Genomic DNA, 126,028 nt, shown 5'->3' with positions numbered 1-126,028 from the left:
AGCTCATCCTGATCAAAAGTAGGATCTGGCCCCACTGGAAGGTGGGCAGCACATTGGCATTGGCATACTGTGTGGTACGCCAAAATGTATTTCATTAAACAACGAAACAAAGGGCTTGTGGTCAATAATGAGGTGGAACTTGGACTCATACAAGAACACATGAAACTTTTTGATGGTGTAGATAAAAAGCGCTTTCTTTTTAAGCTTGGGAGTAGCATAGCTGAATGTTTTTGATGTGTAAGATATTGGACGTTTGGAACTGTCCTCATAGCAACGTGCAAGAGTGGTCCCAAAGCCATAACGAGAGCCGTCTGTACCCAAAACCAGGTGGGCCAGTACAGAAGGTAGCCAAACAACGAGCAGAGTGCAATTTAGATTTCAACAGTGCGAATGTGAGCTCACAGGCCGGCGTCCACGAAAAGGAACGTCCTTGTGGAGCAACTCATGAAGAGGATGGGACAACATAGCAATGAATTTGTGATACTAGGCAATTTTCCTAAAAAAAAATATAGCTGTCAGAATAGCGGCAAACATGAAGTCTTTACATCATCCCGAGAAACCTCAAACCCCAAATACACAATGGATGACTGAAGGAAGTGGCACTTGGCTAAATTGCACTTCAAATCAGCATTATTTAAGAGCTTGGATAAGGATTATAAGTTGTGTAAAATGTTCTTCCAAGAATGCACTTGTCTCTACAACATCATCGAGATAGTTTACCTACCCTGGAACAGGCATCATCAATTGTTCCAGAAAACAAAGAAAAGTCACAGGGGCGCAAGTCACACTGAACAGGAAGCACTGACATTGGTACAACCTGAAGAGTGTGTTAATCACAAAGTGTCTTTTCAAATCCTTATTCAATGGAACCTGTGCATAGACTGTAGATAAATAAATTTTAGAAAAAAATTGGCCCTTTGCAAGTTTGGCCAACAACTTATCCCTACAGGGCAAAGGATAGGTGTCAATGATAGATTGAGTGTTAATGGAAACTTTAAAGTTGCTGCAGAGGCAAAGCTGACCATTCAGTTTTTTTAACAATCATGAGGGGATTGACCACTCCCTTGATGTAATAGGCTGGATGATCCCCAATAATGTCATCCTATCCAATTCTGATTTCACTTGTTCACACAAGGCCAGGGAAATAGGGCGCGCACAGTTAAAGTGCAGCCACATCACCAGGTTTCAAGGCAATGTGGGTCGCAAAGTTAATGGCACAACCTAATCCACCCACAATGTAAAAACCAGTCATTGAAGGCTTCCACACCAAACAACCTATCGGTAACAGCACCCTCCACTACCAGAAAAATAAGTGAGCAAACCACAGCTTTATACACTGTTGGAGCAGTAAATTGCCCCAAAATGGTAATATGCTGCTTGTTGTAACTCACAAAATGTCAAATAACCAGAGATTTGTGAGCTCAGCAATGTGACAGCAGCACCCTTCTCCACTTAAAGCCTGAGGTCTTTATCCATACCTTACACTTAAATAAACAGTTTGTTGAAGCACTACACAATTGACATCCATGTCCATACCTGCAGGAGAGGGCTGTAAATGACACAGATGCTATACATCCTTTTTGCCTACAGCTGTCACAAGTCGCCCAGAGCTTAGGCGACACTGGTAACCCTATCGTGTTGTACAAAACAATATGGGCAAGATGAGAGCACTGATCACTGCCTTGGTTATTATTGCCAGGCATGTTGCTGTCCAGTGTGGAGCAGAGGCCCCATTTGTACAGCTGGCACGCCGTCCTCCCCCAAGAACAAACTGATATCTGACAATAAGGAGCATGAGCTACCACGACACTGTTACACCAAGTCTCAATCTGACCACCAGCAGCATGAGATACCTCAAAAGACTCAGTAATAGTCAACACTTCAGCCGAAGATGGATTCTGCATTGACGCACCTCCTTGTTGAGTAACAAGAGAATAATATTGTCACGGACCACAGATTCAGCATTGGAATCCAGATGAACATTGGCAAAAAACTGATATTTGCAACTAGGGTCGTATAGTTTGGCTGCCCAAGTCCAGTAGGCCTGGTGGGACTGTTTATGACAACAACAAAACTTGACAAATGCTGCAATGACATGCGTGCGCTTACAGTGATAATTGGACACGAACTTCTACATTTCATCAAATGAAAGCAACACTGATCCCTGCAGTGGGCACAACAACTGGTAAATATGAGGGGAAATCCAGGAAAGGAACAAACCCTTGCACATGTTTGAATCAGTGACATCACAAGTGAAGAAGTGTTGCTGAAGCTGCTTCTCGTAAGCCACACAGTCTTTGACTGTATCATCGTAATGGATGGCCAGTATGCCACCAGTGTAAAAGCTGGCATAGTCAATGTGACCGAAAAATTCATGATAGCAACTGAAGAGCCTGCTACTGTTTGAGGAGAGATCTGAGCACTGCCTCCATGAACATGAGAACTGAAGGAACAACCAAATAGACTAAGCACATGGAAGTGAACACTGCACTTGTGAGGTAATTTCTAGGATTGCCTAATTTCTTGGTTAACAAAAGTTTATTTATCAACATTAAAGAAAACAACAGACATGTAAACAGTACAATAAGCAGTAGAACACAATCTGAGGACAGGCATCTGCTGTGTTCATTTTAACTGAAGGCATTGAAACATCTCAAAAACTACACATTAGATCAAAAAGAATTCTAATTCCAATTTGTTTGTCATGTACTGCGACCATGGCTCGTGTATAGTACAGACGCAGAACAGAAAGCAGCTCTAAACGTCTCAATAATTGCGCAGTGTTTATCGCCCGCACACCTGCCTATCATTTGGAGAACAGATGTGCAAATCGATGATGAATGTTGCAACCACAGAAGAAGAAACTGAAATTATCCTGATTTATGGACAATGTAGGAGAAATGTTGAGGCTGCTGTAGACTCATACGCCGAGTGTTTTTCAGAGAAAGCTCACTCTTGTTTGTTCTTTTACAAGGTTGTGAATACTTTCATGTGTGATGGCAGTATACAGACCAGCAAAAGGAAACAAAGCAAATATGTTACAGGAGAAGCTAATGAAATAGCTATATTAGAGGCAGAGCAGCACAACACATGGATAGCACCCGGCAATTACAGTGCAATGCTATTATGTCCGTCGGCAGTGCTGTTGCAATTCTGCATCATCATAAATATCATCCATACCACGTGTCACTCCATCAAGAACTCCGTGGCACCAACTTCCATCACTCGGTAGTGTTTAGCGAATGGACATTTCAACAAATACAAACACCTCCCCACGGTCTTTGCTGATGTACTATTTTCCGACGATTCTACAGTCACAAACCATGGGTGTTAACTGGCACAACATGCATTACTGGAATATAGACAATCTCCACTGGTTACTGCAAGTTGCCCCATCAGTGTCCACCTAGGTTGGTTAACAAACTCATTGGTCCGTATTTTATCAACTGCACATTGAATGCACACATATATTGAATGTTTTTGGAACAAAAAGTACTGGTACTATTATCAAATGTTGTCCAGGACATTCGACAATGTATGTGGTTTCAGCATGACAGATGCCCAGTGCATTACGCAATTGAAGCACAAGAGGGTCGTTGGATCGGCAGAAGTGGACCTATTAATTGGCCCACTTGGTGGCTGGATTTCTTTCTGCAGAGATATTTAAAAGATAAGATGTACCAGCAAGTGCCAACAGGAAATGAAGACAAAGTTGACCGTATCAGAAATGCCTGTGTTGACATTACCGCAGATATGCTTCTAATTGGAAAAGTAGAGTAGCATTTGCCTCAAGGCATGGCCACAGTGGCGCATTGAGTAGTCCCTTGTTTGCTGTCGGAGGAATACAACTTTGCAAATGGGGTTTCCAATTAGAAGTTATGAAAGACTGGTCTGTCCTACCCTCACAGCATGGAGGTGGGGTCCCACATCCAATTAGATATTCAAGGGCCATTGAGTGGCATACAGTGCCATCCTTGGTGAAACGAAGAAAATGCTTCACACAAAACATATGTAACAGAGACTTTGCTGTAGAATCATGACATGGCATAAAAAAGGGGGTTCCCATTTTAGACTTTGAAGTTGGTCCTGCCACCCATCATTGCGTAGCATGTCGTAAATTAAGATTGTGTATCCATTTCTATTACTCTGATTACAGTGCCATCTGTGGCAAAACAAAGAAGATGCTTTGGACACACGATAAAACAATACTTTCTGTGATACTGCTGGCTTTGCTAATATTGTTATCAGAGGCATGCAGGCCTCTCTCGAAGCCCGACTGTCATGACTCATGACTGGCTAGAAGATACTGACAACCATCTACAGATGTAGCAAGATGCAGAAACCTCCTTATAAAGCTTTGTGTGAATTCCGCATTTTTTTCTGATTACAGTGTTGTTCTATAGTTCAAGATGGTCACGAGTGAACAACTATAGACTCTTGGTTCACTCTCAAGGCTGGAAGATTATGGTTAAACATCCCACCTACACTGAAGTGATTAGAGACAGAGCAAAAGCTTGAACTGTTTCAAGGACATGGAAGGAAACTGGCCATGCCCTTTCAAAGGAACCATTCCGGTATTTGACTGAGCAATTCTGGGAAATCACGAAAAAACCCAAATCTGGATGGCAGCAGAATGCTACTTAAACTGCTGTCATCAAGAATGTGAGTCATGTGCTAACCACTGCGCCACGTTGATCAGTGGCTCACTGAGGGTGGCCAGAAGACACCCCAAAATTTCATTGAAAGAGTTGTAATTTGCACAACTACATGCCCAAAAGTTAATACATTATTCATTATATGATGAACAGTTGAAAATGTATGATATATCAACAACACTGATATTATAATTGAAAGTCCTGGTTGGAGTAAATATGACATTGTCACTCCACAAATAGATGACAACTTCTCAATTCGTTTCAGATAAGCTTGTAGTGCCACTTGCCATTTGTTGATGTAACAAGATTAACGAGGCCATTGGAAAAGCACATTGAGGCAATTGGTGCCTTTGAAAAGTTATGACTAAGTTCCAAGCAGAAGGCACATGTGCAACTCCCGGTAATGCGCAGCTGATATATCTTAGCTGGTGTCCCAAGGGAAGGTGAGAGGAGCACGTGCATCTCACAGTGATAAGTCAAAGGAGGAGCTATTAGTCAGCATCTGATGATGGGACAGGAGAGAAACGGCTCCAAGTCTTCACCTAGAACAGCATATCTGTACATTTTGCTGGATGGAGTACCGCGATATGGGTGTTGGCATTGCTCACTGATATGCTCAGCATTTCCCTGCCAGTACCAAAGTATGTCCACAGTTGAATAACTTTTAGTGCTTGGGGTCCACATCCAAACAATATTTTTTTTTTTTTTTTAGCGACATTGTCTTTCCATCGCTGACTGTATATTATTTTATTTACAACATAACTGCAATTTCACCACTTATGACATTATCAGGTACTTAAAACAATGCCACAGCATGAAACAAAAGTCTAGTCATTCCACAAACAAGATAAAAATAAAACTTGGCATTGTGTCATTACACTCAGTGATTTACTGCCTATGCCTACTTTGTTCAGGTGAGTAATGTTCTCCTTAAAAACTAGCTGGCTGATACTGATTATGATCAGTTTAATCACACTTGCTATCCATATCAGCGCACACTCCGCTGTAGAGTGAAAATTTCATTCAAGATAAAAATATTTACAATAACTGAGTATATTACGTTTAACATTGTCTACATGATAAATTCCTAGATACATCAACATTACAATCACAGTGAATTCAGTGGCTGCCAGCTGAACTGAAAAGAAGGCACTCGGGCTTTTTTGACAACAGCCTTGAATACCTAGATGTTTATGGGATGGACAAATTTTTATTTTTGATTGGTGGTGAGGCACTGTTTTAAGCACTTACCAATGGCCTAAGTGCCAAAACTGCAATTTTATCATGAATAATAAAATATATAGTCAACGGCTGAAAGACGATGTCATTGATGTCCATGGCTTTCAGACACCCAAAAGATTAATCATTGGAGGTGCTGACTGCTGCTACTTCAGAAGATCAGAAATGGTAACATGTCGGCATTGTCTTCTGCAACTCCAGTCAGTCACCGTACAAATTACATTTAGCTGAAACTGTGTGTTTAATCTTTGCCTCTGAGCCGAATAATTAAGTACTGCACTGTGTTTATACAGAAGACCATTTAAAAAAGTTTGACACTGCGTAGTACTGAACAGTTTGTTTGAATTATTTTTTGTTACGTGTCTGTGGCTGACGAAGCATGAACGTACTTCCTTAGCACTACATTTGAGGTAATGTCACTTAACTGCATTGTTCAAACTGATTACACTGCCATTTGGCATTGTGACATTACACTCAGTGCCTGCTTTGTTCAGGTGAGTAATGTTCTCCTTAAAAACTAGCCAGCTGATACTGATTATGATCAGTTTAATCACACTTGCTATACAGCAGAATTTCCCATGAACCATAGACCTTGCCGTTGCCTCAGTGATACAGATAGCCGTACTGTGTGTGCAACCACAATGGAGGGGTATCTGTTGAGAGGCCAGACAAACGTGTGGTTCCTGAAGAGGGGCAGCAGCCTTTTCAGTAGTTGCAGGGGCAACAGCCTGGATGATTGACTGATCTGGCCTTGTAACACTAACCAAAACGGCCTTGCTGTGCTGGTACTGTGAACGGTTGAAAGCAAGGGGAAACTACAGCCGTAATTTTTCCCGAGGGCATGCAGCTTTACTGTATGGTTAAATGATGATGGCGTCCTCTTGGGTAAAATATTCCGGAGGTAAAATAGTCCCCCATTCAGATCTCCAGCCGGGGACTACTCAAGAGGACGTCGTTATCAGGAGAAAGAAAACTGGCGTTCTATGGGTCGGAGCGTGGAATGTCAGATCCCTTAATCGGGCAGGTAGGTTAGAAAATTTAAAAAGGGAAATGGATAGGTTAAAGTTAGATATAGTGGGAATTAGTGAAGTTCGGTGGCAGGAGGAACAAGACTTCTGGTCAGGTGAATGCAGGGTTATAAACACAAAATCAAATAGGGGTAATGCAGGAGTAGGTTTAATAATGAATAAAAAAATAGGAGTGCCGGTAAGCTACTACAAACAGCATAGTAAATGCATTATTGTGGCCAAGATAGACACGAAGCCCACACCTACTACAGTAGTACAAGTTTATATGCCAACTAGCTCTGCCGACTACGAAGAAATTGAAGAAATGTATGATGGAATAAAAGAAATTATTCAGATAGTGAAGGGAGACGAAAATTTAATAGTCATAGGTGACTGGAATTCGGTAGCAGGAAAAGGGAGAGAAGGAAACATAGTAGGTGAATATGGATTGGGGGTAAGAAATGAGAGGAAGCCACCTGGTAGAATTTTGTACAGAGCACAACTTAAACATAGCTAACACTTGGTTCAAGAATCATAAAAGGAGGTTGTATACATGGAAGAAGCCTGGAGATACTGACAGGTTGCAGATAGATTATATAATGATAAGACAGAGATTTAGGAACCAGGTTTTAAATTGTAAGACATTTCCAGGGGCAGATGTGGACTCTGACCACAATCTATTAGTTATGAACTGCATATTAAAACTGAAGAAACTGCAAACAAGGTGGGAATTTAAGGAGATGGGACCTGGATAAACTGACTAAACCAGAGGTTGTACAAAGTTTCAGGGAGAGCATAAGGGAACGATTGAAAGGAATGGGGGAAAGAAATACAGTAGAAGAAGAATGGATAGCTTTGAGGGATGAAGTAGTGAAGGCAGCAGAGGATCAAGTAGGTAAAAAGACGAGGGCTAGTAGAAATCCTTGGGTAACACAAGAAATATTGAATTCAACTGATGGAAGGAGGAAATATAAAAATGCAGTGAGTGAAGCAAGCAAAAAGGAATATCAAAAATGAGATCGACAGGAAGTGCAAAATGGCTAAGCAGGGATGGCTAGAGGACAAATGTAAGGATGTAGAGGCTGATCTCACTGGGAGTAAGATAGATACTGCCTACAGGAAAATTAAAGAGACCTTCGGAGAAAAGAGAACCACTTGTATGAATATCAATAGCTCAGTTGGAAACCCAGTTCTAAGCAAAAAAGGGAAAGCAGAAAGGTGGAAGGAGTATATAGAGGGTCTATACAAGGGCGATGTACTTGAGGACAATATTATGGAAATGGAAGAGGATGTAGATGAAGATGAAATGGGAGATACGATACTGCGTGAAGAGTAGACAACATTCCCTTAGAACTACTGACAGCCTTGGGAGAGCCAGTCCTGACAAAACTCTACCACCTGGTGAGCAAGATGTATGAGACAGGTGAAATACCCTCAGACTTCAAGAAGAATGTAATAATTCCAATCCCTAAGAAAGCAGGTGTTGACAGATGTGAAAATTACCAAATTATCAGTTTAATAAGTCACTGCTGCAAAATACTAACGCGAATTCTTTACAGGCGAATGGAAAAACTGGTAGAAGCCGACCTCGGGGAAGATCAGTTTGGATTCTGTAAAAATATTGGAACACGTGAGGCAATACTGACCCTACAACTTATCTTAGAAGCTAGATTAAGTAAAGGCATACCTACGTTTCTAGCATTTGTAGACATAGAGAAAGCTTTTGAAAATGTTGACTGGAATACTCTCTTTCAAATTCTGAAGGTGGCAGGGGTAAAATACAGGAAGTGAAAAGCTAGTTACAATTTGCACGGAAACCACATGGGAGTTATAAGAGTCGAGGGGCATGAAAGGGAAGCAGTGGTTGGGAAGGGAGTGAGACAGGGTTGTAGCCTCTCCCCGATGTTATTCAATCTGTATATTGAACAAGCAGTGAAGGAAACAAAAGAAAAATTTGGAGTAGGTATTAAACCCATGGAGAACAAATAAAAACTTTGAGGTTCGCCGATGACATTGTAATTCTGTCAGAGACAGCAAAGGAAGAGCAGTTGAACGGAATGGATAGTGTCTTGAAGGGAGGATATAAGACGAACAACAACAAAAGCAAAACGAGGATAATGGAATGTAGTCGAATTAAGTCGGGTGATGCTGAGGGAATTAGATTAGGAAATGAGACAAAGTAGTAAAGGAGTTTTGCTATTTGGGGAGCAAAATAACTGATGATGGTCAAAGTAGAGAGGATATAAAATGTAGACTGGCAATGGCAAGGAAAACGTTTCTGAAGAAGAGAAATTTGTTAACATCGAGTATAGATTTAAGTGTCAGGAAGTCGTTTCTGAAAGTATTTGTATGGAGTGTAGCCATGTATGGAAGTGAAACATGGACGATAAATAGTTTAGACAAGAAGAGAATAGAAGCTTTCGAAATGTGGTGCTACAGAAGAATGCTGAAGATTAGATGGGTAGATCAACTAACTAATGAGGAGGTATTGAATAGGATTGGGGAGAAGTTTGTGGCACAACTTGACTAGAAGAAGGGATCGGTTGGTAGGACATGTTCTGAGGCATCAAGGGATCACCAATTTAGTACTGGAGGGCAGCGTGGAGGGTAAAAATCGTAGCGGGAGACCAAGAGATGAATACACCAAGCAGATTCAGAAGGATGTAGGTTGCAGTAGGTACTGGGAGATGATGAAGCTTGCACAGGATAGAGTAGCATAGAGAGCTGCATCAAACCAGTCTCAGGACTGAAGACCACAACAACAGCAGTTAAAATTTTTCGGAATCATTCTAATGTTTCCACCAAAGACTGCACAAGGAAAACACATCCAAGTAGAATAAACTTGAAAATGTTTATTAAACTTAAATAATCTGCTCTGAAGTGAGAAAGTATAAAACACAAAGCTAACACTGATTTTGACCAGTTAGGTGTTTAATGTTTAACAAGCAACTTGGCTTCAACAAGATAAGAGTGTCGTCTATACAAAAGAAGATGGGGCTAAAGACCAGTAACTATTTTCATGTAAATTTGTTGTGAAACAGTTACGAAATCAAAAAAATTTCTTGTAGAATTAAAGAATACAAAAAAGGTTATAGCAACCAAGACTGTTACAGTATCTCAGAAAATTTCTCATTGTGAACTTCGTGGGCAAGGACTTCCAGTAAGAATATCGTACTAGCACAGACAGTAAGAAATATACACTTGGTTAAGAATCCAAGAAGAAGAGACACAGTCAATTTTCAGACGGTATGGAAAAAGTCTAAGTGCGAAATTGTATCGACAGTTAGCAAGAGGAAACATTACATAGTCTGATGGCTGGTTGTGGTGATGGTGTCCACGTCTTCAGCACAGGACATGACGGAGGTTTTGCGTTGTGGAGACTGGCACGGACCAGCACTGGTGTCGAGTGAGTTCCCGATGAACGAAATGTGAGTGCATTCGGCACCTGGTCCAGCAAGATCACTCTGAGCGAACTGGCCTCTCACAGCCTACGCAATGGCCTAAGTACTGCTCTGGGTGCTATGATACAGAAAGTACACGTGGCCGGTGTAAGTCTATCAGCACTTAGGTCATCATCTGGTTGCCATGAGTAGTGTGGCCACCCCTGTGTGTTGCCTGCTAGGAAGTCAGGACACCTCCACAATTCGGATGTAATGTGTTTTGCTGACAGAGTAGGCATAAGCCCATCATACAGCTCATTCTGCTGCACACCATGCTGTTGATGCATAAGTGGCTGAATGGGCTGCAGCAATCCAGAAAAATTAGGCCAGGACTCGAACCTGAAAGCTTGCATTTTAACTGGCAATGCTTATAAGAGGATTTCCTATGAAAGGCAGTGTTATTGGTACAAGTCTCGGTTCTGAACACAGCATTAATGAGCCAGGAAGTTTCCATTTCAATCTTATTTATGAAACTGCTGACTGCTCAACATCTAAAATACACACTAAGTGGTTACTTTTACTTTTTTCAGTTTAAATCTTAACAATATGTGCAACAGAAGAAAAGCATTTACTTACTGCCTGTTGAAACAGGATGGCCAGTAGCAGGGTTGACAGACATAAACATTAAACATTACCCGATCTCAGACTTTCAATACTTTTTACTTCTATTGCAGGACCGGAAGATAGCATACTAAAAACAATCAAATGTTACAAATGAGCTGACTGGAATGACGTGTGACACCAAATCATGAAGCAAGAGAAAACAATTCAGAAGCAGTAATGGTCTTATCAGTATCTGTACAGGTTCTACTTTGGTGTGATCATTATTAGGCACTATACATTACCTACTCTCAATGCACTTTTGCTGACTGTACTATGAGACACATTTCCATTTGCAATTGATTTCTTTTGTGCTCTGCCATCACTTTAAACCTATTGACAAATGGCTATTTCTCTCAATTCATAGTAACAGGATGTATATGTGGACAGTAAAAACAAGAACTCCCTGGGTTTCCTCATTAAAAGTACACTATATCCTAGGTAAAAGAACATATTTTCCATATGAGTGTCAATTCACATGGTCTTTCATATATTGTGCAATTTTTAAACTGAGTGGTAAAATTTTGTCAAGTTTGAAGCACTGTATTATTACTTTTAATATCAACTCATTCCAATTTCTTGATCAATCATTGTGTGCATATTTCAGGATCTCAGTTGCCATGGAGTGGTTCACAATGTTAGAACATTTTATAATTGTGAGAAACTCATTACAGAACCAGCAAGTGCAATGCACAGACTGTTCATAGAGTTTGCAAGATCTTCACACACAACAATGCTCCTACAGCAGCAACAGTTCTGCGACTTATAAAGAAATTTGAGTAAATCAGGTCCATTGCAATCATAAAATCGCCTAGACAAAACTGTACAATCCATTCGGTACAAAACATTGCTCACTGGTGCAGGGTAATGTGACTGAGCCCTCAAAAGTTGCCACGTCATTCTAAACAACTGAGAATTTCGACAGCATTTTAGCAAAGTATTTTGAAAAAGTATCTTCATATGCACCCATAAAAAATTCAGTTGACTCAGTATCTTAAACACTCTTCATTTGAAACGGATTAATTTTGTCAATTGGATTCTCACAAAACAAGAAGAGGATAACAATTTTGCAAAAAGAATAATTTTTGGTGTTAATGGACACTTTCATCTGTGTGGGTTTGTAACTGACAAAACTGCCATACCTGGGGTAAAAAAAAAGCCCTAGGGTGATCCAAGAAGGCCCATGCATCCACTATGAACCACAGTTTGGGGTGGCTTATGAGCAGCTGGTGTATTTGGCCGCTTCTTTTCTGAAAACTTCGACAGTAACAGTTAGTAGTGAGGATTATCATGAAATGGTCAGAAACAGCTTCTGGCCTGCTATGGATGAAGTGGATACAGTCAGTATGTAGTTTCAGCTGGACAGGGCTATGGATCACACGCCACCAGACAACAACCCTACTCCATGAAAAATTCCCTCAGTCTATGATCTTACCTCTAGGTGGCTTAGAATTGGCCTCCCAGATCTTGTGACCTTATTCAATGTACTTATTTTATGGGGTTACATGAAGTCCAAAATCTACAAGAATGAACCATAAACAGCTCTCCAACTCAAGGAAGGAACTCAATGTGTCATCAATGCCATCAACAGAGATGTCTGCTTGCTGAGACGGTGCAGGTGCACATACGCCTGATGTAATTTCAGCAGTTAAACTGGAGTGTATGTAGATGAAAATAAAATAAAAAATATTCTTATTTCGATTCATGTTTGACTTAATTATTGCATTTCTAAAAATTGTGTAATATATGAAAGACCTTATACTTTTCCACACAGCTGTAAAACTTATCACTCCTTTGAATGATAAAGGTTTTATACACTTGCAGAGAACTACTGTGGACTGGGAGGAGGTGGTGGGCAGGAGAGGGGGCGGGGGGGGGGGGGGGGGGGGGGACGACAACGCGTTTTGGAAAGATCTTTGATGTGTGGCCTCATATATACTTCATATTTTCTTATTACTAAACGATAAAAATGAATTTCATCAAATATAGGACAGTAGCTTCCGAAGCACTAAAATTGAGAATGTGATGGGCTTGCGTCGGCCAGTCATAGCTCATGTCATGTGATCTCACCAGCCAATGACAACAGATATTCAGAGCATAGGACACATGACGGAGGACTAACTTCAGTTGATAGCAAAACCACTATTAAGTAACGTGAACATACCAATAGGAAAAGTTAATGGTTTTAATTAATATAGATACAGTATAGCTAATGTAACATTCTCCATAAATGAATAAATAAATAAAAAAAAACCCTCCACACAACCCTAAGGATGTGGTTGGGCAGGATCTTAAGGCCATAGCTAAAATTGCAGCAGCTAAATGTTTCTGACAAGCACAATTATAAATTTCACTGCTGTGGGTTACCTGGCTGAATACATGTTCCATTGAGCCTGCTGTGCACTGAACATTCCGTGGGTTACTTTAAATGTTCTGTTGAGCATTTCGACTTTTCGATAGAAAAGCCAATTCCATGTGAAATTACTCAAGAACTCAACTCGCACTTTTTCTGAAGGATAATTATACTTTTTTCACTGTTATCTAGTAATTTGTAATTTACGAAAGAAAAAACAGCCTTAAAGCTTAGTCATTTTAAGATACATCAAACACAAATGTGCCAGTGAAATCTTGAATAATGATATAAATGGCTGGTCTTCTGGACTCAAAATTTTTCTAAGTGGCTTGGCACTCAAAGGGTTAAGTTTTGAATGAGACCCAAATAAATCATGATTTAAGAAATTCATCGCACATTCTCACATGTAGGATAATCTATCCTATGTAAAAAGAAATTTATGTCAAAAGTAATGCTTCTTGAAACACCATACGCAATATTTTCTCGTGACCTGTTAGAAATGTAAACAGTTGTGACATCATACTCATCAAATGCAGTTTGTTGTTACAAAGTATTGCATAGTCTTCGCCCTTAAGTCTTTTGACCCATTTTTCTGTTGACAAGACATTTGTGTGTGTACTGTGTTTTGTTGTTGTAAATGGTGCGTTCTCTTTGCAAATGCAGTTTTATTTTGATGTTATTCTCTAGTTTATGTTTTACTGTTGCAGTACTATTCAAATCAGTTCTTACCAGCCAAAATGACAAAAAATTAACTGAAAACTAGAACAACAAAAAATTCCCTGGTTTTTCCCAGATGAAAAAAAATTACATTTTTTCTGGATTTCTTGGCTGTCCCAATGTGTATACACCCTGAGTACATCCATCTACAGCAGTAAAGTTTGGAACAACATTCTCCTTACTCTCACAATATAAATCCTGTTCTTGTTTACCCGTGTTCACAAATATCCTGATAAGTTTAAGTTATGAACACTTAAGCTCCAGCTACGTTACTAAATATTGTTTGGCAGACATATTCTTGTAAGTCCTTACGATTTGCAGGTACAAAAAATCCTCCTCTTCTGTGACAAATACTTCACTCTCCTTTGTTCTTTTTGCTTACTGTTGTCTAAATAACGTGTTTTCATGACACCCATTCATGGAATAGCATCACACCCATTCATTTATCTTCTGGTGTCAGCAATCAGTGCTTTCAATGACAAGTCACATTTTTTATTATTTTTTACATTTGGTGTTAAGAAAGCTAAGATGAAGGCACTCCATTTTATGACTGGTACAGTGTGAAGATCATCTGTGTATTACAATCTATCAGAAAATACCTGCCTCCAACATCATTAACAATTTTTCAATATAATGAAGGTTTAATGTTACAAATAATACTGTATTTTGAGTACAATAGCACAGAGGCAACACTGATGCTTTAAGCAATTCTTGTCATCAGAAGTGCAACAATGCAAAAACTGCACAGTCATAAGTTCCGTAAGGAGCCATCAACAAAGCTTCAAATGCCCTGTCACTTGGTCAATGAGTTCGCTTGGTCCGGGCCCAACGCCCAACACAGTGCGCGAACCTGGAGCAATCTGTGTCCTTCCAGCATCCTGTATGAGAGCAGCAATAAGTCCCACTGCCTGTGCAGCTTTCCTCAATGCCAAGAGATCGTTTTCACTTTCAGTCCGTACGACAACTTTAGGTTCACCATTCTCCAGCCACGCTAGCAGTAATGATGGGCACAGCTCCTCGGCAATTCTGAAAGCTTTCACTGCTGCATGGGCACACTGTGGGGGGGAAAAGGGCAAAGTTAAGAGTTATCAATAACAGTTAAACACAGTTTTGGTATTTTTAAGAGTAACTGGGAACATGTAATTAATAGATAGACTTCGAGGTCCTATTTTCAGCAAAGCTTACACATTCATTATAATCATTTGATACTTTAAATACAAAGCAAGTAAGGATCACATGTTGACATTCTGCAAAAATCTACACTTAATATAAGGCGGAGCTAAAGCTGAATAGTTACAACTGTCCATAAACAGTAACTAGGAATTTAAATAGATTATCTTGCAAACATCTAAAAGAACATTTCCCCTGGCACAACTGACAAGTAAATATTTACACAGCCACTCTTGCAATAATACAAATGCAACACTATTTCTTGAAGTATCAATACTAGCATTAAATATACTACAGACACTTGTAGTGATAATAATTAAATTTGAACTTTTCATTTTCAAAGACAACATACATCATCTTGCTTTGCTATTTAAATACAGGCATAACTTTAAGTAATTCTTATTTTCTAATAACATCAAATTCCACTAACTGTTAAGGATTTTGACTTATCACAGCTAAATCATAATAAATAAACAAACAGAATTTGTAATTAACAATAAAGTTTATTGCAAGTAAAATCTTCAATGGTAAACTGGTTCTGGCTGATAATTTTTTTTTTTTTTTTTTTTTTTTTTTTTTACCCACTGACAATCCTTGGCCTAAGAATGCATCATAACATGCGGACGGTCAATATATAACACTATCAGGAAGCTCAGATAAGAGTCAACTCCTGGCAAAAAGACAAATGCACACAAGAACAATTTACCTGTGCTGCAATCTTCCCTTTGCCCATCTTTAAGTCACTGCGTACCACAATAACCATTTTGACATCACCACCATAATCACTGTACAGCTGAAATACACACAACAGTATTAGTACGCTGATACTCAGTTATACTTTCAAAGTGAAAATTAGTGCAACATACATTTTTAACAAGAGGTAATATGATTTAACCCATTTCTTCCAAAAAAAAAAAAAAATAAACATTTCGAAAAAAAATTGTATTTTGTCATTTAAAGTAATTGAAATAACATGAATATTAAAAATCACCAGCCTGTCATCAACTGTACTAAACATGCTCTTGTGCTAGGGCAACACTGGGAATTTCCAGGTAAGAAATAATTGGTTTTATTTCACTCATTTGCTTGTACTTGCTTAAACTGTACAATACTGTTGACTGTATGGAAAAAACTGAACAAAGTTGATGGCATCAGTCATAAAATTTTATAAAAGTTGGTACAATTTCCAGGCACTGACAATATCACTGCAGTACCTTTGGAGGATAATGGCCATCACCATTCCTTGCCTCTAATTCTCATTCTATAGTTTGTAATAACACAGTCATGTAAATCCACACCTCCCATACCTTGGCTACACTGGTGGATAACATTTGATGGAAAGCCTATGTTCTCCTCTTCCTTCGGGCTGTGCCTCTCTCAATTCAGTATTGGCTTAAGGGTGCCAAAGTTGGTAACAACTGTTGCAAAAGTGTTGTCATGCCCCCTAACAGCCATCAACTCTATATCAAAGTTCCCTTTTGAACAATGGAAACTCCCAGCTGGAATGTAAGTAGTATTACGGAAAGGACAGATCACTACTCACTGTAAAGACGACCTGTTGAGCTACAGACAGGTACAATGAAAAAATGTTACAAATTATAGCTTTCAGCCAAAACCTTCTTCTGCAAAGACGACACACACACACACACACACACACACACACACACACACACACACACCGCCGCCACTAATGGCAGTTCCGACCAGAAAGCAAATATCACATGAGTAGCAATCTGGGAGTGCAGCAGGAAAGGAGCAACGGAGAGGGGTACAGGTCAGGGGGACATAAGAGCACCGTCTGGCAGGGCATCCAGACCTGGATGGTGCCCTGATGAGATTGCCAGGCACAGACTCAGGAGGTTGTGTATGGAGAGAAAAGAGGGGGGAGGGGAAAAGGGGAAAGGACAGAGGGGTGCACTGGCAGAGGTTGCCGGCATGGTAGCTCAGTGTGTTCGGTCAGAGGGGTAGCTGCCCTCTGTAATAAAAAGACTGAGTTAATGGATCAAAGACGAACTTCAACGGGTGTCTTATGATGTCCGCACCAAGCAGATACAACAAACGAAAACGAACAAAATGAGACATTAAAAAAAAAAATGTTCAGAAAAGCTGGTGGTGGAGAGGAAGATCCAGATGGCTCAAGTTGTGAAGGAGTCAGGGTGGTCTACTTTGCTCTTTGCCACTGTTTGGAAGTGGCCATTCATATTGGGGGACAGTTGGCTATAGTCATACCAGTACAAAAAGCAGTGCAATGGTTGCAGCACAGCCACTGTAACAGGTGGTCTGGTCTTTGATGGCACTGAGATAAGCCTGTGACAAGACTAGAACAGGAAGTGCTGGTGGGTGGATGGATTGGGCAGGTGCTGCACCTGGGTCTTCCACAGGAATATGACCCATGTGGCAATGGGTTGGGATTGGGAGTGGCAATAGGGATGGACTAGGATGATGTGGAGGTTGGGTGTGCGATGGAACAGCACTGTAGGAGATGTAGGAAGGGAAATACTTGTGTTGAATGTCCCTCATTTCAGAGCATGATGATAGGTAATTAAAGCCCTGATGAAGGATGTGGTTCAGTTGTTCCAGTCAGCGGTAGTATTGGGTGACGAAGGGGGCACTCTTTTGTTGCTGACTTGGTGGATGGTGGAGGATTGGGGGTGTGTGGTAAAATGGCACAGGAAATCTGTCAGTGCATTGGTCCAGGGATAGTACCGGAATGCAAAGGCCTTGGTGAGACTTTCAGCATACTGGAAAAAGGAGTTGTTCTCAAACAAAGTCTGGGTCCTACTAGCTCAGCTGAAATTGCTGCTCGTAAACAAGTGGCAATTAAGTTTAAATTTAAAACCTTTGCCATCAAATATCTGACTAAAACTTTCTGGCACATTAAAACTGTGTCGGTTAGTTTACAACTGCAATTTAATGTTTAAGATCTCAGCATTTTTTGCCCCATCTACAATACTATGCTTTGATTTGCCATCTTTCCTAACCTCAACCAGTGGCCTTTGTACATACGGTGGTTTTTCCTTACATATTTTGGAGTGGTAGTTCTTGCATTTTCCACTAGTATATTTGTTATAAGGGAAAGGCCGTTTACAACATAGAGTAATTCGGCTCTCTTTCATGAGCAGCTAAAAACTGCTTTGATTGGTTTCAAACGGCTGGAAGATGACAAAATAGATTTGTTGGTAAAGTCAACCTTAGACACAAAATGAAATGAAGTCATAGTCTCAGTTCATTCTCTAAAACAAACAAGGTGCACACAATCAGCCTATCTGACGGTGAAATGTCAGTGTTGGATTTATGGGATCTATTCAGTAAAGGCAGCGTCTGTGAGAACTTAGGCTGCTGCATCTACTCTGCTTATCAAATATTTACTACAGCTCTCTGAAATTGGCAAATAATACAATCCATTGCAGCACACTTATGTTGGAAGCCATTTTCAGCCAGGGCCAGGAAAATGTTTGGTCACAATAGAAAGTTTCACTATCTCTACTCATTGTGTGCTTAGATGAAGAAGCTATGCCAGCAGCTGGTAGCTGCATACTGTGCCCCCATGCTTAAAAAAACGCCACCAGTTGCCTCACTTTCCTCAGAAGTTAACAGCGAAACAGGCAAATACTAGTGTTGTAGGAAAAGATTCCAGAAAATCTCGTAATTGGTTGGTGGTCATGTCCATATAAAAACTGTGCAGCAAATCCAGCAGAGCTGTTATAATAATATGACATGGCTGCTTTCACTGGCTTTCACTGCCTCTGATTGTATAGGATAAGCCTGTGACAGAGCTGGAGTAGGAAGTACTGGGTGGGTGAATTGCGTATTTCTCGCACCTGGGTCTGCCACAAATATATTACCAGTATGGTAAGGTGTGGGGAGTGGCATGGGGATGGATCAAGATGTTACATATGTTGGATGGGCAATGGAATATCACTTTAGAAGGGGTGGGAATGATTTTGCTTATGATGTCCCTCATTTCTGAGCATGTGATATATAATCAAAGGCCTGGCAAAGGATATGGTTTATTTGCTGCAGTCCAGGCTGACACTGGGTAATGAGGGAGAGGAGGGGCAGGGGGGGGGGGGGGTTGAGGGTGCTCCTTTGATTCTTGGGGGTGGTGGGAGGATTAAGGGTGCATGAGGGTATGGAATGGGAAATCTGTTTGCGGATTAGGTCTTGGGCCTGGGAGGAGGGGGTTGTAATATGGGATGTAATGTTTGTCCTTTAAGGACCTCGTGATATCTCCAGCATACTGGGCAAGACAATTTTTGCCATGGCAGGTATGGCATCCATGGATGGCCAGGCTGTATGGGAGGGATCTTGGCAAAAGTTTCAAATACGGCCAGTGGTGTACTTAGATATTTCGTGCAGGAATGTTTTCAGCACTTGCCGTAAGGTATGATGGGGACAAAAGTAGGTGTGTCAGTTGTTTGTGCTACGCAGCCAACGAGAAAGCAGCAAAAAATGATGTATTTCAAAGTAATACATTCAAACGAAAGAGTGAAACATTGCTGTAGACGATGATTATAAGTTTACTTGCTGCTTGTTTGAGTCACAGCCATTTAATTGTGCTAGTATCTGCAAAACCATGGACAGTGTCGCAACCTGTGATATATTCGACAAAACAGTGGAATATTTCTCTGCTTTGTACTGCTACACAATCAATTTGTGTGAACACACTAAGTAAGTTGATCAATGTTTTTTAATTAAATCATGGGAGAAGGTAGGCAGACGGTATGTGGAGCAATGTTTATTAATACATCACACCTGCGACTCTTATTAATAAACACTGTTCAACCTACCTTCCCCCACGGCTGAATTAAAAAACACTGGTCCCCTTCCTCAAAATGGCAAGCATTTACTGCACTTCCAGATTCCATCCATACATATCACTGACTTAGATAATAAGTACACTGTCACATTTAATACATTTTTGTGTCTCTGCAATTACTCCTTGAGAAGTGCACTACTGGACAACGACACTGTGCGCAATTAAACACTTAACAGCACTCCCTCCCATAATCACAAAATATTTCTCTCAAAACTTATTAATACACTGAGAAACAGAAAACAATATAATATTTTCAGTTTTGAAACCAGAAATATGCTGCCTCTGTTCTGACCTGTGTGTCAAAGAATCAACTCACTAGCTACGTGAAACTGATGTGATGCCAACCTGTGAACAGTAGATAAGCAACACTGTGACTGCCGCTGGCCCCGATCTACACTTTAGCCCGGATTTTTTGGTGTGGGAGAGGTGACAGCTGTCAAAATGCAAGTATCATTGATGTTAATTGGCTTAATATGGATAGAGGCAAGAAGGAACCATTCGTGAGGTGGAGGTTATCGTCCACAAAGGCGACATGTTGGGTTGAGGAGGACCAGGTGAAGCAGATGGGAGAGATGGTGGTGAGGTTGTGTAGGAATGAGCAAAGGACATCTTGGTCCTGAGTCTGCGTATTCGTACTCTAGCTGAACAAAGGATTTATTCTGAAGACTAGTAGTTTTCTTTCTCTTTTGTGTGTTCTTATCAACGATTCAATGCTTCTACTATTCGATGAGTGGTTGCCTTTACTGCTAAGGCATTTACATTCTGGTTTTTGTGGTTTGCTCATTGTTATAAGTAAATCTAGCATGACTGAAATCATGTTTCACAAAATAGATTCAGCAAGTTTGCCTGCCAGGAACACTTTAAAAGTTGTAATTTTTCTTCACCTATCTTTTGTAAATGCAAACAATCTCTGAGAAATCTTTCTTACTACTATATACTTTTCCCAGCCAAGGTTCGGTTAGTAGAGAAGCTTTAGACCATCTAGCAATGAACAAAATTTTCCAAAACTTTTTTCAAGTGGGCAGTAATCTCCTATGACAGTCTAATGCTCAATCCATTACAAGCCCCAGATACACCAACTGGCTCAGTGTGGTTAAAATGGGGAAAGACATCAGCCATGTTCTTTTCAAAGGTACTCTCCTAGCATTACTTTGAATCATTTATGGAAACCAAATGCTGGATATCTAGCCACCATTGATGCTTGGTGGGGATACCTTATACTAATACTAGTAATTTCCTTTCCTGTAAATTATAAGTTGGTGGCTGTAGATTTGTTCTGCAATCAGCTTAGAACTCAAGCTCCATGACTCTTATTAATAGTGTTCACAAAAAGAACATCCTCTTTCCTCCAGGGCATCCCACCTGAGTTCATGAAACATCTCTGTAATATATGTTGATCAAGTCTACTGGTAACAAATGTAGCAGCCCACTTCTGAACTGCTTCGATGTTTTCCTATAATCCGACCTGGTGATGATCCCATACACTCAAGCAGTACTCAAGAATGGATTGCACCAGTGTTCTATACACTGTCTTATTTACATGTGGACCACACATAATTCTCCCAATAATCCAAAGTCGGCCATTTGCCTTCACTACCACCATCCATGTGTGTTCATTTCATACTGCTTTGCAATGTTACCTACACATTTAATCAATGTGACTATATTAAGCAGTACACTACTAACGTCGCATTTAAACATTATTTCTACATTTGGAGCACACTGCCACCAACTGCACCAATCAGAAGTTTTGTCCGAGTCATGTTGTATTTTCCTTCAGCCACTAAATGATGACACCTTCCAGTACATCACAGTATTATCGGCACACAGCCACAGATTGCTGCTCACCCTGTCCATCAGGTCATTTATGTATATAGAAAATAAGAGCAGTGTCTTGGGGCATTCCTAATGATACGTTTATCTCTACTGAACACTTGCTTTCCTGGATGACATACTGGGTTCTATTACATAAGAAGTCTTCGAGCCATTCACATGCTTGGGGAACTAAACTGTACACTCATACCTTCGTTAACAATCTGCATTTGGGCATTGTCTCAAACACTTTTCAGAAACCTCAGAATATGGTATCTGTCTGTTGCCCTTCATGCACGGTTCGTAGGATATCATGTAAGAAAAGAGCAAGTTGAGTTTTGCACAAGAGACGCCTTCTAAATCTGAGATGATTTATGGACAGCTTTTCCTTCTCAAGGAAATTTATTGTATTCAAACCTAGAATATGTTCAAGAATTCTGCAGGAAACCCATGCTAAGGGTACTGACCTGTAATTTGCAGGTCCTTTCTTTTATCCTTCTTACATGAAAAGAGTCACCAACACTTTTTAACAGTCACTTGGGACTTTGCACTTGGTGAGACTGGCAATTAATGGAAGCTGTCAGAGGCCCTCAATACTGGAACATGCATTCAAACTTGGCTTTTCTTCAATGAAAGTGCAGTGTTGTAACCACCGAACCATCTCACTTGGTAACAGTTTTGACGAATCAACTGATACTGGATCTTGGCTTCATCTTGTAGTATTGTGGCGTGACATGATGTCATATGTGCACAAACAGAGTAAGAGAACAGAACACTGACAATATTTCTTTTATGGTTGTATGTGACGGATTTTATTTCTGGAATGTAGGCAGGGAAATGCAGAAGCGTCCGATCCCACCCGTCTGCTTTCACCCATGACGTCACAAATATGGCGGAAACAAAAACAAACACACACACTTTCCACAAGAAGCCTAATGACACTAACGGGACAAGCACGGGAAATGGGGAGTTTTGGGTGGGGGGGGGGCAAACTAAATACAAACAAATTTAGACGCCTTGCGTAGCTGCAACGTGTAAGTGAAGACAGCCATGAATACCCACCCACCTCCCCAGGGGTCGTAACTCCTGCAACCCATAGAAGATAAAGATGCTTCAGTAGCTGATTAGTGTTTTTTGTCTTTTTTTAAAAAAAATCTCACGGGATAGAACGAACAGCTCAGAAAGATAAATATAATAAACTAAAACAGAAATTCGAGGAAACAGATAATTAAAATAAGTGTTTTTAAATTTTAAAAAAATCTCACGAGATAGAACGAACAGATCAGAAAAGTAAATAAAATAAGATAATACAGAACTGGAGACAGCCACACTCAAACCAAACTCCGCGCCGTCATGACGTCACACACGACAACACCCATACGTCACGGGTCAAAGCCGACGCGTGGGATCGGACGCTTCTGTCGACCCGTAGGCAGTTATAGACTGACCTGTAGAGTAGCCCATGGTCAGCTTTGTTGAGTGTTTGGCATGCAGTAGCAAACACTACAGCTGATCAATTTGAAGACATCCAGGATGAAGCAGTGATCTTTATGCAACTTCCGTAAGAATTTATGGTTCCAGTGAATACTGAATGAATTTTCTACAAATAAAACTGTATGTGATTCACAAAATCAAGTATCACAGTTCTAATAGCAAACAAACCTTGATCATTAACAGCAAAAAGAAACCAAACACAGAAGCTCTGCAATTCAAGTGTGTCATGTTATCATATCACTTTCTTGCACGTCTGCATTCCACAACAATTTTTTTCCATAATCTGTTCTCCATATCTTAACATAAAAATTATTTTACTTCTAGTTTTTCCTTGGTGGGTTTTACTATTTTAATTCACTGCCTTCACAAAGGAGTATTAAGTTTTATGTGACTTCACTAAAAAATATTTTGCAGCAACAGTCAGTTCTTTTTACCTGTCTTGTACAGTCACCTATATTTTTTACCACTCAGTTGGGATTTTGCACTGGGCAAGAGATTCATGATAAATACAAACTAAGACAATGCTACCTCCTGTTTCCATGTAGTAGTGTCTCTGACCACTGAGCACTGAAATGCCACATTTCCTACTTACTATTTCCAATTTTGAGGTCATTTATGCAGTTAGTTTTCTTTCAGTGCAGTGTGCAGTAACTCAAGTATTGTGCTTAACAGTTAGTCTAACATTCTGTGACACAATAAATAGCACATGCAATTAACAGTCCCTACGTACTCTCCCACAATTTCCCCCTTCAATGACGGGCTATGGTAATTCACCAATAATATTTCAGTTCTATTTTCTTCTTTGATCCTCTTTATTTACCCTATAACTCCTCAGTGTCAGTTTATCACAAGAGCTTGAGATTTCTCAGTTACTCTTTTCTTCTGAGAGGACTGGGCGAGGGGGGGGGGGGGGGGGGGGGGCGTGCGAGAGAGAGAGAGAGAGAGAGAGAGAGAGAGAGAGAGAGAGAGAGAGAGAGAGACGTAACTGCTAGAACATTCCTCCAGTTCTGCTGAAGCAAAACGATCAATGTCAAATTCCTATTCCATTTTTATGAGAACCTCTGAAGACATCTCGATTTAGTCTTAGTTTTCACAAACAATATAGATTTTTTTTCTTACTGTTTGAATTATATAATCGTATGAAATCCTAAACTTTTTTAACTTTCTGAAACATATGCTAGTAATACAAAATGGAACATATGTAGACAAGAAACAAACGTCAAGAAAGGTTCTAATGATTAATGGTAGAGGTCTTCTAGATCAGATCACTCTTCAAGCGAATAATTATTTATCATACTAATCTTTTCGAGGTCGTTTTCAAAGAAAACAGGCATTCCTTTGAAAAAAGACGGATGTACAGGAGGCATTAGCAACATCGACAACACACTGAAATCAAAATAAGCGATAAGGTCACAAGAAATACTCTTTGCCAATTATGAAAGCGGTCCCCACAACTGTGTGTGTGTGGGGAGAGAAACCCAATCCTTGAGACAGCTATTCTTGTCTATTAAACAAAATGTGAAAAGACATAGGCCTATATTTAATACCGGTATACTCTACAGATTTCAAGCACTGAACTGTGTTACTGAATTACAGTAACAGACCGTTTTTTTCTGCTTCGTGGCATGTAAGACTTCTGATGTCAAATAAAATAAACTCACTTTTTCACTTTCCACTTCTACGTGTCTGTCTGGCTTCGTAAAGTAGCGTCGAAATTTATATGCAACAACAAGTCCAAAGGCAATGCCACATAAAAACTGCCTACTAGTAGCAAATTTAAGTACAGATGAAATTAAGCCATCGTCCCCCATTACGAATTTACGGAAACGATCCCAACAAAAAAACAATCACCTCCATCCACACACCATCCCGCTCCCTTACACAAACACGTGGTCACTGGCGCAAATTTGTTATCATAGATGATGCAAGTGTAACAACAACCAGTGATTGATGTGACGCAAAATATAGCTATATAGCAATTTTCTTCTACTGCATCACAACTTTAGTGTATTATTACACGCCAGTGCATGCGAGCTAACGAAGAAAATAGTTTATCTCGGTAACACTGTAGCAATCGTTGATGTCATGGAAACTAACAGTACTACTCCGTCAACAACGAATTTGCTACTGTGCATTCACCTGCGCACAAAGGGTACCGCTTATATTAGTTAGACTTATGACATATCATGGTATGTACAAGGAAACAACTTTTTATTGCAGTTTACTGTCTCTCGTTGCAATGCAAAAATAATCCATGTCTTTCAGGCTTCTAGTAATCGCCGGTTGAAAACAAGAGAAGAAGCACATCTGTACTCGAATCTTTTGCCCGAAGCGGATGTGTCAGAATACTTTATTTCTAAATTCAACGAGTCACTTATCAAGTGAGACTGCACTACTGTGAACTTTGATTGTTTTTTTAATATCTGTACTGCTCATTTGACATATTTATTTTCTTTTAATCTGAAAGGAAGCCGCCAGAATGGGACGCAGCGCGTTCAACGCCGACAATGAGACTTGTGGAATTAGAGCGTGACCTGAGGTATGTGCTGCGACAACAAAGAGAAGGGAAATCTGTATCTGAACGGAAGAAGGACGATTTGGAGAAACAGTGGAAAGAACTGAACTCAAAATCATTGCAGCTGAAGGAGGCTCTTGTCCATTTTAACACTTTAATAGAGGTATATTGACCTCAATTATTACTAGAATTAATGATGACCCATCAATTAATCTCTTATTCCTTCCTTGACACCAGTTGTGAATTATTATGTATTTCAAGAGCCATCATATTGCAGAAACAATTTCCAGAAATATCTTTATGAAAGACCAAAAGACTTGTATCAGTAAAATAAATTAATGAGCCAAAACACAACTTACACTTTCCATGAGAGCTGATGGGATCAAATTTTTGGTGACAAATGAATACATAGTAGTTTACTTCATACTGGATCAGTGTATTTATAATAACAAAAAATACCAAGTGATCTCTGTGGTACTGTGAAGTCTGCATTTTATATTCCATTTCCTCAATAAAAATGGAAAATCCGAATATCATACACATGCACACCAACATAGCTATACACTAAAACACGTTTCCATCTGCCCATTTCAAATATTTGTTCAAGATTAACTCTCCACAGGCACTGGACTTATTACATCCGAAAATCAGTTAGTTTTCAGCCAAGACAAAGTTAATATAAAATAAGGGAATGTTAGGAAACAGAAAAAATTATAACACCAATCAAGCCATAAAGCTTAGGTTGAGTCAGAGAAAAATTGTCCACCAATGGCGATAATTGAGGTTATTTTTTGGCGTAACATTATAAGCCTATATATTTCTCATTGCTATATACATAGCAGCTGCAGATGCTTCTTTAACATTATGTTGAACTAAATTCTTTTTATAGCAGTCTCTCATGTATGACTTAACAATAATGTACTGTCTGTCAAAATTATTCAGAAATTCTTTTAGTTAGTGTTGTTTTATAAGGTTAAACCCTCTACAGCATGGTAATATTTTAGATTGTAGAATCATTTGTGATCTTAATTTCAAAGAGCAGCTAGAATAGAATTAACTATAGGCTACACCTATTGTCATTATTGTGATACATGTTAAATTTTGAGAAGAAAAATTAAGATGTGATTATGGGTTGAATTTCTCTATATTTACAGATTGTAATTAATTTTACATTACTCACAGAAAACTTTATTTAATTTGGCTTAGTGTCACTGCTGATGTAGTCAGGTAGGGACCATATTGTGCACCATAATCCTTGAACAACAAAATTGATAATATGATCATTTAGGTTATCTCTGTGAATGAAACTAAAATAAGATCCTCAGGCATCATGCATCTAGTCATATAAATGCAATGAAAAGTGAGGCATTTGATTAGCTGCACCTTTCATCAACTACTAGCAAAAATCTTCTGCCTTTGACTGGCTTTATTCATCTGCAGATCATTCAACATAGTATATCTTCATTGATTTAAAAAGATGCAAGACATGTTCTGTTCTCGTTATTGTTTCCAGTACAAACTGCATTGTAGATGTGGGATATAGCACTACAGGTTTCATACGGAATGATTTTGAACAATGCTGATAAAATTTAGTTTACTTTTTAGTTCCCACTTCAATGAAAATAGAAGATCCTTCAACTTTAAGTGAGTTTCTGCCCTGTGTTACAGGGTATTTGGAAGACACAAAAATGAATAAAGTGAAACATGGCTGGATAGTACTCAAAATTTTCTTCCATCGAAAATACAATTAGGTATAGAAAATCACATTTGAAAAAAGCCTTGAAGTATGTTATTTTAATACAATTTTTCGATGTAAATTTGTACACAATAAAACATTTCCACAGTCAAATACACATTGTTATCTGAAAACAGATTTGCTGTAGTTGTATAATGTGCTATAGTATGAATCTGTTGCAAATAGCTTTGTTGAAATTGGTGCCCACCAGTTCATTGTGTATGTAATTCATGAAAAATTCTTTCTGAAATGAATTAGATAACTTTCTATGTTCTAAAGATTAGGTGGTGCAATAAACTGCATAGAAAAAATGTATCATTATCAGGATTCCTGATATGTCAGCAGATATAAAATATTCTAGAACTGCAAACAATAGTTTTCTGTGAAGTATTGTAGCTGAAATCCAATTTTACTAGCTTAGAGGAAAGTGTAATACAAAAAACTGAAGCAATTTTGAACAAATACTTTTTTCTTCGTAACATAGTGGAAGAAAATCAAATAATGCAGCTAATGTCATAAGTTTTATTCCAGGAAAATGAAGAAAAAAGAAAAAGATCAGAAAACAAAATTAAAACTGCTGAAAGTATTTCTCTTCAATATGAACAAGATATAAAGCACTTGGAAAACAAAATACAAAGACTACATGAAGTTGAGCGAGAACTGAAAGTACAAATTCAGAAACTGGAGTTTTATGAAGTACGTTATTGCTTTGTGTCACTATTCACAAAAAACTCAAAATTTTTTGATTTCTGCTGTTCCCATATTTCTACACGACACAATTTGTTTTTCAGTGAAATTCTTTTCTCCATATTGATTTGTTTATGTTTTACATTCTTGGTACTTCTCTCAAGTTTCTTTTGATCATTCAGCAAGAGTCTTTTGCATGAGCACCACAAGCACAGTAGATGCTTCTACATAAACATTCATGCACACTGCATAGATGTCTGACTAAAAAAGGGTGTCTGTGCTGTCATCTTCTTCAATTTTACAGTGATTACAAGTGAACTCTTGGTTGTAAAACACTACTTACTAAATAGGAATGAAAACCTGCTTTTTTCCTACATTACTTTTTAGGCAGTCTTGAAGAGCATGTCACTATACAAGAGTCTGTTTTTCAAAACGCTTGTTGATGAAATGGTCAGAGTCTTCATTCATCAAGTCTAAGAGCTTATTTCAGCATATTACCTGAATTTCTTAGTTCCAAAAACCATTAGTTTGTCTTTCCTTTCTCATACACAACTTATGTCAGATGGCCTGCCTGGTTTCCGTGCAGTCTAAGGCATGGCTTTCCGGGCAGGAAGGAGCGCCTGGTCCCTGATACGAATCCTCCCACCGGATTTGTGTCGAGGTCTGGTGAACCGGCCAGTCTGTGGATGGTTTTTAGGCGGTTTTCCATCTGCCTCGGCGAATATGGGCTGGTTCCCCCTATTCTGCCTCACTTACACTATCTTGGCGATTACTGCGTAAACAAGTTCTCCACAAATGCGTACACCACCATTATTCTACCACGCAAACATAGGGTTTACACTCGCCTGGTGTGAGAAATTCCCTGGGGGGTCCACCGGGGGCCGAACTGTGCAATAACCCTGAGTTCGGTGTGGGGTGGCGGAGGGGTGAATAGGACTGTGGTAGTCATCGTGAGGTTGTGGATCACTGCAGCTGCGGTGGGGACGGAGCCTCTCCATCATTTTTAGGTCCCTGGTTAACATACAATACAATACAATATGTCAGATGTCTCAAGTCATATTATTCTCTTCATACTAACCTTCAAAGGTATACCCATGCAAACATATAGCTCAGTTTTACATACAAAACAAGTAGGTGATGAGTACACTATTTCTCCCAAGTAAATTATTACTTAAAGTATTAATCAATGCAACCTTACAATAGTGTGTACTGAGATTCTCATGTATTTTTCGACAGTCTTTCTCCTAAACACAATTTATTTGAATGATTATGCCCTCATGAATGGTGTTATCAACTTTGAACCATCAGCAAAAGGACTCACACTAAAACTTACCTAGCTAAAACTAAAAATTATGCACATAGATAGTTCATTCATCACAGGTATCGAGAATCTCGACAATTTTTTTCCTGTTGACGACATTGATAATGACAAGATGTTGATCCCAGTAGTTCCAAGACTTTCGAGAATGTTTTACTTTTAGGTTTGAAGCCGGATAACAAATGATACAAGAAATATTTGTTTCGTGTGATATAATTACAAATTAACAATTTTCTGATTTTTTCTTTTACTTGTACTGTGAAAATTTACTTCTTGCCAAATATCTTGATTCTAGATCAACAGGAAGTACACTCTACGTTTCAATGAGCGAATCTGTGTTTATCAAAAACTGTGACATAAATGGCCATATCTTTTGACTGAATTGACTTAAAATCTTCCCATTTTTACTCTGCTAAGGGGCCTTAGTATTTGACATAGATTTCAACTTGATACATCGATCCATTCCTATGAAAAGGGGTCTTAATGGATGGACGAACAGACAGACAGACAGATAAGAAATAACCAATTCTTTTCGTTTGATATAATTATAAATAATCAATTTTCGAATTTTTCCTTTCCTTGTATGTGAATCCTTGCTTGTTGTCAAATTTCATGATTCTTGGACAATGGGAAGTACTCTATAGGTATTGATCAGTGAATTTTTGGGTACAGTAAAAGCCTGTTAACCCGGAATCCGACAGTCTGGCACGTTCAGTAATCTGGCATCACTTCATACATACTGAATATTTTGGATGCATTTGGCGGAATTCTGTCACAGTCGGTGGTGGTCAACAATTTCTAGTTGTGTAGTGCCAACAATTATTTCAGTCACTTGTCAGACAGCTTGTGTTGTGCACCAATTATCTACAGCAATTAAAAATGATGTTTTAAAATTTAATCACAATTAGTGCATTTCTGTATCGCAATTGCAATAGCACTGTGTATTGTTGTTGCCATCTCTTAAAACGAAGTGGAAGTGAATGTGAATATATTACACTTATAATAAAAATAAAATTTGACATCATTAATTGGACTCAGGAAGTTGAAAATAGAAACAAGGTCATAGGAGAATCTAAAGTTGATTTAAGTTGATTTTTCAACAATTTATGCTATAAAAAAGTAAGGATGAACTTTAAAAGCTTGCCTCACAGACAGTTGCAGTAAAAGACATTGAAAAAGCCCAAAATAGATAAGTTGGATGACATTTTATGCAAGTGTTTCTGTGCCAAAATATCTGAAGGAACATCTGTTGCTTTAACTTTGATTATGGAAAAAGGTAAACATTTCTGTAATGATTTGGGGTTATCAGAAACTGAATATGTATTTTCTTACAGTTAGCTATACCAATTCAAAACTTGTCATGGGATTCGGAAGCTTATAGGTGGGGAGTTAATGATAAGTAATTCAAAATGCAGCTCAAGAATATTAAGAAACTTTTTGAAATTTGGTTGAACCCATAACTCAACTGCAAGTCAGATCTACAATGCTGACCAAATTTGCCTACTTACACGTTGTTTGCCTAGTTCCACATTGTCTGGTAACTGTACATCCCACCCTCCAGTCTCTGAACTGAGCTCAGGGAATCTATTCCCCACTTATCTTCCAGCAAACGTTATTTCCCTGATTAAGCCGATGGAGGAGAGAGTAATTCAAAACTTAAAATCTTTTACAGAGCTTCTTTTCTTCAAGAGCTAATCTACTCAGACTGTTCAATGGTGGATTTTCAAAAATAAATTTATATTAACGATACTATGTTTGGAACCATCTGGGATCGAATAAAGTTAAGTCCGCTACCCTTTGGAAGTCTTGGCGAAAACTCTCGCCAAAAACCTATGAAGAAGAAACAGACTTCACTACTCCAATCGAAAATGATGCTGTTGTTAAACTGTTAGATGTTGTTCAAAATGAAATAAGTAATTTGTAGCGAGATGAAGTTTTGGACTGGACAGACATTGTCAATAAATAACCTGTAGCCGAAGAATTGTCAGATGAACTGATAGGAGAAAGTGTGACAGAAACCATAACAAGAACTTGAACCACTGGATATCGAATCTGGTCAAGAAGAAGGGGTTGATGCAACAAACTCAACACATCAGCCTACAGGGAATGATTTATAAGATTTGCTGAATGCAGTAAATCGAACAATGCTGCAGAACTTATGAATTTGTGTACTATATGTGACGAGTTTTTGAAGAAAAATCGGATACAAAAACAAAAGGACATTAGGTCTTGTTTCTAGTGAATAAAATACAGAAATACTGTATGCTTGAGACACAAAACATACACAGTACTGTGCTACAGTATAATGCTCAACTGTTCTGAACTGAACATAAATCTTAAAGGGACTGATGACGTCGCTATTTGGTCCCCTCCCCCAATTGAACCAACCAGAATCTTAAAATACATTCCAGCATGGAAGCAACAAAGTTTCTTCATTTGTTCTCTAAAATATTGTTTTATGGAGTGCTATACATTTTTTATCACTTTAAGGGAAGCAGGGAATGTACGATAAACAATCAAAAGCCGCTCACTCATTATTTTACCTTGCATCTCACCCTCTAAACACTGCCATTTTTAGGTGACATCTGCAAGTCCAACAATTTCGGTAGTCGGGCACTGTAAAGGTCCCGAAGATACTGAATTAGTGGGTTTGTACTGTATCAAAATGTGTGTCATAAATGGCCATATCTTTTGATTGTATTGACTTGCATAAGACGCTTACATGTATTTCACTGTAAATGGACCAAATACCTTTGTATAAATTTCAGTTTCATGCAACTCCTCGTTCCTGAGAAATTTGTCGACAGTACTATCGAAGTGCAATGGTATTCCAAATCAGAGACTGGCAAACTCATTCACCTTTGAGAATAGTTTAATGAAAGTCGTTTATATTTAGTCGTTTATGCCCCTTTTTTCATCTAATAATGTGGAATAAATGGATTGTACACTGCCTGCAACCATGTCTATATGTAATGGAGCCCAAGGCTAATGACAGGGTTGGGGAGGTGGTAGGACTTAGAATCGCATTTATTTGGGTGATGTGAGTGAGCCAGAGTATATGGACCAGGTATAGAGGCAAGAGCATGCTGAATGGAAGTGTGGATTACGAAACTTGTTTATGATGCAATACAGACCACTGAACTATCTTTCACTTTCCAGAGAAGCTTGTAGTTGTAGCAAATGCAGCGCCGTTGTGTTCATTTCATTTGCAGAAAATAATATATACTTATGTGGGCATTTCCAGTATGAAATAACTGGCATTAACCTAACATCTGTCAAAGCAAAATTAATTCATTTACAATTTGAGGTGGTGTGTATCAACTATGCACGAAGTTCCATACTAGCTGTGTGGGAAGTGAAGATTTATTTGGAAAGATCATGACTTCTGACACAGGAACTGAGAAATTGCGTACTAAAATTAGAATCTTTGTATCGGTAACAGTGGCATATATGAAAAGATGTTATGTGGACATGTGTCCGGAAACGCTTACTTTCCATGTTAGAGCTCATTTTAGTTTCGTCAGTATGTACTGTACTTCCTCGATTCACCGCCAGTTGGCCCAATTGAAGGAAGGTAATGTTGACTTCGGTGCTTGTGTTGACATGCGACTCATTGCTCTACAGTACTAGCATCAAGTTCATCAGTACGTAGCATCAACAGGTTAGTGTTCATCACGAACGTGGTTTTGCAGTCAGTGCAATGTTTACAAATGCGGAGTTGGCAGATGCCCATTTGATGTACGGATTAGCACAGGGCAATAGCCATGGCGCGGTACGTTTGTATCGAGACAGATTTCCAGAACGAAGGTGTCCCGACAGGAAGACGTTCGAAGCAATTGATCGGCGTCTTAGGGAGCACGGAACATTCCAGTCTCTGACTCTCGACTGGCGAAGACCTAGAACGACGAGGGCACCTGCAATGGACGAGGCAATTTTTCGTGCAATTGACGATAACCCTAATGTCAGCGTCAGAGAAGTTGCTGCTGTACAAGGTAACGTTGACCACGTCACTGTATGGAGAGTGCTATGGGATAACCAGTTGTTTCCGTACCATGCACAGCGTGTGCAGGCACTATCAACAGCTGATTGGCCTCCACAGATACACTTCTGCGAATGGTTCATCCAACAATGTGTCAATCCTCATTTCAGTGCAAATGTTCTCTTTACGGATGAGGCTTCATTCCAACGTGATCAAATTGTAAATTTTCACAGTCATCATGTGTGGGCTGACGAGAATCTGCACGCAATTGTGCAATCACGTCATCAACACAGATTTTCTGTGAACGTTTGGGCAGGCATTGTTGGTGATGTCTTGATCCGGCCCCATGTTCTTCCAGCTACGCTCAATGGAGCACGTTATCATGATTTCATACGGGATACTCTACCTGTGCTGCTAGAACATGTGCCTTTACAAGTATGACACAACATGTGGTTCATGCACGATGGAGCTCCTGCACATTTCAGTCGAAGTGTTCGTATGCTTCTCAACAACAGATTCGGTGACCAATGGATGGGTAGAAGCGGACCAATTCCAGGGCCTCCACGCTCTCCTGACCTCAACCCTCTTGACTTTCATTTATGGGGGCATTTGAAAGCTCTTGTCTACGCAACCACGGTACCAAATGTAGAGACTCTTCGTGCTCGTATTGTGGACGGCTGTGATATAATACGCCATTCTCCAGGGCTGCATCAGCGCATCAGGGATTCCCTGCGACGGAGGGTGGATGTATGTATTCTCGCTAATGGAGGACATTTTGAACATTTCCTGTAACAAAGTGTTTGAAGTCACGCTGGTACGTTCTGTTGCTGTGTGTTTCCATTCCATGATTAATGTATTTGAAGAGAAGTAATAAAATGAGCTCTAACATGGAAAGTAAGCGTTTCCGGACTCATGTCCACAAAACATATTTTCTTTCTTTGTGTGTGAGGAATGTTTCCTGAAAGTTTGGCTGCACCTTTTTGTAACATCCTGTATATATATACTGATGTATCATCAGAACTTCACACGTGAAAAGAAACAAGACTTATTTTTCAAAACCTTTGTAACATAGCACGTGTCATTATTTTGAAGATCCTTACAGCCAGTTGTTGATCAGTCAATAGCTGAAGGGCAGACCAAGATTCTTATATGGAATCAGTCATCAGTATTTGAGAAAGAGAACTTGTAAGTGAGATTAGGCAACTACGAAAGAAAAAAAAGACGAGATTGTAACGAATATTAAATTGAACAAGTTTGTAAATTACATATTCAGGTACTTAAATTTAAATTTTATACAGAAATATATTTGAACAGAAAAAAATGCACTACTAGTTCAATGCTAATAATTTTACGCATATTTCGATCGTTTGACTTGGTATGAAAAGCGGCAGGAAAATTTTGTCCTTGGAACTCAAGGTGAATGACTTTTTAGTTTCTGTCACAACAGCATAAAATATGACCATTTTTAGAGGTGCGTGTGCTTTGACTGAAAGCACCGAAAACATTTTGTGAATGATCTCTTGTATTTACTTTGCAGGCAAGATATATGGCAGGATTATACTGATACTTTTTTGGTTAACTGTGAACTCTCTTCTCAAAGAACCATCTCACTGAGCATCTTTCTGTGTTCTAGGGGGATCCACCTTGCAACTGGCAAAAGTCGTTTACATATTGAAAAAGTTTTTGTTCTGGGATGAAGTCAAATGATGACCTCAAGAACAGACTGCACTCTGTCATATTTTATTTTCCTTCCCATTATGTATAATGAAGCATAGCCCTGTACTGCCTCAGAAGTCGTAGCACCATAGTAAATTTCAGAATTCTTTCCTATCAAGTAGTTGATAGTGATATCCTGAGTGCGGCTTTACAAAAACTGAAAAATTATTTATGGTTCTTGTCCCCTGTTCTGTCACCTTAATCCTCTGAGTCAAAATTAAAAACTGTACTGAATTATGAAGGGCAACTAACAGACAAAAATATGTAAGGACTCAAGTCCGAATCCATCAAATATTAAAAATTATGCTTCACAAGCTGCGACATAGTCACATATAAAACAGTGACCCATATATACAATAAGTTTCCTTTAATTGACATTTATGGTCACAAACTTTTTGTTAACAGATTACCGGTTTCAATCTATAATGACCATCATCAGATCTGCAGCAAAAAATGGGAAAAACATAGATACACTCATAGATTGTCTACAACTTAAAAAGAATAAATAGACCATAATGAAAAGTACTAGTGACAAATATACACATTTGTGCGCTTTAAGTATGAAGAGGCATACCTGTTTTATAAAAGCAAAGTCCTAATGTACTGCAGTCATAGTGACATCATCAAATGGTAAATGCAGAATCAGCACCAGCTTCGTCAAATATATATAAATAACATCATATGGACGAGTCATGTTGTCAGTAGGACTACTGTTCAAAACAAGCTGCCATACAGTAGCCACAAGATGTTTGTGTTGTAAGTTCACCAGATGTCACTAATTTCAGCGGCATACACTAGTTTTCAATAATTAATTGAACAGTGAAAATAAAGGGGGACACAATAGATGAAGTCAGTAATGAGCTTATAAGGTATAAAAGGCATTATAGTAATAAAAAGCAATGAAATAGAACATGACAAAAATAAGATTGTTAAAAAGAGGAAGAGTTAAGAGACAGTAGTTGACATATGCTCTAGTGCCAATATTCTAAATAATGACATAAGTAATAAACACCTTTGATAGTGCACAGGATAATATTAAAAACCATAAAACAAATCGCTAAAGAAGCCACAATGAAAGAAAACATAGTGCTGCATAACGCCAGAATTCCACATAGGTGCGAAGTGGTTGGAGAAATGTGACCGCCAGTACCCTGCGGCACTCCGTTGCAAGAAAAGAATGATAAAATTCCGTAACAGTGCATGACCCACATTATCTAGTTAATGCAAAAACTTAAAAATTATGAATAATGGGTCTGAACAGTTAATTTCCAAAAAAAGTGAGAGTATCTTCAAAAAGGTTTGATTTAAGTGCCAAGCCTTAAGACAGATTCTTTCCTATGACAGGAAATGGAGATGTCATCAGAGTCCTATATATGGTTACTAAATTGAAAGTTGTAAAAATCCTGATGAGACAGGCATCAAGCGGATGGAATAGCTTAAAAAAAACGAGGAACAGAAGGTATTTATACCTCAGGTTGTGTCTGAGTATCTTCATAAGGTTCCAGGGGGAAAAAAGAGACTTCATCCAAGAAAACTTTGTGAGAATATTTGACTTTCTCATCGTATTTGCCTCACACATAAACGAAAAATTTATAGGTTGTATTATGAAAGTTAATGTGACAATATGATATTTAATAATTAAACTGAAAGTAAAAAAGTATTTTTAATTAAAAAGTAAATCGATTTTATACCATTCTACGATTTTTCACATGGATAGTCTCCTCTTGCCCTTTTCCCACGGAGCCTAAATCACAACTCTTTTTTTGTGCCATGAAGCGAAACTGACTGTAGCACAAGGAAACAGCCCAACTTGAAAAATAAGAGCTTCCCTACATGTCACGTTTTATTTTTGGAAGAAATGCGAAAATCGCAAGTTTTATATAAACTTTCTTCCACTAAAATTCAAACAGATGAAACCTAAAAACTCTACAAATAAAGAAAAACCTACTTTGGGATATGTATGTGTTCCACTGTTCAACGATAGGCACAGGGATAACCAGATTACTCTTTTTGTCGAACGAAAAAATGTATGTATGATGTAGAACTTTATTTTTATGTAAATTACTGTATATAATTATAAAAGAATTATTAATTACTGGTCATGGACGCTGAATACAGCACACACAGAACCAGAAACCGAGATTTCGAGAACAGTTTGAAATTAAATGAGAAAAGATGAGCACAGTGAAAAAAAAGATGGCATCTCGGTACTGAACTAGACCTGGTAAAACTAGAACCCGGAAAAAGAACGAGACTGAGGTGGAAATGAGGAATGGAGTAACTAGAAGAAGGAACAAGGCTGGCTGCAGTGAAATGTGGACTACCATTCTGAGAACTGGACTGGCCATAACCAAAGGGAATGTTGAACAGTCGTTGTGGGAACGAGACCAGCCACAATTGAAGTGATCAGTGAATGACTGATTCTTAGAGGTCGTTCCTCAGTCCTTCTGTTGACTTTAGTGAGCTGTTTCTTAGGATCCATCCGTTCCTGAATGACTCACCTCTACTCCAAATGCCTGGCAAATGAAACACGACAGTGAAATCAACTAGTTAATCATTTTTTTCAATTTACAGTGCTCAATACTGATTTGTTCCTGAAATATATATCGATTACAAACAGTTGGTTCTAATGTGGCTCAAAATACTTTAATTTTGAAGAGTCACATCAAGATTCCATGGTTCACTGTTTGCTTTACATTGTAAATAAAAATGAGCCCAGTAATTCTGCTGAAACAAAATTTATATTTTGTTGGGATGTTGTAACTGAATGTTACTTTCACTTTAGCTCAACACCCATAGTAGCAGAAAGTGTATTTCTGCTATAGTTCCAATTAAGGTAGCAGTATCCAAGCAAATCAATTTATGTATACACTTGCTTGACAGTGCAATAATAGAATAGAAATGCAAACATAATAAGAAATAATCAGTACCATTTATTAGTAGTGGGGATAAACTGTTTCACTTAACTTTGGTAGCAGACTGATGTGTGATACTAGATGTATTATAACTAATGCAATGAAATGTAAATGAATTTGATGTGTTTTTGGCAGTATATGATTTAGTCACTAAGACAGAAAATATTATAGTGGAACCTCGCATAGCGAGAATAATTCATTCCGAAATCTTATTTGTAGTGCGAAACAATCATTAAGTGAAATAATTTATCCCATGCAAAATAATGTAAAACACGATAATTTGTACCATGAAGAAAATGTACTAAAAAGTCTGGGTTATTCATGGCATTTGTTCAAAGAAAATTATATATACAGTGCTAAGTACTTTATTATTCATTGCCAACACCTCAGCACTTAGCAAAAATGCGACAGCATTATTGTCAAATAAATTTGTAGCATGGGTAGCCACTGCTTTATTGGGGTGATGATTTTCAATGTACAATGCAACAAACTCCCATGCTTTCAGCATTTTTCTTATTGCGCCAAAAGATCGCTGCTTTGCTGTTACCGCCTCCTCCTTCCCCTCTGAAGAACTCCTCTCCACAACTTCCTGCTGTGAAATACACTGCAATTCCGTAAACTCTTCGGTGGTCATTTCTTGGTTGTGATCTTCCACAAGCTCATCAATATAACTGTTATCCCCTTCTAATCCCATGCTCTTGGCCAAAGACACAATCTCGTTCACTGCAAGGTCCACAGGTACTGACTCACAATGATTCAGAGTCACATTCGACAAGCAGAAGTGAGAGTTCTTTTAGTAACAGCTTCCCACACCTTTTCGATCGTCTTGATACAGGCGACGATGCTCAAGTGATATTTACAAAAATCTCTGAGAGTGAGAGTGGTAGCATCAGTCAACTCAAAGCAATCCTCGAAGAGTGCTTTTGTGTAGAGCTTCTTAAAGTTAGGAATAATCTGCTGGTCCACAGGCTGGTGTAATGGACTGGTGCTCGGAGGCAGAAATTGGTCTTGATGAATTGAAATTCTTGAAGGAGGTGGTCTTGTAGGCCTGGAGAATGGACAGGAGTCTTGTCCATAACATGCAAGACATGGAGTAGTAGATTCATCTCAAGCAAATATTTCTTTCACCGAAGGACCAAACACTTCATTGATCCAATCACAAGAAACATCACGTGTCACCCAATCCTTGTTGTCGGACCTCCAAATCACATTTAACTTGCTCTTCTGGACTTTACACTTCTTGAAGGCTCGGGGAATTTCTGAATGGTAAACAAGCAGCGGTTTACTTTTCAAATTGCCACTTGCACTGACACAGAATAGCAATGTGAGACTGTCTTTCATTTGCTTCTGAGCGGGCAATGCATCCTCTTCTGCTGTTATAAAGATACGCTTCAGCATCTTTTCCAAAATCGACCCGTCTCGTCACAATTAAAAACCAGTTGCGGCAGATAACCCTCAGAATCTACGAGCATCTTGGAGTTGCTGATGAAGTTCTCTGCTGTCTTTGTGCCAGAACTGGCTGCCTCGCTGTGCCTCGCAATGCTGTGGATGCCAGTTCTTCTCTTAAACTTCTCGAACAACCCATGGTTTCCCTTAAACATTTCTTCGGCTGATACATGCATCTTCTTAACCAGGTCGGCGAAAATCATTCTCGACTCCTCACAAATGATGTTCTCGTTAATAGTGTCGCCTTGCAATTGCTTTTAATTTGTTCATATAATGAACAACCTTTCGATATCGTCCAGAACACGAAACCATTGTTTCGGTACTCTTATCATTCTCTTTGAAGATCTATCTCTTTAACCTTATCCTTGTTCTTGAGTATAGTGCAAATAGTTGATGTAGACCGATTGTACGAGTGTAATTATTATCCGCAAAGTAGTTATAAAATTTTATTGTAATCAAATAGAAAACTTTAGAGAACAAAGTTTTTCGACATAGTCTCCTTGTCTTTCAACACACTTGGTCCATCGTTGTACGAGCTTTCTGGTGCCCTCATAAAAGAAGGTTCTCGGTTGAGCTGCGCGCCAGGAATGCACCACTTCTTTCACTGCTTCTTCTGAGGCAAATCGACGGCCCGTTAATGCTTGTTTGAGTGGACCAAACGAGTGATAAGAAGGGGCAAGATCGGGACTAATGGAGGATGATCCAGTACTTCAAATTTGAATTTCTGGAGCGTTTCAGCAGTGTAGGCAGCAGTATGCTGACGGGCATTGTCGTGCAGCAACACAACTTTTGACAGCAATCCTCGGCGTTTGCTTCGAATTGCAGGCTTTAGCCTGGCAGTAAGCATCTCACTGTAATGTACACTGTTTATTGTCATGCCCCTTTCCCCATAATGTTCCAGTACTGACCTTGTGCTTCCCAAAAAACCGTAAGCATCAGTTTTCCTGTGGACGGTTGGGTCTTGAACTTTTTCTTGCACGGCGAATTTGGATGTTTCCATTCCATACTCTGCCGTTTACTCTCTGGTTCGTAATGATGCGTCCATGTTTCGTCACCAGAAATGATTCTGTCTAAGAAGTTGTCCCCTTCGTTACCATAGCGATCCAAATGTTTTTTGTAGATGTCCAAGCGCGTTTGTTTATGCAACTCTGTGAGTTGTTTTGGGCCCCACCTTGCACAAACTTTATGAAACCCAAGTCTGTTGTGGATGATTTCGTAGGCAGATCGTGACTAATTTGCAGACGATGTGCCACTTCGTCAACGGTTTATTGTCTGTCTAAGAGAACCATTTCACGTGAACGCTCAATGGTTTCTTCATTTGTGGCGGGAAACGGTCGTCCGGCTCCTTCATCGTGCATAACACTTGTGCGACCATTTCGGAATTTTTCTATCCATTTGTAGACACTCCGTTGTGGCAAGACACTGTTCCCGTACTGTACCGAAAGTCTTCGATGAATTTCGGCCCCTGATACGCCTTACGACCACAAAAAACGGATCACTGAACGTTGCTCTTCTTTGGTGCAAATAGACAGCGGAGCAGCCATGCCAACAGCACGGCAGCGATAGCGAAACTAACCTAGCAGCTTGAAAATTGCAAAGATATAACAACAAATAAACAAAGCATGCGTCATCAACATAAAACGACAGTACTACCAAAATAACAAAAATATAACTAAATTGCGGATAATAATTGACTTACCCTCGTATGTGCTTGCTAAATAACAACGCTCACACCATGGTCGCGTTTTGAATGATTTTACGTTTCATTTCTATTGTCATTTTCTTTCTCTTATGGCAGTCTTCTTGCAGTTTTATCATTGGGGACATTTATACGAAGGTTATTAAAATTTGCACACAAAAAACACTGTGTGAACACAAGTTTAGAAAATGTGTGATCACAAGCTGCACTAAGATGGTGCAGAAAGAGCGCTAAATCCAGACTGTAGTACGTACTAAAGAGACGGTTCAATGCCGTTGCCGACAATGAAACGTGTTAACATTGTTTAACGTTTCTTCCGTCGCGTGCGAACGGCTGGTGACGTCACGCTAAATGATCGTCACTCATGCGAAACATCGCTTAATAAGCGAGTCATTTTTTTACAAGCTGTTTTGAACGTCATGCGAATTGCTCGTTATAGAAGGTGCTCGTTAAGCGAGGTTCCACTGTGTATAGGCGTTTGTAGTTACTTGTACCTGTTGTTCTGTAAATAGTGACTACTATGTCGAAACTGAAGTCTCCTCAATGGTGCTGCTGGAACTCGTGGAACTGCAGCAACTGTAGTCAATGCAGGAACTGCACGAGTGTCTGTGGCATGTCATCTTTAGTTTCTGTTGTCAGAAGGGTTTCCATCCACGTACTAGGAGGAAACAGAATAGTCCACGGCTGACACCGCTCCCTTCGGTGGAAGGCTGCACCACTGGCGGAGAAATTTGACGCGCTGGTGGACGTAGGGCGCCATCTGCAGGCGGCTGCTCGGAAATGAGAAGGCGCCTGGTGTGTGGTTGCGCCTATGTAATGGCGGCGTCTTGTTGCATTGCTGTGTACCTCTTGAGCCAAGTAAACAGAATCCCTCCCGTGGGGGGGAACATTGATTAAGCAAGCTGGCTTCATTAGCGTCCTGCTTCCTTGCTTGCCGACTTGCATATTTGGTGGGTGCTCACATGTTGTCCTCGCTTGCATTTACCTGTGACACTGTGGAAAACCCATTTAAAAACATGGTGAGGGGATGTCCCATCCATAACACGGATTCCTACAACTTCTACCCCTCCGCCGGTGTGCCCCAAGGTTCCGTCCTCTCCCCTCTTCTATACCTTCTGTATACGGCGGACATGCCGCCGCCTTCACCCCCCATCCACCTTCTCCAATACGCTGATGACACCGCCTTCCTTGCTCTCGCCCCCACCCTGCAACGATCCCAACACCTTCTCCAATCCCATCTTGACCGGTTCACCGCTTGGTGTAACCAGTGGTTGCTCAAGATCAATCCTTCCAAGACCCAGGCGATCATTGTAGTCAAAACCACCCCTTCCTTCCGTCTCCTCGACTTCTATATCGCCATTTATGGCTGTCCTATCACCCTCACTCCCACCCTCAAGTATCTTGGTGTCGCCCTTGACCGTCGCCTCTCCTGGACCCCCCATCTCCAGACTATCCAAATCAAGGCACACTCCCGACTCCATCTCCTCAAGCTCCTTTATAGCTGCAAATGGTTTCTTTACCCCTCCACCATCCTCCACATCTATAAATCCCTCATCCGCTCTACCATCTGCTACGCTCATCCTGCCTGGCTCTCCACCCCGCCTACCTTTTACAAATCCATTCAAATCCTAGAACGCCATGCGCTCCGCCTCGCCTATCGCATCCACCTTCGATCCCCCATGTGGATCCTATATGCCCTCATCCCGTTCCTGCACCTAGTCCTTTTCCTTGAATGGATACGGATTCTCTACACCTCCTGCAAACTTGATCCCCCTCACCCACTTGTCTCTCCCATCCTCTCCCACCCCCGTCTGCTGCCGCACCTGTATTCCCACGTCCCACCTACTCTCCATCTCTCCACTCTCCATACCCTCGCCCAAGGTGGCTTCCACCAACTCTCCTCCATGATGATGCCCTCCTCCCCTCCATCTACCCCTCCTACCAACTTTGAAAATCCTCATCAACTCCCAGTGTTCTTTTTCCCAAGGGCACCCTCTCTCCCTTCTCTCCCTCCTCAGTTCCTCCCTCCCTCCTCTACCCTGGGCCTCCCCTACCCCCCTACCTAGTGTTTGTGTGTGCTGTCGTGTTCGTGTTCCAGTGTTCCAGTGTTTCATCGTTTGTGCTCCATAGTTTGCGTGTGTCATCTCTCTGTGCGTGTCCACGTTTCTGAACGTTTTTATTTTGGACACTGCGCCCGTGAACGGCTCCGTGTGTTTTAATTTTGTATGTCTACGTTTGTATATCCACCATGTCTGTTCTGCAATCGTCTCCTTTTGTATCATAAGTCATACAAGTGGCCGAAGAGCGGCGTAGTATGCCGCTGCTGGCCTACCTATATCAGGTGTGAAAATAACAATAAAAATGACCTGTCAAGCATTTCCCATTCTGACGTTCATAGGATGGTCTGATATGTGAGACGCATTGTCTACTGCATCGGTTTATTGCTGCCTGGCTGCAGCTGGGCCCCACTGCTGGAGGTGCTGGTGGGAGCGACTGCTGGCTGCATTGGAAGATCTCCAAGATGGCGAGTCGCGTACAGGTCTTCTCATTCTGTAAAAGGAAACAGCCTAGAGTTCTGCTTATATGAGTGTCAGCACAGCGTGGACTGATTTGATTTTTGTGGCGCACTCCGACCCCATGTGAACGTTTACCTTCGAACACAACATTACCAAGCTGCTCTAGAACTGTTCCTGGTACCTATGTCTTTCTCCCATACTTGTACTCTGTAATGGGTACCGGATCATTCAGTTAAAAAAATGTTTTGACTGTTGTTGACGCTTGGCTTGTGGATGCACAAGTGGCTTTAAAATTGATATTACTATGGGACCCTATTTTCCATGTGGTTTCTCAGTTGGAGATTGTCCATCGTGTGGAGTGGCTCTATACCGAGTGAGGAAGATCAATAGTGCATTGTATTTGTTGTATTGTTGAACAAGGATCGTGGTGTGTGACAGGAAAGTTCGGTGAGTCTGTTGGCCTCAGGATGAAACGGTGCTGACTTGAAGTGTGAAACGCTATGGGTTTCATAATTGTGTCCCATTGTCAATGACAATAGATATTGGCAATTCTCCAAAAAAAAAAAAAAAAAAAAAAAAGTGTGAGAAATCTTACGGGACTCAACTGCTAAGGTCATCAGTTCCTAAGCTTACACACTACTTAACCTAAATTATCCTAAGGACAAACACACAGAGCCATGCCCAAGGGAGGACTCGAACCTCCGCCGGGACCAGCCGCACAGTCCATGAGTGTAGCGCCTAAGACCGCTCGGCTAATCCCGCGCGGCAATTCTCCAACAGAGAAGACCCTTGACAAAGCCTCAGTAGCCTTTGTGGAAGATACCAATGACATCTGTATCACAAACGGAAATGTGTATAAAGCATTGATGACGATGAGCCATTGGCTTCGAGAAATGGTCCTGTAAACTCGGTATGCTGATGCGACCGGGGTTCTGATGCCTGTGGTCACAGAAAATATTTCCAAGGCAGAACTGTTTGGTATTTTTGATATAAATGACACTTAGCCAACCTTTTTCCAATAGCAATGTTATCTGGCTATACATTTAGTACGAATTATGCCATAGTGGCATGAATGTAGGATCTGCAGTATCTTATATTTAAGCACTGCAGTAGTAACCATTCATCTCTTGCCTGCTTCTGAATGTACCAGAATCACACCCTTGTATACTATAAGTGCATGTCTCATTGTACAATAAGATTAAATCTCTGGCTGATTAAGTAATTTCTTATCAGTAGGTCACTCCGTTTGAATATGCTGTTTGATCTTACATTAAAACAGGATCTTTAGGCACAAGTTTGGCAATTAAACTGGAGTTTACTGGGAAATTTTCTGCAGCGTCGTGACTACTGATATCTTTTGAAAAACAGACATCAGCTGGTGAGTCGAACTTTTGTCTTGCCATGTTGGCAGACTTGAAAGCAAATGTGCATTCGTGTTTTGAGGTGTGAACCTGACTACGATTTCAGAGCCGTAATTAGACAGAAGTAGCGCCCAGCGCTGCAGACATTGAGCTGTTCATGGGGGACAGTACAGGGTGAGTCAAAAATGACTTTACAACTTCGAAGTGACAGAGAAATTTGTTGGCATAACTTACAGAATTGGTAGATGTGTCGTTTTGTAGCAAATAGCCTCAAGTTCCACATAAAAGTGTCAAGTGTCATTTTGGTTCCATGTGACTTGTATTTGTGATATGGCAAACATCCCACTGGTAATCAATATCTTCCCACACTCGTTGCAGCAAATCTGGCGTAACTTGTGCAGTGGCAGCGTAGATTCGATTTTTCAGGTCGGCTAAATTGTTTGGTAGGGGAGGAAAATACACATGGGATTTAGTGAAATCCCAGAGAATAAGTCTGGGCAGCGAGGTGGCCATTCATGGACGATTCGGCAACATGGAAAGCGATTATCAAGGAAACCTTGAAGAGCAGGAGAAGCACAAGGCGAAGGAAAGGGAGGAGGAGAAGCAGATTAACGTTTAGCGTCATATCGACAATGAGATCCTTAGAGATGGAGCACAAGCTTGGATTAGGGAATGGTGGAAAAAAGAAGCGGCTGATCCCTTTCGGAGGAAGCATTTGCCCTAAGCGGTTTAGGGAAATCATGGGAAACCTAAATCACAGTGGCTGGACTTGGGTTTGAATATTCATCCTCCGAACGTGAGTCCAGTGTGCTAGCCACTGCACTACGTCACTTGGTAGGAAACCTCAAGCTTCCCTGAGGAAATGAGGTGATGCACCATCTTGCTGGAAGTAAACTATTCCGTTTTGGTCATCTTCATCGATCTATGCCAAACAGTTGTTGCAGAGTTCGTTTCACACAGCGAGCACGCTCCACACCAGTGAAAGTAGCCATTTTAGCTGTGCACTACACAGGCGCCCCTGATGGCGGAATGAGGTACATGACACACTATGTGATCCAAACTTGAAGTTGTTTGCTACAAAGTGACACATCTACCGATTCTGTAAGTTATCTCAATAAATTTTAAAAGTCCTTTTTGGCTCACCCTGAATTGTTTGGCTTAAAGCTAACCAGAAAGGTTGGGGGTCTGTGAGGACGAATAATTTATATCCGTAAATATAACAATGGAATTTCTTCACTGCAAATATAACTGCGAGGGCCTCCTTCTTGATCTGACTGTAATATTTTTGTGTCACTGTCAGAATTTTGAAGCGAACACAACCTAGCATTCAAAACCCAGATGAGACTGGGACATAATGTTTTGTGAGCATCTTGTCCGGATTATAATTATGACATAAGACATTTAGTATTAAGAAAACATTGTTTTAACTTGTTAAATGGCCTTTGGGATACACTGCTTCAATTCTGTTTGGTGCCTTTACAAACAACTCGTGCAGTGGTTCACTGATGGAAGCTACATGAGGCAGAAACTTCCTTTAAAAACGTGTTTGCCCTAATATGGCACATAACTGCTTGAAATCCGTCAGAGGTGGAAGGTTTTTAAGGGCACTGCGTGTCAGCTTGACGCCATACTGAGTTTAGACAAATACTTCCAGAAAATACTTCCTAGTACTTAAATTTATATTATATTTTAATATATTTCTCTTATCCAGAAAAAACTTCTTGCCATTGCAAGTCTAAATTTTATAAATAATTATCTTCTCAGCTTGAGCTATTTTCAGTTATTTTTCTTCCAAAACTGCAACTCCAGAGCTTCATTTTTTTAAATCGAATTTCCGCAGCATCACTTAATTTAATTTGACTGCATTTCATTACTCACGTTTTACTTTGGTTGGCGTTCATCTCATAACTTATTTTCAAGACACTGTTTATTCAGCCCAACCTCTCTGCCAAGCCCTTTGCCGCCGCTGACAGTGCTACAGTACAATGTCATCGGCAGACCTTCATATTTTTATTTATTTTTCTTGAACTTTAATTATCTTATCAAATATCACCTTGATTTCGCTTACTTCTTGATCATTGTACCGTTTAAATAAAATAAATGTCGTGTGACTAGGGCCTCCCGTCGGGTAGACCGTTCGCCAGGTGCAAGTCTTTCGATTTAACGCCACTTCGGCGACGCGGAGAAAATTTCCGAGTCAGCCGGAAATCGAACCCGGGCCCTTAGGATTCACATTCTGTCGCGCTGACCACTCAGTTACCGGGGCGGACACCATTTTTTTTTAAAATCGAATTTCCGTAGCATCACATAATTTAATTTGACTAAATTTCATTACTCACGTTTTACCTTGGGGTATGATGCAACCCTATATCACTCTGTTTACAATTACTGCGCTTTAACAGTCTTCATCTAACTGCAGTACATTTTCTGGGCAAATTGGAAATAACCTTTCATTCCTGTATTTTCTCCCTGCCGCCTTCAGAATTCCAAAGAGTGTTTTCCAGCCAACACAGCCAAAAGCTTTCTCTAAATACACAAATGCTGTAAATGATGCTTTACCTTTTTCTAATCTACCTTCCTACGGAATCACGATCGGCTGGTGCGCTATATCAAACGATGGTGCCGCCTCTCCCTGCTTCAAGAAACTTACGATTTTTTTTTGTTTTAAGGAAGCGGGTAATGACAGGTTTGACTGAGAACAGTCATTAACAAATCACAGGCTGTACGGTTTATTATCAAAGTCATTATTCCTTTCAAACATTTTAAATACATTCAGCTTTAACAATCTCTTGCATGCCACAATACAGCATTAATGTCTTCATACTGAAACTTTACGAACATCAGAATGCTGCACAAATAATTATACCGAAAACGCATTTAGGAAGCACCTTACACACACCGTTTGTACAGTAGCGCTAGTTTTCCATGCCAAGCGCACCCTCAAAGCAGCAACAATCAGTATATCAGAACCCACTGTCAGTGGGCAACGATTAGTCAGAAATGTTATCATGGTGTAAAGTTTCATTGTGAAATTAATCATTGAAGAAATGCCCCAATAGACGGGAAAGAAACAATAGTTAAATACTTCCGAGTGGTAAATTAACAGGGACCTGAATTATATCCACTAATAGCTGTCACCACATGAAAATGTAGCTGCAAAGAGTAAGTAGTTGCACAAAAACGTAGCTTTAGAAAAAAAGTACACATGACGTAAATGAATAATATCTAACATTTCAAGAAAATGTCAGGAAAAAGACAAAAAATACAACTACCAACAGAAGGTTTTTCAGTTACAGAACTGTAGCAATTAAAGTGAATGTGTCTATTAATAAATAGACATATTTTTGGGCAAAATCCTTAACCGCTTCTTCGCAAAAGCAAATGCATAATCTGAGTTTTAAGAAATGTTGTTAGCAAAACAATTAACTGTGTATGTTAAACTAATCAACTATTTACTAATAGCAGGTATCGTCCTTTACATAAAGAATTAAGTCAACTCATCCTAGTCTATCTTGTTAGTCTTTTTTTAAACAAACAAGCTTAATTTTGTTCGAACGAATGCAGTCAAATCCTCTGATTTCTGTTATGGCAGATAACGTCAATTGATCACATAAGCACATAACAAGAGTAATTATATCATTACAAAAGAGTATACGCAAGGTGTATAATATTTCCAAGTTAAATACCCAAAGTTAATAGCCCAAAGGTTCAGAAATGAAGAAAGAAAATAGGAGGGAGCTCTGCTGGATTTGTAAAAAAGACGTTCCAGTGCTGTGTCCTTCCGGGGGCGTTTTCTTGAAATTTAGACGTCTTAAAACGTTATTTTAACTCTTTTTTTCTTCGGAGGTATCGGTAGGGCGTAGAGGTGGACGCCGTCACAAATCGAGGACAGGGACGGAATAGAACTAGATTTTTGGCATACAGTTTACATCTGTAAATTTAGGTCTTTAGATAAGTACTGTACCTTAGAATTTGGAATATCCAGATATAAACACACTTTAAATTGCACTGTTTCATCTTAATCACTCACTGTACTCATGAGTATTCTGACTTGCAAAGAACCTGACGCCGGCCGGGGTGGCCGAGTGGTTCTAGGCGCTACAGTTTTGAACCGCGTGACCGCTACGGTCGCAGGTTCGAATCCTGCCTGGGACATGGATGTGTGTGATGTCCTTAGGTTAGTTAGGTTTAAGTAGTTCTAAGTTCTAGGCGACTGATGACCTCAGAAGTTAAGTCCAATAGTGCTCAGAGAAATTTGATCCATTTTTAAAAAAGAATCTGACTGGCACTTAGTGAAGATTCACATTGTCGCCTCGACTCACGTGGCTGTTTTGATAAACAGGCCGCCTCCACACTGCTTACTTCATGTGCAGCTGGTCTGGACAGCGTGAACTGGCAGCGCTGTTGAGTGGAAGATATATCAACTGCTAGGATCACGTGAAATGACACCTAAGTCACTGTCTTCCAGAGGGTCGGACGTGGTGACGACATAGTGTCAGTCCCTGGCAACTCGTGTAAAAAAGAGAAAGAATAGATGGCAGAATCATTCCAAAACAAAACTTATACTGCCGCATTGTAAAACACGTGACTAACAGTCACACATAAATTAGTTTGCACAGTATACAGTCGTGATTTCGAATTCACCACTATTCAATAAACTGAGCACATTGCGACCTATACACGCCGAAGTCGATTGCAGAGTTTGCCGTTTTTTTTAATACCGTCGTTGTGTTGTCCTCCAGTGCTGCTGTCGGCGGCCACTGTGTCGGACGATGCTTGTGAATCCCGAAAAGCTCCCTAACGTAAACCTTACATCACGCTCCAGTTGGAGCTCCAAAGTGAAATGACTACTTCTCATATTGAATTCTGTTAGCAGAATTCGAAGTGATTTTCTCACTAACAGCGGACGAAGTGACCTTGGTTCCTTCTCTCTTCCCTAGTAACTTCCGCCCCTTCTTCGAGAGCCAGTCCTAGCCTCTAACGAGCAGTCATCCAATGACAAGCGTCAATTGCCCTGGAGCGTTCTCCCACTTGATTAACACTGTGGAAGGCGGCCGTCGTGTCAGGACCAGGCAGCTTGTCCGCCAGACGACCGTGTGGAACGTTCTCCATGGCAGTTGTTACTACCCTATCAGTTACAGCGTGTGCAGGGCTTACTATTGACCCACATCGGGAGCCGTTTTGTCGCTGGTTTCTTCAACAGGCAGCCATCATTCCGGGATTTGTGTCATCCATCCTATTCACAGATGAGGAACGCCGGCCGCGGTGGTCTAGCGGTTCTAGGCGCTCAGTCCACAACCGCGCGACCGCTACGGTCGCAGGTTCGAATCCTGCCTCGGGCATGGATGTGTGTGATGTCCTTAGGTTAGTTAGGTTTAAGTAGTTCTAAGTTCTAGGGGACTGATGACCACAGATGTTAAGTACCATAGTGCTCAAAGCCATTTGAACCATTTGAACAGATGAGGAAACCTTTACGTGGAGTGGTATCTTCTACTTTCATAACAGTCATCTGTGGGATACTATGCAGAACCCCCATGGTGTGGTGACAGCAAATCATAAGTATCGGTGCAGCAGGAATGTGTGGGCCGGGATAATTGGCGACCGTATTTTGGGACCAGTCTTCCTTCCACGTCGCCTAATAGGCCGGAACTATCGGCGTTTCCTACGGGTGTCTTTGCATCCCCTGCTGGAAGAAATGACACTGATGATTCGAAGGGTTATGTGGCTGCTACATGATGGTGCTCCAACCCACCTCACCGTTCCCTGGTCGACGAATAGGACGAGGGAGTCCAGTTGCATGGTCTGCTCGTTCACCGGATCTCAACCCGTGCGATTTCTGATTATGGGGTCATCTCAAAAGTATCGTGTATGTAGTGCCCATTCCAGATGTGGAGACAATGGAGCAGCGTATTCATGCTGCCTTTGACATTGTTCGGTCGTAGCGTGGCCGATGTGAAGGTTAAGTGATGGAACATGGTATGGCGCGTACACTGATGCGTCGAGGCACATGGAAAATATTTTCAACACATGGTGTAACAGTGGCTATATGGAACAGTGCGTATTAGGCCGCAGTCTCTGTAACAATGTATGATTGAATAAATGGCGTCTAGCATGGAAACGACGCGTTTCCGGACATTTAAGTTCATTACACCTTTTTTGTTCATTGTTCTCTCACTGATCAATGCCCAGACTTTGTACACGGTGGAAGAAATCACTCTGCATAAGGGACATGAACAGGCTCAGATGTTGAGTGAACACTACGAAGGGCACGGAATTGATGTATACTCGTGTGAGATAGCGTTATCAGCACCTGATAGAATTTGAAAGGCGAGGTAAAGGGGCCTGCTTCTCGGTCTCCATTTGCAATTCCACTGCAGGCTAGCCTTCCCTTTAGCAACGCAGGTTGCACGGGGCAGCCTAATCACCAGGCGGAAATAAACTACCAGCAAGTCGAGCAGCCTGCAACAGAAACCGCCCGCATAACAGGAGGCGCGAGGAACAAGTAGTGTGTGTTTTCGTTCCACTGCGCAAACCAGGATATTAGCCGCGTTCTGGGGCTTGACGGGCAGTACCACTTCAGTTCAATGAAGCTCAACAGCTGCATCGCAGGTCACCTGAAGAGAAGCATCGACCTGTTCGGCGGAGGAATGGTCGCGCTCGCTGAGGATGAGTCCGAAATGAAATCAGCAACACAGCAACAATGCACGACATCGGCATGGCGCAGTGCCCACCCTGAGAAGGAAACAGTCGCAAAGACCGGTTTGGACCTAGTCTGTGAATGTAACGCGGGCACTGGCTATAAATTTTGTAAGGTGTCGTGAAAGTTGAGTATTTGTGTTACTGAATGAATCAGTAATAGTTATTTCTTTAGTTATACCTGATACCGTTTGTTGGGGGTAACGAGCCTTTTTTGCACAGGCGTATCAGCGGCATCTTGTAGACTGTTATCAATATACAGAAGTTGTGGTGTCACCGCCAGACACCACACTTGCTAGGTGGTAGCCTTTAAATCGGACGCGGTCCGCTAGTATACGTCGGACCCGCGTGTCGCCACTGTCAGTGATTACAGACCGAGCGCCACCACACGGCAGGTCTAGAGAGACTCACTAGCACTCGCCCCAGTTGTACAGACGACTTTGCTAGCGATGCTACACTGACAAATACGCTCTCATTTGCCGAGACGATACTTAGCATAGCCTTCAGCTACGTCATTTGCTACGACCTAGCAAGGCGCCATTACCAGTTTATATTGAGATTATAAAACATGTATAAACAAGAGCGATGTACACCAATTATGGATTAAAGTTAAGTATTACATCAACTACGTACTTTATTTGCTACTATTAATTCCCTTTAACTGTTCCAGACCTCGCGCCAGCCTGCGTGAGCTTAAGCGCATGCCTTTCGGCTTCACCTCATAGTGACTTGGCTGTCTTGCCAAGTCACAACAGAAGTCACATTGTCACATCGACAGCCGACAAGGTGAAGTTACAACAGCAATAAATGAACGAGACAGTAGTTAGTTTACGGAATAGCGTGTCAGACAAATCAAATTTTGTTTCTGTTTACTTTCATTTGACCACAAAATGTCCACCTTCTGTATTGGCGAAAGGTTTTTCATTTGCATTTACCCGTCAAACGATTCAGCATGTATGTGGACGTACTACTTCAGTCAAATAACACAGCTTAATTTGTAATTCAAAGAAGTATTAAAGCAGCAAATGTCATATTATTTCCATTATCTAAAAGAGATAAAGTAAATTATAAAAATAGCATTTTACATCCCTGCGTAAACTGCAATTTGATGCGTTTATTAGCACACTGGGTGACTTAGGTCGCTCATCACGTCTTGCTACTTCAGTTCGTATATACATAATATATACACTCCTGGAAATGGAAAAAGGAACACATTAGAACCGGTGTGTCAGACCGACCATACTTGCTCCGGACACTGCGAGAGGGCTGTACAAGCAATGATCACACGCACGGCACAGCGGACACACCAGGAACCGCGGTGTTGGCCGTCGAATGGCGCTAGCTGCGCAGCATTTGTGCACCGCCGCCGTCAGTGTCAGCCAGTTTGCCATGGCACACGGAGCTCCATCGCAGTCTTTAACACTGGTAGCATGCCGCGACAGCGTGGACGTGAACCGTATGTGCAGTTGACGGACTCTGAGCGAGGGCGTATAGTGGGCATGCGGGAGGCCGGGTGGACGTACCACCGAATTGCTCAACACGTGGGGCGTGAGGTCTCCACAGTACATCGATGTTGTCGCCAGTGGTCGGCGGAAGGTGCACGTGCCCGTCGACCTGGGACCGGACCGCAGCGACGCACGGATGCACGCCAAGACCGTAGGATCCTACGCAGTGCCGTAGGGGACCGCACCGCCACTTCCCAGCAAATTAGGGACACTGTTGCTCCTGGGGTATCGGCGAGGACCATTCGCAACCGTCTCCATGAAGCTGGGCTACGGTCCCGCACACCGGTAGGCCGTCTTCCGCTCACGCCCCAACATCGTGCAGCCCGCCTCCAGTGGTGTCGCGACAGGCGTGAATGGAGGGACGAATGGAGACGTGTCGTCTTCAGCGATGAGAGTCGCTTCTGCCTTGGTGCCAATGATGGTCGTATGCGTGTTTGGCGCCGTGCAGGTGAGCGCCACAATCAGGACTGCATACGACCGAGGCACACAGGGCCAACACCCGGCATCATGGTGTGGGGAGCGATCTCCTACACTGGCCGTACACCACTGGTGATCGTCGAGGGGACACTGAATAGTGCACGGTACATCCAAACCGTCATCGAACCCATCGTTCTACCATTCCTAGACCGGCAAGGGAACTTGCTGTTCCAACAGGACAATGCACGTCCGCATGTATCCCGTGCCACCCAACGTGCTCTAGAAGGTGTAAGTCAACTACCCTGGCCAGCAAGATCTCCGGATCTGTCCCCCATTGAGCATGTTTGGGACTGGATGAAGCGTCGTCTCACGCGGTCTGCACGTCCAGCACGAACGCTGGTCCAACTGAGGCGCCAGGTGGAAATGGCATTGCAAGCCGTTCCCCAGGACTACATCCAGCATCTCTACGATCGTCTCCATGGGAGAATAGCAGCCTGCATTGCTGCGAAAGGTGGATATACACTGTACTAGTGCCGACATTGTGCATGCTCTGTTGCCTGTGTCTATGTGCCTGTGGTTCTGTCAGTGTGATCATGTGATGTATCTGCCCCCAGGAATGTGTCAATAAAGTTTCCCCTTCCTGGGACAATGAATTCACGGTGTTCTTATTTCAATTTCCAGGAGTGTATATGAGGGTGCATCTACATCTTCACACGAGCTCTGCAAGCTACCGTACGGTTCGTGGCGGAGGGTATGCTGTATCATTACTAGTCATTTCCTTTTTTGTTCCAGTCGCAAATACATCAAGGGGAAAGCGACTATCTATATGCCTCCGTATAAGCTCCAGTTCCTCGAATCTTCGTGGTCCTTACACGAAATGTATGCTGGTGGCAGTAGAATCGTTCTGTAGTCCGCTTGAAAAGCCGGTTCCCATCTGGGTTCCCGAAGCGTCTCCGTTGTGTTTGCGTGTTGTTCGAACCTACCGGTAACAAAAGTACGAGTAGCAGCCCGCCTCTGAATTGCTTCTGTGTCTTTCTTTACTCCGATATGGTGCGGATCCCAAGCACTCAAGCAGTACTCATGAGTAAGTCATATTAGTGTATTACATGCAGTCTGCTTTAAATACGAACGACAAATTTCCTAAATTCTCCGAAGAAACCGATGTCGACGATTCGAATTCGCTAGCCAGTCCTCAGGTGCTCGTTCCATTTCGTGTCGCCGTTACGCCCGGAGATTTAAACGACGTGACTGTGTTGATTAAGACACTACTGATTCTGTATGTGAACATTACTGGCTTGTTTCTCCCACTCACCCGCATTAACCTACATTTTTCTAGCTGCCATTCATCACACCAACTAGAAATTCTATAGAAGTCATCTTGGATCATGCTACAGTCACTCATCTTCGACACGTTCCCTTACACCACAGCGTCATCAGCAAACAGCCGCAGATATCTGTCCACTCTGTCCGCCAGATTATTAATGTAAACCGAAAATAATAGCGGTCCTACCACACCTTACGATACTCTTGTCTCTGATGAACAATCACCGTTGAGGATAATGTGCTGAGTTCTATTACTTAAGAAGTCTTCGAGCCAGTGACATATTTGGGAACCTGTTCCATATGCTCTTACCTTCTTTAACGGTCTGCACTAGGGTACCGTATCAAATGCTTTTCAGAAATCTAGAAATATGGAATCTGCCTGTTGCCTTTCATCCGTAGTTTGCAGTATTTCATGTCAGAAACAGTGCTGATTTGTGCAGATAAGATTTTCGGTCTCAGGAAAATTTATGATATTCGAATTCAGACTATGTTCAGGGATTCTGCAGCAATCCGATGTTAACAGTACTAGTCAGTAATTTTGCAGGTCATGTCTTTTACCCTTGTTACATTAAGGAGTCACCTGCGCTTTTTTCCAGTTGCTTGGGACTTTGCACTCCGGTCACGGAAAATAATAACGGCCGGGAGAGTGGTGTGCTGATCACATGCCACTCCGTACTCGCATCCGGTGACGCCAACGGGCTGAGGATGACACGCCGGCCGGTCGGTATCGTTGGGCCTTCAAGGCCTGTTCGGACGGACGCTGTTATCTTTTTTCTGGGGGGGGGGGGGGGGCGCGGGAGGTTGAACTGGGCGAGACATTCGCATTAAATGTAAGCTAAGTAAGGGGCAAATGTCATAGAATACTCTTAGAAAGAACTGTTGTTTCTCTACGCCGGGAATGATTATTACTATGTTGTCCACGTCTGTTCGGTGGTCAAACGACGGCGTGTTTGTATGATTATGATGAGTGAATGATTTCTTAAACGCGAAATTTAAAACATCGGCTTTCGTCTTGCTATCTTCTGCTGTCTCTTCAGACTGGTCAGCGAGTGACTCGATGGCAGCCCTAGACTCGCCTGGCGGTTTTGCGTAGAAGCAGAATGTTCTCGGGTTTTCGGCCAGATAGTTTGCTAAGGTTTGACAGTGATAATTTTTGCATCCTTCGCGCATATATCTTTTTATACCGTTGGCTTTCTTATTTTGCAAGTTCTGTTTTGAACCGGGAGTGGAACAACCTTTGCTTCCTGAGCAATTTCCGTAATTCGTTGTTAAACCACATTGGGTCTTTTCCGTCGTTAATCCACTTACTATGCATATACTTTATGGTCTGTTTAAATTTTGCCCATAATTCTTCTACGCCCGTCGTACCGGAACTAAATGACGTCAGTTCATTGTCTAAGCGTAAGTTCAAATGGCTCTGAGCACTATGCGACTTAACTTCTGCGGTCATGAGTCGCCTAGAACTTAGAACTAATTAAACCTAACTAACCTAAGGACATCACACACATCCATGCCTGAGGCAGGATTCGAACCTGCGACCGTAGCGGCCGCGCGGTTTCAGACTGTAGCGCCTTTAACCGCTTGGCCACCACGGCCGGCTAAGCGTAAGTAACCAAAATATATTAATATACTATTTTCAAGAACGAAAAGAGATGTATGGAAGCGAAATGATCCACTGTACATAAGAGAGAATGTGTTTAGTATTTGGGAAGCGGGATTGTGGAGAGTTGCAGGGATGGGTGTCATACTGTGAATGAGAGGGAGAGGTATGGGAGTTATGGAGAAGAAAGAATGTATTTATGTTTGAGAAAGGATGAAAGAATTTGTGTTAATTAATTGTTGTGCCGCTCTCGTGTTGGGACACAATCAGCATGCCAGGGGGTTTGATATTTATTGTCTGTATGTTACTAGTGCATCTAGTATGTTAAGCTTTGTGCTCATTTTCTCACAGGACTACATGAATGAGGTAGTCGAACAGTCAGACTTCAAAAGTATAGACGAGTTGGTGGAGCGCCACGAGACTCTGGTAGCTGCCCGGGAAGACCTGGCTCAGCGCCAGCTTCGTGAGATGGACAACCTGGAACAAGTCCGGACCGCTATGCTCGATCTGGAAGAGGTTTGTATTTTCAGTGTTCAATACACCTTTCCCACATTTGAGAGTATTTAAAGCACTATGTTTTGAAAGTAGGAGCACTGATCGATAGAGGAATATATGTGTCACTTATTACTGTTATGTGAGGGTCACGTGTCCTAGTGCAGGCTTAACAATCGCAGAAAATTATCTTCAACTTATTTTCCATGTGATCTGAACAGATCTGTATGAATAAATCAGACTAAACGGTTAATATGCACTCTAAGGCGATAGAGTTACGCAAATTTCTCACAAATTTATATTCAACGGGAAATGCAAAACTGTAAAGTTTGGCGGTCGATGTATGAATGTGTCACGTAGCAGCGCAGTTTCAACGCGCAGCTGAAAAGGATAGTAAAGAGGGGCATTCGATACCAGGACTTAAAGTTTTTGTGAATTTCATTCCGTGTACTCAGTTGAACAGTAACTACGGTTCCAGACCGCCACGTCAGCATTTGAGAGAGGACGTGTGTTGGGCTCAATAAGGCCAGTTGGAGTAATCGGCGAATCGCTCGACACTTGAATAGGAGCGATGCCACTATTGGACGCTGCTGGTAGGAATGGGTGAACCAAGGCCGAACACTGCTTTAAGAACGAGGCGGTCGACCTAGAGAGGCTGCAGAACATGAGGACTAAGCAATCGTCAGAGAGGCACTCAGAGCCCCGGTTTCATTATTATCATCGATCCGACGTGTAACTCGTGCTTCAGTCACCACAAGAACCGTTAATGGGCGGCTCACAGAAAGAGCGCTGAACTCACGGTGTCCCTTGCACCGACTACCATTGGCTTCCGTACGCCAAGAAGCACGTTTACTCTCATGTCGCTCGCATTCGGTCTGGAATGTCAGTGAATGGAGGAGAATTGTCTTCAGTGATATTCCCGCCTCGAACTGAACCCCGATGATTAACGAAGACGTATATTTGAGACCCCCCCCCTCCCCCCGGACAGCGGTGGGACGACATCCTGACCGCCCATCGTAAGGACCGACAGCCAGGATTGATGGGCTGGGATGAGATTTCATTTCATAGCAGGACCCACTTGGTTGTTATTCGCGGCAGGTTTACAGCACAGCGGTACGTCGACGATATTCTGTGCCGCGTTTCGTCGGCCTTCACGGCAAGCCATTCTGGCCGTACGTTTCAGGAAGATAATCCCTGCTCGCACAAGGCGAGAGTTTCTACTGCTTGCATTCGTGCTTGCCAAATCCTACCGATGCCACTTAGGTCGCTGTATCACTTCCCAACTGAGAAAGTTTGGAGCATTATGGGCAGGGCCCACCAGCCATCTCGATATTTTGACGATCTAAAGCGCCAAATGAAAAAAAAAAGATAGGCACGATTCCCTCAAAAGGACATCCAATAACTCAATCAATCAGTTCCAAGCCGAATTACTGCTCTAATAAGAGCCATATGTGGACCACCTCGTTACTGACTACTTCAATTTATGAAGCTGTATCTCTTGAATAAATCATACAATTTTTTGAGATATTGTAATATTTATTTATTTGTGCATGTACATCACATCTACAGGTTTCCGTCCCGTTCGGATAATTCCTTCTTGGTGCGCAGCTTTTTGTCTTAGAGTGTATTTTCGTATTTCCGAATAGCTCATAGCAGAGAGGATATTTTGAGGAATGAAGAGGGAGACAAAGCTACACTGCCTGACGAAAAAAAGAGAGGTGCTTAAAAAACATTGTCGAATGTCAATATAACTTCGTACATACCATCGGTGGGTGTGGAAATGATCAAAGTTGTAACTGTCTGTGACAGATAGAACGGACGTTGAAGTGCATTGGTATTGTTCGTGTTTAGTGTTACTACCAAGCCTGGTAGAGTAAGCAAAGGATGTGATTAACATCAAATGTTGAGTGACCTCTGTGCACGACACGGATATTATTATGTAAGGCTGCGTTAACAGAACATGACAGAGATCTACAGTGCCTTCATTGTGGATTTTGCAAGTCGGTCGAGTCCCAGGTTAGTGCAACCCCTTCACATCCGCGCCTGCCATGCGGGAACAAGTAAGCTGCACCTCTGGTCGGAGACTAGCAGCAGACGGACTAGACATGCATGCATGCAGTAGCCACAGACGGCTGCCTTTGGATAAGTGCAGTGACTGGGAATCATAGAATGTAGATGAACGGTGTCGCATTGTGTTCAGCGATGAGTCGCGGTTCTGTTCAACCCTAGATGACCATAATCGGGTGGTATTGCAGCGACCTGGCGACAGATCTCATGCTCCCAATGTTGCGGAAAAGTATAGGGGTGTTACTCTGGCTCGATGGTGCAGTGAGTCATCAGGTCACGGATAGTACTGATTGAGGGAACTCTGTCGGCGCAATGGTACGTCACAGACATCCTGCGTTCTCGTGTAGATTACTGGCCATTAAAATTGCTGCACCAAGAAGAAATGCAGATGATAAACGGGTATTCATTGGACAAATATATTATACTAGAACTGACATATGATTACATTTTCACGCAATTTGGGTGCATAGATCCTGAGAAATCAGTACCCATAACAACCCCTCTGGCCGTAATAACGGCCTTGATACGGCTGGGTATTGAGTCAAACAGAGCTTGGATGGCGTGTACAGGTACAGCTGCCTATGCAGCTTCAACACGATACCACAGTTCATCAGGAGTGATGACTGGTGTATTGTGACGAGCCAGTTGCTCGGCCACCATTGACCAGATGTTTTCAGCTGATGAGAGATCTGGAGAATGTGCTGGCCAGGGCAGCAGTCGAACATTTTCTGTATCCAGAAAGGCCCGTACAGGACCTGCAACATGCGGTCGTGCATTATCCTGAAGAAATGTAGGGCTTCGCAGGGATCGAATGAAGGGTAGAGCCACGGGTCGTAACACATCTGAAATGTAACGTCCACTGTTCAAAGTGCCGTCAATGCGAACAAGAGGTAACCGACACGTGTAACCAATGGCACACCATACCATCACGCCGGGTGATACGGCAGTATGGCGATGACTAATACACTCTTCCAATGTGTGTTCACCGCGATGTCGCCAAACACGGATGCGACCATCATGATGCTCTAAACAGAACCGGGATTCATCCGAAAAAATGTTTTGCTATTCGTGCACCCAGGTTCGTCGTTGAGTACACCATCGCAGGCAATCCTGTCTGTGATGCAGCGTGAAGGGCAACCGCAGCCATGCTCTCCGAGCTGACAGTCCGTGCTGCTGCAAACGTCGTCGAACTGTTCGTGCAGATGGTTGTTGTCTCGCAAACGTCCCCATCTGTTGACTCAGGGATCGAGACGTGGCTGCACGATCCGTTACAGCCATGCGGATAAGATGCCTGTCATCTCGACTGCTAGTGATACGAGGCCGTTGGGATCCAGCACGGCGTTCAGTATTACCCTCCTGAACCCACCGACTCCATATTCTGCTAACAGTCATTGGATCTCGAGCAACGCGAGCAGTAATGTCGTGATACGATAAACCACAATCGCGATAGGCTAAATCCGGCTTTTATCAAAGTCGGAAACGTGATGGTCCGCATTTCTCCTCCTTACACGAGGCATCACAACAACGTTTCACCAGGCAACGCCGGTCAACTGCTGTTTGTGTATGAGAAATCGGTTGGAAACTCTCCTCATGTCAGCACGTTGTAGGTGTCGCCACCGGTGCTAACCTTGTGTGAATGCTTTGAAAAGCTAATCATTTGCATATCACAGCATCTTCTTCCTGTCGGTTAAATTTCGCGCCTGTAGCACGTCATCTTCGTGGTGTAGCAATTTTATGGCCAGTAGTGTATTCTCTCTCATGTGACAGTATCATGGCACCGGTTTTCAACAGGACAGTGCTCGTCCACATATGTCACGTATCTATATAAACTGTCTGTGCGACGCCGAGGTAGTCTTACAGCAAGCAAGACCTGCAGATTTGTCCCCGATAGAGCATGTGTGGCAGCAACTCCGAAGTCAACTTGATCCCAGTGACAGTATCCATTGTATCAAAGACCAGTTACTAAAGTTGAGGACCAGCTTCCAGGGGAGAAGACAGCGGTTTTGTGACACCGTTCCAAACGAAATCAGTGTATGCATTCCAGATAGAGGGGGTGGGTCTTTTTGATAAATTATATCATACTGCCAAGTTCTTTGTATATTTTACTCACTGAAATAAAATCGCGTATCCTCTCTCCACGTCAAGATTCATTTCATTTCCTCCTCTCGTGCTGTGTGTTTAACGGTTTTTTTGTTTTGTTTTGTTAGGCTGCGTATTTCGTTTCCTCTCGGACTGTGTACAGTCTAAAGTAAGACGGAAAATTAGCACTCTTTAAGAGTGTTGATTGTACGACAGAGAATGGGGTAAGTAGAAGTTGTTGATGTATCCAGTCCCGGTGAAAACGGTGTAAGTAGGCTGTTCCGGTTTTTTTATTGGTAACGCCACGTAGCGCTCTGTATGAAAATCACTGGCTGTGCTGTGTGCAGTCTGTGGCTGGGTGGCATTGTTGTAATATTCGCTATTGTAGTGTTGGGCAGTTGGCTGTTAACAGCGCGTAGCGTTGCGCAGTTGGAGGTGAGCCGCCAGCAGTGGTGGATGTGGGATGTGAGATGGCGGAGTTTTGGACAGAGACAGTAAATTTGTAAGAATGGATGCCATGAACTGATATATATATATATATATATTATGACTTTTGAACAATATTAAGGTAAACACATTGTTTGTTCTCTATCGAAATCTTTCATTTGCTAACTATGCCTATCAATAGCTAGTGCCTTCAGTAGTTTGAATCTTTTACTTAGCTAGCAGTAGTGGCGCTCGCTGTATTGCAGTAGTTGGAGTAACGAAGATTTTTGTGAGTTAAGTGATTTGTGAAAGGTATAGGTTAATGTTAGTCAGGGCCATTCTTTTGTAGGGATTATTGAAAGTCAGATTGCGTTGCGCTAAAAATATTGTGTGTCAGTTTAAGCACAGTCATGTATAATTGTTCTAAGGGGACGTTACAACGGGAGCGGGACTGGCTGATATAGTTCTAGCTGCCAGCATTATTGTACAACAGACAAAATGGGTACTGCAAAGTTTTGTCTGCTCTTGCAACGCAGGTATTCGTACTGCGGTTGCCATTTTGTGCGGTTGCTGTGAGTTTAATTACACTACTGGCCATTAAAATTGCTACACTACGAAGACGACGTGCTACACACGCGAAATTTAACCGACGGGAAGAAGATGCTGTGATATGCAAATGGTTAGTTTTTCAGAGCATCCACACAAGGTTGGCGCCGGTGGCGACATCTACAACGTTCTGACATGAGGATTTCTCATTCACAAACAGAAGTTGAGCGGCGTTGCCTGCTGAAACGTTGTTGTGATGCCTCGTGTAAGGAGGAGAAATGCGTACCACCACGTTTCCGACTTTGATAAAGGTCGGATTGTAGCCTATCGCGATTGCGGTTTATCGTATCGTATCGCGTTGGTCGAGATCCAATGACTGTTAGCAGAATATGGAATCGGTGGGTCCAGGAGGGTAATACGGAACGCCGTGCTGTATCCCAGCGGCCTCGTATCACTAGCAATCGAAATGACATGCATCTTATCCGCATGGGTGTAACGGATCGTGCACACACGTCTCGATCCCTGAGTCAACAGATGGGGAAGTCTGCGAGACAACAACCACCTGCACGAACAGTTCGACGACGTTTGGAGCAGCACGGACTGTCAGCTCGGAGACCATGGCTGCGGTTACTCTTGACGCTGCTTCACAGACTGGAGCGCCTGCGTTGGTGTTCTCAACGACGAACCTGGATGCACGAATGGCAAAACGTCATTTTTTCGGATGAATCCAGGTTCAGTTTACAGCGTCATGATGGTCGCATCCGTGTTTGGCGACATCGCGGTGAACGCACATTGGAACCGTGTAGTCGTTATCGCGATACTGGCGTATCACCCGGCGCGATGCTATGGGGTGCCATTGGTTACACGTGTCGGTCACCTCTTGCTCGCATTGACGGCTCTTTGAACAGTGGACGTTACATTTCAGATGTGTTACGACCCGTGGCTCTACCCTTCATTCGATCCCTGCGAAACCCTACATTTCAACGGGCCTTTCTGAATACAGAAAATGTTCGACTACTGCCCTGGCCAGCACATTCTCCAGATCTCTCACCAACTGAAAACGTCTGGTGAATGGTGGCCGAGCAACTGGCTCGTCACAATACGCCAGTCACTACTCTTGATGAACTGTGGTATCGTGTTGAAGCTGTATGGGCAGCTGTACCTGTACACGCCATCCAAGCTCTGTTTGACTCAATGCCCAGGGGTATCAAGGCCGTTATTACCGCCAGAGTTGGTTGTTATGGGTACTGATTTCTCAGGATCTATGCACCCAAATTGCGTGAAAATGTAATCACATATCAGTTCTAGTATAATATATTTGTCCAATGAATACCCGTGTATCATCTGCATTTCTTCTTGGTGTAGCAGTTTTAATGGCCAGCAGTGTAGCTGCAATGAAACTTCCTGGCGGGTTAAAACTGTGTGCCGGACCGGGAGTCGACCTGGAGAGCTTTGCCTTTCGCGGGCAGGTGCTCTACCTTCCGAGCTACCCGGGCACGACTCAGACCCCTCCTCACAGTTCCACTTCTGCCACTACCTCATCGTGTACCTTCCAAACTTCACAGAAACCTGGGGCTGTGGCTAAGCCATGTCTCTACATGACCCTTTCTTCCAGGACTGCTAGTTCTGCAAGGTTCGCAGGAGAGCTTCTGTATAGTTTGGAAGGTAGGAGACGCTGGCAGAATTGGAGCTGTGAGGATGGGGCGTGAGTCGTACTTGCGTAGCTCAGACGGTAGAGCAGTTGCCCGCGAAAGACAAAGGTCCCGAGCTGGAGTCTCGGTCCGGCATACAGTTTTCATCTGTCAGGAAGTTTCAAGGTATAGGTTGTTTGTGGCAACAAAAAGTAAATATTTATTTCCGACTATTGGCTCCCATGAGCAGACAGAAGGAGCGACTGGGGTGGCCTTGCGTCGCACGTGGGCAGGAGCCGAGCGACTCAGAGTGGTGTATTGTCAAGCACTGCTACAGCTCGGCAGGGGAGCCCAGAGGGAGCTACGGCGGCGAGGCTGCGTCTTGTTCACACGCTGTTTGGGACGGAGTGCCTATGAAGCCGAATGCACTGGAGACTGGCCGGCGGGATAGAAAGTCATTGACTCAGCCACTCACCTGCTGAGGGAAGTCGTGTCCGTTTCGGGGCTGGCGGGCCGACTATCTTAAGAGAGTTTTGGAAAGGGCACTGTCTCATTAGATAGGCAAGTAGTGATTTCTGACTCAAAGGATTGGCAAAACGGCAGACACTATTTGTTACAAAGCTGGTCACACTGCGAACAAAAGAAGAAGTAATTGTTAGACGCTGAAGGCTGGTGAGGATCTTGCAGTGCGTATGTGTCTGAAAGCGCTCACAAAGGGACACTTCCTCAAACTAACGGGTTGCACGCGTTCTCATCGTAAGGGGGAAAGCTCGCAGTAGGTATTACCTAAATGGGCGTCTGTTTGCGTATTAGTTAAGCGCCACTGAATGTATCTTCGCCACTGAATCGGCCTGTCATGCGAAGCAACACGAAGACCCATTGTCGGTACTGCTCCCTTTGCTTGATGCCGATCACCCAAGCAGGTATTACACAAGACAGTACAAACTGGCCTTTCCCTTTTTGGTGTTAGTGATTTGTCTTACTAAATCAAAACATTAATGGCAGCGTCTATTAGTGAAATGTGAACTTTAATGTATTTAATTAAATGACAAAATTAATTCCTGCTAATATAATAATTCAATAAAACGTCAGTTTTTAAGAGAGATTAGTGCTAGTAATTATACCGAGTGAATCATCTAAAACTTATACCGCAAATATTGTGCGAATGGAAAGTGCTATTAATGTTCGGTTTTCACAGAACTGACTGGTAATCAGGGGTTCGTATTGTTAGCCAATAAACAGATTGTAACAATATTTAGAAAGTGTATTTTTGTGCAAACATACACTTTTTTTAAATGTCACAGTGACTATTGACATTAAAAGGCTAAAAGTAGGCTAATTAGAATGTCAGCGGTGTTAGTTTCAGGATTCTAGTGAGAGTCGTTTGCGACATATCGTATTTTGAAAAATTTCCACAGCGACACTTGTTTCTACCAATCAACTTGCCTAGTTTCTAGGCATTGTTGCAGTTGGTCCGCATGTTAGCTTCTGCGCAATTTCACGAAGAAGAGGAATGAGTCACGCAAGTGTCTTACGCATTTTCCATCGGCATAGGTTAAATTCCTATCACATTTTTGTCCGTCGAGAGCTGAATAGAAACGCTCATGAGAATTTCTTTAAAGTCAGTACCACCATTAGACTGTTTTTTATTTGCATTGTTACATTTACACGATCATGATTTCAGCTTCAAAGTGCCATTATCAAGTGTTTTCAGGAAGCATATTAGACAATAACAGTGAAATACATAACAAGTGATATAACCATAAGAATCCATATTTATAATGCCTACTTACAATGTTATACAGTGCCTAAGATGGCGTACTGTCATGTTTAAAATACACTATTAAACACATTGTATGGTGATACGTACATCATAAATATCGCCTCAAACCTCACTGGTTAATTAATGAGTGAGTAGAATACGTAATTGCACTGTATTATATTAATTCTGAATTGAGGCAAAATTTCACAACTTAGAGTTGGCCATGTGTTAATCTCACGTACAAAGCTGTATATTTACCTACTAAAATGTATTTTAAACAACGTCAGTGAGTAGCTGGACTGTTATATTGATGGATGCAGCGAATATTATCGCAAGGTTTGTTACTGTTTATGTTTATGAGCAGACAACTTTATTGTATACTAAGATAAACAGCTACTGCTAAGATGTAACAACTACCGAAGAAAATAAATTGCTCCTAACCTTTCCTATCCTACTGGACACTGTTTCCAAAGATTAAAAGAAAAAGTCACCTGCTTGTAACAGGAATATCTTTGACCAAGACAATTTGATACTTAGCCAACTGTCATTCAGTCAACATGGTATACTCAGTGATAAAACAAAGCAGTAGGTTTTTACCAGAAATATTGAACCTTAGACAATGTGTCTAACGATGTATTTTAAATATGACAGTATGCCATCTTAGGCACTGTATAACATTGTAAGTAAGCATTATAAATATGGATTCTTATGGTTATATCACTTGTTATGTATTTCAGTGTTATTGTCTAATACGCTTTCAGAAAACACTTGATAATGCCACTTTGAAGCTGAAATCATGATCGTGTAAATGTAACACTGCAAATAAAAACAGTCTAATGGCGGTACTGACTTTAAAGAAATATATTATGACTGTGGCCCCACATTATGAAAAAATTATTAGATTATGAGAGTCGTGTTAACTTGTGTACATGGGCATTTTCCACGGATGCTAGAAGACTTTCCACAGCAGACTAGGAAGAATCTGTGGTACTAACATGATGGCTGTCCAGAACATAATGTACGAAGTACTGCAGCATGTGTCCACGAATTCTTTCGAAATCGTTGGATTGGACGCAGAGGATCTGTACCTTGACCGGCCCGTTTCCTAGATCTGACGTCTGTAGACATTTTCCTGTGAGAAAGCTGAAAAATGCTGCCTACAAAGACATATCAGCTACACCCTATGATATGGAACAACGTGTAACTACAGCTCTCTCGGCAATTTCTGCCGAAACGCTAGCACTTGCGCAGAAGTCGTTCCATACCAGAGTGGAAGCGCATATTTCCGCTGCCGGTGAAAATTTTCAACACTACCTGTGATGGTCAATAATTGTCCCGTTACTGATCAGGGCCACATAACTAGTGTATGCGCACTTGTGTTGTTCTTTAGCGTGTGCTATCACAGGTATTATAGAAGTGTCGGAGCGTGAACTTTTCGAAATACGGTATCTCGTAAACGACTCACACTAGAGGCCTGCAACAGATACCCCTGACATTCTAATTTAATCAAAGATTAGTTTTTTAACGTCAATAGGCACTGTTCCATTTAAAAAAATGTATGTTTGCATAAAAATACACTTTCGAAGTATTATTGCAACCGGTTGCTTGGTTAAAAATACGAGCTCCTCGACTACCAATACGTTCTGTGAAAACTGCACATCAATAGCACTTCCCATTTCCGCAATATTTGCGGTGCCGCTTTAGGTGTTCAACCAATACAGTATTTAGTCATAAAAATCAGGATTTAAGTGCAATTTAAAACGTAACTTTTGTTGACTTATAGTTGTTATAGTCGACCAGGAGTGAACTTGGGGCGTGGAAACGAAAGGGTCGAGACGTATCGGTTTTAAAAGCAGCAGTGTTTCCTGAACTGTAACAATTTCCGAACTTTGCTTCTTATCGAGAGTATACTGTGATTTAGGTGATTTCAGTGTGGGTGGACTGTTACAGCTGTGGGCGTTCGCTGAGTTTATCTCGGATTGAAATATTTACGCTACCAGTAGCGGTGTATGCGAGTAGTAAAGTTGTGTTGGGAAATGTGTCAGACTGAGAAAGCGAACAGTTTTTCACAAATTGTGAGCGAGACTTTAAACCTGTCCGATAAATTGGCCGCTACTGAAGTGACAGAGGTAAATCGTGTCATTGATAAATTATTGTTAATAAATAAACAAGACCTATTTAAACAAGTTTTTTTGTATTTCATAGTTCCATTGGTGAAATCCAACTCCAGGTACATAACTTTAATTAGAACACAGCTAGCAGGCCAGCTAGGACATTATAAATGATCACACTTGACTGTCCAAACTTCAGGTCAAATGTAATTGTATATTTAGGTTTTCCTTCCTAGGAAGAGCTGTAGCTTTAAATTGGGAATCAAAGTTCGCACTCCTCCACCTTGTGTATAATTGTGAGTTTTGGGACTCCGTATACATTTATTGCCATTACTACATTGAAACTAAGATTTTATGATCTCGTTCATTTCTAAGGTGGACTTGCAGTGGGTTACACAGCTGATTAAATTTAGAAACTTTATGTAAATTTTATTTACGTATCACGACCTCAGCCATTCTCAGCCATTACATACTATTGCTGGACAAGAATACCCTGCTGGAGAGCCGCGCGGGGTAGCCGCGCGGTCTTGGGCGCCTTGTCAAGGTCCGCACGGCTGCCCCCGTCAAAGGTTCGAGTCCTCCCTCTGACATCGATGTGTGTGTGTTGCCCTTATCATAAGTTAGTTTAAGTTAGATTAAGTAGTGTGTAAGCTTAGGGACCGATAACCTCAGCAGTTTGGTCCCATAAGATCTTACCACAAACTTCCTTTTTCCTGGTAGAGACTATGAATCACTTGCACGAGAGTAAATATTGATTCCAAAGTAAGCTGTAATTATGTAGTTGAAGGCACTTGTATGGAGAAAATCTTTGTGTTATGTTTTCAACCACGGTTAAAATTAAGCAGTTAATATATGCTCCAGTCAATACTTTCGTTAATAGTCCATACTGATCTTAAGCATGCGTTCCTCCTTATGTTCTTCGTAGAACGAAATCCCCCAGGCATTATGTGTGTTCTAAGAAATGTATGATTGAAACTTGCCCGCGAAAGGCAAAGGTCCCGAGTTCGAGTCTCGGTCCGGCACACAGTTTTGATCTGCCAGGAAGTTTCATATCAGCGCACACTCCGCTGCAGAGTGAAAATCTCATTCTGGAAATGTATGATTGTTTTCAGGAACGATTCAGTACTATTATAGGACTGAACAACGAGGTTTCGCAGCAGGAAAGTGAGCTCAGCGCGGCGACCGACGAGGCCCTCCGCTGGGAGAGAATCGTTTGTCAGGTGAAGTGCACGGCCAAGGCGACGTCTGCCGAGCTCACCCAGGTACGACACGCAGCGTAGCAACGTACACAACACAAACGTTTCTGATCTTTATTTTAGTTAGCATTTATGTAGAAATCTGTTTTTGAACATTATGTGCCTTAGATAGCAGCGTTCCGTGTCATTGTTAACTGGGGAGCTAGCATCACTCCAGGAAACCTGGCGCAAAGTTTTCTACATCAATCCTGGTGGACGCCAAAAGAGCGATCAAGTGAATCCATGGTCTTTAGAAAAAAAAAAAAACGCCAGTCCGTCTACGGAGAAAAGTGAATGAACTGTTTCATAGAATTATACGTATAATCACAGGAATCGTTGCTGTATTTGGACATAAACTGCTCATCTTCAGAACCTGGATGAAGTAACAAAAGTCGACATCAAACTTTTCAAAACCTTAAAATTTTACCGTTTCTGCATACAACTGACATAAACATAACTAAAAATAAAATACTGCTGATATCCCCAAACCTAGGGTAGCGTAGGAAGAACAGAGGGTCCGGAACATGCGTTGTCATATGAAACCTGTATTAACATGGAATGGATGTCGAATTATTCGCTCCTAATAGTTATAGTGAAGAAAACTGAAAATTATTTGAAGATTAGAAAAAAATAATAAAAATAAAATAGTAAATTAAAATGTAATGTTTTCAAAACTCTATTTTTTGACTTCCTATATTTTCTTAATATTTAAATATTTATCGAGTTGGTATTGACGTATAGAGGAAGCGCGGCACTATCGCAGGGAATAGGGAAAGTGAGACATCATTTGATTTGGTATGGAAATGCATTCGTGGATGCGGTACTGACTAACACTATGAAAGCACAATTGGACCTGCGTGCGCGCCATCTATTGTTGAGAACGGTATGCTAGTTGTCACAATCTCCGGCTTCTACTTTTGAATTGGACTTGCAACGAGAAAAATTAAATGAACTTATTTACCGAAGAGACAGACGGAGTGAAAGAGTCTAGTGTGAAGAAGTAAAACGTTTCTACCACTTGAGTAAATCAAAACTTATCAAATACTGATTAACAGCCAAAGCATTAAACTTTTCATGTAATGTAGAAAATAATTGCCCTCTAATTTTTGAGTCGTGGTTACTCTCAGGACCACAGAAGCATTAGTGCTTGCTCTGCCACATAGCGTTGACGTAATTATAGCAAGAGGCAATCGCAGTTAGGAGCATTTTAAGATTTTATCTACGTAAACAAGGTCACTAACGCACCCCGGGGCAATGGCTTTCGAGACGGAACTACGTAAGAAAAGGAACCGTGGCACTGCTATGCAGATGAAGACAATCTGTGTCAGTATTCTGGGTTAGATCGAAACCTCCTGGCGTGAGACGGCACGACATGTTCGGATGCCCCCTTGGTGATCTTCGAGACGAGAATGTCATAGGCAGGCACTAGATTACATTTTATCCATTCTCTCTCTCTTACTGTATCAATAACAGAGATCTAACGCTACACTGGGGTGACAAAAGTCGTGGGATAGCGACATGCACGTGTACAGACGGCGCTAGTATCGCGCGCACAAGGCATAAAAGGGCAGCGCATTAGCGGAGTTGTCATTTGGATTCAGGTTTCATGTGAAAATGTTTCCTACGGGATTATGACCGTACGACGAGAATTACGCTTTGCTCGCTGAATGGTATATGGAGCTAGACGCATGGGACGTTACATTTCGGAAAATCATTAGGGTATTCAATTTTCCGATATCAGCAGTGTCAAGAGACTGCCGAGAATCCCAGATTTCAGATTTCACCACGGACAACACGTGACCGCGGCCTTCACTTGGCGACCGATGAAACCTTCCCGTCTCCTCTATATCTCTTTTGTTACGCAACCTTCCCTTCTACAATAACCTATGAAACCTTCCCTTAGGATTTCTATCTCTTGCTTAACAATAAATGAAATCTTCGCTTTGAAATTAATTCTCTTTCTCAATCTTCGCATACAAATTTAAATGCTGCTTATTAAAAGTGATTTTCTGATTATTTCGACGAAACATAGAATGTGTTTCCAGAATGTGATTTTCACTCTGCAGCGGAGAGTGCGAGGTACTGGCAGAAGTAAAGCTGTGAGTACCGGACGTGAGTCGTGCTTCGGTAGCTCAGATGGTAGAGCACTTGCCCGCGAAAGGCAAAGGTCCCGAGTTCGAGTCTCGGTCCGGCACACAGTTTTAATCTGCCAGGAAGTTTCATATCAGCGCACACTCCGGTGCAGAGTGAAAATCTCATTCTGGAAACATCCCCCATGCTGTGGCTACGCCATGTCTCCGCAATATCCTTTCTTTCAGGAGTGCTAGTTCTGCAAGGTTCGCAGGAGAGCTTCTGTAAAGTTTGGAAGGTAGGAGACGAGGTACTGGCAGAAGTAAAGCTGTGAGTACCGGACGTGAGTCGTGCTTCGGTAGCTCAGATGGTAGAGCACTTGCCCGCGAAAGGCAAAGGTCCCGAGTTCGAGTCTCGGTCCGGCACACAGTTTTAATCTGCCAGGAAGTTTCATAGAATGTGTTGTCATCGTGGCCCTCAGTCGTTATCTGCAATAACCCAAAACTGTTCCTTACGTTTTTTTACTGTTACTGGATCGCCATCTGACTGCTACACGGAACTACGACATGAATATACTTACTCTGTTTTACTATACTCTATTAGCTGCTGGTGGGCTCTCATAATAAGTGGCTGTATTTATTACCTAAGCTGACGTTATTCTTTAATAGCAAAGCTGACGTTATTCTTTAATTTGACTGAAGTTACGTAATTCACAGTTAAACTTTTTCTTGATAACAATAAAATTTAGCAAAGTTTTGCGTTGATGGTTTTGGGGATGGATTATAATCAGTAATGCAATAATGCTGGCAAAAATTAATTACATTCTGAATGAAATGATTTTACAAACGTTCAAATGGGACATACTTCTTACAATAATCTTACAACTAGCATTGCGCAAACATACCTTCAGTAGTCTTGAGTTTCTCAAAAAAATAATTCAATAATATTAGTTCCTCTTATGATAATAGTTAGCTGATGTCTCTGTACATCCGTTAATAATCTCTTGTAAATCATAGCTGGTGGCTGGCAGGCACACCGCTCCTCTCAATCTCTCGCTTCAGACCTGCTACCGACTCACTTCACATCTCGCTTACTACTGACTTCCTTCGAACGCTTAAGTGCGGTCTCTCCCGCTAGCAATGCTTTCTGGTGCAGACAATCCCTGCTACCATTACAAAATGTATCAATGCACGGTCTTTCCCACTCTTTTCTTGAAATGTATCCATACACGGTCTCTCTCGCCCTTTTTAAAATTATATCAATTTGGGGTCTCTCCTGCCAACAATAGTTTGGTGCAGACATTCCCTGCTACCACGATTGTTTCCAACATGACAAATATTAATTATTCCTACTTAATCCTATTAATAAAATATAAACATCTTTCATAAATTGTGGTTTGACAATAGGCGATAGAAATATACACGTCTTACACCGAGAACAGTACAATTTGTTTGAGTTGTAAGTGCTAACAGACAAGCAGCACTGCGTGAAATAACAGCAGGAATCAATGTGGGGCTTGTGACGAAGGTATCCGTCAGGATAGTGCGGCAAGTTTTCTGTTAATGTGCTGTGGCAGCAGACAACCTACGCGAGTGCCTTTGCTAACAGCACGACATCGCCTGCAGTGCCTCTTCTGGGCTCGTGACCACATCGGTTGGACCCTAGAGTGCAGGGAAACAGTGGCCCGGTCAGATGAGTTCCGATTTCAGTTATTAAGGCTCATAATACGGTTCGAGTGTGGCGCAGACCCCACGAACCCATGCTTTCAAGTTTTCAATAAAGCACTGTGCAAGCTGGTGGTGGCTCCGTAGTGTTTTGGGCTATGTTTACGTGGATCATTGACTGGCTACTTGGAGGCCAATGAAGCCATGCAGGGACTTCATGTTCCAAAACAACGATCGAATTTTTATGGATAATAATGCACCATGTCACGGGGCTACAGTTACTCTCAGTTGGTTTGAAGAACATTCTGGATAATTCGAAGGAATGATTTGGCCACCCAGATCGCCCGATATGACTTCCATCGGGCATTCCTGGGACATAATCGAGAGGTCAGTTCATGCACAAAATACTGCATGCAGCACTTTCGGAATTTTGGTCGGCCATAGAGGCAACGTGGCTCAATATTTCTGCAAGAAACTTACAACGACTTATTGAGTCCCTGCCACGTCGATTTGCTGCACTACGCCTTGCAAAGGAGATCCGACATGATATTAAGAGATATGCCATGACTTTTGTCAACTCGGTGTATACTGTACATGCAGTCGACCGCCATCTACTTGAAGCAGTTACACTTAAGACATAACACTCAATTTTATACCGAGAAAGGTAAAGCAGTTATTATGGCACAGGTATAGCAATCGATACTAGCGTGGTTAAAATCATTATTCCGCCAGCCATACCGAGGTTTTCCATTTTTTCCCTAAGTCGATTACGGCAAATGAGGTGTTCCTTCTCTAGTGACGTCATAGTGTATAGGAAGTTAAAGAATATTCAGTTGTTTATGTTCATAAACGAACTTTTGTCAAAGGAAGACAGCATTTGAGAACGTGACTGTGATGTTATACAGAGTATACAATATGTAGTGCATACAGCAGCAACAGCGACCATTGGGTTTTGTTTTACTTTACTGAGAAAGCACCGTTACCTGTTTTTATCTTCACACTGTTTGTATGGTGTTATCAGAAAACGGAAGTAGAGTCATCATTTCTACTCCAGTCAACCCTCGTTGCCAGGCCATAAAGCCCACGTAAATACTCGTCGGGCGGAATGATACAAAGAAATGCTTTATGTCAGAACACATGACAGGTAATACAAAGTAGGGTGGCAAAGATGCCGCCCTCTCCACTAGGCCAGACGGGAACTGCGGGGTTTAGCCGTAGGTCGTCTCAGCACTGAACACCTGCAGCATAGGCAACCCAAATGACACTACTGCACTGCGTGGAGCTTCTTTGCCCCGTGAGAAGTAGTACAGAACACACAGGCGACCTTTATCATCAACTAGACACTCCGAGTACTCATCGCTCCTTAACTATCACGGATGTGGTGTCCCGTATGATAAGATAAAATGCAAAGTGAGTAAGTTGAAAATTTTGTATTCATCCCATTGCATGAAGTACCACTCCCATTTGCCTCATTTCTTAATGTACAATAACGAAGTTGGTTTTCCAAATACACAGATGGGCAACAGATGAATGACACTTCCACAGAGTGATTGATGACCGAAACCGGTCGTAATAAATTACTGCCCATATAGGTAGTGTGATGAATGTTTAATTGTTTAACAGCTGTTCACAACCACGTAATAAAGACGTTAAATATGGTTTAGTTTGGATGTTTAAGTGTTGTTTCTAGTGAAATAAATAGGGTGTTCGTTGTCAAATCTCTCCAGATTTATGTTACCTTCTCTTTCTTTCAGGTTAAAACTGCTTGCTGGAACCTACATCAGCTCATGTCCAAGCGGAAGTGGAAATGCTTGCAGACAACGCACGACGAAAAAGACTGGGAAGGGCAGCTTGTGGATATTAAAGCCATAATTAAAATCACCAGGCAGATTCTTGCAGAAGCACGAAAACTTGTTGAGGAGGAACAAAATACCGTGGTCGCTGTTGTTGATGAGCCCTTGCGCGGAGAGGAAACTGACGAGTGACAGAGTTGCATCATGGACGCGAACCTCTGCTTGCCTTCATTTACTCCGCTCTGTATTGTACCATGTATCAAGGAAGTTTACATTCTTAATCCATTCAGGGATGGGACGTGGGAAGAACTACTGTTTATCTATGCTCAGCGTGAACTGATATTAATCTAATTTTATATTCATAGTATTCATGGTGAGGGATATTCCTAGATCCGTATTTAAAAACAGATATGAAAATTTTCTACGTAGATTTTAATGTTTCTGCGTAGGAGAATTTTTTTCAGAAACTTGTAGCTTATTTTCGCAGAAATGTTGCATACTTACTACTGTTACTAAACTACATACTGGTTTTTGATGTATAAACTCATCTGAAAATGCAGCCACATTTTAATAAATATCAGTTAAGATAATGTTCTGTAAAATGATTCATCCCCCATCATTAATATATAACGTGCAAAGTGACCCACGGAACTAACTGACTATAGGACTTCCTTATTGAGTTTGCCAATGACAATTAATGGTCATAATGTCTACAGGTAGTGCTAAAGACTTGCTTTAGGATGAAGCAGGGTAGGTACAATAGCCAGGTTCCTAATAATATGTCATGGCGGTCACCTGCAAATTACCGGACTATAATTAATAATTTGGAATCCACATTCTTAAGAGCCATCTTAACATAATCATTTTCATTATTTTTATTGTTCAATGTATTTATTACTCACTTAGTGACATAAACATTGCTCGTGTGTTAATATTACGGCGTTTCTTCTGAATAAAAAAGGAAAATAACGTACCTGGAATACAAGACCTTGAGTAATTAGAAGATTTTATTTCTAGGGATAAACTGATGATGTACGTGTGCTTGGTAGCCAGTGTTATAAATGACACTAGCAAAATGCTTTACACGCTGAGTAAATTGATATTGCTCGTGCTGTGTATTTGAGAACAGTGCTGTTGGAATGTTTTATTTTCCTAGTGAGAGGTGATAGGAGCACGGAACAAACGACTTCACCCAGCAGGTAGAGGAGCCAGTCCACGGCCCTCATCGCCCATAGCACAGGATCAGTACAACTCCGATCTGCGCAAACCATCAAAAAACTTCCGAAAGTAGGTGCTTCCAATTACTTACTACCTTAACCTTCGAACATATTTCTTTGGCACAATGGAGATCAAGGACGTGGAACATCTCATTCTGCGAATGACATGCTACACCTCAATATTAAACGTTATAAAGCTGACCATACAGAAATAAAATATCCGTCACATATTCAAAATACACAGAAAAAATAACAGTCCAAATGATCATATCATCCAATAACCAAACAGGCATGTAAACACGCAGAACACCGACCAACAAAACAGTTAATATCTACATTATCAGAAACATTCAGAGGGACCTAACGAAAATTAATCAAGTGGCTGTAGCCAATAGACGCACTGGCACAGTTACCGATAGCTCACTGTGAAAAAGCAAAACTAATACGAAGTTAACCATTCCATTAAATTAAAAAAAAAAAAATGCTCATCACCCCCTGATTACCATATGTAGAGAAACTATCCCACAAAACTGTGCCCGCATCTCGTGGTCGTGCGGTAGCGTTCTCGCTTCCCACGCCCGGGTTCCCGGGTTCGATTCCCGGCGGGGTCAGGGATTTTCTCTGCCTCGTGATGGCTGGGTGTTGTGTGCTGTCCTTAGGTTAGTTAGGTTTAAGTAGTTCTAAGTTCTAGGGGACTGATGACCATAGATGTTAAGTCCCATAGTGCTCAGAGCCATTTGAACCAACCACAAAACTGTAAATACACTCATGCTCATAAATTAAGGATAATGCTGATACATGGTAAAACATCGCTCTGGTGGGTGGTTTGCGGGTTTAAATCACCTCAGGGTATGACCATGCGGTGAATTTGACCTGCGGTCGTCGCACGGTGGCGCTGGCAGCAGTCCACATATGCAGAGGTGTGTTGGTGCATGTCAGAGTACGGTGCAGCGAGTAAGTGTGCAGACGTTTTCAGACGTGCTAATGGTGACTGTGTGTTGAAAATGGCTCAAAGAACACATGTTGATGATGTTATGAGGGCGACTGGAGACTGGTCAAACCCAGCAGGTCGTGGCACGGGCCCTCCGTGTGCCACAAAGTGTGATCTCAAGATCATGGCGACGATTCCAGCAGACAGGAAACATGTCCAGGCGCTACAGTATGGGACGTCCACAGTGTACAGCATCGCAAGAAGACCGATATCTCACTATCAGTGCCCGCAGACGGCCACGGAGTGCTGCAGGTAGCCTTACTCGGGATCTTACCGCAGCCTCTGGATCAGTTGTCTCCAGACACACAATCTACAGAGGACTGAACAGACATCGTTTATTCTCCCGGAGACCTGCAAGGTGCATTTCACTGCCCCCTGGTCACAGGAGAGCCCGTAAAGCATAGTGTCAAGAACACAGTACATGGTCATTGGAGCAGTAGTCCCAGGTTATGTTCTCGGACGAGTCCAGGTATACTCTGAACAGGGATTCTCGTCAAGTTTTCATCTGGCGTGAGCCAGCAACTCGATACTAACCCCTTAATGTCCTTGAAAGGGACCTGTGCGGAGGTTGTGGTTTGATGGTGTGGGATGGGATTATGATTACTGCACGTACACCCCTGCATGTCTTTCACAGAGGAACTGTAACAGGTCAAGTGTATCGGGACGTCATTTTGCAGTAGTATGTGCGCCTTTTCGGGGGTGCAGTGGGACCCACCTTCCTCCTGATGGATAATAACGCACGGCCCCACCGAACAGCCATTGTAGAGGAGTACCTTGAAACAGAAGATATCAGGCGAATGGAGTGGCCTGCCTGTTCTCTAGACCTAAGCCCCAGCGAGTTCATCTGGAATGCTCTCGGTCGACGTGTCACTGCACGTCTTTAAACCCCTAAGACACTTCAGGAGCTCAGACAGGCAGTGGTGCAAGAATGGGAGGCTATACTGCAGCAGCTGTTCGACTACCTGATCCAGAGTATGCCAACCCGTTGTGCGGCCTGTGTACGTGTGCATGGTGATAATATCCCACATTAATGTCGGGGTACATGCGCAGGAAACAGTGGCGATTTGTAGCACATGTGTTTCGGGGCGGTTTTCTCAACTTATCACCAATACCGTGAACTTACAGATCTGTGTCATGTGTGTTCCCTATGTGTTTATGCTGTTAGCGCCAGTTTTGTGTAGTGCCACGTTGTATGGCACCACATTCTGCAATTATTCTTAATTTATGAGGATGAGTGTATATTCACACAAAACATTATCAACAATGTGCAACAGAAAGCAAACATAAAAAAACACACCACATGTCATAAAGAAAGCGTGTAAACCGTCTGAGGATGAATCACAACGATTCGAAACCGGTAACGGTACCCTTTGAATAAAGGAACTAAAAGTAAATTTGTGGCTGGTTGCTGTCCTAACACCATTAACATTTGCCTTCAAACAACAGCCACGATCTCCATCATGTCATCATATGACAAAATTGCACAAAGCAAACTACAGTAAACAAAGACGTATCTCCACAACGAAACGGCCGGAGTGGCCGAGCGGTTCTAGGCGCTACAGTCTGGAACCGCGCGACCGCTACGGTCACAGGTTCGAATCCTGCCTCGGGCATGGATGTGTGTGATGTCCTTAGGTTAGTTAAGTTTAAGTAGTTCTAAGTTCTAGGGGACTGATGACCTCAGATGTTAAGTCCCATAGTGCTCAGAGCCATTTGAACCATTGCACAACGAACACATACCCATTTTGTTGTATGTACATCAAAGTTTGCGGTGTAATTCATAGGCTTGTAAGTAGCTCAGACACGAACAAATTTTCGCAAGTGTTACACTGAAAATTTTAACTAAGTTATTATTCTAAAAGAAAATAACATGTATATGTATAAGTGTTTCTTTACCAATATCTGAGTTAAGTATTCAAGAATCTCTGGCTAGCACCGTTCACTACAATGCAGACATCTGTGAATATTCCTACTGTGAAGCAACAGACTAGTTATTCATGTTCCGTATAGACACAAAAAATTCCCGCAAAAAAATTAAATATACTTAATACCAGCCGACAAAGCATGAAATTCTTCTGCACATTCCCTGTCTGAGGAATCATTAAATTGTCAATGGAGCCAGGTGCCACACGAAGACAAGTGAGAAGACTGGAGTTTGAGGTAACTGGAGATCGGAGAGGTGAAGTAAATTGATTGTGCTCTTTCCATGAAACCATCCTACTACTCATCTTCAGCGACTTAGGAAAACCACGGAACATCTGAATCTGGACGGCGAGACGGCGGTTTGAACCGTCATCCTCCTAAATACGTGTCCAGTGTGTCAACCACTGACTTAGCCGCCTAGCTCGGTAATTCCACAGAGCCAAAAATATTGCGTTATTAAAGAAAATGTGGCGTATCCATACTATATTTAACGTTGCGTTAGAGGTTTCATTAAGGAATCTCAAGATGGCAATGTGTGAACTCAAAAGTAATTGCAGTGTACATGACTACAACACTAGGAGAAAGGATGATCTTCACTAGTCAAGGTTAAATCTAACTTTGGCTCAGAAGGGGGTAAATTTTGCTGCCACAAAAGTCTTTGGTCACCTACCTAATAGCATCAAAAGTCTGACAGATAGCCATATAGCATCTAAAAGGAAATTAAAAGAATTAATTAATGGCAACTCCTTCTACTCATTAGATGAATTTTTGGATATAGTAAGTCGGTAATTTCCCCAACCCCCACAAAAAAATTAAGTGTCATGTAATATTTTGTGTAATGTAATATCTTGTATAGACACCTTTTATTAACCTGACACGTTCCACTTCATTACGAAGCGTCGTATTCATGATCTATGGAACAAGTACTAATCTAATCTAATCTAATATAATCTGACCATACTCCAACGAGACAGTTTTATTAAGACACAAAGGAATTATAGACATTGGCTCCTTCCTTTCTGTATTAATTCATAGTGGCTGCTTGATCAGTAATTAAGGTGTGCGGTTGCACACCAGAGTCGAACTCTTACGGGTAATGAGAATAATGGGCAAGGGGCACTACGCCCACAGTATGTGGGTAAGTTGGGAATTTGTGCCTGACGGGAGGCGTGCTTGGATAGTCTGCGCAGTTGCGATAACCACTGTATTCGTGTGGCTTCGTGGTCAAAGTGTCTGCCTAGTAAGCAGGGGACCTGATTTAGAATCATGGCCTGGCACAAATTTGCGACTTTCCCCGTGGATTTAAATGATACTTACTTGCAGCCAATGTCTGTAATTCCTTTTTGGCTTAATTCAAATTGGCTGTTGGATCAAAATGGTGTCCGTTCTTTCGGACATATCCGAGGGAACAGATACCACACATATATGTGACAATTTTAATTGGCAATAAAAAGTGACTGATGTAAAAAGTGGAATGGTGATATAGTGATAGTTTGTTACGTAACAGTAATCAGTTATGAAATGTATGACAATGCCCACAAGAATTCAACTGAATGAATAGATACTATTCCGAACGTTTATGCAACTTTTCTCGCTTGGTGACTTTCTGCACTAATCGAACACTATTATATGAATACTTTTAACACATTAGTGTAAATAGCGTCCCCCCCCCTCCCTCCGCCCCCTCCCTACCTCGGAGGTTCGAGTCCTCCCTCGTGCATGTGTGTGTGTGTGTGTGTGTTGTCCATAGCGTAAGTTAGTTTAAGTAGTGCGTAAGCTTAGGGAACGATGACCTAAGCAGTTTGGTTCCATAAGATCTTACCACAAATTTACAAATTGTAAATTCGACAGACCGTATCCTGTTTGAGATATTTTGTAGTAATATGCTGAAAAAGCTTGCACAGGATAGAGTAGCAAGGAGAGCTGCATGAAACCAGTCTCTGGGCTGAAGACCACAACAACAACAACATGCTGTTTTCTAATTAATGAGTTAGATAAAGGATATTAACTGCACAAAAAGGATATGACTTACTCCTGAACAATAACAGTTAACTGCTCAAAATGGATATTTAAAATATTTATGTGTAATAATTTGTTGTCGTATCATCACAATAGTAGCTAGTTCGTCTGAAACGTGAAAGCTTTTAAGTATAACACACGAGCGACCTTCCCCGGTTTTACTCGGATAGCTCTAGGTATCGACGGCCAGACTTCTCGTCTAGCATACGCGGTAGTTTTGTTTACGGGCTACTGCAAGGAGTATGATTAAATTTCACAGAAAAATGTTAGCTTATTTGATGAAGGAAGAAATCTACAAAGCATATTCACTAAATGAACATAGCATATGAGATCTACACCAGAGAGGACTTCATCAAGAATTAGAGCTGAAAGAAGAAGCGTAAGAAATAGAGAAGGAATAAAAAAAATAGAAACTTCAGTTAAGATGGCAGCTGAAGAAGCCTTAAGAAAAAGAAAAAAATAAAGAAGGAAGGAAGTGCTAAAAATTCTGAACCAATATTAGATAAAGTCATAAAATAACAAGACACTTGTTTCAAGTATCTCAATGAACCAGCGGCGGAATAGCATCAGACTTACAAACAAGAGAGAAATGCATCAAATCGAGCAGTGTAAAGAGCTTGTCAAGAATCTAGGGGTAAGTTTGTAAGCATAATAGAAGATGATATTCACGGAAGGCAAATTATATCTTATAAAAAATTAATACGATTAATCAAACAGGAAAAGAAGTTGCTCAGATAAATAACATTCAACATACAAAACGAGTAAAACATTACGAGAAATTGTGATATGAAGAAACACGCTCCATAGAAAGTAAGGAGAATCAGACTGAAATAGGATGTGTAGACGGTTTATGTACGGATGAATGAGAAGTCCTCAACTCTGCAAAACGTAGCAAAGCTGCTGGCATGGATGGCATAAATGCTGAACTACAAAGATACGGAGGCATCTTATTACAAAATCGATCACTGCATGCGTTTACTACGTGCTACAGAAATTGAGCCCTCAAGCAGCGAGGTCACAAACAAAGATAATATCACTGTTAAGAAAGGGAGAATGCCGTAACTGTGAGAAATATTGAGGAATTAGTTTACTGGACACTACATAGAAAGTTTAAGCAAGTATAGTGAACTAGAAGTTAAAAATTATTGCTGAGAGTTTATTGGGAGAGGAATAAATGGAATTTCGCAGAGGCAGGCCGACCAAAGGTGCAGTATTTATAATTAAAAAATAATCAAAAAATAAAGATAATAATAGGAAAACCCCGTTTAGCACTGATTGATTTTATTAAGGCATTCCATAATGTTGATAGAAAGTAACTGTGGAGAATTATGATGAAAAGAGGATATCCACAACACCTAATGAACGTTTTAAAACATCTGTACAAACACACGACTGTGATTTACATACAAATGGCTCTCTAATACAGCCTGCACCCGCAAAGAAAGGAGTTGGGCAGATGTGCAGCATGTCACTCATACTTCTTAATGTTTATTTAGATCACGCAGTTTGGGAATCGAAGGAGATTTATAACGGGGAAACTAAGATTGACAAAAATTCCCGCACAAATAGCCTTTTATGTACAGGTGACGCCATGTGCTGGCGCGGAATGATGATGACCTACGAAGGGGAATATAGTTGTCAGGAAAGACCTGTGAAGAGTAACACTTGAATATTTCAGAATAAGTGAGAAAATCAATGGCTTTTAAAGGAAAAAGTCCTGAATCGACAAACATTGTGGTTAACAATAGAACAGGTAAAACATTTTAACTACACTCCTGGAAATGGAAAAAAGAACACATTGACACCGGTGTGTCAGACCCACCATACTTGCTCCGGACACTGCGAGAGGGCTGTACAAGCAATGATCACACGCACGGCACAGCGGACACACCAGGAACCGCGGTGTTGGCCGTCGAATGGCGCTAGCTGCGCAGCATTTGTGCACCGCCGCCGTCAGTGTCAGCCAGTTTGCCGTGGCATACGGAGCTCCATCGCAGTCTTTAACACTGGTAGCATGCCGCGACAGCGTGGACGTGAACCGTATGTGCAGTTGACGGACTTTGAGCGAGGGCGTATAGTGGGCGTGCGGGAGGCCGGGTGGACGTACCGCCGAATTGCTCAACACGTGGGGCGTGAGGTCTCCACAGTACATCGATGTTGTCGCCAGTGGTCGGCGGAAGGTGCACGTGCCCGTCGACCTGGGACCGGACCGCAGCGACGCACGGATGCACGCCAAGACCGTAGGATCCTACGCAGTGCCGTAGGGGACCGCACCGCCACTTCCCAGCAAATTAGGAACACTGTTGCTCCTGGGGTATCGGCGAGGACCATTCGCAACCGTCTCCATGAAGCTGGGCTACGGTCCCGCACACCGTTAGGCCGTCTTCCGCTCACGCCCCAACATCGTGCAGCCCGCCTCCAGTGGTGTCGCGACAGGCGTGAATGGAGGGACGAATGGAGACGTGTCGTCTTCAGCGATGAGAGTCGCTTCTGCCTTGGTGCCAATGATGGTCGTATGCGTGTTTGGCGCCGTGCAGGTGAGCGCCACAATCAGGACTGCATACGACCGAGGCACACAGGGCCAACACCCGGCATCATGGTGTGGGGAGCGATCTCCTACACTGGCCGTACACCACTGGTGATCGTCGAGGGGACACTGAATAGTGCACGGTACATCCAAACCGCCATCGAACCCATCGTTCTACCATTCCTAGACCGGCAAGGGAACTTGCTGTTCCAACAGGACAATGCACGTCCGCATGTATCCCGTGCCACCCAACGTGCTGTAGAAGGTGTAAGTCAACTACCCTGGCCAGCAAGATCTCCGGATCTGTCCCCCATTGAGCATGTTTGGGACTGGATGAAGCGTCGTCTCACGCGGTCTGCACGTCCAGCACGAACGCTGGTCCAACTGAGGCGCCAGGTGGAAATGGCATGGCAAGCCGTTCCACAGGACTACATCCAGCATCTCTACGATCGTCTCCATGGGAGAATAGCAGCCTGCATTGCTGCGAAAGGTGGATATACACTGTACTAATGCCGACATTGTGCATGCTCTGTTGCCTGTGTCTATGTGCCTGTGGTTCTGTCAGTGTGATCATGTGATATATCTGACCCCAGGAATGTGTCAATAAAGTTTCCCCTTCCTGGGACAATGAATTCACGGTGTTCTTATTTCAATTTCCAGGAGTGTATTTAGTTTGTGACGTCATGTATGAGTATGACGAAGACATAGAGAAGAAATTAGTGAAGTTTTGAAATGTATGTGGAACGATAAACAATAAACAGCTCTTTATTCTCACGAAGTAATGAGTACTATCGACAGAAGATATCAAACTGATCCCACATTTTTAAATTTCCGGAAGGCTTTTGGCGCCGTTCCTCAGAAGCGACTTCTAATCAACTGTTCCAGAGATTCGACAGGCAATAGACCGCTCCATTCGCACCATCAACAGAGCAGGCTCTGCTAGCGGTATACTACGCCTTCCACATCGCTAGCAACGTGTTCTACACAACGCTGGTGACTACTCTGAAGGACAGTAACAGGTGCAAACATGTAACTCTTTTGTATTGGTTGTAAATAAATAGTTGCCACTATCTAAGTTCCAACCCTCGTATATTCTGCGCTTCCCTGCTTAACGGGCGGCTCAAGTTTCATCGAGTCTCAACGCCATTGATCTCAGGAGTTCCATCACAGATCACTTGCCGATGAGCAGCGACCTTTTCGCCGACGATTTCAGCAGCACTGCGACAGCACAAGACATCTCCACGGAGCAGTGTGTGTGCTATGAAGAAGATAGTAATCTTTGCCGATTTGGAGCTGTTCTCTGAATGGGAGACTGGCACGGGCTAGGACAATTTGTGCAACGATTATATGAGAGTTAAGTATTTGTGTTACCGAATAAATTACTGTGTTGGGAGCAAACACTGGCAGTTATTTCAGCAATTGTTATGTGAATGTGTGCCTGATACTGTTTGTTGGAAGTAACGCTTCTGTGTGCACAGACATATCAAGAGCACCTTGTTGCTTTTGTCAAGGTGCAAAAGTCACAGCACCAACATCAACTGGCGACGAAGTGAAGCTATAACAGAACTGTATCCCTAAATCGATCAAGACTATTTTAGGATGGTGCCTTTGGAAAGATCATTGCTGATCCTACTCTAGCCAGCTCTACTACAGCGCTTCATCTCATTGTCGTTGGGATACTAAGCCCTAATATTACTTCTTTCCTTTTTTTTTTTTTTTGGAGGTGACGTTTGTGGCCACACGCTACTCGGGAAATGTAATCCATCAACGAATCAAGTAGCTTACAAAACACTCTTTCGACCAATACTTGAATACTGCTCGTAAGTATGGGATCCGTACCAGACAGGACTGGTACAGGAAATAGAGAAGATGCAAGGCACGTTTCGCTACAGGTTCATTTAGTGAGCGCTAAGGCTTCACGGAGATGCTTAGCCAACTACAGTGGCAGACATTGCAAAAGAGGGGTTTTGCATCACGATGTTATTTTTAAGGTTCTGCGAGCGTACTTCCTAGAATAGGTAGCGAAAATAGAGCTTTCTCGTACTATATCTCGCGAAAAGACCATCAATATAAAATCAGAGAGATTAGAGCCCACATGGAAGCTTAGCAGCGATCGTTCTTCCCGCGAACCTTACGCGACTGGAAAGGGAGAAGTGGGAAGTGAAACTGATACACAAAGTACCCTCCGCCACACACCGTAAAGTGGCTTTCGGGGTATAGACGTAGATGTGACAGCGTCATATACTGCAGCGGGCAGATGTCCCGGACAGCGGAAGCATCTCTGCCACTGACCCTGGTGAATGTCGTCTTGACTTTCGAAAATTGCCGAAAGCAATGGCTTTGTGCTGAACGGCTAGTACCACTGGCCAGACCAGTGGATACCAGCCTGACACCATTACCACTGAAAGACATCTTATATACACGATAGCCCTACAATGTTTACCACTTTGAAGTGCCTTCCACAACAGTTATGACAACTGTTTGGGAAGTAGGGTCCGATCGGTCGCGAAATGGAAACCTCAATGAAAATAAAAAATGTATTTGCAACATTTTGCTATATCTTCCAGCTACTTCTCTACACAATCGTCGCCCCGATTTAAACATTAGTCGTAGCGTTGTAGCAACTTTCCAATTTCCTCGTCATAGAAGGCAGCTGCCTGTGTTTCCCGCCACTTCTCTAAGCTGGTCTGCAGTTCGTTGTCTGTGCCAAATGTTGTCTTTATAGCCACCGGTGCATGTGAGTCGAGATGAACATCAGAGAGAGTCAAGTCCAGGCTGTATGGTAGGTGATCACACACTTTCCATCGAAAACTCTGCAGGGGAGTCCTCATTGTCGTAGCACTGTTATGAAGAGAGAATCACATGACAGGTACGTTATGTAGCGTTGCACGAAATCAGGCGCAACCTCGCGATGGGCACCCATATCTGGCAGGAGACACTATTGTTGTATGCATCTTTACGTGTTCACTATGTGCTCAGAGGTGAAAAGAGCGACTTGACGCCATCTACAGAAATACTAGAGACATTGTACAATACATCAATAGAAAGGAAACTTCCTGGCAGATTAAAACCGTGTGCCGGACAGAGACTCGAACTCGGGACCTTTGCCTTTCGCGGGCAAGTGCTCTACCAACTGAGCTACCCAAGCACGACTCACGCCCCGTCCTTACACCTTTACTTCTGCCAGTACTTCTGCCGAACTTTACAGAAGCTCTCCTGCGAACCCTGCAGAACTAGCACTCCTGAAAGAAAGGATATTGCGGAGACATGGCTTAGCCACAGCCTGGGGGATGTTTCCAGAATGAGATTTTCACTCTGCAGCGGAGTGTGCGCTGATATGAAACTTCCTGGCAGATTAAAAGCACTTGCCCGCGAAAGGCGAAAGTCCCGAGTTCGAGTCTCGGTCCGGCACACAGTTTTAATCCGCAAGGAAGTTTCATATCAGCGCACACTCCGCTGCACAGTGAAAGTCTTATTCTGGAAACATCAATAGAAAGCTTCGTTGGATTTTCACTGTCTTTTCCATTTTGCGACCTATCTGACGTCACTTTTCGGATAGGCCACGTATTTAGGTATTTAGTACAGTCCTGTTGCGCCTAGTTACATACAAGGTATAATCATAAAGTTCTAGCATCATAAAGTTCTAGCATCACATCAAAAGAAAAATTACATTTTAATCCTTTTTTTTTTTTTTTTGCTCACAGGTACATGACTGCAGTCCCAGTTCACACTAAAATCCCCGTCCCAAAGTACCATGAGACGCACTTGAGAAAACAAAACAAAATGGTGCAGCTTTTTGATGAAGTGGAGATTGTATGGTAACTGGATTTCTGTATTTCAACAATACATGCTAAGTTGGTGGAAATGAACGACAGCAAAGTACAATCACATGAAGTGTTTAGGTGGCGCAGAGACTTCCGGAGAGGTCAAACAAATCTGAATGTTACTGAATGAAGTGGCAGACCATCTCTCTGTGAAGAACCGGTAATCGCAAGAGACTACTTATATCCACTCAAACTGAAGCAGCAGTAGAAATGTTGCAGCAGTCTCAAGAGAATCCAGGTGAGTTTCTTTAGTCGCCTAATTACCATGAATGAGCGCTGAGTGTATCCGTACTACCTCCAGACAAAGGAGACAATCAAGCAGTGCAAACCTGTGGATTCATCAGCGGCGAAAAGGGCAAAAACCTAACCATCGCCAGACACGGCGATGATAAGTATATTTTGGGACTGCAATAGTGAAATGTAATTGGGCTGTGTCCGTGTGGGACAATCACAGGAACACGATACGAAACACTCCTGCAAGGTTATGGGAGGCTATCAAGATGAAACGCCCTGAGGAGCTGTCCAAAAGTTTTTCTACGCAACGTCACCTCAGGTCCTTCTGCACAGGACACAGTGACAAATGCTACAAATTTACCCTGATTCCTCGTGTTCTCTGACATGGCACTAAGACTGTTTCTTTTTTAGTAGGATGAAGATACTATTGCATGGCAAGAATTTCCTGGATGTCGGTGAGGTGGTTCTTTACGTGGAAAGACCTCTGAACTACCAAAATGCGGACTTCTACAACCGATGTCACCGCCCATTCATCCATCGTTGTAGAAAGTGTGTCGTAGTGAAGGGTGAATTTTTATAGGAGTGACATACTTACCGATTTTCGTGGCCACAGCCTGATGTTTTCGAAATGATGATTAAAAATTTACTACTACCCATCATAGCTGGTTACGACGCCCTGCAAGCAACCCACGCGTAAATGTCAAAAATTAAAGTAAATCTGAATACATACATATAACAGGGGCAGCAGCCTTTTCAGTAGTTGCAGGCGCAACAGTCTGGATGATTGACTGATCTGGTCTTGTAACACTAACCAAAACGGCCTTTCTGTGCTGGTACTGCGAAAGGCTGAAAACAAGGGGGAAATTACAGCCTCAATTTTTCCCAAGGGCATGCAGCTTTACAGTATGGTTAAATGATGATAGCGTCCTCTTGGGTAAAATATTCCCAAGATAAAATAGTCCCCCATTCGGATCTCCAGGCGGGGACTACTCAGGAGGACATCGTTATCAGGAGAAGGAAAACTAGCGTCCTACGGATCGGAGCGTGGAATGTTAGGTCCCTTAATCGGGCAGGTAGGTTAGAAAATTTAAAAAGGGAAACGATAGATTAAAGTTAGATACAATGGGAATTAGTGAAGTTCGGCGGCAGGAGGAACAAGACTTCTGGTCAGGTGAATACAGGGTTATAAATACAAAATCAAATAGGGGCAGTGCGGGAGTAGATATAATAATGAATAAAAAAATAGGAAAGCGGGTAAGCTACTACAAACAGCATAGTCAACTGTTTTCAAATGTGTGTGGAATTTTGGTTTGGCTGCACACGTTTGAGCAATGCGTTTCAGACCTGCAACTCCATGCTCGAAGTAGCACAGTTCTCAGACCTGTCAGAATTCACGACTTCAAGTAACACTATCCCTGCGCAAACAACTGCGCTGGACTGTTCGTTCAGTTATTCTTTTGTCACACTCATTCGAGCAACTCTTCTCAACCTTGCGACTCTCTGTTCCGATGTTGCACAGCTCTCAGATCAGAGCGGAATTTGAAGTGTCACGGAATGTGTACTCTTTGCTGACAACTCTTTCTTAAATTTATTTATTTTGACTTTACGTAACACTGACCACATATACAGCGGTAGCTACAAAAATACAAAGTTAACATAACCGATAATTTTACTAAGGAATATCAGTATTTGTGGAGTCATACTGAGCGCATACACACTTGAGCAATTTTGTCCCGCTTGAATCCTATGTTCCGATTTTGTGCAGTTCCCTAGCCTGCGTAGAATTCAGGACTTCACGTAATGTCTCTTCTGTGCCGACCACCGCGCTGAAATGTTTGTGCAATGGTAATTTGGGAAGAAACATCTGAGTAATTCTTCTCAAACTTACGACTCCATGTTCAACCATATTCTTAGATCTGTACAGAATTCTCGGTGTCATGTAACGTCTTATCTGCTCAGTCTGTTTGGTTGAAATGTGTTCACGAATTTTTGAGTGATTCTTCTCAAACTTGGGACTGCAAGTTTCAATTTTTCATTTCTCAATTCTGCACAGAGTTCTGGACTTCACGTACCGTCTTATCTGCGCACACAACTGCACTGAAATATCTTGGGATCGTGATTTGCGCAGCCACATTTGAAAAATATTTCTCAAACTTGCGACTTCGTGTTCGCTTTCACCGCACAGTTATCAGATCTAAATAGAATTCAGAGCTTTAGTGTAATATCTTCTCTGCGAAAACAGTTTCAATGAAATGGCTGTGTAGTCGTAATTTGTGCAAAAACATTTAAATAATTCTATGTGACGACTTTGAACCGTTTTCAGATCGTGCAGAATTCACCGAAACACATGACGTATTTACTACGCAGAAAACTGCGCATTAATCATTTGGCCAAACGAATTTGAGTAACTCTTCGCAAACTTGCAACTTCATATTCTGACTTCACACACAGTTCAAAGATCTATATTTACTTTAGGGTCCCATATAACGCAGTCTCCGCACAGACAGCGGTACCGAAATGTTTGTAGTTTGTGTGTTGCTCATAAATGTTTCAAATACTTTTGAAATATTTGTTTACGTTTTCAGCCACTTTTTACTGACATTTATGAACACGACGTGTTTCGGCAGCAATCTCCCACCATCACGTGCATCACATTTACAAATACATTGCATTAATTTGAAATATGATGAGGATTATTTGCTAGATGTGCCATTGTGGCTATTTACCGAAATTTAACTCTTGTATAGAAAGATTTATTTATTTTAGTGTTTACTTTAAGTGAGATATGTGTTCAAATCTTTCATTAATGTGTTTCCTTACATTTTCACTGGAAATTTATTAGTCCGGCACGCGGAGCACAGTAGTAAACACTTCATCATCACTTTCACGTTCAGATGTTTACGTTCCAATTAGTGTTATCTGCTAAGATACCTTATTTCAGTTGTTAAGATAGTACAAAGAATTAAAATGTAATCATTTTCATATACGCATATTTATAACATGTTACATATTAAATAATGGGATTATTTTCCGTTAACTCTTTACGTTAGTAATCAAGCATTCCACATCCTAGAAATTTTAAGACATTCCTTTTTGTTACTTTCTGGTTTAGCATTTAGTGGCCTGTTGCAATGTACTGAGCCATGAAAGATTTGTAGTTCTTCATAGAAGTGTATTTGATGGGCTTTGTCCATTTTATGTGATGTAGGAATACTATTCGCCTTATCCTAGAATGTGAAATGTTCAAATGTGTGTGAAATCTTATGGGACTTAACTGCTAAGGTCATCAGTCCCTAAGCTTACACACTACTTAACCTAAATTATCCTAAGGACAAACACACACACCCATGCCCGAGGGAGGATTCGAACCTCCGTCGGGACCAGCCGCACAGTCGATGATTGCAGCACCATAGGCCGCTCGGCTAATCCCGCGCGGCTAGAATGTGAGCCCGGTGTCCTTAATGTGGGTTACTACTGTTGAATTAGCATGATTACGTATGTGATACGCATTTATGTGTTTGTTGTATCTTTTTTGGAATTCTCTCCCATTTCGATCTACATACAGGGCTTTACATGTACTACATACTGGTTCGTACATGCTTGACTGTGTGTATCTGTCTGTATGTTTATGTTACGTCTCAGTGCGTGTAGCAGTTTGTTACGTGTTGTGAAAGAGATGTTTATGTTGTGCGGTGTGAACATATTAATTGCGTTCTAGGAGAATTTGCTCGTGAGTGGTGCGCAAGCACTGGGTTTCTTTCTTATATTCTTTGTAACAGCTGGCTTGTTATTGCTTTTTGTTTTCTCTTTGAGGTTGTCAATAAGTGTGTCATGGGAGCTATTTGCTACAGCTATTTGTTTGACCGTGCTGATTTCATCGCGTTTGTATGCTGTAGGGTGGCAAGATCAGCTGAGTGTGGTGATGTGAGTTATTGTTTTTCTGTAGGCTTTGAAGGTGTGTGAACTGTTTGCTATAGTGATGTTCCGGTCATCATCTATTATTTAGTTATTTGAATATTACGTTGATGATAGTTTGCTCTTTGTAGATCGTGACAGAAGTGGTATTAACTACATACTAGATACAATAAACAGTGAAGAAATATAACATTTATGTTGACTACGAAAACAATGGCAGCATTAACGTTCTAGATCCGAAATAAATTTATAATACAGTCATTGACATCTGCCAATTCCATAAACATGGATGAATCTAAGTTTAACGTTTCAAATATTTTTCTCAAACTTTCGAATCCATGTTCGACTGTTCATAGTTCTCTGATCCACACAGATTTCAGGGCCTCAAGCAACATCTTCCCTACGCAGACAAGCACACTGGAATGACCGTGGTTCGCGTAGGAACATTTGAGAGATTTTTCTCAAAGTTGTATAATTCTCAAATGTGCGTAGATTTCAGAGCCTTACGTAAAGTCTTCTCTGAGCAGGCAGGACACACTCCTGAAATTTATGTGGAGTCATGATTTGCGCGGATATATTTGAGACATTCTTCTGAAATTTGCGACTTTGTGCTGTCCTCGGACACACGTCGAATACACCAATTCACGATTCCTGATTTACGCTGACGCTTTTGAGAAACTTTCGTCACACTTGAGATTCTATGTTCCGACTTTGCACAGGTCTTAGGTCTGCGTTGAATTCAGGGCCTCTTTTAACAAGTGATCACTGCCGACAAACGTGCTGATATGTCTCTTGAGTGATGAATTTGCGAAGGCACATTTGTGCACTTCTGCTCAAACCTATGACCTTAAGTTCCGACACTACACAATTTTGTGATTTTCACAGAGTTCAGCGTGTCACATATAGTTTTTTTTTGCGCAGACAATTGTGCTGAAATGAATGCTGATTCATAATTTGCGCAGATACATTTTAGCAATTCTTCTGTCAATTGAGCCACCAAGTTTCAACTGTGCAAGGCTCTCGGGTCTGCGCATAATTCAGAGTCTTTCATAATATCTTATGTGTAAAAATCTGTGAAATATATTTGGAGCCGTTATTTGCGCAGACACATTTGAGCTATTCTTCCAGAACTTGCGGTCCATGGTTCAAATGGCTCTGAGCACTATGGTCATCAGTCCCCTAGAACTTAGAACTACTTAAACCTAACTAACCTAAGGACATCACACAACACCCAGTCATCACGAGGCAGAGAAAATCCCTGACCCCGCCGGGAATCGAACCCGGGAACCCGGGCGCGGGAAGCGAGAACGCTACCGCACGATCACGAGCTGCGGACTGCGGTCCATCTTCTGAATTTACGAAGTTATCGTAACTGTGTGCAATTCAGGGCCACGTGTGATTTTTTTATTTCCATCGGTAGAAATGTATGTGGAGTATCGATTTGTGTAGTCGTATTGCAGTAGTTCTTCTCAAACTTGAAACTTCATGTTTCGACTCTGCACAGTTCTGAAATCTGTAGAGAATTCGGGTAGGTAACGTTTTCTCTGCGCAGATAACTGCACCGGCCTTCAACATATGCTTACGTCACGCTTCACGTGACGAAGATCCGTTCTGAAGAGCGGTTCAGAGGAATGTTACTACAAACAGGGTTTGACCAATGCGTTCGGCAGTGATCGGGCATTCCCGCGTGACGTCACTGTCGAGAAGCCGTAGCAGTATGAGACGTGTACCTTCGTTCCGGTATGACACTATTTCGCTTAAAGTAACATTCCTTTACGAAACCTAAAGCGCAGTGTAATATGAATTAGCGATAAGATAGAAACATACATAGGCGACGGCTGAATGTTGCTGCTTCCTACGGCGACGAAACTCACCATGTGGGTTTGCTTGCAATGACAGGATTGAAAATATAAAATACAACTGCTGTTGCCAAATTATGCTATTACTCAAAATTTTCTATTAAGTATTTCTAACTTACCTTCCTTCACTTTCAACAGTACTGCATACGCAACAATTATAAGGATTTTCAGTTGGTAAACACGTTTTGTGCGTCACAATCAGCAACATTGTTTAACATTGTTTCCATACAGACATGACGTAACAAGGAAAGGCCATAATTCCAATTACGTGACATGGGCATTGTTATACAGAAGTCTGAGATTAATCGGCTGGCCTCGACCAAGATGCCAGCATGAAAACGATAAGATACCCATATTTTTAAATTGTAAATACCAGTAATGGTACATCCTTCATGGCAGTTACACAGACGTGTCTTCATGGACAAAGTGGATGAAAGCACAGTTTTGCTAATATTCTCCTGACTCCAATGGGTTCTGTTCTTGCGTTTGGCGAGATATTTAATTCGTCTGTCTGTAAGCACTTGTTTTTAAAGATCTGGTGTACTTTAGTCATTAGTTTATCACCGTTTCGGAACTGAAGGCTTTGGCGTTGCCTCCCCTGAATGCGTAATGCATGAGCCACTAGTTTAATTTTTGTTTTCAGCGTATTGTTTTGTGTTATTTTTCTCTTACAATTAGTAGTCTAAGCTTTTTTCCCAAGTTTCTTAGTTTCTTCCTAGATACAATCTTTTTCTTTTCCTTTGCTCTGCCCCATTATTTTCTTCTGTGAAACAGTGTATTAAGCGTACGTTTATTAATTTCACGAGCTTTCTTTCTATTTTTTTTGCGATGCCTGTTGGCTAGAGGATGGATCAGACCAGAAGTGGCTTTAATAAGGTGCAATGTGGGCACTGTAGTCTGCTTTAAGATCTTCGTTGGTAGAAGTTTCAATATTTGGCACGAACATCTCCTAAATAATCGTCCTATTTAAAACATTGTTACAGATAGCAGTATTTTTTATGTTAATGCCACCACTTCTTCTACAGAGCTGAATCTACAGATTTTTTTACATTTTTGAGGAAATCATAATAAGTTTTCTGCTTACAGTTTTGACGTACATCCACAGCAAAATTCAGCATTATTAATGCTAAACAGAATAAAAAGCTCGATAAATCAGAAAAACAAAGAGCAACAACACAAAATTTACTTGCCTCAACATGTTTGAGTGCGCTATAATTAAACAGAGCTCTTCGATAGAACGGAGAAAAATCTCGATTGGGCGTGTCACCACCAGCACCAGAATTGACTGCCATTGCTTAGACTATGGATAATATAGACCGTGTATAAAGTCACTGCATTGCAACAAATATTTCGATCAGCTGAACAGTGGAGGCACCCATCCGCAGACTCCCGCTGGAATAATGTTCATTTTATCTCTGTCTTAATTGCAGTACTGTATTTTCAGTGAAGGTTTCTTTATTACAGTGGTGAAATCCAGCATTCGACTGCACCGAAAGATACGTGAAATAAATTATTTCGTTCCACAGGTTAAGTTGTTTGAAGAATAAAAAAAAATTGCGAATACAATTTATTTAAAGCTAGGATGTATGTTGGTTCTTAGGTCTAAAACTCGACGAATGGCGATTTTACAATAGTAGATTGTTAATATGTAATTCACTACAATGATTCTTTCTTTAACTAAGGTTTTTTAATGTAGAGTGTAATTCATCTACACTACCGATGTTGTTTTATGCGGCCTCCAATGTTATATCTGGCCTCAAAAACTACGCGTGAGATTTTTATGTTCCCTCACTCGCCACGCGCAAACTGTCAGATGCACAGAAAAAAAGAAAGAAATGTTTTTTGCATGAAATTTAGTACAGTTAAATTTTGTATTGTGATACATATTCAAGGTCGTAGTTTTCGAGTTATTCAAGAAAAATGTACTAAAGTGACCTTCAAGCGTACATCCACTCCCAATACTCATTCCACACTTGTCACTATATCTAATATGTTGTTCACGGCACTCCCCCCTACCACCGTACAAAAATTTGCAACTGCACGAATTACTTTCCACATCAGACTTTTTTTGGTCTTCGTTGAGTGACCACGTTACGCCACCGGCTTACACTCTCAAATTGTAAAATTAATGTTTGTGTAAAATTTTATTTAATAATTTTGTGAATTTTAGCAACATAAAATAAACAATAACATCGTTTTATTCGTCAGGTCTTCCGACTACAAAACTACTGCGTCTGTTAGAGCTATGTTTGGATCGAATTGTCAAAGTAATTAATTTCATCGTAATGTTTATGACAGTATTTCTTTCATTACCCTCACGGGCACGTTTAAATTAATAATGTTAGCGAAATAGCTGACTATGGTGGTGGCGTAATATCCAATCAACAGAGACCAAAAAAGGTCGAATATTAGGAATAGTTCCTGTAGCCGGAAATTTTTATGCAGGACGTAGTGTTATGAACAATATACTAGAAATTCTGACTTTTAAGGGATGAGTGTGGGGGTGTAGGTTCGTTTGGAGGTCACTGTTGTAGGTTTTTCTTGAATAACTCGAAAACAGTATCATCCAGCGAAAACGTATTCCGGTAAAAAATTTAACTACATTATATTTCCTACAAAAACCTCCTGTTCATTTCTTCTAGAGAATTAATAGTTTTTGCGTGCAAGCAAGGGAGTATGAAAACCTTACGCGTAGTTTTTGAAGGCCAGATATAACATTGCGGGTTGCTTAAAACGACATAATACGGGCAGCTGAACCACACTGTGCTATTTTTCTTATCTTGATATTGTTTCAGTATCTGTATTTGGTTAAGCAAACGTAATAAAACATTATTTTACATAGAAATGGATGTAATCTATTATACATTAAAAGAGCAATATAACTTGTCATAAGTACTGCTGAAAGACCTTCAGAAAAATAAATGCTTCTTGTCAGACTAATATTTCATCTTCTACTCCTGTGGAAGTACAGAACTAAATTACTCACATTGTAATGGAAAAAAGAAACAAGTTCCAGTATGATTTCTTTATATTTCGTATGGCACACATTAAGACTTCTAAATCGCAAAAATAGGTATACATACTAAACTACTACGTATCAAAATTTCAACGTAGGTCACCAGCAGTATAATAGCTATAGGCGAATACTAAGATCTTTTATATAGTTTACCGCACCACTCATCACTATCAAGAAAGCTTCGAAAGGACCGTTTAGGTTCTTGTGGGACATATTGATATCTGTCGTTCCGCACGACAGTCACGAGATGGTGATGAAAATTTTCCCCATTTGTGGAAATTGTCTACACATTTCCCATAACCCTTTCGGATGCGTTTCAGGGGTGTCCAGATTTATCGAGTCTTATCAAATCCAGGTTTTCTTTTCCTGGATTCAGGGCAGCTGAAGTACTCTGGCGGATCGTTTTGCTGCCAACAGCGTTTCCATTAATCGATGGCACTGAATTCGTTTTCAGTCGGAATCCTGGCTATGATGAGAGCGAGATGCTTTCATTTTAACCTTTTTCACACCACAGGGCATACGTCATTCAACAGTAGAAGGATTATCAACAATCTCCTGCAGGAGAGCTTCTGTAAATTTTGGAAGGTAGGAGACGAGATACTGGCGGAAGTAAAGCTGTGAGGACGGGGCGTGAGTCGTGCTTGGGCAGCTCAGTTGGTAGAGCACTTGCCCGCGAAAGGCAAATGTCCCGAGTTCGAGTCTCGGTCCGGCACACAGTTTTAATCTGTCAGGAAGTTTCATATCAGCGCACACTCCGCTGCAGAGTGAAAATCTCATTCTGGAGATATCTCCTGCTATTCACCCAGTAGCGTAGTCTTCCGTCTGATATCAGGAGGTGGAATGTGCCTCAAGATAGATAGCCAATATGTTGGAGTAGATCGTATTGACCCATTAACGATGGCTGGCCGGTGTGGCCGAGCGGTTCTAGGCGCTTCAGTCCGGAACCGCACTGCTGCTACGGTCGCAGGTTAGAATCCTGCCTCGGGAATGGATGTGTGTGATGTCCTTAGGTTAGTTAGGTTTAACTAGTTCTAAGTCTAGGGGACTGATGACCTCAGATGTTGAGTCACATAGTGCTTAGAGCCATTTGAACCATTTAGGATGCACATGGGTTCGTTAAGCCGTACTTCTATCTTTTTCATACATGGAAAATTAAGGCAGACTCTGCTGTTGAGTATATCAGTTGGGGTGCTTGTATGCGAAGAGTGTCTGCTGACGACCCCCACTAATGGCACAGAGCTTATGGAGAATGTTGTTTCTTCTTTTGAGTTTAGCAGATTTTCGTGTCAAGTGCTCCTTAAAAGTGTTCTGTATAACGTGACTCCAAAATATTTTGGACGCATGTTAGACGTTGTCTGCCTTCTTCAAAATAGGCATCAAGGGTTCTGTGTGCCAATCTCTAGGACCGATGAAAATACGCAATTTTTGTTTTATTTGAGTTTTCCTACGTAATGTTCTATCGATGTTACTACCAGATGTTTCACTGCATGACAGAATGGCGATGTACTTCCAACATGATGGATGGCCGGCACATAGCTCGCGTGCGGTTGAAGCGGTGTTGAATAGCATATTTCATGACAGGTGGATTGATCGTCGAAGCACCATACCATGGCCCGCACGTTCACCGGATCTGACGTCCCCAGGTTTTTTTCTGTGTGGAAAGTTGAAGGATATTTGCTATCGTGATCCACCGACAACGCCTGACAACATGCGTCAGCGCATTGTCAATGCATGTGCGAACATTACGGAAGGCGAACTACTCGCTGTTGAGAGGAGTGTCGTTACACGTATTGCCAAATGCATTGAGGTTGACGGACATCATTTTGAGCATTTATTGCATCAATGTGGTATTTACAGGTAATCACGTTGTAACAGCATGCTTTCTCAGAAATGATAAGTTCATAAAGGTACATGTATCACATTGGAACAACCGAAATAAAATGTTCAAACGTACCTAGGTTCTGTATTTTAATTTAAAAAACCTACCTGTTAACAACTGTTCGTCTAAAATTGTGAGCCATATGTTTGCGACTATTACAGCGCCATCTATCACAAAGCGAAAAAAGTGGTCCAACTAAAACATTCATATTTCTTTACATACTACACGAATCTGTAATAAAAATGGGAGGTTCCTATTGAAAAAAACGCAGTTGATATCCGTTTGACTTATGGCAGCGCAATGTAGCGGGCCAACCATAGCGCCATCTGGTTTCCCCCTTCAAGCTAGACGAGTTTCGTCCTTTGTATTTTTTTCGTTTGAAGCTTATATCGTGAGATATTTGGCCTGCTCACGATCAATGGACCACCTTGTATATAAAGATAGTAACCATCTTCATAGAAAGCGATAGATTTTTTGCTTCTTCATTTGGCATCCTGCTTCAGTAACTGTTGTCGATGCTAAGACGTGATCGGCGCAGCTCCGTCCTGGTCGGAATCCAGCTTCCTCAATAGGAAGGTTCTGAAAGATCACCGAACCTGTTCCACTGCATATAATTCTTTAAGGGAACTCATACACTGAGATGACAAAAGCCATGGGATTCCTCCTAATATCGTGTCGGACCTCCTTTTGCTCGGCGTAGTGCAGCAGCTCGACGTATCATGGACTCAGGAAGGCGTTGGAAGTTCCCTGCAGAAATACTGTACCATGCTGCCTCTACAGCAGTCCGTAATCACGAAAGTGTTGCCGGTGCCAAATTTTGTGCTCGAACTGACCTCTCGATTATGTCCCATAAATGTACGATGGGATTCATGTCGGGCGATGTGGGTGACCAAATCATTCTCGCAAACTGTTCAGTATGTTCTTCGAACCAGTCGCGAACAATTGTGGGCCTCGTGACGTGGCGCATTGTCATTCATAAAAATTCCACTGTTGTTTGGGAACCAGAAGTCCACGAATACAGGCAAATAGTCTCCTAGTAGCCGAACATAATCATTTTCAGCCAATGGTCGGTTCAGTTGGTTCCACACTATTACGGAGCCACCACCAGTTTGCGCAGTGCCTTGTTGACAACTCTAACCTCACCAGCAGCTCTTAACAACTGAAATCGGGACTCATCTGACTAGGCCTCAGCTTTCCAGGCGTCTGAATTCAGGTCCACACAATCACGAGACAAGGAGAAATTTCGCGGCACTGCCCTAACAGATATGTTGGTCGTACGTCCCACATTGATTTCTGCGGTTATCTGACGCAGCGTTGCTTGTCTGTCAGCACTGACAGCTCTACGCAAATGCCACTGCTCTCACTAATTAAGTGAAAGCCGTCGGCCACTGCGTTGCCCGTGGTGCGAGGTAATGACTGAAATTTGAAATTATCGGCACGCTCTTGACTCTGTGTTTTTTTTTTTTTTTTTTTGGTCATCAGTCTACTGACTGGTTTGATGCGGCCCGCCACGAATTCCTTTCCTGTGCTAACCTCTTCATCTCAGAGTAGCACTTGCAACCTACGTCCTCAATTATTTGCTTGACGTATTCCAATCTCTGTCTTCCTCTACAGTTTTTGCCCTCTACAGCTCCCTCTAGTACCATGGAAGTCATTCCCTCATGTCTGTCGCTTCTCCTTATCAGTGTTTTCCACATATTCCTTTCCTCTCCGATTCTGCATAGAACCTCCTCATTCCTTACCTTATTAGTCCACCTAATTTTCAACATTCGTCTATAGCACCACATCTCAAATGCTTCGATTCTCTTCTGTTCCGGTTTTCCCACAGTCCATGTTTCACTACCATACAATGCTGTACTCCAGACGTACATCCTCAGAAATTTCTTCCTCAAATTAAGGCCGGTATTTGATATTTGTAGACTTCTCTTGGCCAGAAATGCCTTTTTTGCCATAGCGAGTCTGCTTTTGATGTCCTCCTTGCTCCGTCCGTCATGGGTTATTTTACTGCCTAGGTAGCAGAATTCCTTAACTTCATTGACTTCGTGACCATCAATCCTGATGTTAAGTTTCTCGCTGTTCTCATTTCTGCTACTTCTCATTACCTTCGTCATTCTCCGATTTACTCTCAAACCATACTGTGTACTCATTAGACTGTTCATTCCGTTCAACAGATCATTTAATTCTTCTTCACTTTCACTCAGGATAGCAATGTCATCAGCGAATCGTATCATTGATATCCTTTCACCTTGTATTTTAATTCCACTCCTGAACCTTTCTTTTATTTCCATCGTTGCTTCCTCGATGTACAGATTGAAGAGTAGGGGCGAAAGGCTACAGCCTTGTCTTACACCCTTCTTAATACGAGCACTTCGTTCTTGATCGTCCACTCTTATTATTCCCTCTTGGTTGTTGTACTTATTGTATATGACCCGTCTCTCCCTATAGCTTACCCCTACTTTTTTCAGAATCTCGAACAGCTTGCACCATTACCTAGCGCATTCTCAATTTTCTTTTCCATTCTTCTGTATATTATTCTTGTAAGCAGCTTCGATGCATGAGCTGTTAAGCTGATTGTGCGATAATTCTCGCACTTGTCAGCTCTTGCCGTCTTCGGAATTGTGTGGATGATGCTTTTCCGAAAGTCAGATGGTATGTCGCCAGACTCATATATTCTACACACCAACGTGAATAGTCGTTTTGTTGCCACTTCCCCCAATGATTTTAGAAATTCTGATGGAATGTTATCTATCCCTTCTGCCTTATTTGACCGTAAGTCCTCCAAAGCTCTTTTAAATTCCGATTCTAATACTGGATCCCCTATCTCTTCTAAATCGACTCCTGTTTCTTCTTCTATCACATCAGACAAATCTTCACCCTCATAGAGGCTTTCAATGTATTCTTTCCACCTATCTGCTCTCTCCTCTGCATTTAACAGTGGAATTTCCGTTGCACTCTTAATGTTACCACCATTGCTTTTAATGTCACCAAAGGTTGTTTTGACTTCCCTCTATGCTGAGTCTGTCCTTCCGACAATCATATCTTTTTCGATGTCTTCAAATTTTTCCTGCAGCCATTTCGTCTTAGCTTCCCTGCACTTCCTGTTTATTTCATTCCTCAGCGACTTGTATTTCTGTATTCCTGATTTTCCCGAAACATGTTTGTACTTCCTCCTTTCATCAATCAACTGAAGTATTTCTTCTGTTTCCCATGGTTTCTTCGCAGCTACCTTCTTTGTACCTATGTTTTCCTTCCCAACTTCTGTAATGGCCCTTTTCAGAGATGTCCATCCCTCTTCAACTGTACTGCCTACTGCGCTATTCCTTATTGCTGTATCTATAGCGTTAGAGAACTTCAAACTTATCTCGTCATTCCTTAGTACTTCCGTATCCCACTTCTTTGCGTATTGATTCTTCCTGACTAATGTCTTGAACTTCAGCCTACTCTTCATCACTACTATATTGTGATCTGAGTCTATATCTGCTCCTGGGTACGCCTTAGAATCCAGTATCTGATTTCGGAATCTCTGTCTGACCATGATGTAATCTAATTGAAATCTTCCCGTATCTCCCGGCCTTTTCCAAGTATACCTCCTCCTCTTGTGATTCTTGAACAGGGTATTCGCTATTAATAGCTGAAACTTGTTACAGAACTCAATTAGTCTTTCTCCTCTTTCATTCCTTGTCCCAAGCCCATATTCTCCTGTAACATTTTCTTCTACTCCTTCCCCTACAACTGCATTCCAGTCGCCCATGACTATTAGATTTTCGTCCCACTTTACATACTGCATTACCCTTTCAATATCCCCATACACTTTCTCTATCTGTTCATCTTCAGCTTGCGACGTCGGCATGTATACCTGAACTATCGTTGTCGGTGTTGGTCTGCTGTCGATTTTGATTAGAACAACCCGGTCACTGAACTGTTCACAGTAACACACCCTCTGCCCTACCTTCCTATTCATAACGAATCCTACACCTGTTATACTATTTTCTGCTGCTGTTGATATTACCCGATACTCATGTGACCAGAAATCCTTGTCTTCCTTCCACTTCACTTCACTGACCCCTACTATATCTAGATTGAGCCTTTGCATTTCCCTTTTCAGATTTTCTAGTTTGCCTACCACGTTCAAGCTTCTGACATTCCACGCCCCGACTCGTAGAACGTTATCCTTTCGTTGATTATTCAATCTTTTTCTCATGGTAACCTCCCCCTTGGCAGTCCCCTCCCGGAGATCCGAATGGGGGACTATTCCGGAATCTTTTGCCAATGGAGAGATCATCATGACACTCCTTCAATCACAGGCCACATGTCCTGTGGATACACGTTACGTGTCTTTAATGCAGTGGTTTCCATTGCCTTCTGCATCCTCATGTCGTTGATCATTACTGATTCTTCCGCCTTTAGGGGCAATTTCCCACCCCTAGGACAAGAGAGTGCCCTGAACCTCTATCCGCTCCTCCGCCCTCTTTGACAAGGCCGTTGGCAGAATGAGGCTGACTTCTTATGCCGGAAGTCTTCGGCCGCCAATGCTGATTATTTATCAAAATTTAGGCAGTGGCGGGGATCGAACCCGGGACTGAAGACGCTAACCCTAGACCACGGGTTACTTCCTGTGTATCGCGGAATATTGAATTCCGACATCGAAAGTCCGATGCGACTAGCTCCAATTGCTATTCCGTAATCAGAGTGTGTTAATTCCCGTCGGACGGCCATAATCACGTCGGAAACATTTTCGCATGAATCACCAGAGTACAAAGGACAGTTCCGCCAATGCATTGCCCCTCTATAAAGTGTGTACGCGAAAGCTACCGGCATCTGTACGAGTGCAGATCACTAACCCATGACTTTCGTCGCCTGAGGGTAAATAGTGCTCTGGGTGGCGCCAAAGAATAGTCACTTCGAGGGAAATATCAGAAGTTGGGAACCAGAGGCAGCAGGTAACTTCAAAGATGTCTTGGCTAAAACGAATTTGGGCCAAGAGATAACAATATACTGTTTCAATTGTTTGTTACCATTTGATCTAGCTAAATGCAGTGATACCGTGAATTCCTGAGAAGTTTAGTTAACTGTAGTAATACATCTGTAGTAGTAATCCAACAAGTCGTTACATCATTAAAATTAATGCTTGACTTTAGCTACCCTACTGGCCATTAAAATTGCTACACCACGAAGATGACGTGCTACAGACCCGAAATTTAACCGACAGGAAGAAGATGCTGTGATACGGAAATGATAAGCTTTTCAGAGCATTCACACAACCGATTTCTCATACACAAACAGCAGTTGGCCGGCGTTGCCTGGTGAAACTTTGTTGTGATGCCTCGTGTAAGGAGGAGAAATGCGTACCATCACGTTTCCGACTTTGATAAAGGTCGGATTGTAGCCTATCGCGATTGCGGTTTATCGTATCGCGACATTGCTACTCGCTTTGGTCGAGATCCAATGACTGTTAGGAGAATATGGAATCGGTGGGTTCAGGAGGGTAATACGGAACGCCGTACTGGATCCCAACGGCCTCGTATCACTAGCAGTCGAGATGACAGGCATCTTATCCGCATGGCTGTAAAGGATCGTGCAGCCACGTCTCGATCGCTCACTCAGCAGGAGGGGGCGTTTGCAAGACAACAACCATCAGCACGAAAAGTTCGACGACGTTTGCAGCAGCATGGACTATCAGCTCGGAGACCATGGCTGCGGTTACCTTTGACGCTGTATCACAGGCAGGAGCGCCTGCGATGGTGTACTCAACGACGAACCTGGGTGCACGAATGGCAAAACGTCATTTTTTCGGATGAATCCAGGTTCTGTTTACAGCATCGTGATGGTCGCATCCGTGTTTGACGATATCGCGGTGAACGCACACTGAAAGCGTGTATTGGTCATCGCCATACTGGCGTGGTGGTATGGGATGCCTTTGGTTACACGTCTCGGTCACCTCTTGTTCGCACTGACGGCGCTTTGAACAGTGGACGTTACATTTCAGATGTGTTACGACCCGTGGCTCTACCCTTCATTCGATCCCTATATTTCAGCAGGATAATGCACGACCGCATGTTGTAGGTCCTGTACGGCGCCTTTCTGGATACAGAAAATGTTCCACTGCTGCCCTGGCCAGCACATTCTCCATATCTCTCACCAATTGAAAACGTCTGGTCAATGGTGGCTGAGCAACTGGCTCGTCACAATACGCCAGTAACTATTCTTGATGAACTGTGGTATCGTGTTGAACCTGCATGGGCAGCTAGCTGTACCTATACACGCCATCCAAGCTCTGTTTGACTCAATGCCCAGGCGTATCAAGGCCGCTATGCACCCATTTTGCGTGAAAATGTGATCACATGTCAGTTCTAGTATAATATATTTGTCCAATGAATACCCGTTTATCATCTGCATTTCTTCTTGTGTAGCTAAATGCAGTGATACTGTGAATTCCTGAGAAGTTTAGTTAACTGTAGTACTAAATCTGTAGTACTAATCCAACAAGTCGCTACATCGTTAAAATTAATGCTTGAGTTTAGCTATAAATGAGGGAAAGGTAAGTGACAACTTCACTTCGCGTAGTACGTAGCGACAGACATTTGCTGTCTGCCCTCCGCCACGTGACTCGGTTGCTGCTTTCAAACTTTAACACAGCGGACGGAGTGACGTGCGCGGCCCGTAGAACCTGCCTGCCTCTGGCGTGGGCCGCCTTTTTGCTGGCTGGGTATTTCACAGCGGCTGCAGGGCGCTTCGCCCCGGGCTGCCCTCTGCGGGCTGGAAAATCCCAGGCGCCGTGGCCCACGCTCAGTATGACGGAGTGCTGCTGTTGCTATAATGGTGTATAATCGCTGCATCCTCCACAAGCGGTCCCGCTGGTGTTCGCGTTGCGACTGCGAACCGTGCGAGCCCTCAAATGGAACAGACAGCGGTTTATCACGCAGGTTATTGCTTCTTCTCGGGCACCTTTTAACACTATCTGTTATTACCGCTTGAGTGAATCGACGATAATATTACTCCCACCATAGGAAATTGAAAATTTGTGGTAAGATCTTACGGGACCAAACTGATGAGGTCATCGGTCCCTAAACTGACACACTACTTAATCTAATTTAAGCTAACTTACACTAATAATATACATGACACTGATTAGACCTCTGATGACGTACGCAGTTCCCGTCTGGGGATATGCAGCTCCTACACGACTGCGCCGCCTGCAGATCATACAGAACAAAGTGCTACCAATCATAAGCAACGCTCCACGCTACAGACGCATCGTGGATCTTCACAAAGAACACCGCCTTGAAACCCTCAAGGAAGTATTCAAAAAACACGCCACACGTCTATATAGGAACTCGAGGCACTCGAACAATCCTTTCATCCTCACTCTGGGAAACTACGGTCACAACCACAGGTGGAAGCACAAGCGGCCAAAGACACTGCTAGCTAGGGCATAGCCACTTACGGCAAGCAAACATACACCAACAAGCGACAAACGTCGGCAAGCCCCTGTGTATCAGCAACGTTAACTGGAAATTACCAGCTACTATTAGAGCCGACCAACAGGCCACAGCAGGGAAACCGACGAGCTCGCCCACTGACGCACAAACAAATCGCCAACATCACCCTACACTGTGCATCCGATATATGACCTATTGGACAAAAAACGATGATAAACCTAACTGTTGCCGGTTTCTGACGCTCATCGCGAGTTCAACACCGGCACCCAGCGACAGCCGACGAGCAACAGTACCGCACAACGTCAAAGGTATCGACATGCATGACGCCCACTACTAACAAAGCCTACCCTTGGATAACCTATCGCAGGCAGCAAGACATCCGCTACTGCTCTTACCACCCGACCTAACTATCGCAGAGGTTTTCTCCCCTTGGCTCTTGTCTTGGCACTTTTTTTCCTCTGCCCTTCAAACCGCTGCCCTTAGTTCGACTTCGACCTCATCTATATTCAGACGTGCGCGTATTAATGGTTATATTTAACAAGACGTACGCAGACATCGCAGTAACCACATCCTGCGATACCTCACTCTAGTGAAAACTAACCCTTATATAGAGATGGCAGTAGATCTTTTGTGTTGGCGCTCATGCCGGTGGGGGCATGGAGGGGCTCCACCTCTATTAAAAAAAAAAAATAAAAAAATCTTCGTGCGGCTACCGGCGCGGCGCGATAGGAATTAAAGTTTGATCGTGATCATATGTTGATGGAAAGGAATCAGAATAAGTTTCGTCACCGGAAAGATTATGTTTTGACAGGGAGCGGTAGTTAATGTTACGTGGATCGAACCAACCTTATACAAATTGTAAAGAGAAACTGCAGTTGTGTAAATCAAGTGGTTGTGAGCCTAATTAGGCCAAATGAGTCCAGGTAAATGTACTGTTAATCATGAAGACTGACTGCTGTAGATGACTTTAAATTGGAATCTGCTTTGTTTGTTGGATACGATACGACAGCACAATCTAAGAAGTTTTGTAAAGTAGATGTTTATGAGCAACGCAGGAAAAAACTGAAATGTATTGGCAACAAAATATCTCTCATTAACGCGCGTTGTCTGTTTTAAAGCAAGAGAGATAATTATCATTACACTGTACCGCTTAATAAGGGAAGAATACAGCTAAATGGGACATGAAGTGGGTTTAACACTTCACCTTTGCAAGACAGTAAGGCAGGCCAGGCAGGCATTTAAGAGAGACTGCTGTAAACTGAGCCTTTGTGCGAATGGTGGGAAGGTGATGAAACTCCATGCATACAGTGATATGTTATCCCCGTCCTACTGTATGGAGCGGAAACTTAGTCAATCAAGCAGCTTCTGTAACGAGATTAGAAGCAACAGAAATGTGGTTCTTGCGCAGATTTCTAAAAATACCATGAATTGAGAAAGTGAGCAATGCTCCAAGTGCTGCGTAGAGCTGGGGTGGATAGAGAACTAATGAGGACAATTAAAAGAAGAAAGATATCGTACCTGGGGCACATTATGAATATCGAGACATGGACTGGCATCAACAACTTTGAGGAGCTGGTTCAAGAAGCAAGGGAAGCCACCTGTGAGCAGCCGACGCGCTACAAGTGTATGGCTCCAAGAAGAAGAAGAAAATTCTCTTGTCAGAAGCTGGGACGATTTGGACATAGCAGCTGGTGCACGTGTTTAGTGGAAGAAAGGCTGTAACCGCCTGATGCTAGGGTATCGCCACGTTCTTTTAGCAGACAGTAAAAAGATATGTTTGATGACTATGACTCTCTGGGAAGCATAACAGTCTTCTTCCAGAGACTGGAAATGGTCGGCCCAGAAGGATTAGATCTCTCTGTAGAAGAGGGACTGAGGTCCCATGTAGGTAGATGTTTTTTGTCAATACATGGCCGTCCTTACAGTGTGAACGACGCCTCCCTAGTCTAAAACCTTTTTTCAGATTTGCAGTTGCTCATTGGCTCCTCTCAGGATATGCAAAATGGAAGATTACTGCCCCAGTGTGAGACTCCCAGTACTGTGCTGGATTGCCTACTAGGTTAAGAGAACAGTCAAGAGTGGAGATTCAATGAATAGAGCATAGTTCAGTTGGTTTGTGCAGTGTGGGGGCGGTAACATTTTTGCCAATTCGTCTCCTGTACTGAGGCCTGGTGGAAAGTGGTTGTGATTCTTTGCTTTCTTGTCTTCTGGTCCTCCCCTGGTGGAAAACTCCAGGTCTTTCCCTAGTAGGTGAGACTTGTGCTCTGCAACTTGTGGTGGATTAAGAGCCAGTGGCAGTTTCCAACTGTACTGACAGCATATTGTCTCGGACATATCGTGTGTCACGAGGGTGAACTTATTCATAGTAAATCGGCCATCTGGCGTTTGACAATTCTAGGACACGCCGTTGTGCCTGTCGTTCAAATTGGTTTCGTCAGACCAGCAAACGGGTGCACCTCAGACTGAAATCTGCGAGGGTTTCAGGGTTCTGATAGGGATGGTTTCCACCTTTCTGATAATCAGAATGCTAGACCGCGTAGTTTTCAAATTTTTGTAGACGCATCAGAACATTACAGTTGCCACAGTGCACCGCTCTTCGACCACAGCATGCCGTTTTCTGCTGCAGCCTGAATCAAGATCTCCTAGTGGATTCATGTAAACAAAGTCAGATTGCAATGAAAAAGGGATTAATTAAGAAGAGAATTTGTGTTGCTTCCAACCCAGTAAAAGCTTTGCCAATCAAACACCATGATTTCTGATTTGTGTGTCTTATTTTTGTGTAATATTTACGAGCCAGTTGTAGTTACAAATGGATTACTAAGACTTGTCATTATTTTGTAAACTTAAATATGTCACTGTTCTCATTTGTACTCCCTCAGCTATCAACTGTTTTTATTTTTTTGTGGTGGTACATGGGTGCACCAGAAATTTAAGGTTCAATCTTATCAAATTAAGTTCAAAAAATGTTCGAATGTGTGTGAAATCTTATGGGACTTAACTGCTAAGGTCATCAGTCCCTAAGCTTACACACTACTTAACCTAAATTATCCTAAGGACAAACACTCACACCCATGCCCAAGGAAGGACTCGAACCTTCTCCGGGACCAGCCGCACAGTCCATGACTGCAGCGCCTTAGACCGCTTGGTTAATCCCATGCGGCATTAAATTAATTAATCTGGTTATTAGTTCGAGTTCTGAAGTGCAACACTCATAGACAACAAAAGTACCATGTGTAAATTGACTAATTCATATAAGAAATTAAGGATGTAGCTCAAGAATTGAAGGTTATTGAGAAGATTATACTTTTCTTCATGTAAAAATAACAAAATTTGCCACCACTCAGACATGTATGATTAAAGAAATTGACAGCTTGCATTAGTAATAATGCAACATTTTCCCCCTTTACTGTTCCAGGGTTAAACACTTGAGAAAATTATAGCTTCTCAAACTGACTTTTTGCAACAGTAATGATTCTGTAGTTCGTTAAAAATTGAACACTCAGAATTATTATAGCACAAGGAATAGGAACCTTTGCAGGGGAATCACTAAGGAATAAATCAGTGTTCCTAACACTAAGTAGAAATTGAATTAATTGTTATTGCGCATTAAGCAGTTACTGGCACATGCAGATAAATGCAATACTAAACTTTATTTGTAGCGAAAGTGGTGGTTGTCGCGAGTTTCTGTGGTGCTAGTATGAAGTCGTAATACATGGCTCTTGATATAAAATAGCTTTGTAAATCATCTTCTTGGAGTTGGAATTTTATGATTCAGTAAAAACTAATAAATGCCCTGATGTAATAGCTAGCATACTGTGCAGGAGTAAGCTGTCGCCAGTACACTGGTCGGCAAAGTCGATAGTAGGCGCTCGATCAAGCGCGCCTATCGCGAGAGAGGCCAGAGACACACTCACAAGCAACACGCCGCCAACGCCCTCTCGACCGCAAGTATTTAGGCCGCCGCCGCTGACCAGAGGGCTTCAGTTATTCAGTCACTAACTCGCATTGCAGTTTGGCATCTGTCAGTATACACATGGAGTGGTATGGATTAGAACAGGCTACGACAGTACAATGGGACAAAATGGTGTTGATATTGAGACTTGTGCTTTACCCATACTGATACTAAAGTTTGTAATAGCAAGAATACCAATATTGTCTGCAAGAGGGCTATTATTGAAGAGCTTGTAAGCCAAATCGCAAGGGAATCTGGCATGAGCCATAGTAGTGTTGTTCATGTTCTGCATCACCTTAAGTATCATCCTTACCATATCAGTCTCCAACAAGGATTAACTGGTACGGATTGTATGCGTCGCATTGAATTCTGCCCATGGGCTCAACTTCAGATTCAGAGGGATGACACATTTATTAATTTGATTTTATTTACAGACGAGGCTACATTCACGAACCATGGAAATGATATTTGCATAAAATGCATTATTGGGCAGCTGAAAATCCATGTTGGGTGCGGCAAGTTGCATACCAGAAAGAGTGGTCGGTGAATGTACAGGGTGGTCCCGAATTCATGGTACAAACTTTAATGGTAGGTACAGGACATTGTAACAAGGATTTATTGTATAGGAATGTATAGTCGCAGGTGACGCGGTGAGGCGTAAACAGGGGAAAGAGAAATGGAGTGATCGGTTGGTGTCACTGCCGGTAGAGGGCAGTAGATGAACATGATGTATCGTAGTAGGGACAAGCGCCATTCACAATTGTGCTGCCGTAGACGATGGGTGACTTTACGTATGCAGAAAAAGCAGACATGCATTACATGTACGGCCGTGCAAATGGTAACGCCAGAGCTGCGTTACCAATGTATCGCGCGGAGTATCCTAATCGACGAATGCCGGATCATAGAATTTTTCAACGGTTACATCGTCAACTTTGTGAAACAGGTACGTTCGACGTCAACAGACATGACGCTGGTCGATTAAGAGCTGTACGCACTCCAAGACTGGAAGAACGCATCTTGAACATAGTGGCTGATAGACCCGAGTCAAGCACAAGAACTGTTGCGCGTGACGTACATGTGAGTCATCAGACTGTATGCAGAGTGTTAAATGAAAATCGCTTACACCCCTTCCATTTTCAAAAAGTACAAGCATTGAATCCGGCAGATTATCCTCTTCGCGTGAACTTCTGCCAGTGGTTGTTGCAGCAATGTGCGTTGCAGCCGGATTTCGTAGGTCATGTGCTATTTACAGATGAAGCGACATTTTCACGCGAGGGTGTCTTTAATGCGCACAATTCCCATGTGTGGGCAACAGATAATCCACATGCAACGCGTCCACATGCGTATCAACAACGTTTCGGTATTAATGTGTGGGCTGGTATTGTGAACGACTTTTTGATTGGGCCATACTTACTACCCACGCGACTCTGTGGCGAAAGCTATCTTATTTTTCTGCAAGAAGTGTTACCAGAACTGCTGCAAGATGTTCCGCTCGCCATTCGTAACCGCATGTGGTTTCAGCACGATGGAGCGCCAGCACACTTCAGCACTGCTGTACGGAATTACCTGAATGCCACGTTTGGTGCTAGATGGATTGGGCGTGGTGGACCAGTCCCTTGGCCACCCCGATCTCCTGATTTCTCTTGCCTCGATTACTTTTTATGGGGACATCTTAAGAGTCTTGTTTATGAGACTCCAGTTGACTCAGATGAGGATCTCGTTGCTCGCATATCTGTAGCTGCTGCAGGTGTGCGTGAAATACCAGGCATCTTTGAACGTGTACGCCAATCGCTGCACCGACGCTGTCAAGCATGTATCGCTCATGGTGGACGCAATTTTGAACACTTACTGTAAACATGACACTTGTCAACAACGATTTCAATAAAATCTTTCGTTTTCCTTTCGGCCGTTATTTCCCCTGTTTACGCCTCACCGCGTCACCTGGGACTATACATTCCTATACAATATATCCTTGTTACAATGTCCTGCACCTACCATTAAAGTTTGTACCATGAATTCGGGACCACCCTGTATAGTGTGAGATTCTGGAGGACAGAATTATAGGCCCCTATTTCATCGAAGGAAATGTTAATGGTAGGAAGTACACCACATTCCTGCGTGAAACATTACATCTGTTAATGGAACAAATATCTTTAAGAACAAGGAACAGAATGTGATATCAACACGGTGGGTGTCTGGCACATTTTTCGCTGATGGCTAGAAATGAGATGCAGAGACAATTCCCAAATCGTTGGATTGGACGCGGAGGAGATGTATCGTGGCCGGCTCGTTCGTCAGACTTGACCGTCTGGATTTTTTCTTGTGGGGATTCGTAATAGACATTGTTTATAAAGACGTTCCAACTACACGTGAAGACATGCGAGACAGAATTGTCAGGGCATGTGCTTCGATAAGTGACGGTGTGATAAAGAATACAAATACGTCCATGATGAGAAGATTGCAGCACTGCATTGATACCAATGGTCATCACTTCGAACACCTTCTGTAAATGGACGTTCATGCCACCCTTGTGACAAATGGGCTCTGAGCGCTATGGGACTTAACATCTGTGGTCATCAGTCCCCAAGAACTTAGAACTACTTAAACCTAACTAACCTAAGGACATCACACACATCCATGCCCGAGGCAGGATTCGAACCTGCGACCGTAGCAGTCGCGCGGTTCCGGACTGAGCGCCTAGAACCGCGAGACCTCCGCGGCCGGCCACCCTTGTGACCTTCGTTGACCTTCAAAGACCTCACTGTTACACTTCATTGGATTCGTCTCGATAGCCGCAATCAGAAAATAAGTACCAAACTATAGCGTCGCATTAAAAAAACAAAGTTGACCTTCATATCTCTGAAGTGACCCCGCCTAGCAACAAAAAGCCAACGTCATATTATGGCTCCCAATGTCCGATAAAACTTTGGTCCCACAAACTTTTCATCTCCTATCATACTTTTGGAGTTATTCTTGGTGGAAATAGTTAGTGACTCACCCTGCATATAGTCTACGTAACCTTTGCATGAACCAGTTTTATAGATAATATTTTAACATACCAGCAATATAAAAGGACATAGTTCTTACATTCACAAATCAGTCCCTGTTAAATAGATTTTCAGAAAATAAGAGCAATTAATGCGGTGAATCTAATAACATAGTTGCGTTATACATAGGAAAACATAGAAGTTACATGAAGCATTAATGTTAAAACCCGTCTCACTTAATCGTTTCTCTCATTTTAGCTGTGCTACACCCCTTTTCGTCTGTTCAGTTGCGTAGCTTGTCTCGCCAGAAACTGTTTTCCTTCCAAACTCTTACGGGATGTGGAAAATCCATTTAGTCGGGGTAGATAAAGACAATAACGTGTTCTTAAATTATATTTATTGACGTAAAATTTTTGTATGCGATAGATTTCGAGGCTAATACACTTAATCAAAGCCATCGACGTCCGAACTCATGCAAAAACAGGTGTAAATGCATTTCAATCTTATTCAGTTTAATATAACTTTTTTTCATCCGTAAATACAGCTGAAGAAAAAGTTGTTACTTAAGAGCCTGAATTTGTTTTTATTGCAGTGCCAGCAGTAGTCGGTTACCCGCTGAAGAGGCTGAGTCTGGTTAAATGGATATGAAAGAAAAGAGAGCACACACGTCTTTCAAACGTTTAATTTCGCAATCCTTGTGGGTATACAATTTTTTTTGTTCCATTGTCTATGCAGATATAGAGATTGGTTTACCGATTCTAGGACACACATGTAATTGCCCATATGAGACGCAATCCGTGTCCAGATATAAACCCCACAAATTTAAAGATTGGTCCTGAGCTTCGTTAATGGTGATTGGAAACGCCTATCGAATTCGTTCGGAATTGCAGTCTCTTAAATTGAAATAGCATATCCGGTGCAATAATAGGAAAGCGGGAGCATATTGACCTATTTTCAGCTGCGGTACGTACGGTGGCATCCCTGGCATATCGAGTGTTTTCAAAAATTCTGTTGGCTAATTAACCGCTTGGTGCGCTTCCACTACAGTATCGAGGGACAAGTGTGTGTCTGCGTCGCTCTGAATGTTAGAATGATAAATGTTGTTAAATTTTTAGACATATTTGTTATTGACGGCATGCATAGCTAGTTCACTCAGCAATGTCACACGAAATAATTAAATGAAAATGACAATAAATCTAAATCTATGAAAATTCATTTTAACAATGCAGTCGGAAACTGTGAAAGCGCTAAGTGACAGCGGCTTTCAAGACGCCCATTGTTCGGCGTCCGGCATCAGCAGTGGTTAAATGCTGGTGTGTAGCTGTTATGTTCAACAGATGGCACACCGGTAAGAGCATAAAAACAAACACGTGGTAAAATGCAACGTTCTGTCAAAATACCAAAGCAATCGGTAAAGTATTTTCGGAGATTTAAGATTTTGAACAAATGAACATTATAATTTTTGTTTATGTAGAAGATTAAGTCACCGCATTTTGTTGCTGCTGACATTTATTTCTATGTAGTACTGCAGAAAACATTAACTGCATCCCAACTGAACGAAAGAAAAGGGTGAAAATTTTCGAACATTTCTTCTTCTGTTTTTCCTTTTACTACCTATTACGCACCTACCTATTACGACCTGTGTTTGTTACTAACGGTGCTGGTCTCTCTCCATTCCATGGCTTTTCCGATACTCCTTGTCACTTTGGCTGAAATGTATATACGACGCCTGCTAGAAAAGTAACCGAATCTTATCTTAATACAGGGTATTTAACGATTGTCCTGTGGCCGGGTTTACATAGGATGTTCTTCCAGGAATGGGGCTTCCAATTGCCGCATACTCTCCAGCCGATCCTTGGACTCCGGTAAGTGGCATATTGGTTTTAGTCAAGCCAGAGTCAGGAGCGTCCTTGCAAGGAAGTCCGACAAAACTGTTTCTCAGACTGTCACTAACGGTGTGACGACAGCAGTTGCTCATAGAGCTAAGAACAAGCCCAGACTGAAATCTTACACTGCCTCATAATACTGTCGTAGAAGCACACGTAGATTGTGATGTTGCATTGTCATGAATGAAGTAATCTCTGACGTAGAAGCACACCTTGGTATTGCATTGCCCTGCATGAAGTAATCTTCAGTCTTGTTGTTAATACTGCGGTATGTTGTTGACATACCTATCAGAAGCTATGATGTGATGGGAAAATATCCGTCCGATAATTCTTGCTGCACTAACTGCACACCAAACTCCTATTTTCACATCATGTAGAGGCTCTTGAAATAAGTGATGAGGATTTTCTTAACTGATGAAAATACATACTGTGGGTAGCATAACTGCGTCTGTAATACCATGATCGAGTTGTGCCAGTGCATACGGTGTCGGCCAGCATCTGAACCTAGCGGATCGAGATCTGCTCTTCAATGCCCTAGTACAACTGTTCCCAAACCGTACGTTCAGTTGCGAGCTCTGTTGCAGAACGGATAACACTCGGCAATTTGCATAGAGCAGACGCAATAACACCAGCAGTGGTTGTCAGAACGCCAACGTCGCCACTGGATTCCATCCCGGAAATAAAATTAAAAAAGTCAACAAAAAACCATATTTTATTGCTACAATCTTGCCCGATTTGTATTTGCTATAGGGAAGCACAAGTAAAATCCTATACTAATCATTCATGAAAAAGCACAAGCTAAAGCATATGCCAATCGTTTATGTCGAAATAATTCTGCCATATGTTTGTCCTAGGTAGGAAGACTAACACCAAACGAACAGCCTGGCTCCGGTATCTGAGTGATTGCCGGCACGGTAGCTCAGTGTGTGCGGTCAGAGGGTTAGCTGCCCTCTATAATAAAAAAAATGAGTGAAAGGATCAACAGTGAACTTGAACGGGTGTCATTGGACGTCCGCCCCGAACAAATGCAACGAACAATATCGAAGAAAATGAGATAAAAAAAAGAAGTGGTCAGCACGGCAGAATGTCAATCCTAAGGGCCTGGGTTCGATTCCCGGCTGTGTCGGAGATTTTCTCCACTACTGGGTGTTCTGTTGACCTAATCATCATTATTTCATCCCCATCGACGCGCAAGTCGCCGAAGTGGCGTCAAATCGGAAGACTTGCATCCGGCGAACGGTGGTGTACCCGACGGGTGGTCCTAGTCACACGACATTTTTTACCAAGCGAACAGAGTAATGGATATGGAAAATCTCACCAATTTTACACGTCACTACACTCAGAACTATCATTGGCGAAGTCTGCACGCCTGCTGCTCCCGAGGACCTAGTAACAACTTTCGTTTCCCGAACTCTCTCGTCACTAGGTAGCCTCGCACAACCTATGTTTGAGTGAGCCAGTCATGAGTCAGAACCCTCCCCCGCACTACTTTACCATTCATGATTGTTTTTACAGTAACTGCTGAATTGAAAAGAGCAATAACTCTACCTAGATGAAGAAAGATGAACTCTTTGCTTATGCGGGGTGATTCTGTGGTCATGTTACAAACTCTCATGGATCATGGAAAAAGGTAAATGTACCAATCTCAAGTAACGGAGCCCGGTCCGGAAACGGCGGAGTCGAAAATCGTTTTGAAAACTCTTGCTGTGGAATACTTCTAACAGTGCTATTGTTAGACGTAGAGTAGGCAATCCCAGCGAGCACTTAGGTGTAGAGGTTGGGATAATAACTCAACTCTTCCAATACAGATGGCGTATTGTGCACTGACATGAGCAGTCCTGGTGTACAATGGCTGAACTGTAGTAGACTGCTGCCTGTGTTAACAATTTGAAGTACTAACCGGTTCTAGGCGCTTCAGTCTGGAACCGCGCGACCGCTACGGTCGCAGGTTCAAAGCCTGCCTCGGAGATGGATGTGTGTGATGTCTTTAGGTTAGTTAGGTTTAAGTAGTTCTAAGTTCTAGCGGACTGATGACCTCAGGAGGTAAGTCCCATAGTGCTCAGAGCCATTTGAATCTTTTTTTTTTTTTTGAAGTACTAACGTAGATCAGCCCTAACCAAACTTAGTTGAATCCGGTGACGGAAGTTGCAGACATGATTTCATGTGCGGACATGGAAATGGACCCAGCAGAGAAGCGCAAAGATTGTACAGGAGCAAATATCTGCGTAGAAGACATCTGGCTCATACTATGTTTCCAAGATTGTTCCAGCGACTGAGTGAAATAGAACGATCGGTACCACAGCACGGCGACCGAGGAAGACGAGCAGTTACACTGACTCTCGACTTAGAAGATGTAGGCCTTCCTCGAGTGCATAGGCGCATGCAGTCAGCACTCCATCAGTTGTATATGAAATAACGTTTCGTAGAATACTGCCTGGCGAGTAGTACGGGAAATGCAGCTGCACCCGCACCACCCACAGAAAGCGCATTTATACTCCTTCTGATTTTCGAACTCTTGTCGTGTTCGGCCAATGGTTCATTTAATACCTTACAATCCTCATATTCCTGCATATGTAATTTTCACGGATGAAGTCTGTTTCACCAGAGACGGGATGCTAAGTAGTCGTAATAGTCGTGTTTGGACCGAAGAGAATCCCCGCGCTACAGTTGTGAACAGCCATCAACACAGATTAACAGCCAATGTGCGGACAGGTACAGTCAATGATTACATAATAGGTCCGTTCCTTCTTCTTCCCTGCTTATATGCACCACAGTACACAGTCTTTATCAGAGACATAATATTCAATTTCCTTGAACATATCCTTCTTATTATTCGTCACCGGATATCGGTGATGATGATGATGAATATATTTGGTTCGTGGGGCGCTCAACTGCGTGGTTATTAGCGACTGACAGATCTCAGTCTTTGCACTGTCCAGTCTCGCACACTTTCCCGAATGATGATGGTAGTCCCGGAGCGGAGAAAATCCCCGACCCGGCCGGGAAACGAACCCGGGATCCCCTGATGCAGAGGCAGCAACACGAGACACTAGACCACGAACATCGGATGCGGATGTTATTCCAACATGATGCAGGTTCAAAAATGGCTCTAAGCACTATGGGACTTACCACCTAAGGTCATCAGTCCCCTAGACTTACCCCTAACTTACCCTAAGGGCGGGATACGAAACTGCGACCGTAGCAGCAGCGCTGTTCCGGACTGAAGCGCCTACAGCCGCTCGGCCACAGCGGCCGGCTCATGCTGGAGGCCAACTTCATTTTAGACTGAGGGTTCGTGAATACCTGGATCACATATTCCCCGAAAAATGGATAGGCAGAGAAGGTCCTGTTTCATGGCCAGCAAGATCACCTTATCTCACCCACTTGATTTCTTCTTGTGCGGCCGTGACAAAAGCGTTCAAGATGTCTGTCGAGACTGAAGAGGATCTCCTGGCATGAATTCTAGCTGTCTCGACACCGGGGATATTATTAACGGGTACGACAAAAGGTCATGCGGCGATGACATGGCTACATTGACGCTGTGGGACGCCGTTTTGGACAACTGCTGTAAGTGTAGAAGCTTATGAAACTGGTGCAGGTAAATAGGATTCATTATTACTGTACCGCAGACTTAGGATTTTCGGTCTCTCTGACATCAAGGTTCGTGCACCGTTACCAGTTCTTCAATAGGGGGAATTATCTGAGGATATTGGGAAGTATTCAGTGGGAATTCTGAACGTCACGATCAGGATTCGGAAGTTGGGACCCTTAGTTTGAGCACTGCGCGAGGCTAAGGTGGAATTTAGTCGACTTTCACTTATAGATTTCGACTCGGTCGTTCCTGGACTGGGGTCCCTTACCTCAAATACGTACATTTATCGTTCTCCATCATCCCTGTAAGTTTGCAACATCATCAAGGAATCAGCCATTATATACAGAATATAGTAATGTCTTTGTATAGTGAAGAGAATATACTCATTTCGGATGCCGAGTAATGATTCGACAGTTGGGCGTTACCAGCTTATTTGGCCAGTAAGGACGGTTGGTTGACGGTCGAATCTTCCAAACACCTCACGGCGCTAGCCCGTATCCTGCTTCTCGTAGTTCTACAACGGCCTATTGTCTCCCCTCACCAATGTTCCAGCTTTGAGATGCAAGCAGAAATGAACGATCTGGCCTCAACTGTCTGTCTGTTCACTCACTTGCTTCGTTGTATTGAAAACTCCTAGGTCGATTGTTCTGCGAGTTCACTTGCCCCGACAAATGCAGCCGCGTTCTACCAGGTAAAAAAAGCAAGCTGTCCGTCACGCACAGACCGCAAAGGGCAGTTGCAGTACTAACGTCGAGGAACCATACCTGATTCTTACGTCTTCTGTCCGAAATTCTGCCTTTATATTTGAAGTGTTGGCAGAAGTGCCAACACCGTGTTGCTAAAGGAGGCCGAAATGCACGCTTTTAAGCTCACGCAGATTGGCGTGAGGTCTGGAACAAGGTAAAGGAATTAATAGTAGCAAATAAAGTACGTAGTTGATGTAATACTTAACTTTAATCCATAATTGTAGAACATCGCTCTTGATGATACATTAATAGAATCTCAATATCAAATGCTATGGCGCCTGCTAGGTCGTAGCAAATGACGTAGCTGAAGGCTATGCTAACTATCGTCTCGGCAAATGAGAGCGTATTTGTCAGTGTAGCTTCGCTAGCAAAGTCTGCTGTACAACTGGGGCGAGTGTTAGGACGACTCTTTAGACCTACCGTGTGGTGGCGCTCGGTCTGCAATCACTGACTGTGGCGACACGCGGGTCCGACGTATACCAACGGACCGCGGCCGATTTAAAGGCTACCACCTAGCAAGTGTGGTGTCTGGCGGTGACACCACAATATTTGCATTCCATCACATGTAAATATTACAGTTCTTAATAAAGTCTCAGAATACTGTCTGCAATTTTATTTATCTTTGCTCAGTATACCTTCGTCACTTCCGTAAGGAGGGTAGAGTAATCATAATTTAACAGTGGTTATTCTGAATATTTCTGTAAAATGTTCAATGTATTTCCTAACCAGTTCTTCTTTCTCACTTCCGTGCTTAGAGTACCTATCGTTGTGGTTTTGTAAATTTTTATCATACTCTCCTTTATATCGTACCTTCCAATTTAAACTGTCTTTATTTCAATTCCGCTGCCCACCTTTTCCATGAAAGATAAGGTGTAGAGTGAGAAGCTCAATCAATTTACGCGTTCCATTTCTTAATCTTGTGTTGCTACTTCACGCCATGTAGATTCTGGACCTCTAAATGCTTTGATTTTGGCCAGTTCGGTGCTGCCGGTGGTAGCGGTCATGTGCGCATGAGGTATGCTTGCTTGTGTGAATGTATGTGTGTGTTATCTTTGCTGGAGATAGATTTGGCTGAAAGCTGTAATGTTTAACAGACGCAACGAAAAGACTGTGAGTAGCACTCTATCATTTTCCTAATATTGTCATTTAGAATTCCAATCACACTCCGAGGACACACTGAAGCCATACTTATCAAACTTCGCCTCTCTTCTACCCATACAGAGATTACCTTTTGAAAAGTGATCTGTTTGGTTGCCACACAGCAAGCAAACGGTTGTCGGTGTTTTCCTGATACATCCCGTACGATTTTCGACCGCTCTTAAGCAGGAATACCACTGCACAAACATGCATGCACTTCTAGTTACCACTCGTCCGTAGTAATCTCGTTGTCGACGGGACATTAAACTCTAACCTTCCCTTCTTCTTCTAGTTATCCCGTCCAACGGTCGTTACCCTTGGTCTTTAGTGCATTACATTCCTGGTTTTCCCAAACCAGTTTACTTTTTACGTCGCCAAACAGCGTACGGCAGCGTGTAATTTTCACAGAAAATTCTTCTATAATTGCGGCTGCGGTGTATCATTCACCGCAGCATGCTTCTTAATCTTTTATTGGCATTATGCCAACGGAGACTGTAACATTTATGAGAAATCTCTGACGTCTATTTTTGTTTCGTACGCTACAGGATAATTTGAAGTTTTAGCCGTTATATCCTCTAAACACTGCAGCTTATTGTGCTTCCTGAGCATCAGTACTCTCTTGCTGTAGTTTTATGGTTACTGGCTGTCAGAAATTTAATTAAAGGAAATCACAAATTACTCAGCTGGAGTAAAAAAACTTGCATCAGCTCAACCAGGGAATGGAAGCTGTGACCTTATGCCAGTACCAAATCCCATATCCCTGTTTCCACCTTTTAATATGGCTTGATAACAATGGATGTTCATTAATAGTGATTTATATTCAGTGATGCTCATGAACAATAGTTAAGGGTATCATCATGGTTGATTAGACAATCAATTTAGAACTTGCTTCCGGGACGGCACTATGAGTTAAGGATGGGAAAAACATCCCGGTTAAAACTTTACTGCTATTTTAGTTTTGAATAACCGGTATTTTTGGGTATTTGATCTCGGTTACTGGTAACTGACTAAAATACATAAAAAAAGGCTCAAATGGCTCTGAGCACTATGGGACTTAAAATCTGCGGTAATCAGTCCCGTAGAAATTAGAACTACTTAAACCTAACTAACCTAAGGACATCACACACATCCATGCCCGAGGCAGGATTCGAACCTGCGACAGTAGCGGTCACGCGGTTCCAGACTGAAGCGCCTAGAACCGTTCGGCCACACCCGCCGGCCCTAAAATATCGAAGTATCCATTAGCCATAGCAGCAGTGCTGAAATATTTCGCCTGTAAATAAACACTCTTTAAAAAGGAGTAATCTTTATTTGCAAAATTTGCATTGGTTTGAAATATTGTGTTAATAAAGGAAATGGGAAAAGCGATGAGTGCTATCCCAGATCTTACGTGATCTGGGGTGCTATATTGATAGCAATGCCGATAGAAACGAGCAACAAACACATGGAATAATTGAGTGTGGTACTGCATTGCTGAGACAATAATCTCCCCTTTAGCTGTATGTCGCGGATTAAGTTACGTATGTACGAGATGCGAGAAAGACTTGCCCCCACCTGAGCTATACGATAGTTTCTCGCTGTCGTCGCTTGACATCCCTTATATTGCAGAACGGCATCAACACTAGTCTGGAAATACTTCTAGCAAGTGATGGGGAAAGGAAGTACAATGTTGCATTTAGTTTACAAGATTAATGATTTGTCTACAATTTCCAAGAAATAATAAAAGAGGAAGGAAATTATGGTTACTTATATCCGAAAGTAACTACCTTGTTATACAACTTTTTCCCCTGAATTTCATGGACTGTGCGGCTAGTCCTGACGGATAATTTACGTTAAATAGTGTGTAAGCTTACGGACTGATGACCTTAGCACTATTACACTGTCACTTCTCACCCCCCCCCCCCCCCCCCCAGCCCCCCGCAGACATTTATCACACTTTCAGTATTCACGGTATTTTACATAACTATGTTCCGACTACCTCTACTCGCGACACGATCTACTGACAAGGGAACCTCCCCATCGCACCCCCCTCAGATTTAGTTATAAGATGGCACAGTGGATAGGCCTTGTAAAACTGAACACAGATCAATCGAGAAAACAGGAAGAAGTTGTGTGGGACTATGAAAAAACAAGCAAAATATACAAACTGAGTAGTCCACGCGTAACATAGGCAATAATAAGGAATGCGGAAGTTTAGGAGTGGCGTGGTCCTGTGATTAGCGTGAGCCCCTGCGGAGCGAGAGGTCCTTGGTTCAAGCCTTCCCTTGGGTGAATATTTTAACTTTTTTTTCAGTTTATGTGACAAACGCTTATGTTTTCATCACTTTTTTGGGAGTGATTATTACATCCACAAGAAAACCTAAATCGGGCAAGGTAGAAGAATCTTTTTACCCATTCGCCAAGTGTACAAGTTAGGTGGGTTGACAACATATTCCTGTCATGTGACGCACATGCCGTCACCAGTGTCGTATAGAATATATCAGACGTGTTTTCCTGTGGAGGAATTGGTTGACCTATGACCTTGCGATCAAATGTTTTCGGTTCCCGTTGGAGAGGCACGTCCTTTCGTCTACTAATCGCACGGTTTTGCGTTGCGGTCGCAAAACACAGACACTAAACTTATTACAGTGAACAGAGACGTCAATGGACGAATGGACAGATCATAACTGCGAAAATAAAAAATTAAACTTTTCACTCGAGGGATGACTAGAACCATGGGCCTCTCGTTCCGCAGCTGCTCTCGCTAACCACGGGACCACGGCGCTCCTGAACTCACATTATCTTTGATGTTGCCTATCTTGCGCATGGACTACTCAGTTTGTATATTTTGCTTATTTTTTCCATAGTTCCACACAACTTCTTCCTGTTATTTCGATTGATCTGTGTTCAGTTTTTCAAGGCCTATCCACTGTGCCAACTTATAACTAAATCTGAGGGGGGTGCGATGGGGAGGTTCCCTTGTGAATCACTCTCTCACACACGACTCTTAGGTCTCAACTGTCTCGCGATGCAGACGTGCTCAGTCGAAAGACTCGCTTTGTCAGCACGCCAATGTCCAACGAATATCCGCGTTGCAAAGCACACGGTGCTGAGTACATTTGCCTATGCTTAAAGCTTGCAGACTAAAGCTTAGATTTTGCAAGATTTTCCGTTATTATACACGCAGCCACCTCATAGATGCCCAGTATCAGACTAGTATTTGTCCCAGGCCTACGCGTCTGCAACCCCTACTGCGAACCAATTTATTTATTACGAGCTTCATTTTTAAGTGTGCACTATTCGTACATGATGAGACAAACCACCGTATAAGCACTTGTACAGACACTCATTTCCTGATCTTCTTTCCGGCCGGGGTGGTCTAGCGGTTCTAGGCGCTACAGTCTGGAACCACGCGACCTTACGGTCGCAGGTCAGAATCCTGTCTCGGGCATGGATGAGTGTGATGTCCTTAGGTTAGTTAGGTTTAAGTAGTTTTAAGTTCTAGGGGACTGATGACCTTAGAAGTTAAGTCCCATAGTGCTCAGAGCCATTTGAACCATTTTGGACTTGATCTTCTTGTTAATTTATATATGATGCACTAAATTTGTCTTTCTTTTTCACAGTGGATCATCTTCAACGAAAGTGCTGTGAATCGTCCCTACGTCTCGAATGCTGCAACGATTCCTTAAAAAAACGCCATCGTGTTGCGGTCACACCCCTGTGCTCCATCTGTAAAGCCCCTTTTACACGAGCGACCTTCATGACTGAACTGACAGTTCCTGAAAAGTGAGTTCTATTCCTGCAGTGAGCCGCGCTTGTCACGAGTGGTCATTTTCGTTTACATGTCGGCACCAAAATTGTTTGTGTTGTGAGAGTTGCCGGCCGCGGTGGTCTAGCGGTTCTAGGCACTCAGTCAGGAACCGCGCGACTGCTACGGTCGCAGGTTCGAATACTGCCTAGGGCATGGATGTGTGTGATGTCCTTAGGTTAGTTAGGTTTAATTAGTTCTAAGTTCTAGGGGACTAATGACCTCAGCAGTTGAGTCCTATAGTGCTCAGAGCCATTTTTAATTAGTTATAAGTTCTAGGGGACTGATGACCACAGATGTGAAGTCCCATAGTGCTCAGAGCCATTTGAACCATTTGAACTTCAGACCACAAAAGACGTTCGGAGAGGCTGGGCCATCACAACAAGAAGCGAGAAGGAGCTATATGCGAAAGAGAGAAAGACGATTTCGCGCCACAGTGGAAAATTTGCGGAAGACTGTGACGGGATTGGCGCAGAGCGCGTAGAGATACTTGTTAAAACTTTGGCTGCAACGGTAACCGCGGGAGAATTCTGTGTCGTGGTTGGGTACAAACGCGCACGGATACATGGAAGTCTGTGTTGTGATTGGCTACCAACGCGCACGGATCCGTGCGGCGAAGAACGGCCAGGTTTGCAAAAACTCGGAAGGAGGACTCTGGGGTCGGCTGTGGAGGAGAGCAGTCGGGGTGTCTGGGGCTGCCCTGCTTGGAGAGGGTGAGAGAAGTAGCTTGGAGAAGTTACCGGCATTGAGTCCAGTGGTTACTCTCCAAGTCTGAATAGTTTGGAGCATACGACTCCACACACGTAGCATTGTCTGTTCCTCTGAGGATAGAAACATATTTGTACTAACTTGTGGTGTTCATATGCAATCTGAAGTGTACCTTTGCTGCCGCGCACTTGAGTCGACCAACTACTCTTGGCATATGTGAAAGTAGCTTGAGTGTTGACTTGTGACGGACTTCGCAATTGAACACTTAGTACAGGAGTTTACGGTGATATTAGCAATCATCAGCCAAAGTAGGGCACTGTGATTCTAAATGAGTTCGTATACCGCTAGCTCTTTGACTGGCGCTCTCTGAGTCTGTGTCCGTTCAGGCAGAACTGCAATAGAATCACCTGCGGGTTCAGTGTTGACTTAAGTAGTTAGGAAAAGAGGATACATTGTGCCAATGATAGGCTAGTTAGGTTAGCGAGCGTATTGTATTGTCATGTTATGCTAGAAATATTGCTCATCCTGTTCTGAATGAATCTTAATTTGGTGTCATATGCTAATCACCGCATTATTGATTTCGTAGCTAGCAATCACCATATTTTTGTTTAATAATTAGAGTGTAATGATAATTTCGATGCAAATGATACTGGGAGCATAACCGCGCGTTTAAAGAGAGTCAAATTAAGTCAGATTGCAACTCAAAGTCGACCAACACTATCAATAGATATTTTTCAATATATCGATAATTTTACAATAAACTCCTCGTACGTTGCAATTGGACTCACTGCAACGTTCAGCGTTGTCCCGCACCATTTGTTGGGGACTAGCAGCTGCCGAACTAGGGTATTACTGTCCCGTGCGTAGGCTGTCGTCAGCACCACAGCACAAACGGATTCGTTTGGAATGGTGCCGTGGCCGGGAAGCAAGGGTTGCTGGTGAATGCCGTTGGATTGGTTCCAGCGATGCATGGCGAATCTGCACCACCGCAGGTTGCCGTTGTGGGCGATTGTGGCGGCGAAATGGGGAGAGGTCTGATTCTTCCAGTGTTTTGGTGAGCCGTAGAGGTGTTACTGCTGCCATCGTGTTGCGGGAAAGTATCGAGTACTGGTAGTGACTGAGGGAACAGTGGTAGCCCAACAACACGTCACGGGGATCCTGCGTCCATATGTGTCACCTCTGATTCAACAGTAGCGCGCTGCAATTTTTCAACTCACAATTGTCATCCACACAAGGCACATATACGAACTGCCTGCGCGATGTTGAGCCAGCAAGCTTCCCAGGCCCGTCCCCGATGGAACATTTGTGGAATCAGTTCTAACGTCAACAGTCGTCCCAGTTCAGTATCCACGGTACCAAGGACCAACTATAACAGATGGGAGCAGCCTGCCGCGTCCAGGCCCAAGGGGGTACAACGTCATACTGATAAGCGATCTCAGACTGCCAACTCGTATGTAATTTTACAGAGTTTTGCAATCACTGAAATAACAACACATCCTCTCTGACACGATGGAGTTTTGATAACGTTGCCTCCTCCCGTTATGGGCGTTTCACATTTTTTTTTATCAAACAGGGTATTTACGTTCTTATTATTGCTTAGTGTAGGTTTTTTCTTTGTCTAGGTATTGAAAAAGTGAATACTTCTTTTGGTCTCAGGTATTTCGTCTGTCTCGAGGAAGAACATTAGTAGAAAACCATGCCACGATCTCATACAACCTTTCCGACGTATCACGGAAAAAATAAACAAACAACAAAAAAGGATTAAAAAATATAAAATCAC

The 126,028-nt window shown here is 42.3% G+C and overlaps 2 protein-coding genes across 3 annotated transcripts; one reads left to right on the top strand and one right to left on the bottom strand.

Moving 5' to 3' along the window:
- Positions 1–14,487: 14,487 nt before the first annotated feature.
- LOC124711417 (peptidyl-tRNA hydrolase 2, mitochondrial-like) lies at positions 14,488–25,368 on the bottom strand. 2 transcript variants are annotated; one of them, XM_047241480.1, is made up of 3 exons: positions 25,158–25,368; positions 15,888–15,974; positions 14,488–15,066 (listed from the first exon to the last, which is right to left on the bottom strand). In XM_047241480.1, the coding sequence occupies exons 1-3, from the start codon at positions 25,161–25,163 to the stop codon at positions 14,782–14,784; spliced, it is 378 nt and encodes a 125-aa protein (XP_047097436.1). In that variant the 5' UTR covers positions 25,164–25,368; the 3' UTR covers positions 14,488–14,781. The 2 variants fall into 2 exon arrangements, with proteins under 2 accessions (XP_047097436.1, XP_047097435.1); XM_047241479.1 differs by having other exon boundaries at positions 24,968–25,358.
- Positions 25,313–58,896, top strand: LOC124712417 (coiled-coil domain-containing protein 42-like). Its single transcript, XM_047242711.1, has 6 exons — positions 25,313–25,495; positions 25,572–25,687; positions 25,774–25,984; positions 28,088–28,252; positions 57,086–57,250; positions 58,873–58,896. Exons 1-6 carry the CDS (start codon positions 25,493–25,495, stop codon positions 58,894–58,896), a joined length of 684 nt encoding a protein of 227 aa, XP_047098667.1. The 5' UTR covers positions 25,313–25,492.
- Positions 58,897–126,028: the final 67,132 nt, after the last annotated feature.

This window comes from Schistocerca piceifrons, chromosome 8 (genome assembly GCF_021461385.2).
Source record: "Schistocerca piceifrons isolate TAMUIC-IGC-003096 chromosome 8, iqSchPice1.1, whole genome shotgun sequence".
NCBI lineage: Eukaryota > Metazoa > Arthropoda > Insecta > Orthoptera > Acrididae > Schistocerca > Schistocerca piceifrons.
Note: the sequence above shows the minus strand (reverse complement) of the source record. Positions and strands in the feature narration are given on the sequence as shown.

Coding starts and splice junctions, on each gene's coding strand:
- LOC124711417 (XM_047241479.1), bottom strand. CDS start 25,117: ATGGGGGACGATGGCTTAATTTCATCTGTACTTAAATTTGCTACTAGT. Junction 15,975..24,967: donor TAGAAGTGGAAAGTGAAAAA/GTGAGTTTATTT, acceptor TGTGTATTTCAG/CTGTACAGTGATTATGGTGG. Junction 15,067..15,887: donor AAGGGAAGATTGCAGCACAG/GTAAATTGTTCT, acceptor TCCCCCCCACAG/TGTGCCCATGCAGCAGTGAA.
- LOC124712417 (XM_047242711.1), top strand. Junction 25,688..25,773: donor TTCAACGAGTCACTTATCAA/GTGAGACTGCAC, acceptor TTAATCTGAAAG/GAAGCCGCCAGAATGGGACG. Junction 25,985..28,087: donor ATTTTAACACTTTAATAGAG/GTATATTGACCT, acceptor GTTTTATTCCAG/GAAAATGAAGAAAAAAGAAA.